Source organism: Neopsephotus bourkii, unplaced genomic scaffold (genome assembly GCF_033783945.1).
Source record: "Neopsephotus bourkii isolate Nb327-2 ecotype Australia unplaced genomic scaffold, CSIRO-AGI_Nbou_v1 NB_1027, whole genome shotgun sequence".
In the NCBI taxonomy this organism is placed as follows: Eukaryota; Metazoa; Chordata; class Aves; order Psittaciformes; family Psittacidae; genus Neopsephotus; species Neopsephotus bourkii.
This window is the reverse complement of record NW_026901516.1, coordinates 3,243,895-3,388,073: the sequence shown is the minus strand read 5'-3', so window position 1 is coordinate 3,388,073 and position 144,179 is coordinate 3,243,895. Positions and strand designations below refer to the sequence as shown.

At 39.2% G+C, this 144,179-nt stretch overlaps 1 protein-coding gene across 1 annotated transcript; it reads left to right on the top strand.

The window, feature by feature from the left end:
- Nucleotides 1-26,038: 26,038 nt before the first annotated feature.
- On the top strand, nt 26,039-143,240 carry CDH2 (cadherin 2). Its single transcript, XM_061360553.1, has 16 exons — nt 26,039-26,776; nt 37,733-37,844; nt 104,133-104,359; nt 106,171-106,317; nt 107,402-107,557; nt 109,091-109,235; nt 110,272-110,444; nt 114,839-114,976; nt 115,339-115,524; nt 117,367-117,623; nt 119,437-119,579; nt 120,719-120,952; nt 121,391-121,624; nt 123,307-123,446; nt 134,862-135,026; nt 142,614-143,240. Exons 1-16 carry the CDS (start codon nt 26,702-26,704, stop codon nt 142,818-142,820), a joined length of 2,739 nt encoding a protein of 912 aa, XP_061216537.1. The 5' UTR covers nt 26,039-26,701; the 3' UTR covers nt 142,821-143,240.
- Nucleotides 143,241-144,179: the final 939 nt, after the last annotated feature.

The window sequence follows — 144,179 nt, the reverse complement described above, 5'->3', positions numbered from 1 at the left end:
AATAGAATATACTTTGTGGAGTGTGCTTTGCCATGATTGAGTCCACTTTGGCTGAAGGTATGCGTTAGCAGTTGGTCAACCAGACTTGATTTTGGACCATTTGCTTCTACTAGGTTCCTTCAGAACTTTACTTGTAAAGTGCCTTTTCTATTAACACTGTTTGATAGTGTGAATCTGGTGGCAATTCCTCCCTCCATCACATCCCAGAAGAAAATTACATCATCCATCCTCTTGTCCAATCACAACTTTATTGCAGGAAGTTATCTGGACAGAAAATTATCAACCCTTAGGAAGGATGATAAAAAACAAAGAAACAAAAATCTAAAGCATGTGTCCTCACCTACCTGCCATGAGCACATTTAACTTATTTTCCACTCCTTATACTGGGCCACAATCTTTATTTTCCACACAACACTTGGGGTGGATCCAAGGTAACTAAAAATCTCCTAAAGTTCTCAAATGATGACTAATGTGTAGTGCTATTCTTCAGGCACTAAGGCAATTTTATGATAGAGATAAAGCCTCTCTATGCAAGAGACACAACATTTTAGGGGTGTCTATGAGACTATGAAGAAAACTACCACATTAAATAATGACCTCTACAAATCTTGCCACTTTCTGCTACAACTGCACATGATCACTGTTAACCATTTCATTTAATGAAGCACTGGAAGGTGAAGAGAAGAACAAGAGCAGAGATAGATAGAATTTAAGCCTCAATTTGTCTATATCAGTTGTTGGCTTACAATATGGTCCCCTTTTAAGCCTTAATGTATTTATGTCAGTTAATAAATTTGCTATAAAAAACGACAATAAACCTGAGCTAATGTTGACAGTGTGTATCTGAAATCTATACTAAAACATATTCATATACTGTTAGACATTAAAACCATATGGGAAAATGTTTAATCATGAAGAAAAGTCAAGATTTTGTAATGTCTTTCTACTCCAAATCATAAAAAAATGAGATCTCAAGAACATTCAGCATAGACCACCTCAAGTTAAACAATTCATTTGACAATGTAATCAATTTCAGACAATGAACTTATTTAAAACATTTGGTTAACTTAAACTTGCAACTGAAAAATTACTTTAACTCATAAAATTATTTATTCCTTTTTCTAGACAAAGAGCCTTGATTTGCAATTTCTGAAACTGTCATGTTCTTGTCAAAACAGTCTTCCACAAGAAGTGGTTCTGCCTGAAAATCCTGTTCAAAATATGTTTGACCAGCTCCATTGTATTTTTCTGCCCAAAATCCTCATGTACAACATAATCAAAACAGAGCTGAGAAGTATAAAATATATAAAATTTAAAAAATGTTAGAAGCTAATTCTAAAAATTAAGCACTGGCTATGGACAGTGGAGGAACACAATCAACCCCATCTCTCATCTCAGATGCCCAGTGAAATCACACAGTAACTCCACGTTACAACTCAGGCATTTGTCTGGATCCTCTCTTTAATGAATGTTTATTAAAAGGAATGACCTTCCAGGACACGTGAAAGTACCTTTTCTTTCTCTTTCTGTTAGTACAGGAGCCCATGTGGCTGAGATGTCCGTGCTGGGCTTCCTTACAACTCTCTGCCCTCCCCTTCTGGACCGTACTGCTGACACACAGCCTTTGCACTAATAAAGACACAGAGCCCAAACTTACTTTCATTAGAAGCCTGTGTACTTTTTCTTTTTTCCCAGTGAAACACAAAGAATTGTTCTCTTTCAAAATGGCTTCTATTCCCCACTGCCTTCGGCAACACTGATACTAAGCCACGTATAAAGACAGAGGCTTCCTAAGCCATCTATAAAGACAGAGACTTCCTATGCTGAAAGACGAAAGGGTTTTTAGAATTATGTTTGTAAAAAACAATTAAATGTTGAAGTATGTATGTGCTGGGATAAGTGTAGTCACAGATTTATGTTGGCTGAACTCCAATTTAGGAAGTTGTGAGTGTGTTTTGGCTCGGCAGCCAGAGAGGCAAATTAGCAGAGTGCTAACATACCCCTTTTCAGCCTACTGCTTCAGGTATGACTCTAGAATAGGCTGACTCATGTTTGGGAAGCTCAGAAAGAAAGATAGAGAACAGGGAACTCTGGCTACTGTTGACCCTTAGCTGTGAATAAAAAGAGATCAGGAAATTTGTTCCAGGATTAAAAAAAAAAAAAAAAAGGCACTGATCTTGTAACACATTTCCTGCAAATGTTACTGTAATGCAAATATTCAAAAGTGGCAGCATGTTAACATTCATAAGTAGTATCATGTTAGTATTCATAAATAGCAACATGCCAACTTACGGTAATTAAAGGAATCTATGTGGTGAAATTCAGAGATTTAACACATTAGGTGTTAGACAACTTAATAGATAGCAAGGATTGTGCCCCAGCTTTGATTGTCAAGTTGTGAGGTAGTGAAGACCTCAGTGCACCTGCAAGTGGGAAAACTGATAAGACACCAGTTCAAAGATGACAAACAGCAGCCTCACAGTGATCAGATCTCATACAACTCTGAGGTATTCCATACTGTCCCATACATTCAGTTTACCTAGGCAGCCCTTAACTTGTTCATCTTTCCCTCTCCCAGTCCTTGCTATAAGATATAGAGACCTGGGAAGCCTGCAAGCATTTCATTCCTCATCTACTCTTTGCACATTCTCTTTTCCTGTGCTACATTACTCTCCATGGACACAGAGAACAAGAAACAACTCTATACATATTTGAAATTCATAACTATGTCTTTCCCCTGTCTCTTTTCCTTATGGAAGGCATCTCATAATTTTGCATTCTTCCCTGGGAAGCTGGGCTTTCAAATTCTAGATTATTGTCATTCTTCTACTTTTAGTCCATACCATTTTTGAAATTTAACACCTAGAACTGCACTCAGTCCACCACGTAATACCCTACTTTCATTCAAAACACTGCCGTTTTCCTCTGCGCACCCAATACGTACAGGGAGATTTCAATCTTCTTTTTTTTTTTCCTTCTTTTTTCCCTTTGCATAATATAATTAGATTTCATGGTATTTAAATGTGAAAAAGGCTGTGCAGGACTGATTCTACACAGTGGAACTCCGATGACAATTCTCACTGATTTAAAACTCGGACTCAGGGGTCCTAGGAGTGGCTTCGATGTCCTCCTGTGTTGTTGCTAGCTGAGAAGCTTAACCTACTTCCTACTTTTTCTAAGATTTAGAGGCAGCCAAGTGCACATCCACTACCTGGATGAAACTGATGAACAGCTATAACTATTGCTCAGTTTAATCCTCTTGACCTAAGGCTAAAGCTGTACCACTGTAAGGCTGCCACGAGCTCAATAAAGCACATTGCAGAAGCTTAGTTTATTTTTCCCAGACCAGAACTGGGTGAAAGTTGACTTACCAAGTCTTGAAAGTAAAGATTGAGATGTAGTTAAGTGGAATTATGGCTATACACATAACTTTTTTTTCTGGCTTTTCTATGTTATTTGAGTGAATAAATAAATACCTTCATTTGAGCCATTTTTACCAAGTGTGCTGATCACAGACTCTTTGGCAGGAAAGATTGTGCTCTAGCCAGGTATAACTGGTTCCATAATGCTAACACAGCTGAGAATACAGAGCTACAGGACTGTAAGGCTTCATCTTTTGTGAGGTCTGAAGGAAAATAAGCCTGCCACTTACCAAATATCTTAGCAGAATCTAAAGCAAAGTTTGACATGCAACCATAACAATCAGCTTGGATTTCCTTTCTTAAGAGAAACCTGGGCTAGTTTGTACCCAGTCCAAAAAGTTCAAACCTATTCTTTTTATGCTTTGTGGGAATTGCATAAACATTTTTCTGAGAGCTGTTTACCACTGTGTTTTGAAATAATAAAAAAAAAACAGGTGAGCACATCAGAATGCAGATGCAAAGACCTTCATGGTGAAGAAATAATGGTGTGATATGATAGCAGCATCACTGATGATTTAGAGCTGTAGGCAGCATGCAGTATCACTGGGTAGTCCACAAAAGCACATTACCTGGTAGAAAGGCCACACTCCCCTCTTTGGTTAACACACACAACTGGGGCTGTTTAATGGAAGAAATAGAACTCTTTTACCCCTTCAGCAATCTTCCCTAGAAATTGTACATCTTATGCTTGCACTAAGAACAATTTACAGACCTCCTTCTTTCCTTTTTGTAATATTAGCACATTTCAGTGGATGCCATCATACAAATGCACCGTAAGAAATGATAGAAAATGTTATTACGCACACCTACCTGATCTCCAGACACTAACAGTTTTGGGTTATCTGGTTTTCATTTCTTAGACTAATACAAAATTCAGTTTTTACAGTTGCCTCTGTGGGTGGAAGGATGCAAAAGATGTGAATAAAGCAGGCTTCCTAACAAATGTTCTTGAGATTGTGTATGCTTTAATTTCTTTTAGGAGTTAGAAATTCTCCTTAATATTACTTTGTTGTTGAGCAATTTATGTTTTCTTCAGTACAAGATGAAGTGATGGCAAAGTGTGAGAGCAACAGCAATGAAAAGAAAACAATAGTCTTTAAAGCTGAGTTTCACAGCCTCAGCCGCCTTGAAGGCTGTTTTATTCACTCTTTCAGTATATTAGGTCTTAAGGAATTATTTTTTTCTAGTATCACTATAAATGTGACAATTTCTCTATACTGTGGTTTTATAAGTGGAAAATGTGAGGATAGTTTTGGAAATGGCTGAACAGCATGTGACTGGACAGACTGTACAGAGAAGTCTATGATCCACCTGCAGCAGCCAGAACAGCAAAAGAGCCATCAAAGCATTGATGATAAAAAACTCTGTAAGCAAATAAATAATCTAGGACTGAATTATTATTCAGTTGAAACATTAAAGAATCCACATGTCAAGAAAAATGCCTAGATTTAATATTTTTAAAGGAAATCTATTACTGCTGAGTTTAGAAAATAATTTCTGAATTGAAAAACATCAGAGTTATGAAACTTGGAGAGTTCCTCTGATCACACTACGGACATGCAAAAAAGTCCTGGAAGTAGAAAGGAGAATAATTTTGCTCTTCATCCTGCCTCAACCTTACAAGGAAAGAATGCCTATTTTTGAGCCAATGTTTGTTGTTTACTCCTAATTTATTTTTTTTTTTTTGGAAAGCCATACTGAATAAAAGAAAACTACATATCTGGAAGGGATTTGAGAATGTGCGCTTGTACAAAGGCACTTTGCTTTTTTAAGACCAATCCTGTGACTTACTTGCCTATATAGCTTTAAAAAGAAACACAAATTGACACAGATTTCTAGGTTCTACATCCATCTCCTTCAGACCATGCTTTCCACACCGTAGCTCCAGCTTAAACATTTCTTATATTTGCTGCGTACATGCCAACAAAAAATCCCTTACAAGTGAGGTGACAAAAGAGGAAGAATGATTCAAAGAAAGACTGTGGTGCTTGGAAGGTGCTAATATTTACTGTTGGCTTCTCAATTAGAAAAGGTAAATTTCAGTCAGATTGTGAGACTGAACTTAATTGTTTTGTCATTATAAAAGGTCTTTCTTCCCTATGATGCAAACCTGTCCTCTATTCCAGCCTTATAAACAGAGGGAGGTAGGAATTTAAAACTCTTTTATACCTGCAGTAAGTATCAGGTATGTGCAGTGAAGATGGAAGAGGAACTGAAGATCTAACTGGCTCATGTGCAACTTAAAGTCAAGATTAAAGTGGCTTATTTAACATAAACATTACAACAAAGTAATACAAAATTGTAGCAAAGGTTTTCAAGCTTCTTTAAATGTGTTCTAGTGCATTTATTGAGTTATCTGCTGAAAGCTTTTTATATGGATTTTTGTGTAAGTTATTTTTTAAATAAAACTTCCTTTGGCAGTTCCAAGTTGTCTGTTTTTATTTAAACCTCAGCAAAGACTTCCAAAAATAACTGCAATGTAAGTACTTACCAGAACTCTAACAGTGTAAGTCAATGTTTATTAAGTTTCAAATACTATGTAACAGTGGATTGCTGAAAAGCCCTGTCTTAAATCTTGTTTTTCTTCCAACTTTCCTGAATTTTTTGATTTTTTTTTTTTTTTTAATTTAAGAATACACAGGACCTCCACACCATCTCCTCAGTTTACAGAGCCTCCTTTCCGTGGTTGTTTTAACAAGTTCATTCAACTATAACATTTTCTGTAGCATTTGTCTCATAACTCAAATCTTACCATGCTAGAGATACTCTTAAGGACAGAGTGTACACAGTCTCTTTTCACCATCCTTCTTGAAGATGAAGAATAACTTCCTGCTTTCACTCCCTCTACCAAGTCTAAAACCAGACTCAGTAGCTCAGAAATTATTTTTCTTATGTGTTTACATAATGCTCAGAACAAAAAGGCCCTAAACTCAGCAGGAGCCTGGTACACAGTGTCAGTAATGCAGGCATATCAAAAGAGGTTTTACTAAGGAGCTCATTATTAAGTTGCACTTACGTTCCACCTTCTGTGGAAGTTTTGAAAAGCCTCTTATTATCATCATTAATATCTCTTGGATATAAAGAAGAGCAGGAGGGGAAAAAAAAAACAGCCCACAATTTTAGTACTTGATTTATCTATTACTGAGTTATTTTGGTTTAAATACATTGACATTTCACTGCATTATGAATACTGTGTAAGAAATAGAGGAAGGAGGAGAAAAAGCTATGCAGAGAAGAAAGCAAGTGATGAGAAGTAATAGCTTCCACTACTGAGACAAGGTAACTGCTTAAGCAGAGGAGCAACTTGAGAAAGGCATGAGAAGAATATGTGGGAGTAGGTCTCTATGGCTGTTTCATAGGTAAAGCACCTAGAACAAAAAGATACCATCTTTGTAAACAGAAAACAAAAGATCTTTTGCCCCCCTATTTATTTTTTTTAACCTGTTAATAGAAAGGATAATAGATTTTTCTTATTTTTCTTTATCAATAAGATCTTTGCTTCGTATGACTGAGAGTTATTACTTGAATGGGACAAAAAAACTCTTGGAAAAAGCATTTTAGCCAAGCAGGTTTTGCAGTTTTGGTCCACATTTTACTTATAATGCTACTTAACCTATGTTTTAACACAAAGCTGGAATATATAGCCCACTTCTATCAAAAGCCCAAAATAACACAGGGCTCAGTATTTTTCTGTGCAAATATTATTAAAGTTGGGGGAAGGAGGGAAATAAAACTGACCTGAGCAGAATGAAAAATTGTGCTGCAATTAAAGAGACTCAGCTGTGGCAGAGAGAGAAAATAAGAAAAGGAAAAATACAGCAGCATGTAGGAAATAAACAGCAATTAGTGAATGAGGCTATTGCTGCTTCAAATTGGTATTTAAAACTTGGAAGAAGATCAAGCAACTTTCCTGTAGCTTTCCTATATTAACATGTACAATAAAACTTCCTATCAGCAAACTGCAGCATAAAGGAGTTAATGTGTTATGCTACCACTAAAATAGCATGAAAAAGTCTTGGAGGGGAAAAGAAAGGAATCTGGGGGAGAAAGGTTTCTGCAGTTACACAAAATGATGAATTTTGTCTCATGTGTATTTGGCAATGAAGATTTAAAATTTAACAATGACAAAGACTGTTAGTACTGCAGCTGATGTTCTAAGTGGAGGTGCTTATATTACTTAGGTTTCATTTTATTAATGTTAGAACTCTGTTATTACATAGAGACAGACAAATTCTGTAGAGTAAGAATATATCTGCTTAAAACTGTATTTTTGGTATAACATGAATGCTTCTCAAAGCATACTTTATTCATTTTTAAAACGTTATAAATACCCTACGTTTCAGAGCTAGAAGTCATATTAATATTAATCTAAAATGTTCCTAACATTTCCTTTGCTTAAAACAACAAAAGTTGGAAGAGTTCAGTTGCCATAATACATAATAATACACCTGTCCCCAAAACGTCTTTCAAAAAGATTATTTTGGGGTATTTTTTGAGCTGGCAAAGCCCCCAACATCTCTGAAAATTGATTCAAAGCCCATCTTACGTGAAGGCCTGCTTTAGTTGACATTTATGTGATTCTCTTTACAGACATTGTAGGGAGGTCACAGTGCAAAATCCAAGTGTTTGTTTTTCATTCCTAATAGCAGAGAGGTTTTACACATGAAGCAATCGTTCACTCCTTCAAGAAACATAATTTATCTCTTCCCTTAGCACAGTCAGATCCTGGAGACTCGCCATTTCAATTCTCCGGTACTTTACAACCCACACTACAATATTCAAATAAAATCTAATTGTATTGTGAAAAGGGGAGGGAGGAAAGAGAAATGTTAGCACTGATTAAAGTTGAAACTTCAGTTCTATGAAGGTCAGGAAATTCAAAATAGCTCCTTATAATATCTCTACCCTGCTTCAGTGCGTGAACATGCAAATGCTTCTTTGCAGTGTGTTCATGTGACAAAATATTCTTTTACATTGTTTGAAAAGATCCTTTTTAGGCTCTCACTTTCAAAGAATATCCTTCAAAACATGAGTAACTTTTCCTTTTTAATCAGCATAGTAAAGCTGCCTGAGTGTTCCTTGCCCATATTGCTTGACAGGCAAAGTTGGTGGTACCCAAAACAATTGGCTCAAGAAAACTTAGGCTTGTTACCAAAGTTATTATCAGTGTGATTTCCAATAAAGTTTGTACCAGCTGCGATTGTGAAATCCAGACAACTAATTTAAAATGTACCCTTTGGCATGTCAGCCATCAATTTGAAAGGTAGCTGAATTGTCTATTAAGTCCTCAAAGCCAATCAAATGTGCATTGTCTTAGAATTTCCAGTGTTTTCTCTAAAATTATTCTTTTTTATTTCCTTTAAATGCAGTAGTAATCATGTCATTGCCTTTGGACACAATGTCCAAGGCTGAGCATGTTTTTAAAATTAATCCCATTACTCTGTCAGATCTCTCCCCTTTTAACAGTTGAAAAAATAGCCTCCTGTAGAGAGTCAAATCTTTTATTTATCATTTCAGTGCTAGCTACAATTAACTTTGTTATTTCAAAAAAGTTATCCTCTGACTGAAGAGATCTGAAGAAAAAAAGTCTTTATTTAAAAGGACACACACTGTCAGCATTGTTAGTCTTTGAAAATTGTCTCACATTGTGTTTTGTTTTTTTTTTTTATAGAATACAGGACACAATTCATACACATGTAAGGGGCTGGAGTGCTGAATAATAAATATTAGACTTTCTGTATCTTCCCCTGTAAACAAATTGATTGCCTATAGCAGTATGTCACTTTTACACTGATTTAAAAAAAAAATAATAACCACAGGAATCTTTAAAACAAGAACTTCAACACCAGCCAGCTGTCCAACCCTAATCACCTTGGTTCCATTTGCTTAAAAATATAATAACCAGATCTTCATGCAACATTTGCTCGGAATCTAAGAGAAAGCATCAACAAAGTTCAATGGAAATTAACCTGAAGCTGAATTTAAAGAATTAGGATACATCTTGGACAGAAAAGACCAAGGCAACTGAAGGAGCAGACTGGATAGGTAAAGTTCAGTACAGGAGGGGGCACACTGTTCATTCCCTGCAGTATGAGCCAGAGGAATGGCAGATTCTCAGATTGGGACAAAATTAAAGACAATTGAAGTCAACTGACTCACTCCTAGCCGCAAATATTGCTTGGGCTTCACCAAGGAGAAACAGGCTTCAAATGTGACCAGTTAGTATGTGCTCAAAACATTCACTGCTCCTTTTTTCCAGTGACTTGTGGATTTTATCAGCCAGTTCATCCTAACAGTAGCCTTCTTCAGCAAGTCAAAGTAAATTGTTACCCCATTAAGTAATTTTTAGGGGGTCTAAAATTTCTGTGGGTTTTTGTTTGTTAAAAAAAACCCCACAACCCAAAACCAGTCTATACTATGCTTCATTTAATACTTATGGAAAATCAAAGCTTTTATAATAGAAAATTACCAGTTGAAAAACCTTGGCTATAAGGGCAAAAATATAAAGCAGGTGCAGACTCCTTTATCCCAGCTTTAAGGTGATTAAAGGAGTAGATTTGACAGTTCTATGTTTGAACTGTTGGCAAGACATTTGAAAAGATACTGCCTAACACTAGAATATAGAAGGACACAAATAAAATGGTCTTGCTTGTTTGGGAAATCATTTTAAGATTTATTTGCTCTGTAAGAACTAAAGAGATATCTCCATGTTTTTTTCTGTACACTTCTCTGCAAATAAAGAATATCAGAACTGATTGTTAGATGGTTAGAGATCTAAAAAACTATGATGGTTGTGTAAACAGAAGAATATACTGGCTGGCCAGAATTATATTTCTGATTCATTCATCAAGTACCCTGTATAATACAGAGTAAATGGATCTGGTTTATTGTATTTCAAAAAGAGTTTTCTTTAATCTTTTGTTTTGTTTAGTCTAGTTTAATTTGGATGCAGGTGAATCATTACCTGGGTGGAGTGCCTCATGGTAACAGGATGATTATTATTTCATTTCCTTTTAAGCAAACAAAATCTTTCATTGAAATAATACTCAATATTTTGCATTAGGAGTTTTCTTCAGACCCAGCATGACAGGAACAAAATTAATGCTGTCCTTCAGTTGACACCAGCAATATTTAATTTTTTCCTAAGATTGTGCAGAGTTCTTAACATGTATTGGCACTGTACTCCATCATGACTTCATATTGCTAGGTTAATGTACATTATTTTGTACTTAACACTGACATAATTCTATTCAATGGGATTTTGCCTTGTAATAATGCCTTACTGGTGTAAAACCATGCTGACTCTGATTCCTTAAATGATCTCACTAAGTTGCATTGAGGTTAATTTTAATCTTGATTCTGTACTTCTAGTCTTTGACCAGGTTTTAGACAAGAATGGGCTAGGGGAGAGCCATGGCAGTCAATAAAACAGACTTCCTCTGTACCTTAAAAATACATTTTGGTACAGGTTTGAACAAAGAATAGTGAGTGAGATCAGCTGAAAAAATGCTTCACTAACACCTTCCTGAGGCTGCACCTGTAATTGATTGTGCACAAGATGAACCAGTTTAAGCATGGCACTTTAGGAATATCAAACTCAAGTACTTCTATCTTCCACGTCTGGGTTGTTGTGGGATTTTTTTCACAGTGCAGGAAAGTCCCTGAAGAGAGGAATTTCAGGCTGTGACTCAGACTAAAACTTCCTCATTGCTTTTTTGACATCCACTCCTGCCATTTCCATTTTTGAACTGCTATCAGGATGCTTGAAGGATCTTGATTAATGCTGTGAATGTAAATCAGATGAGTGCATATAGGCTGTGCCTATGCAACTGGAATTTTATACCACACGGATATTACTGTGCAGTATTGCGTACCTTCAGACGTCTATGGTCACCTGGCTCATGGAAGAGGAGTAACAGGTTGAGCAGATAATTCTACAGAACACAGTCCAGTTTTTCCAAGTTGGCTTCCACTACTGAGACAAGGCAGTTGTAGTGACAAAGACCAGAGCAGTGATGCCTCCAACAGCAGCAGCAGCATTTCAAGATGACAAAGGCTGCTTTCCTATGTATCTGCGTGGCTGTTTCCACATCTCACTGTCGTCAGAAAGTTCATTTACCTACTGCTTGCTTGTCCTAAGCTAACTATTTGAGCAGGTCACACAAAAGCAATCATAGGAAAGATCAGAAGTAGTGGAAGGAACAGTGCTGTTGTGTCATATCAGTAACTTTGGTTGTTCAGAGAGATCTATGAATTGCATTGCATGGTTGCATTCCTGATTCCACTAGGACTCAAAGAGGGATGTACATGACTAACCTTCAGCAAGGTTTCAAGCCAAAATCTTCATCTACATGACAAGATATTTTTTCACATTGCTTCAAGGCCTATCAATTATTAAGGAAGGTTCACTGATATTAATGTGGAAACATCAATGTTGCCAAGAACTGAGGCTCATTTCCAGCAGTGCCCAAAGGAAAATCTGCTCTCTGGATAATCTGGATATTAATGGTGTTAAGATTTCACACCTCAGTAGGGAATACCTGGTTTATTTTTGGTTCCCCAGCATATGGTGGTTTCTCTGGGTACCTTAGGTGGAAGAAAGAATAGTTTGGCTTCGTTTTGCTTAATCTGAAAACAAAAAATGCTTTTGGACCATTTATAGTTGAATGCTGAATTTCACCCAAGGATTTGTGGAAAGGACTGTTTTATTCCACCAGAAGTAAAGAACGAGTAAGTGATTCCTGTGGGAAGGTCCTATAGCCATTGCTCGAAAGGGACCTCTCTACAGTGATGGGGCAGCAGAGCTTGAGGACATGCTGCTCAGCCTTTTGTTGAAGATGTCCACTGTCACCACTTTTCCTTTCATTTTCTTCATTTTGACCCTTTCCAGAGCCTTTTGATCCAGTTTGGTCCTTTGGTCCTAGCATAAGAAACTATCTGCTTACAGCTCTCTTAGACCAAATACAATACCCCCCCAAATAAATCTTTTATTCTTTCTCTTCCTGTGGAGTTCTGTCTGCTGCTCAGTGGAGCAGAGCTACACTCCTTACACAAGCTGTAGCATGACACAACTATCCCAGGCACTTGGTGCACCCTCTTCATAATAACAGTGTCAGTAACATAAAATAATCTTTTTCCCCTATCTCACCTCCCCCACAGTTTTTGGGGAGCCATTTCCAGCTACAATTTTGCCTTGTGATTTTTTTTGGCTTCTCTTTACAGGCTGAAACAGATTTGAAATTATCTTCTCCTACTTAAAGCTTCTGTGACAGTAGGTGGATGTTTGACCAGCAATGTTAGACTTTGGTAGGTAAGTAGAAAAAAGAAAACCAATTAGATGAGTGCTAATAGCATTCTGCATTTATCAAACCTATTCTTTTGTGGATGCTACCCAGAGGCAAGACTTTCCTGAGTTACAGAAGGATTTTACTCAAAACATCCAATAGGCAAACTGAAAAGATGCACAAGGGTGCTATTTATCATGGCCTTTTCGTGGTAGAGGGAAATATGAGTTAACTGAGCAGGCATAAGAGAGTTTCTTGTTTGAAGTCTGTGCACCTTAGCTTTCAGGTTTTTATTACACCTACAAATATTTATAAAATACACTACAAAATTCTGCATTCTGCAGTAACTCTTTAAGTGCAAGCAGTTTGGAATGCCTTAAAAATCTCTACTGATGTTTGGATTGTTTCTGTAATGTGATTTTGGATGAGGCCTTGGGTGATATGGTTTAGAGCGAGGTGTCCCTGCCCATAGCAGGGGGGTTGGAACTTGATGATCTTAAGGTCCTTTCCAACCCTAACTATTCTATGATTCTATGATTTATGTTATAAAATCTCAGTAGCAGGGGAAAAAAAGAATTCACTACTGAAACCATGAGCCAACATTCTTTCACTATTTTTTGTGTTGGAGCTGCCACTACAGTAAGCATCCTTCCTTTGCAAAACATCATGTTTGGCTGGTTTTATTTTTTCCTCTAAAGTTCTGGTCTGTCCGCTTTTTAGAGGAAAAGTGGAGATCTCACACTTTAAATTCCCCAAGACTGAGTGTGAGCTGTAGCCACATCCCATCTTCATACTGAAGTGACACATGAGCACATATAAATCCCATTTGCTTGTTGTCCTCAGGAAAAATGATGACAAGGAGACTGGGTCTTAGAAGCATGCAACTTTTAAAAGGTTCTCACAGGAATTAATTGAAGGAAACAGCTATTCAATAATAAGCCTCATGTTAAGGAATACGTACCTATTAGGAAGGAGACATGTTCAAATTAGCTTATACAGGATTCTTTGGCTTTATTGGACATGTGATTCCTGGAAGAAAACAAATTTAGATACTATTTTTAGATGAGCACCTCCTAAATTATATGCCACTTGCTTCAGCAGGAATGTGAAGACATTTTGGGGGAAGATACTGCGAATGGATACTATGCCTTTTGCAGTCTTGTATTCATTCATACAAGACGGAGAGGCAGTGGGGTAGTCCTGTATGTTAGGGAGTGTTTTGGTTGTCTAGACCTTAATGATGGTAATAAAGGGTTGAGTGCTTATAGGTAAGAATCAGATGGAAAGCTGACAAGGCAGATATCATAGTGGGAGTCTGCCACAGATCACCCAACAGCATGAAGAGGCAGATGAAATATTCTATAAGCAATGGGAGAAGTCTCACAATTGTTAGACATTTTTGTCATGTGATACCTCAACTTACCAGACGTCTGTTGGAAATAAAATACAGCAGAGAAGGAAAAGTCTGGGAGGTTCCTAAAGTGCGTGGAAAATAACTTCCTGACACAGCTGGTGAGGGAGCCCACTGTGGAAATCACCCTGATGGACCTGTTGCTTGTGAACAGAGAAGGACTTGTGGGTGATGTGATGGTTGGAGGATGTCTTGAGCATAGCAACCACGAAATGATGGGAGTTTTCAATTTTTGGACACATGAGGAGGGGGGGTCAGAATTGCTACCTTGGACTTCCAGAGGGCAGACATAGATCTGTTTAGCAGCCTGGTTGGCAGAGTTCCCTGGGAGGCAGTCCCGAATGGCAAAGTAGTCCAGGAAGGCTGGACATTCTTCAAGAAGGAAATCTTAAATGTGCAGGAGTAGGTCATCCCTATGTGCTGAAAGACGAGTTGAAGACCAGCCTGGCTGAACAGAGAACTTTGGCTGGAATTTAGGAAAAAAAAGGTGATCTTATGACCTTCAGAAAAAGGGGAAGACAACTCAGAAAAGACTACAAGGATGTTGTGAGGTTATGCAGGGAGGAAATTAGAAGGGCCAAAGCCCAACTAGAACTTAATGTAGCAACCACTTTAAAAGACAATAAAAAAATGTTTCTATAAATACATTATCAGCAAAAGAAGGACTAAGGATAATTTCCATTCCTTATTGGATGCAGGGGAAACATAGTGACAAAGAAAAGGATGAGGTACTTAATGCCTAACTTGCCTCAGTGTTTAATGGTAAGATCAGTTCCACTCCAGGTACTAAGCCCCCTGAGCTGGAAGACACGGATGAGGATAAGAAGGAAGCTTCCATAAACCATGGGAAAATGGTCAGTGATCTGCTAGACCACTTGGACACACACAGTTCTATGGAACTGTGATTCATCCAAATGTACTGAGCCTGAAGTGCTCACTGAACGACTTTCCACCACTTATCAGCAGTCCCAGCTAAACAGGGAAGTCCCAAATGACTAAAGGTTAGCAAATGTGACACCCACCTACAAGAAGGGCAGGAAGGAGGATCCAGGGATCTCCAGGCCTGTCAGTCTGACCTCAGTACCAGGAAAGGGTATGGAGAAGATCATTTCGAGTGCCATCACCTGGCACATACAAGACAACCAGGTGATCAGACCCAGTCAGCATTTATGAAAGCAGATCCTGCTTGACTAACCTGATCTCCTTCTATTACACGGTGACCCACTTAGTGGATGAGGGAAAGGCTGTGGATACTGTCTGCCTAGACCTTTGTAAAACCTTTGACACCATTTCCCACAGCACCCACAGCACTCTCCTGGAGAAACTGGCTGCTCATGGCTTGGACAGGCATACTCTTCACTTGGTAAACACTGGCTAGATGGCCGAAACCAAAGAGTGGCGGTGAATGGAGTTCAACCCAGATGGCAACCAGCCACAAGTAGTGCTGCCCAGGGGTCAGGATTGGGGCCAGTTCTGTTTAATATCTTTATCAATGATCTGGATGACAGGATCAAGTACACCCTCAGGAATTTTGCAGACAAAACCACGTTGGGCAGAAGTGTTGATCTGCTTGAGGGTAGGAAGGCTCAACAGAAGGATCTGGACAGAGTGGATAGATGGGCTGAAGCCAACTGTATGAGGTTCAACAAGCCTCAGCGCTGGGTCCTGCACTTGGGTCACAGCAACCCCATGAAACACTACAGGCTTGGGGAAGAGTAGCTGGAAGGATGCCTGGCAAAGAAGAACCTGGGGTGTTGATCATTAGCCAGCTGAATAAGAATCAGCAGTGTGCCCAAGTGGGCAAGAAGGCCAACAGCATCCTGGCCTATATAATAACTAGTGTGGCCAGCAGGACCGGGGAAGTGATTGTCCCATTGAACTTGGCACTGCTGAGGCCACACAGGCAATATTGTGTTTAGCTTTGGGCCCCTTACTACAAGTAAGACACTGAGGTGCTACAGCGGGTCCAGAGAAGGGCAACAAAACTGGTGAAGGGTCTAGAGCACAAGTGTGATAAGGATTGACTGAGGAAACTGGGGTTGTTTTAACCTGGAGAAAAGGAGGCTCAGGGGAGACCTTATCACTCCCTGCAACTACCTGAAAGGAGATTGTAGAGAGGTGGGCATTGGTCTCTTCTGCCAGGGAACAAGGAACAGGACAAGAGGAAATGGTCTCCTGTATTGCCAGCTGAGGTTTAGACTGGATATTAGAAAAAAGTTCTTCACTGAGAAGGTTGTCAAGCATTGCAACAGGCTGCAGAGGAAGTGGTTGAGTCACTACTCCTGGAGGTATTTAAAAGACTTGCAGATACTTAGGGACATGGTTTAGTGGTAGACTTGGCAGTGTTAGGTTTACAGTTGGACTCATTGATCTTTAAGTCCTTTTTGCAACCTAAATGATTCTATAATTCCATGCAAATACTGTTTTCAGCACCAATAACGGCCAGATTTTCATTTCACTCCACTCCTCAAAAAGAGCCATACTGTGATTTGAGAGGGCTTAGTCATGATATGTATGCATATGCAAAATGTGCAGAAGACACTGAAAAAAATGAACCCTTTCCAAAACTTAAATGTTGTTCACCAGAGTCATCCAGTTAAGGCTGAAGTTAATGGAGTTTATATAGCACCCTGACTCCAGGGAGGTAACAGCACCAGGAAGGAATAGTAAGGCAGAGTAATATGCATGGACAAAACTCCAAGCCAACCCAAGGCCTGGCATTTAGGCAGACAATGTTAAATTACAGCTATTGATCATATCGTTTGTGTTTTTTTATGGACAACTAAACACTACATAATTCTTTGGCATGATGCAACCATGATCCAACTCTTCACAACTGTGGCATGTCCAATACCCTCAGTCCTCTTTTGGTCCTCAGGTACTCCTTCAGGTACTCTGTTGTCACTTATTAGCCATTGACATGAGACTCAGATTCGAAAGGAATTCTTATTAGCTCTGAGAATCTCATATGTGTTTACAATTTACTGACTCATCTCCAGGTGGGATTACACATGCTTCTCTTCAGAAGCTTGGGACACGTTCAGGCAGAATCAAAGGGGACATGGCTGCTTTAATGGACACAGAAACTCACTATTACTTAGCAGTGAGTGGGGCACTCCTGGCTTCCCAAGGGCATTTATTTGTAGAGGCAGTCTGGTCATGATGACTCCAAATCTGTGTGAGCAAAGAATACAGAGATGTAAAGTGATGAGCGTGGGATGGAAGTGGAAGACTGCCAGAAGTGGAGCTGCAAAGAATGTATTTACAAAAGCTTCAGCACAAAGGAAAATGAGGGTTCTTCCTGGAAAAGCCAAATGCCTGGGAACAGATACTGATGGGTGTGTTTCAGAGTGAGGAATACTATTTTGGAAACCATGGTTCTGACTGGGGAGTTGTCTGGTAACCAACAGTGTGAGGAAGGGGTTTATGTGATCACCAGAACATTGAGTAGGAAGCTGGTACATGTATTCTGTTTTTCAAATGACTACAGCTGCTGGTGAAATACAGTGTGTGGTTCTAATACCAATATTTCAAGCATCATGTTAAAAATTAGAGGGTCAGTGAAGAATTGGAACATTTATTAAATGATTGGGAACTGTGTGTTTTAATGAAATACTCAAGGACTTTGATTTAGTTAGCTTAATGAGGAAAAGCTTTGATTTATCAAAGGTATCTGGTTTGTAGTTCCAATACAAGGAACAGACATACGAAAAAGCAACTGTTCAGCTTATTGCTGAAAGAAGTAACAAGAGTGAATGCTTGGAAATTAGACAAGTTAGATAAATGCCTACTTATTACACAGACATTTTTAAGAAGGGTAACCATCCACTGGAACAACTTACTTCAAGTGACATTACACTCTCCATCACCAGTCATTTTTAAATAAAAATTGGATTATTTAGAAAAACAGAAAAAAGTCTAGTTCAAGCAGCAACTGCTTTGGCAGTGTTTTATAAGCAACAGTACATCAAAGGTCATCCTACATACTTTTGTTCATTTAATCTAGGCTATTTAACACTTCCAATCTAACATCTTTAAGGTAAATCACAAGCATGCACAAAGAAAGCTTGACTGCAAATCCTGTAGCATTTTCAGTATTTATTTGTTTTTCTCCAAAACCTATTCCTGCTGTGCAATAACTGCGGTGCAGTGTAGATACCGCAGCACCCTCAGACCAAAAGGTACCAACAGCACAAAGCTCAGAGCTGGATGCAAAACCCTTCTGCAAATCAAAGTGAATACTTGGGTGTTTAGCCCATGCTGTGCTCCCTGCTGCTGCCTCCAGCTCAGAACTGTGAACAGACGAGGTTATAGAAGCAGCTGATACTGCATCCTTTCCAAAGTGGTTCAGAGAAAGGCCTAGGTGGAAAAAGTGCCTGTCCCTGACTTGTGAAGTAAGACTTTCCATAGAAGAACCTTATTCATTGGGAAAATGTGACTGTAACAAGACTGTCACTCTAAATCAAGCTTCCATGCCTGCCTCAAAAACATCCCCTTGCTCCAGACAAGTTCTTGGCCTTGTTAGGAAAATTACTAGGTAATATTCTTAAGCCTGTGTTTTGATGAGGTCAAAATAAATGATTAAAATGGTCCCTTCTGACTTTGCAAAATATAAAAACCAGTGGATGTGATCCACTCGCAGTGGAGAAAAAGCGAGAGATTTTATTTTAAAGCCAAAGAACTAAAGTCCTAGATTTTTTCAGTTAGTTATTTTCAGAATCTGCACATGTACTGAATTGTGCCCTTTAACACAGAAACAAATCTGGGTCTGTGATTTGGGAAAAAAAAAAAAAAAAAAAAATAAAATCCTTAATTTCAACTCCAAAATATTTCTGTTAAGATTCTGGGGGGGAAGTGGGGGGGGAAGAATGGACAAGCTTTCAAATGTGACAAGCACTCAGCAACTCACGTAGACTCTAAGGTCAAAAATAGCAGAGTGGGGTTTATAAGGAGGAATGACGTAGACTTAGGGCTTTGACAAAGGAGCTCTTGCTCATTTTGCCATGACAGTTGTTAACACCTTAATCCAAAGAACTGTCCTGCTCCTTGGCCTCAGCTACCATGATTTTTTAATCCACAGCCTGGTAGCTAGCTGGGGGCACTGCTTAGCTGTTTCGCTCACACTGGTGATGAGCTTGAATTAACACTGTGGACTGCAAACTGGTGAAGGGGGATACAATTATGTGCTCCCCTCAGATCTGGGGATGGAGACCTCTTCAGAAGAGACAAGGTGGGCAGCTTTTAACAGTAGCAGATCACAGTGCCGCAGGGAAAAAAAAGCCATTTTGTTTGTTTATTTGAAGACCTTAGGTTTGAACACAGATCTGCTCAGAGACCAGACCTTCTGCAGGATGTACCTAGGCACTGCGAGGATAAAACCCCAAGTCTCCAAGCTGCCAGGGCCTAACATAACCAATACTCTTCCTTTACAAATACATGTTTAGATTCCTAAAGTTCAGGTTAATGATCCAGTTCTGCAAATTCAGATAGCATTCAGAGAGATATTTTGGGCTTGCATTACTGCAAAAAAGAAAGACCTTCAAAATGTCACTTTGGAGAAGAATGCCATTTTGAAGTCTTACTAACATAAAAATGAATCAAAAACAGGGAAGAGATTTTTAATTATTTTTCTGAAAGTACGTAAAATATTTCTGCATGGCTACATTCTGTGCCAAATTTTCACGTGGAATGACTTTCTGCAGACATTGTAAACGCTTTTAATAAGAACACTGCTATTATTAATCTGTCAATAAAAACAATTTTTCAGATGTTTGAATACAATTTCCTAACTTTTTAAAAGCTCTAAACTTCTTGAATCCTTGGAAATAACCATGTAATATGTTTATTTTAATCTGCAATTTTGGGGAAAATTGATCTAAAACTCAGTTTTTGTAATTGAGTTTTCTCTCCTTGAAGCAGAAAAGGGTATCAACAGCATATCAATTATGTTGTCATACTGGGCCATATTACATTCTGCCTTCATGTTTCCTATGCAAAACATAATCATCAGTATTATAATCCATAACAAAAGAGGGTATCTCTGAAGTATAACTACATTTTATACTGACAACAGTTTCTTCATTGGAGGAAGCCGTATATTTCTGTTGTTTTGTGAGGAAATCTTACAGCACTACTATTTTTTTCCCCCAGTATTGCACCCAAGACAGGCAGGTGTTGCCTCAACCCTTTCCTTCAGCTTACCCTTTGATACATCAGTCAGACTCAGCTCCTCCTCCATGTTGCTGGGGCCTTTTGAGGGAAGCAATGAACTCATGAAAGCAGACATTCTCTACTACCTCTCTGGTGCTTAATACAACAGAAAGTATTGGAAAATCCAGGGCAGCTCCTCCAGTCTCCAAATAGGGACATGGGCTTGTTCTATGAAGATGGCTTGTTTGCAGAATTGCTGCAACACAGCAGTTGTTGGGGGAATAAGAAGTATATTAGATGTAGACAGATCTGTCAGGGGATATAGCTGTGAAACTCTTCTGAACTATAACATCATAATTTTCAGATTTGTAATAATGCCAGGTTTTGGGCAACTTTAACAGCTATTGGAAAAGGCAAAACCTCAACATAAGAATCATGCCCCTCCCACAGTTAAAGTCTGTGCTCAAGAGCCTGGAGTAAAATCCCTCAGTGAGATGGCAGTAAGAATTTTTTAACAAAAATAAAATGACGTATTTTCCTTGATCTCCTTCTTCAAAATGGACAAAGGATTTTTCTAAAGTTTTCAAAAAGCACTTGTCTTGAAACAGCCAACCAGCCCAGAGAATTCAATCTTGTTCACTAAAAAAAAAAGAAAATATTACAATAAATGAAAACAAGATTTGGAGATAGAAAATATTAGGCAAATCTAACTATAGGTGTTAAAAACTGTTTAATAATGAAAGTGGCAATCCACCTGACAGCTGTATGCTGGTTTACTATTTATAGTTATTATTCTATTTATGTATAGTTATTTTACTATTTTTATTTTTTAATAAAAAATTAGAGTTCTGGCTTCTGAATTTTTGCTACCTAGAAGTCAAGAGTAGTAAGGCTGATCTGAAATTTACAGTGTTTCTTTATTGGTGTTACATACATATATTTTCAGAGAAGCCAAAAGGTTTACTCCTTCCAGTGAATTCTGGCTATGGATAAAGACGGAGTAAGGGACTCTGCTGACTGCATGAGTCAGAAAAACTGAGACTTTGATCCCAAAACAATAAAATGATTACTTGATTTTGCTGGAAAGCCAGTCAAGTAAAATTACTCTTTATAATATAAATATATAAAAATGCTATAAAAAGATCTCTCCAAATAAGAGCATTATCAGCAAATTTAATATAATAGTTAAAATTTACTAAAGCTAGATTTTTAAGAGGCAAATCTCTTGCTAATGGCCTATTCAATAGGAAGCAGTCCTATGAAACTGTAAAACTTTCTTCTGTGGTGATTAGAAATCATCATAGCCCCTTGTTACAAGTTGTCGTCCTTTCAACCCTTTATCACATCCTATGATTAATGCCTTGGGTTTTTTTTGTTTGTTGTTTGAAGATATCTGGCTGAATAGAAGTGCTAAGATGATCAGAAGGTCATCTTCTCTATCTTGATTTTCAATAGGAACTCTACAGGCCAAACAGCTTGCTGGCACTGGGCAATGATGCTGAATGAGATCCCTGGGAGAATGAATTACAAGCACTAAGCTTGCTTATGTTGATGCCCAAATCATCACACCAAGGGTATAGATGTAAAGCAAATTATACAATATACAAATATATTGTATCACACCTGGATTACATATGCTCAGCTTCATCTCCATAGAGAAATCCTTCACAAAAGTTGCTAGCAATTAACAGAAATATAACTGTGGTGACAGACAGGATTTAGCTCTCAGGAAAAGGAAAAAAGCCTTTTCCAGCAAATCATATATATGTATATACACATACACAGCAACAGAGAAAGACTGATGTTGCAGTGGGACTGTTAAAACCAGAACTGCTCTGTACAACATTCTTCCATCCTAACCCATATGATTTTCAAAGTTGAGCAGAACAGCCCACTAACTGCTGCAAATGTAGTTACCTTTCCATGCCTTGCATTTTTTTGATGTGAGAAACAGGCTGAAGAAATATGCAGAGCTATGCACATTAGGTAACAATAGTGCCAAAAAAGCCCATGAGGATAACTTGGCTAAGTTCTGTAACAAAATACAAGATATAGTCAAGTAAGTATTACTTACTGCTAAGACTGCCCTTCACCACCCTCCCCCCCCCCCGAGATAATTTCCCCAAATAAAAGGACAATTAGAACTTACAGGGTTTTGAGTTCACATAGGGGACCAATATGAAAAACTGTATTTTAGAAAAAATGCTTAGACCAGATGGTTCAAAGGGTTACACTCATTTTACTGAATTAGACAGCAGCACTTAACAAAGTTTTAATTATCTCAATTCTTAAAATATTTAAGCTGGTTTGCTACCTGTGCCACTCAGTTTTTCCTTCCCAGTTACATAAAACTGCATTCTTCCTGGCCATCGTATCTGTTTCCTAAAACAATCATTTTCATGTGTTGTCAGTGACTAAAAAACTTACAATTCAGAGAAATTTCCCTTACCCCAGGAATTCTACATATGTGAAATTGCCATATAGAATACACAAATTTGCTTTTTCCCTATTGCCTATCACAAACTACACAAAGTAAGTCTGGAGTCTCAGTGGGTCCTCAGAGCCCAAGTTAAAACCCACTGGGTTAAAAAGTTGGATTTTTACTTTTGTTAGTGCTAATTCCTCTTCTATATGTTAAAGGAATATCCCAAGGCATCTGGGTTAGTAGGCAGGGTGTGCAGCCTTCATGTCATAGTAAGAAACAACCACTGCTTTTTCCACTATTGTGATAAAACCCAATAATAAGCATTGAATGCCCTCAGACCCTTTAATTAGGTGTTTCTTGGTTGGTTTTGTTGTGTTAGCAGATAAATATATTTCTTCATAGGTCATGAAGAATACAAGGAAACAGGGTAAACTAGTATGCCTTTAGTACTATTGCTTGGTACATTTATTCTTCTATATTGTAAATATACAGATATACCAACAATGGTATGCCTGCGTGCAGTGTGACTCCATTTGCTGAGATCATGTGTATAAATGTTTGTCAGATCAAGGTCTAAACTGTCAATAAGGTGCTTAATTTACATAATTTGAATTGAGGAGAGTACTTATAGCAGTACCAAGCAAATTAAATATAAGGATAGATCCACATGGGAAAAGGTCTTTTTTTTTTTTCCTCCAAAATATTTGAAGCCATGAGCAATCTAGTATGTTCCAAATTGAAAATATTGATTTTTTTACAGAATTTTCATGAACCTGAGAAACAAAAATTAATTTGGGCAAGTTGAAAGGGAGGTTCAACTCCATGACTAACATGGGAATTACCCTAATCCTCTCCTCAACTTAATCATGAAATTTTAACAAGGTTTTTCTGGAAGCCCTTGAGATCTCCTAGGTTGAGCAAGAACTTATGTCCATTATTTTTATTTTACTTAAAACACACTCATAAATGAAATCTGTAGCCGAGTTATGAGATAAACCCTTTGACTTCTAAATCACTTGTTCGAATCTTGGCCGGGAATTGACATTGTTCTCTGTGTTTTGCATGATACACACAAAAAGGGTTGGCAATCTCAATCTAGTAGCAGTTCTGCCACTGAACCTCCACCTATATCTACTTAATGCTAGAATATTTCTGGGGGGAAATAAAAGAAAAAAATAAAAAATGCATGCTGTTTTCTTGGGCTTAAGCTACAGATGAATAGCATAAGCCCTGAGGAATCATCCATGTCTGAAAGCAACGTACAAGTTTCTCCTCTGCTCTCCCACACGTACGCCTCTTACCCACAAGAAGATGCAGTGCAAATTATAGCTCAAAAGGTATAACCCATCCCTGCTCTCTTACCTCTTTATCACAGGACCTAGAACTAGGAAACTCTGTAAGCTGGAGGAAACTTTAAGTTACAACCATGTAAACAAGGGAAGCCAACTGCTTGACAGAACCTTGTTCAAAGCTAAAAGACTCAGTAAAATCATGTTGGCAAGAGCAATTTTTCTGCCAGTGTTACTATTTCTGCTAAGTAAATTTAAAGGCAGCAGCAGAACTGTAAGAAGCATCAGCCAGAGCTCAGATCTGGTAACTTTCCAGATACACTGCAGAGCCTTTTATTTTTTTTCAGGCCTTTAGGGATAGATGAGTTGAGGGATATGAGGAGCCAGGCCCATTTAGACGATAGGTAATTACTCTCATTGGACAGTTGGCTTATGGAGTTGTTTATATTGTGTGCTTCCCATTTTGCAGAACACTTGTAAGAGTGGATAAATGCTGCAGTATAATCATTAGTAATTTTTAATATTATGTCTGCCTACCTGAAAATGCAAACAGGAATCTTTTACTCAGGGAAAGTCACCATTTCATAAGCAAATCCCCACAACGGCATTAGAATTGCTAAAGAGACTGAACACATGCTCTGTCAGGTGCAAACTCTTCCTTGTAACAGGATATAAACATCAGCTGTGCCCTTCTTACTTTCCCTCAGTCGTTTTTCCTCCTAGGCTAAATTTTAATCCAGAAACTCATTAGCACACCTTGTTTCCCTCATTTATTGTTCTTCACAACTGACTTCAGTAGTTTCATAGGCTTCAACTTTAAAGCGGGCGGGGGAGGGGAGGGGGCTGTTTTTCTAGCTGGGGCTGCCTGTCCTCTGCTGGGTCTCATCTGGCTGTTAAGGCTTGCAGGAGGTGCCCACCCTGCTGGCGGCCTGTTCTGTTGTGTTCTGTCCTGTTCAGCTCCCCGGAGGCGGCGGGATGCGGGATCCTGGTCCTGGTCGTCGCGCATCTCCGCCGCCGCTATTTGCTCTCCCCCGACTTGAACAAACAGCTGCATCGCAGCTCTCAAGCGACCAGTATTTTTGATTTCGAAGCTAATGAAATCAGCATCGTGCGAACATGTACTTACCCCGCCTTTCCCCGATAAAGTATAAAAGCAAATCCGCTGTTTCCTTTCAAAACACGAGCATGGCGTTTTGCATTATTTTCTTAAGCAGGAAAAAAAAAAGAAGGTATTTTTCTTGCACGTTCAAACGTAAAATAAGATGCTTTAAAATAATAATGCACCGTTTTGCATCAACATTTCATGAGACTGTCTAGGGGCCAATGTCTACACATTTTTGCTTTCCTATGTCCCAGGATGGGAGCTCTGAGGCGTGGACACAAAAACAACTTCACCGAATGACTTGTGGGCGAGAGAAAATATTTGCCAGCTCTGCAAATGACCCAGCACTGATACTTGCTTCTGTAACTGTTCTGCTCAGCAACACTCCCCAGTTCCGTTAGGCGCGCTGAGATTTTTTTGGACCCACGGACCGCAGCCCCAGCCAAGCTGCTGAAAACATCTGCGGATAAAATTCAGCAGGTAGCTTGGAAAAAAACGGAGGGGGGAATAAAAACTGAAGGGCTGTGGGAGTTAACCCACTAAGCAGTAACAGCTGAGCGAAACTTTGCCGAGCCGCCAGCACCGGTGTGCCGTGCGGGTCTGGGCACCGCCGCACCTTCCCCTCCCGCAGCTTCTTGTTGCACCGGCCGGCCCCTACCGAGCGCGGTGGGGAAGGCGCAATCTCTCTGTCCCTGATTGCTTCCCTCCCCAGCAAGTTCTCTCTTTGCCCCCCAAACAATTGCTTCACACCAAGTTGGTAGGCTGGAATTTGGAATTTATTCCCCAGAGCCGGATCTCAGGGAAGCCAGCAGGGACACTACTATTCGCGGGCAGCACCGATCCCCAGCGCTCACTATGCCGTTCCCTTCCCATTGGCCGTGCGGCCGGCAGGGAGCGACGGGAGGCGGAGGGGGAGCTGCCAGCAGCGGGCAGGCACCGTGCAAGCGCGTACGCTAGGCGCACGGCAGGCAGAGGCTGCCGGGGTATTGTTATCATTGTGCTTCAGCGGAGGGTTTTGCCTGCAGGGGGAGGGGTGGAGGGAGGAGAAGAAAGAGGGAGAGAGAAAGTGCGAGGCGAGCATGCAGCAGGGCTGGGGCCGGCGCAGCGGCGGTGCTGGCGTGCCCGGACTGAGGCGCTGAGAAGAGCCGCCTGCCCGAGCTCGCTGGGGGGCACCGGCGGGAGGAGCGAGGCGGGCACTGATTCACGCGTGGGGAAGGCAGACAGCTGAGGGGAGCCGCCGCACCGGCCTCGCAGCAGAAGCAGCGACTACTTCTTTCTTATCTCCCAGCCTTTTGTTCACCCATCCTCCCCCTCCTTCTCTTCCCTGCCCACTCTCTGCACCGCGGAGGGGGCTCGGCAGAGAGAAAAGCAGCCTGACCCAGGGCCGACTTTCACCCATCCTCCGCCCCTCTCTCTCCGTCTCTCTTTTCCCCCGCTGCATCGCTGCCCATGAGCTAGAGCGGCAGCCGGCTCCGGCAGGCGGGGCACACGCCGTCCGCAGCTCCCGGCAGCTGCCGCTGCCCGACCCTCCCTGCTGCTCCCCTCGCCCCGCTCCGCGGGCTCTAGCCGCGCTCCGGAACTGCTGGGGGCCGCCCTGCTGCCGCCCCTCCTCGTCTCAATGTGCCGGGTAGCGGGAACGCCGCCGCGGATCCTGCCGCCGCTGGCGCTGATGCTGCTGGCGGCCCTACAGCAGGTAAGCAATCGCCGGCGGGGAGCGGGGCCGGGCTGCGTCTCTTTGTTCCCCTGCGGGCACTGATGCCCGGGGAAGGCGGGAGAGCCGGGGGCAGAGGGGAATGTAGAAGGGGGCTCCGCCGCTGAGGTGGAGATCTCGGGGAGGGAGTCCGGGAAGACGGCAGCCTTCCCGACCCCTGCAGCCGGGGTGACTTGTGACCGATCGCTCGGAGCCACCTGCTCGGGGGCAGCCCCGGCGCAGGAGCCGCGCTCGTGGCCGGCTGAGGGAGACAGGGGGTCCCCGGGGCGGGAGGGGTGGTGGCGGCGTTGCCGCTGCTGAGGAAACGCGGGTTTCCCCCTAGCTCCTGGGAGAGCAGGTGCCGGAGGACGAGAGGAGATGTCCGGTAACCGCTCGGCCGGCAGGAGGATGAGATCTCGGCCCTGCAGTGAGCGCGGGGGACAAAGTAACGGAGTAGGGGAACGGGGTGGACATCCCTCCTCCCGGCGTGGAGAGGGGTCCCAGAGCTGCCGGCAGGAGCAGCAGCCGCCGCCCCCCTCCTGAGGCGGCTGGGGCCCAGCGTACCGCGCCGCGCCTGCTCCCGTGCCCGCTAATCCTTTCCCAGGAAGAATTTAATCAACCTCCGCTTGGGCGCCGGGCTTCCCCACCCCCTCTCGTTAACGGGAATTTCCACTGGGACGGGCTCGGGCTCCTAAGTGTTTAATTTATTATTATCAAAGTCCTGCTGCTGCCTCCCCCCGGCGGGCTCCCCGCCTGCTCCGAGCGGAGGGTGTCCCGGGGGCGCAGTCTCGGGAAGCGGGGCACCAGTGGGTACCGGCTTCCGAGGTGCCCCGGTCTGGCGGGGAAAAAGGGGGGTGATTCTTTCCGTGCAGAAAGTAGGGGTCTGCCGGCCAGCGCCGCTGCGAGGGGCCGCTGGGGAGAGATGGGACTGACGGGACCCTGCGGGGGGAGGACGGGGACACGACAAAATGGATCCCGGTTGGGGCAGCGAGGGCAGTGCCTGCCGGGCGGTGGTTGGGCTGGGCTCCTCTCGAGCGGCGCGGGGTGTCCGGAGCGAGCTCGGAGCCTAGGGAACCCCAGCGGAGGCCGGGGATAGGTGGGCAAGGTGGTGGTGGGTTCCCCTCCCGCTTTGTGCTCGCTGAGCTCGTATCCGGCGCGGCGCCGGGGGTGGAAAGGCGGTAAGTCTGAGGGACAGATGGCGCAGATCATCGCCTCTTAATGGTATTTACGGTTGGGGCATTTCTGGCGGGCCGGGGGAGCGGGTTGAGGCGAGGCCGGCGGTGGGGACGGGGCGCTAGGGAGGCCCCGGCGCCCTCCCGCAGGAGCGGCTGGCGCAGGGCAGGGGGAGGTGGCGGGACGCAGCCACTGTCCATGGTGCAGCCATCCGCTCCGCCGCGGCTGGTCAGGAGTGCCCTCATCTTTCCGTCGCTTCTTCCGCTGCTTCTGGCATCCCCCGTCCGCTCACGGGGTCCCCGGTCGATCGAGTCCTCCTTCCCCGCAGTGTCTGAACCACACTCAGGGCATGATGACTTGCTGAAGCGAGCGAGGTGCTGAAGCACTGCTCCACGGCAGCCGCGGATTTTTCCTTGAGTCTTAGGAGGACACGGGGCTGGCTGGCGTGACACGGAGTGTCCTGTTGGGCATGAGCGAATTCATGTGAAAGTGGCCACCCTCCTGCTCAGAAACTTGCGGTGTGCCACTTACAGGCTGCAGTTGTCTTGGGGATGCATTTGGTGTGGGTTTGTTTTGTTTTATCCCCCCCCCCCCCCCCCCCTTGTTTTCTGTACTGGTTGATTTTCACTTGGGTTTATTTCCTTTCCCCCTTTCCCCCTCTTTTCTAAATACTAGTGTATCAGCAGATCTATACGTGAAGCTTTTCTCTCTCTCCCCCCCCCCCCCCCAAGTCCTTATGTTGTTTATTGTACATCCTTCCAGTTCTGTTTAGTCTTCTGATCTCAATAAATCTTTAAAGCACAAATTCTTCAGTAACCTTTTTTCTCCAACTCCCCCTTCCCCCCCCCGCCCCCCCTTCCCTACCCAGGGCAGGTTTAAAATTGAAGTACAAGCTATGAATTAAGGACAGGAACTAGCCATATTGGTTTTATGTATCACTCTGTGTCACTGGCACGTTACGGTTGGGGAATCCAATTTCCCCCTTGTTTGGGTATCCATTAAATCAGGTTAGGGTTGATTTTTAATAGTGTGTAACAAAATTGGAACTTGGGTATGAAATCAGATTTATGGACCTGCATCTGTACAACACTTTCATTTTAAAAGCTTCCCCCCCTCCCTTCCCCTTCTTCTTTCATGCATACTGCGAGGAACCTTCACAAGCTTGGTGCAGTGCTAACTTTTCTTTTTCTCTGTCATCATATCTACTGCTTTTGTTTTGTAGGAGGTTTTCTGTATCGGGTTCTTTTGAAATGTTGAACCTTCCTACTTAATTTTCCTTCTCTGCAACATCATAAAGGAGCTATCTACCTTTGTTTTCTGGAGTTGCTGATCACTTTGTTATTCACCAGTGATGTAGGAAAGCTGTCATGGAATTATTTGGAAGATCGTAACTGGAAGCAGGTTTTAAGGCGGATCTGTAGGGGCTGTTTAGGTACAGGAAATAGGGCGTTAGGTTTTTGCCAATATGTTAACCTGCATGAGACATAAGCGAATGAAAACTGCACTTTATTTTGCTGGTTAAGAAATCGGTGTGAGTCTAGAAGTATGTGAAAAAACCTGACAGAAGAGAGAGTGAAAGGAGCCAGGCTTGCTTCTCTGGCCAAAACAACAGTTACAGTTTTTGGAACTGGGATGACAACAGGGATAAAGAAGGAATGGCAAAGCTACAGGAATGAAACTGCTGTTAGTTAGAAACGAACTGAAAAGAGGAATAGAAATGAAGTGCTCAAAAAGGGAGTAAATATATTTATTTTTTTTTTAATGTGTAAGGTGATGGGAACACTCTGTGGATGTTGTCCATTTTTAAATCAGAAACAAGTAAACAGTAAAACAGTTTTGGAGCCTTTTTTGTCTAGGTGACTGGTTTGAATTTGAATTATGATGACAGAGGATGTAAGTTATTACCCTCTCCAGGCAGTTTTGGTCTTATTCCAGCTCTTAGCAAATCTGTCCAGGTGATAAAGCTACTACCCTAAATGACACTCCTGTTAAGCTGCCTCTGCTCAGAATCCAGCAGTGGCATTTCCTGCCAGCTGCCCCCTCTAGTAATCACCCTCAGAGGCAGTCGCTGGCGGAATTGGGGTGAAGCATATAAAAGTGGTTTGTGCAGAAGTGGCAGCGAGATCTCCTGTTGTGGGTGCGACTTCTCTCTCATACACCTGTGTCTTAGACTATTACTAAAAAAAAAATAATTTAGTCTCTTTTAAGTAATACAGTAAATACGTGATTGTGTAGGCACAAAAAATGAAATTCAGAGTGTCTTTTTTAACAAATTGGACTCCAGCCTCAACTTCTTTCAGTGAATTTAATGCATTTTATAACACGTTGTATAAGCCCCAGAGCAGGACAGTTATGTGAGTGCCTCAGCCTTCTTCGATGTAGATCTTTGTATTCTGGTTTTGCTTGGTCTTCAAAGAATGTATCTGAAAAGTTAAATGTGGTGGGATATTGCAGCAGAGATCTCTCTAATCCTTGTCTGGCTGGTCTAGGTGATACTGATACCACTGATGCATCCTCAAGATTCAGATAATTGCAGAACTAAAGAAAAAAAACCTCGAAGTATCTCTTTAGTTATTAAAGTGGGTATTTTATTTAATGAAAATATTTTTAACTGCTTTTTACACCTGTTTTAGGACAGATAAGCTCAAAAATGAATTTTCGAAAATTGAGTCATTGGTTGACAAAACAGGAGATAATTTTGTGTATTAAACAAGTTCTGCTTATCTGAGCAGATACTGTAACAAGCCCAGAAATGTATATACTGCTTATATAACGAGGTATATGTTCTTATGTATTGCCAATTTACATATTTTTAATAAACACTGTGTTTTCTAGAAAACCTTCTGCTGTGCTCTCTCTTTGTGCATAGTACTGCTTCCTAGGTATGCAGCTTAATGTTCTAGAAAGATTAATGTATAGTTTTTATGCCAGTTTTTAAAATATTGCCCCAGATGATCGTATTTTTTTACTACATCTAGTCAAGAGTGCACAATTCAAAAACCTCCCATCTATTAGTTTTTTTTCTGCTCCCAAAAATTGGAGGAACTCCCAGAAACATCACTGTCCTGTCATGTTCCGTCTCGATTTAGTTTCAGTGACACTTGTATGTCAATAATTTTTATTTGTTTTTTTAAAATAACTGAACACTGTAATGCATAAGATAATTGTGATGGAAGTGCGTGTATATATTTAAAAATAGCTTGAGGAAGCTGTGAGTAAAGTTGTTTTACTCAACACAGACAGTCTTGTGTAAGGGACTTTTTGTCATGTGGGAAGGAACAGCAATTGTTGAATAGCTTTTCTTGCCGGAGTAAGAGGATCATTTACCAGTTAAACTCTCTGTCTCTTGCTGTTTTTGAAAATGCTTTTTAGGTTAACCAAAAAAGAAAAAAAAAAGTTTAGAAAACTTGCAGTAGTTTCAGTAGTTCACCAGCGCTCCCATTAGGATGAGAATTTAATTTATTTCAAACAATGTACACGTACAAAACATGAGTCTGTTCCCCAAAGGCTATGCAACCTGTAATGTTCCATGGCATTTTTAGTTTAAATTGCTTTCTGTTATAAAGCACAGCAGGAGCCTGTAGTGTCCTTACTGAATAGATTGTGTGCTTCCACTAACCCAGTGGCACTAGTTGTGCATAAGATGCAATGAGACATATCAGGAGTGGAGAGTAATGAAAGCAGAAGGAATATGTAACGTCTTTTGCAGTAGCAGTAGTAATTAGAACAGCTCTTCTCCTCACCTGTCATCAAACTGAGACTCGCTGGTTGGCCAAGCATATGTAGGTGTGAGTCTTGATAGGAGAGAAGATGTTGTATTTTACTGCAGGATGAGTTTAGGGAGGATTTGAGTTTTGCTAAAGCATGTTTGTTGTTTGTAAATGATCCAAGGTGGACCTTTTTCACCTGGGTGTTGGACTGTGCTGCCATTTACCTTGAGAGGTATATCTCTCTGCGTGATTCATCATTTGATACTGCGGTTCTCACTGAAAGACCATGGGAGCGTTGTCTGAATAAAGAGGGAAAAATAGGGTATCTATTTTTAAATGGCTTACGAAGACAGATGTGAAATCAGCAGCTTCCAAGATGGAAGGTATATCACTGCTAAATCTTTCCAACATGTCACTTAAACTATTTGGCTTTAGTCAGTATTTGTGTATTTAATTAAATACAGTGTTTCCAAAAGGCGCATTTATCCTCTCGGCACTCCTTGACATATTTAAAATACGTATTTTTACCAACAGAGTCCGCTAGGGACTCCTCCATTTCTTATAATTAGCATATAATTATTACCCAGCAGCTGAAGACATAGTTAAAATTTTGTGATCCCCCAAGAGTTCTTCCAAATAGGCCTTGTGAGGCTTTGGAAAATGCAGCATCCTCCTGTACACAACAGTTTGTCCGGGCAGAGATGTTCAATGTGTGGGTGAAGTTGAAGGCTGTAGGTGTGGGTGCCCCATCCCTGGAAGTGTGCAAGGCCAGGTTGGATGGGGCTTGAAGCAGCCAGGTCTAGTGGAAGGTGTCCCTGCCCATGGCACAGGGTTTCAAAGTGGATGATCTTCAAGGTCCCTTCCAACCTAAACCACTCTATGATTCTGTTATAAAATCAGAGAGGTCATTTCCTTTCTTAAAGAAATGAGAATGTATCATCAAACATAAGGATGATTTGCTTGGGTTGTTTTTTTTGTTGTGTGTTTTTTTTTTTTTTTTAGTTTTTTTTTTTGTTGTTGTTGTTTTTGAATATTAAAAAATGCGACTTGCAGAAATTCAATTTGATTTTTTTACTGCAGTTGAAATCTTAAGATGTCCTTCTCTGATGAGAGCTGTGGCTTGTCTGGAGATCCATGTGTCTTGGGAGATGCAGCAAACCCTGTTCCTCTGATTGGAGGAAGAGAATAGTCCAACCTGGGCTATGGCTTTGTGCTACATGGAACATGCCAAATAAGTGTCAACGTGTTTGATAAGGCAAACAAATGTTGTCTCCCAGTTAGGGTTAAGAGAAAAGGGTACAAATATGATTTGTGAAACTCATCTAAAAAGCTGTGGTGGTGAACCAGTAGTGGGTTCAAGGCAACTCATTTTAAACTGGGTGGTACCATGAAAATGGCAGATCCTTTATTTGGGGAGAGTGAGAGCTTTAAGTGTTGGCTTAAGAAACTGGATTTTCTGATCTAAAATTATCCTGGTTCGTGAAGCAGAGCACTAATTAGAAGTGAAGATGGCACAGCGAAAGCCCTTTCTAGTGTACCTGAATGATCTCTGGGAGGATGTAGTCTCGTACCCAGTTTGAAAGCTTTTGACTTCCATAATTATTTGAATGAAAGGCATTTTTCTTTTTCTCCAGTTGCAACCTATGGTTGAAAACAAATTGTACTTGACTGCATTTGCTGGAGTACTGAGTACCATGAGAGTATAAACTGTTGCAGCTCTTTGCTGCAGCAAGTCAGATTAAGAAAGAATTGCGGAATGTTTTCAAGTTTAGCAGCTAAAGCATTTTGGAGTTGTCTGTTGTCGTGCAGACTATTTTTTTTGTAAGCCTTATGATAGTAAGTAGATACCGATGATAAAAGAAGGCCCACCTTATACAGCATATCCCACTATGTTGGATGACGTACGTGTACAAAACTAAAAATAGGATGTTCCCTGGGATACCCAAGTTGTAAATGAGTATTGGATAACATCTTGGCCCTTAAATTAATGAAGAAACACCCAGTCTTTAAACACAGTCATTAATGTTTTTATGATCTGTTCTTAAGTTGAATATTACTGTCAAAGTTGTGAATTAATGGTGGTTATTAAGGAGGGAGATCTCAAATACCATGTCCTGCTCTGTCATACATATAATTATGTCAGATGTTGTTTTGAGCTTCGCACAATAATGCCCTGTGAATTGGTTGGACTGGGCAACCAGCAGCCTGTACTATGTCCAATTATAACTGTATGGTATGACATTTTCTCTCATGCATACCCCTCTATTTCTCATTTTACTACCTGGGTTTATTTTCCTATAGGAATAAGCTACAATGAGTGTAAAAGGAAGCAGTCTTTCAGAAGCAACTTTCCTTGCATTTTATACAATCAGTGTTAACAAATCTAATGTTGAAGTACCTGCAGACACAGTGGAAGAGCAGAGACTTTGATATTTCAGATTAATAGCTGCTAGTGAGCTCCAGTGGTGTAGAGTATATGCAGAGAGAAAAACATCAGCCCTATTTGAAAGCTGTCTTCAGGAGCCCAATTCTGCAAATTCAGAATGCGTGTTGTGATAAAAAATTGCGTTCTACAGTTGTGTGGTGAGCTTGCATTTTTAAACAGATGTTTCTTTACAGACCCACATTCTAAATATGGCTACTTTTTAGAGAGTATGGGAATTGGGAAGAGATATTAGTCTAGAACTGTCAACACTAGTAAAGCAATCCTGTCTGCTTTTATTCTTGTTTTAATTTATGATCTTTTCACATGAGTGAGGCCCATGTTGTTGGAAGATGCTTACTAGTGGTGTTTAGAACAAGATGTAACCATGAATCCTTTAGAATTGTGGAGTTGAGACTTTCAACAGGTCATTGCTTGTTTTTTTCAAGTTAAACTGGAATACAACCTTGAAATTAAACCACAGGTTTCTAGGTAGGTATCTAGAAAGTAACTGAGGAGCAGGGTATGAAAACTGCAGGCTTAACTGCCGTAAGTGTATCAAAATGGGCAATTCTTCTAATTGATTGAATAATAACTTTGACAGGGGACCTGTAATTTACATTGTGTTGCTTCTTAATTGCAGTTTGCCTATTGCATTTAAGCTGAAGTCTACAGTACTGAGTTTATATGCATGGTCTGACACCACGTTTGACTTGGTGTTAGCTCTTTAGCTCTGGAGATAGTAATGCTGGTAACTCATTCAGTCAGTTAAAAATGACTGAATAAGCCATCCATAAGGATGAGGAAAGCAGAACAGTTTTTTGGTATTAACCCTATTTTGCTTTAGTGAAATTGGTTAGTACTTGAGAGGAGAATGTTCCAAGTGCTGAGCTTGTTCAACACTTTGCAACTCCATTAAGTATGTTTTATATGGGTATAAGATGAAGTAATTGCTTTCCACCTTAAAAGATAAGGTATTTTTAAGTACTGGCCTTGTGTAGATGAATGTACGACTAATATTATCTTAGGTTTGAAATAGTCTTGTACCAATCACACAAAATCCTGTAAATTACAGTAATGTTTCCCATAATCTTCTCTGGCTTTCCTATTTTTCCCCAGTTAAGGGGATAAAAATGTTTCAGCATCCTCTTCTGCTTTTAGTTATAATGGTTTAAGTCTTGCGGTACTCCTAGGCTGAACTTCATATGACCCAGTGTGTCTGAAGCTACAGCTTCTACTTAATTCAAAATGCTTAACATAGGGCGATTAAGAATTGCTGAAAATTTGAATTCTTCTTTTCCTTGTGTTTTTATTCTCAAACAATCTTTACAAAGGGCTGTTTTTGGAGAGCAGAGTACAGTCTTTTGTTTCTGGATAAAATTGATGGCTGCAAGTGAAAGAATAAAGAAGGCTCTCTATTCATGTCCCCCAGCCTTTGTTTCAGTGAGCATTGTTTCAGTTTATAAGAGCTGTTTAGTACATATAGATTGCTAGAAAGGCTGAAAGATTCCCAGGCGCATCAGTGCAGACTTGTTAAAAATCCAGCTATCTGCTCAGCTGCCCACCCAGGACCTTTTTGTTTCAAGGATACCATGAAAAGCTTTTTTTTTTTTTCTTTTTTCTCCATCACGTTTGTTTTGAGGTTACCTTTTGCACAGTAGTTTAAATGAGCCTTACTGTTTTTCTTTCTAATTATGGAAACCTTACCAAACCTGTGATTTGAGTTCTGAAGCTGAGGAAACTGGCAGTTGGAATCGTAGTTAGTTTTGATTTGCCATCTTTTTATCTTAAAAACTTAACAAGTGGACTGTTTGGGCTTAGCTATGGATCCAAGTTCCAAGTAGCATAGTCCCATTGTAGCTTAAACTGTTACTTTGTTTGCTTTCTCTTTAGGGTCGCCATATAAATATTTTAAAGTACATAAGTAATTGCACAAAGTGAGATACTGGTGTAGTATTTAAGTCACAGTTAAGTCCATACCACAGTTTAAGTTCACCTAACATTTGATAGTTACAAGTTCTCTTGCCTGCTGCTTACCTGAATAGTGAATTAACTTGAGAGTTAGGTCGTAAATATTTTTCTTTTTTGGTAGTGTCCCTGTTGAGCTGCTTAGTTAGGACCATGTTGGTGCAATACAGTGCGCTATAAATGCCTCCTTGTTTTAGTGATAAAGTTATTCTAATAGGGGTTGGCATGCTGAGTTTGGCCATGTGTGTCAGTGGAGAGATTACACCGCTGCTGCCTGATCCCTCTTCCCTGAGGGAGCCCTTCTGGTTTGATATGCTTCTGTCCCACCTCTGTTCTAATGCTCTCTTTCCCTGAGGTTACTATGATGAGCGTGCACCATAATCTCCTCCTTCTCTATCCCTTTTTTCTTTTTCCTGTAGTGTTTCTTTGCCAAATGTATGCAGACATGCTTACGTGGCCTTGAGTGGGTCTACTTGATGGAAGCCCATCTGGGAAAGTAAAAAGGAAAATCTAATTTAAGTCTTGATCAAATTTAGGTATGACATAGCAGCATAGTTGCTCGTGCTGTCAAAGACCATATACTACATCTGGGTATGCACATGGATAGGCCTTTACTTGTCATGTAGGCGTGTTTGTGATGCTGTGAGGGCTCTCACAATTTCTCAGAAATATCTCAGCCCAGGCTGGCGTGGGAGCTGGCCTCTCCGCCTTGTGCAGCATGAAAGGGGTTTTGCCAAGTATGGTCAGTTAGCCACATGTAAGGTGGGCTGTTGTCTTGTGTGGCGCTAAAATGAGGCAAAAGCAACTCACTCCAAAGAAATCTAAGCCCTTTGCCACAGAAAATTGCATGATTTTTTTTAATACTCTTTTTCCAACTAGGTGACAAACTGTGCTGGAAAAGAGCTTCTGTATCAGAATTATCTTCTGAACATGGAACATTACAGAACAAACAAGTTTCCAAATGCTGTATTGCCTTTCTTAATAGAAAGGCATTTATGAAACTCTTTGAAAAAGTGATTTGAGGGGAAACTTTCTTAACAAGTGAGAGAACAAAGTTTCAGTGGCTCTGTTCTCCCCTTGTTGTGCAAATTTAATAATGAGCTGGTCTCCTTTTAACTTAATGTCCCTTTGAAATAGAAGGAGATTGCATTGGAAACATTTGGCTTTATATGGTATCTGTTTGAATGCTAGTGCAAATACAAGTTCTGTTAAGTTAGTGCAAGTGTAGCATTTTATCTTAGTTTACTTGTGCTGGTGAAGCCTCACATAGAAAAACTCTAAATAAAGTGTTTTAAATCAGTGGTTGAAGTTGTTCCTCTCAAGTAATCTGACTATGAAAAAGTTGGCAGTGTTTTTTTGTGCAACATTTATTTCCAGAGAAAAGAATGTTTTTGTTCCCCCTATGATTCCCCTTCAGCCTCGATGGCTGGTTTTGTGGAAATGTTCAGTTGTCAGAAGAATCAAGGTTGTGTATTATTTAGGTCTTACCAGACAAGTGGGATTTGTTCCTTCCATTCCAGTTATCAGAAAGATTAACCCTTTGCCCCCGCGGTCCTAATTGCAGTCATTCAGAAACAAAGATGCTGCCTGTACAAAGCAGCAGCAAAATGGAGTATGTGCCAACTGGAATGTTTCTCTGGTGAAAGAAGGTTGTGAGCATTACATAAATTTCATCTTGCATTTCAGGCACCGATAAAAGCAAGCTGTGAAGATATGTCATGCAAGACTGGATTTCCTGAAGATGTTCACAGTGCAGTGGTGTCAAGAAGTGTACATGGAGGACAGCCTCTTCTGAATGGTATGATTAGAAAAACATGCTTTGATACTGTTTTTGTTTTATTTTTCTTTAGTTTTCTCTAGTTGTAACCCTAAATTGCTCTGGAGCACATTTTCAACTTTAAATAGGGCACAAACTCTTGCAGGAAAGGACATCAGCTGCTCTGTGATTATGTTTTGATTGCTGTCATAGGACTTGGAAAATCCGTTGGCATTAGTGGTAGCACATGCACCTCTGTTGACTGTAATCTGAAAATACTGAGTGTTACGAACCTTCCCATGATTGTCCACTAACTCTCAGCCCAGCATTCACACTGCTGTTTCTTCTTCCCACTGACAATACATATGTCATCAGTCTAAACTTAGAGCCCATGTAGGAATGATGAGGATGTAAAGAAGATCTCTATTCTGCTTTACATCTCCCACAGAAGTACTGCATTTACACCTAGTACTAGCGCTCATATTAATGCAGAGATAGCTCCCTTACTGCTTTTTCCTGGCAACCTGAAGAGAAACACCTGTGGAAAGTAAGACACAGGACAGGCAGCCTGTGAGCCCTCGGTTGGTGACCTCAGTGCTGGCCTCTGCAAGGAACCATGCCAGGAGAGGCAGGGCAGCGCACTGCTCTCTCACCCTGGCATCTACCTGCATCAGAATGGCACGGTGCCCAGGATGAGAATGAGCCGCTCCCAAGCTCATGGTGTGCTTGGCAAGTGCGAACCCTTGCCGTCATCAGGGATGCACTGCAGTCAGATCATTTGCCTTCAGGTTGTCCAGGCTGGGAATTCAGTCTGTTGCTTTTTTGTGTCTCTATTTGTTTTTCACAGCACATGCTCTGGATCTTTCCTGGGTTTCCCAACCAGTTAAGTTTCAGTGTACAAGTTTGGAGAAGTAGAACATTTAAAAAAATTTGCATTAATTTGCCCGTTTTGTGAGCTGCTGCCATAGTATTTTTTTTAATCTAATTTGGAAATTGTGGAACTAAGAACATTAGTTTTAGATGGTTTCAAATACATCTTAAATAAGTACTAATTTAATTTAATTTGTTGTTTCTTTCACATATAAATATGGTTACACAGATCAAGACATTTAAATGAAAAAAAATCTAATGAGTCTGCAAAACAAATGAAGTAAAAGCTGTAGTCTTGATTTTACATGCTGCATGTAGCAGTTTCTCCTTAATTATATTTTGCAGACCTATTTTGTGCTTTTTTAGAATTATAATGGAAATGTGAATACAGGATGAATTGATTAGCCTTAGTGTATTTAAACTTGAGTTATTAAAGCTTTTTCTGTTCTTCTTCAAGGAAGTATATTCTGCCACCACAGACTTCCCTTTTATTAAAGTACAGCTTAGAAATTCATGTATTAAAGTAAATGTTCTGCCAACTGAGAAAATAATAAAAAGGAAAGAGAATTTTCTTGCTTTTTCACCAGATGGGAGTTAATAGATGACTCTCCTACAGACTCCTGCAGTAGCCGTCAGCACTGAGAACTTCTGGGGTAGGTGATGTGCAAACCTAGAGAAAGTGGTGGAAATGGGGATGTAGAGCACAGACGGCAAGAGCTTTCCAAAGGTGTTGTCTTGAAACCACCAACTATTTGTTACTGGTTAATTATCATACCATCAGTTTATCTTACAGTGGAGATCACATAAGTTTTGAGATCTACTCTGTCATGTGAAAGTTCTGCTCACTCTTCATGGAATCAAGACCCTTTCTGCAATTTCTCCCCTTTTTTTGTCCACCACCTGGGGACCATAGTGGACTGCCCACTAATTCTTTGTTGGCATCGTTCATGCAAATCTGATGATAATGACTGACCAGCCTTATCTAAGTCTGAACTAGGAATGTAGGATGGGAGACTAACTTCCTTTCTCATTAGTCATTGCATTCACACAGTCTCTTCTCTTGCTTCTCAGAAGTGAGTGAAGCATGACTGTTGTTTTGTCCTTGAATGGTATTAAAGCGCATAGCATTTTAGGGAAGTAGGAACTGGAAAAACTGTATGAGGCATACACATCGTATCAGCTGGTTGAAAAATGACCTGGGGGAGATTTTTCCTACCACTGTTTTCCCAGCTGAATTACTGCAGTGGTTAATTCTTTTGAAAATTTTGACATGCTTAAAAGCATATAATTTGCTGGTTACACATAAACATACAGTCCATCATTGCATAGCTTTGACTTAAATTTAATTACACTGCTGTTTTGAAATACTGTTGTTGTCAAAAGCCTGTTTTCTGGTTATTTAACTGGATTCAGATGACTCTGCAAGTCAAGTGTAGTTGTGTGATACTTGTTTCTTAAGAGTAACCATAGGCTTGATTCTGATCTTAGTTGTCTTGCCTCTTTTACTGTGTAGAATCATAGAATCATTGAGGTTGGAAAAGGACTTTAATAACATCAAGTCCAACCTAGCACTGTCAAGTCTACCACTAAACCATGTCCGTAGGTGCCACATCTACACATCTTTTAAATACTTAACCACTGCACTGGCCAGCCTGTTCAAGAGCTTGCTTGACAAGCCTTTTGGTGAAGAAATTTTTCATAATATCCAGTCTAAACCTTCCCTGGTGCAACTTGGGGCTGTTCCTTCTGTCACTTGTTCCTTAGCAATAAGAGAATGACACTACCTTGCTACAACCTCCTTTCAGATAGTTGCAGAGAGCAATAAGGTCTCCCCTGAGAGACCCCTCTTTTCTCCAGGCTAAGCAATCCCAGTTCCCTCAGCTGCTCCTCATCAGACTTATGCTCTAGACCCTTGACCATCTTTGTTGCCCTTCTCTGGACCTGCTCCAGCACCTCAGTGTCTTTGTCGTGAGGGGCCCCAAACAGAACATAGTGCAGAACAGGGGGGCTATAACTGCCCTGGCCCTGCTGACCACACTAGTTCTGATGTTGTTGGCATACTTCGATCTAATCTTCTGCCAGCTGTTGACCAACACCCCCAAGTCCTTTTCCAAGTCCATCTTTTCCAGCCACTCTTCCTCAAGCCTGTAGTGTTTCATGGGATTGCTGTGACACAAGTGCAGGACCCGGGTCTGAGCCTTGTTGAACCTCATATAGTTGGCTTCAGCTGATCTATCCACCCTGTCCAGATCATTTTGTAGAGCCTTCCTAGCCTCAAGCAGATCAACACTCCAGCACAACTTGGTGTTGACTACAACCTTCTCAAGGATGTTTTTGATCCCCTCATCCAGATCATTGATAAAAAAACTAAACAGGACTGACCCCAATCCTGACAAGTAGTGTGCAATGCTACTTCTGGCTGGTTGCCAGTGGGATTGAATTCTGTTCACCGCCACTCTTTGTCCTTGGCCATCTAGCCAGTTTTTTACCAAATGAAGAGTATGCCTGTTCAAGCCATGAGCAGCCAGTTTCTCCAGGAGAATGCTGTGGGAAGTGGTGTCAAAGGCTTCACAAAAGTCTAGGCAGAAAACATCCACAGCCTTTCCCTCATTCACTAAGCAGGTCACTTTGTTGTAGAAGGAGATCAGGTTATTTTTGAAGGAGGGTTAGACTTCTTCCTATTGTATAAAAAAAAAAAAGAAAGTTTTTAACTGATAATGGCTTTGTTCATTTATATGTCTAGAATAGTATGTCAGCATTTATTAGTTTCTCATTCTGTACATGAGGGCATGAGAGGCCCCATCTTCAGTTGTTATCTGTGTGTTCAGATGTCGGAATATATGAAAAATCAGTGGAACAATGTATTCAGAATAAATTGGAAAAGTGAACACCCCCCCCCCCACCCCCCCCAATTTATTAATGTAGTACTCAAGAGAAGAAGAGGTTAAGTTAAAGAAGGACTTCTGTCCAGTATGTTAAATGCCTTTACTTGTGCAGGTTTTATTGCAGTTCTGTAGTTTATCCAAGAAAAAGTACTTGTGGCAGTTTGATACGCCTGCTTATCTAATCTTTGTTCTACATCCTACAAATTTTAAGATACAAATAATGCATTTCTGCTAAAATCATTCACCTAGGAAAATTACTTGAATGGTTATTTGCAGTATCATATCTCTGGTAATTTATTTTAGTAGTTTCATATCTTTCAAAGACTATTTTAACAATGTCTGGCCTGTTGCAAAATGCATTATTTTAGTTTTCCTCTAAGCAAATTCATTGTCTAGACATGATTCAGATGTATCCTTTGAGCGTTGTGTAGCCGTAAAATATTTCTTAGCACTTTGACTTGCACAGTGATAGAGAAAAAATAGTTTTGGTGTTGATTACTAAGATAAGTGGTGATTATGGATGAGTAACAGCACAGTTCCATGAGCCATTTAAGCCGGGTCAAGCTCATGCTGTTGCCAAAAGAGGCACGCTTATACCTTCCCTCCTCTTTGAGCCTGGTACCAAGTGCTCATGAAACCATAAAATGAACGTGGTTAGCTAATTTATCTGGTGTAAACTCTCACTCCTACTCCTTTAGATTTTGCTAAAAGATCTTGTATACTTAAACAGAGCCGAGGTGTCCCTGCTGCCTTCTCTCTTCTAGCAGTGAAATGCTTAGAAAATATTTGTTTTGATGCTTTCAGACTGAGTGACAAAACTTGATTTTTGCATTCCCACTGACTTATTCTGTAGCTTACTATTGAAAATACCAGTTGGTCGGACACAACACAGAAATGCATTGCTGTAAATGCGGTGCTCAGGCATTGCCTGGTATTTAAGAGTGACTAATATTTCTTTGTGATGTGGTGGAGGTTACATGGGCACTGACTGTCCCAGGTGAAGCCACTTCTCTTCTTTGTGAAGTGCTAGTGGTGTTTTATCATCCTACATAGAAAAGCCCATCATCAGCTAAGGATAAAATTCCTTTTAAAAATACCACCATGCTTAAAACTGAAGACAGCAGCATATCTTTTAAGGCTTAGGTCTTGTTCCTTTCTATAAGCAACTGTTACACAACTGTATTCTTACTATAGTAGCTTTGATATTCTGGTGCGTGTTAAGAGTAAAGACAGATAAAGTATTTTTAGCAGAATCATATTTTCGCAGAGGAAAATTAGTCTTCCCCCTCCCTAAACGCCCCCTCAAAAAAAAAAAGGACTCTCCCCATGAAAAAAAATAAATAAAAAAATTGGTAACCACTTTGTTTGAAGTCTCCTTGCCTTAAGCAAAAAGGCAAGTTGACAAGTTCCTTCTAGGAAGACAGCCAAAGAATCTCAGATGGATTGGGTCTCTCTATGAGCTGCTGGCAAGCTGGGGAAAAAATGTTTTAGTTCTTCCCAAATATATTGTTTGCTGAAATTCTCTTCCTGTACCCTTACCCCTCCTCCCTCCCAAAAAAACCCAAACCACAACCATTCTGGTTATTCTTTTAAGCCTTAGTGGGAGTGAGAATTACTATTACTTTTTTTTTCTGCAGAAGCTTATGTTGGGGAAAAATATATTCTCAGTTCTGCTTAACATTTAGTAGGTTTAGCTTTCCCCTCTACCATGTAAAGCAGAGTAAATTTTAATGCTCTTACTTGGTGATGTGTCTTGTTTTATTTTGTTACATTTGCATTCCAGTTCTCAGTCTCTTGCCTTTCTAGTCCTTTTCCTCTTCTTTTCAGCTTTACTTTTGTCCTCTTCCCGTACCCCACAGCATCCTAAATTCTCCTGTGTCAGTACTGAGCTTACTCTCCTGGATTGGAGGAGCTGCTTCTGTTTGCTTTAACTACACTAGCACAGTGCCTGTTTTATGATGCCTGTGGTCTATTCACATACTAAGCTCTTAATGTATTCTCGGATATTTGTCCCCTGAAAATCAGAGCTTTCTTTTGCGGAAGCAAGTGATTGCTTTTGTTAACATGTGGTTTCCTTTTCCCCACTCCTTAGTTAAACATAGAATATATCTTAGAGTATACATAACATGTTCACGTTGCTGAACAGTGGTGAAATATCTGCTTGAAGGGTGACTTTACAGAACTTAAAAGTTCTACATTTAATTCATATGATACCTGCTTTTACTCTTTAGTATTAAGCTGCTGATTAATGTTCGTATTTTCTCATTGCAAAGTTGTATGCCAAATGTTACATATAGATAAACATATGTATGTATTATAAAAGAATAGAATAAATATAAGTAGTGAAATTCAGTGATGTTCTGGATGTGTGCATAGGACAGACATTTCAGAAACGTTAACTCCATTGTCCCTCGGTGGACCCTTAAGCTGTTACGGAATAACTGTGTTTGGATCAATTTGTATATATGGTATCAAAGAATTTCTCTTGAGTTCCAGATAAGAAGACATTCTAAAGGAAACCTAAACAAAATGTTTTCCTTTTATGGAATATTTGCATAGAGGTGGAAATAAATTTTGTAGTAAAACCAAAATAATTCCTAAATGCACTATTCTGTCCACTTTTTCCTGAGAAGAAGCCTGACTCGCCCCTATTCCCTGCAGAAGGAACATTGCCTGTGTTCCCAGTGTAGACTCTTATACCTACATCTTTATAAAGAAAAAAATAAGCTTGCAGAGCAATTATAGAAATCCTGAACGGTTGCAGTGTTCTGGGATGTGCAAATTACTATCTTAGTTAATTAGTCCAGTTCTGGTAGTAATTTCTGTTTATGGTGCATTTACTTGGAATGCACTGAATTAATTAGTACTTATTACATTTTCCTATATTCAGCTGGTTTCTTATGAGGATTTCAAATGTAGTGTCCTTTCTGCGTGCAGAAGTATGAATTATGAGAACTGAGTTGTCAGCCACCCCTATAAGCTGTGGGCATGGCTCAGCAGGGGATGGCAAAGATGTTTGTTTCCACCTCTGAAGCGGGGTCTAGCTTTATACTGTTAGTAACACCATCTAGTGTAGCCTCAGCTCAGTTTTAAACTCTGCCATCTGGCCCTGATTCCCAAGGGGCCATTATTTCTCCTGGAATCGCTAATATTTGTAGCCTTCTCCAAGGCTGACGTGTGCTGTAGGGGAGGCTGGGAGGAATGGTGATTGCAAAGCTGCTGCAGAAAGCCTACCCAGCAGACAAAGGTGCCCTTAGGTAGGAGAGGCTTATCTAGTGATAGAAGAAAAGTTGCTGTTGCTTGCAGCAGCTGCATTAAAAATAAAACAAAATACCTTTATGTGGGTGGATTAGTGTATGAAATCCGTGGATCTCAGGTGAGGCCGTCTGGGTTAGCCTAGCATGAGACACATGGTATGTATAATTATGCATTCAAGTTCTCATTTAAGACTACTGTACATCTTTTGTTGACTTGTTAGAAAAATGACAATCTGAAAGACAAGTTCACTAGAGCATCCTATTGACCTGATATAGGAAATGCCCTTTATTACAAAACACTGCAGTACTACATAGGGATAAATTCCAGTGGTAGTTAAACACTTAATGACTACATTAAATCAGATACTGCTGTGTTGAAAACTTTGATGTCAATCAACAAATTCAAGTGCGTTTTGAACTGCTCTGATTTTGGTTGAATGCAGTGAGGCAGATTCATTGCATTGGGTTGAACTTGTGACACTCAACATGGGGGCATTTTTTAATTAGGAAATTATAACTCTTGGAAGCATTCACTTCCAGATTTTTAGGGCATGTCTTAGGCATCAGAGTCAGCCCTGCTGAACTGAGAAGATAGGAGGGGCAGAAGGAAGGTACAAGGGAGCAGTTCTGAATGGAAGGGAAATTACTAGAGCTGCTATTCTCTTCTAGGCTGCAGAAGGAATAACTGGCCTTTGGTACCCTTTAAATCTTTCCAGTTTAACACAACACATAGTTTTCTACTCTTCTTCATATACCCCAGCTGAATGATTTGTCCTCCAGAGGGTAAGGAGTAATGTTAGGGGATGAGTGGGGTGAAACTCTGTAGTAGGGAATGGGACTGAGGCAGGGGAAAGGGGACAATCAGAAGAATCCAGGTTATGAAGGATGCTGGAATAGGTGGAAGAGTGGAAGAATTAGTAGAGACTCTGCCTGGTGTAGTTCAAGGAAGAAAAGGAAAGCACAGGTTTTCAATAACTCTGGAAAGAATGGAGGAACTTGGCATTGTTTGAGGGCTTAAGGGCAGAAGCAACTTAAGGTAGGAAGGAAGATTTCTTGGAGTACTTCCAGATTTCCTCATGACATCCAGTTTGAGCTAGTCACGGGCATCTGATATCCATCCTAAAGGAAATGCCAAGGACTCAGTGGAGCTCACCAAAGTGAATTGAGTGAGCAGATAGTGCTGAGAAGCTTTTCTAGGAGAAACTGCAAGGCCTTTTTGGCATCAGAATGACAACATGATGCCCGCATCTCCCATTTTTTTTTTTTTTCAGTTTACACTAATGCCAAGAAACTTAATTATTTGAGTATTTAGCCAAGATCAGAACATGCATAAGAGCCTTTTGAAGATAAATGGATCTTACAGCAGGAAAATCAAGTTCACTGGAGTGAGTATTTAGAGCTGCACATTGTGGCTTGTCCACTCTTCTGGAGGCAGCACTCAGCCTATCAGTGTCTGTAGAGTGGTCTCAAAACTCGCTGCTGTTTCTTTCTACAAGTGAATTGGTACCAGTAATGTTGTTTTCATTGTTTCTCACCTTCATTATAGATGTGCAGTTTAAGTGCATGTGAAAGCTGGGGGAGAATATACCAAAAAATGCAGCTTTCTTGCCTGGAATTATAATTACATCACAGTGATGCGGCTGCCAGATGAGTGAGTTAGATCAGCAAGTTGATATGTCTGAAAACTATTTGGTAGGGTAGTCCTCCCCTGGGTCAGCTTGCTTTGGTGATTTATTGGGATCTGCTATGGAAAAGGAGATTAATTAATGAGAAAAAGGGATCTGTTGGGGGTGATAAGAGAAAAGGAGGTCATAGCTGGATGAGACTCCACTGTGTTGGATTCCCTGTTAGTCTTCCGGTTTTGTTTTGGGTTGTGGTTTTGTGTTGTGTGTGTTTGGCCTTTTTTCTTCCCTTTTCTCCCTGCAATGCAACTGGGAGCTTTTTTTCCTTCTGTTTTAATTTATTCCAGCTGAGGATCAGCTCCCTGCTCATCCCTTGCTGCTTGCTGCATCCCAGCCCCATACAAGCTTACCAGTGGACGGTGCTGGTGATTCCTGCCGGGTTGCAGATGACAGTGAGCAATCCCATTAACCTGCCAGCCCAGCTGCAGATAATCCTGGAGAACCAGGGCACTCAGCACTGGCTGTGACTGCCATCCCTATCCCCACTGCATCCCCAGCCTGCCAGCGGGCACTGATACTGCAGGTAGAGGAGTAGCACAGCACGGCTCAGGTGCATCTTAGTCATATGTGAGCTTCCTGTAGAGCTTCAAAAAGTGGCCCATTTTGAAGTTTTCCTGTTCCCTTTTACTGTCTGCTGTGTTCGGCACATACTGTGTTCTTGTGTGCTCACCTGCAGAAACAAGCTTGTTCTTATGCGCCGTGCTGTCTTTTAAGAAGTAGGTTTTGGCTAGTTTTGAAAGTTCATGGCACATGCCTCTCAGGTTGCGGAGAAGAGGAATTATTTAAGACCCTCTGTGAGTTCCAGTTTAACATTCTTTTAAATAGGAAGGTTATGAATCCCTAAAAGCATAATTTGTAACATAAAAGCTATCAAAAAGCAGTGCAAGCTGTTAAAGTGTTTAAAAATTTGATTCTCTGCAGTTTAAAATGTGAAATAAATGTACACTAATTGTTTTGAATGGTGATGAAGATGGTTTTTGAAGCCAGTCTTTAAAGGAATTAGTGAGATGGCACAGCAGTTAATGGTGGAGCACTATTTTTCTGTAATGGGCTCAGCAATGTTCTCTAATTAGCTTGCAAATTGATATTCAAATACAAGTAAACTGGCAATCAAATACAAGCAAAACATCTATGTAAATAGAATATGGTTTCTGCAGTTAGCATACCTGTATCGAAATTATGTGTGGGTGGAGGGTAAGGTCTTAGTTGTTTTTCAGCATGGAGCTTTTATTAATGGTGGCTCACTGGTTACATTAGGTCAGGGTTTTAGTTCAAGCACATGAAAAGAGGGAAAGAAAAAATTCCCCTTCCACAAGCAAGTGGCTTCTACACATTAATAACATAATAGTGTGTACAAGTTGTTTCCTGTATTCCTTTCAGATTTTGTCAACTAGTTGTACATACAGGATTTGATGGGTAGCTGAGTTAGTGGAAATTTTTCTGTTGATTGTCCTGGATTTGGATCATGTTTATGTTCATTATTAGAATTGTTGCTGTATGGTATAGCCATTTAACTTTCCAGCCTTTTGCCAGAACCTGGATGCATAAAATGTTATTGATGTTTGTGTTGTAGAGTTTTCTGCTACATAGAGTGCAAGGTTCATAAAGTTGAATTCAACTCAGTAGCTGGCTTAAGTAGTTTGTAAATTTTTCTACAAAGGAGAACCATACAACAAAGCTTGTGCATAAGAACTGTTGTGGGGAAAGATAAATAAAGATCATGCATTTGAAATTTGGTTTTCAGGGTCTTACAGATTCTGTAATCTATGAAACTTCTCTCAGTCATTGACACACTGATAACTTACTAGCTACCCTCTAAGTGTAGTGTTTGTTGATAGGTGGAACTGTGACTATATCAGTGTGTCAACTATGTGGTTTTATCATATCCCCATACTTCTTCCATCAGTTGCCTGTGGTGTGTGGTGTTCATCAGTCATCTTTTATACCTTTTTTATCTTTTATATACTCCATATATATTCCATATATATATTACATATTCCATCTTTGGAATGCACTTGCCTAAATCAAAACATTATCCCTGTGCGTTCATTAAATCCATTATTGTTTGCATAGATTTAGGTTTCAGTGCTGGCTATGGTCTGAGTTCTTCAAGGGGAAAAAACCCAAACAAACCCAAAAGCTAAAAAACCTTTTTTTAAAGTGTGTTTTGTAAAGCAGCTAGTATGCTTTTTACACCACAGAAATAATACGACAGTGAAAGCCTCTGGCTTTCCAGTTCAGCATGTGCTTTTCTGTTCAGATAACAGCAGTTTTCCCTTTACAGTGCTGTAGTGCATGTTTGTGCTTTTATAAAAAATTGATTAATTTGGTTCTCAGGGGATGGCTAATGGGGGAGTGCAGGTCCCTTGGAGGTCACAGGTTCTGATCCAGATCCTGTCATCTGCATCCAGTAACCACTAACGGATAGCCACTCAATATGTTATGCACGAAGAGCCGTGGTTGGATTGTTTTCTTCTGAAGGAGTTTATGTTGAAAAGGTACTTGTTATGTAAGAGCAAGAATACTGCTGAAATTAGTGGAAACTGGGGCAGGACATACAGATAAGGAGCATTTGTATGAAGGTAGCTGGAGAAGGTCAATATCATAGTGCTTCAAACAGTCTAGAAGAGAGGAGCAATGAAGTGGAGAGTTTAACCTCTTGCAGTGCTTTTATGCAAAGCTGAGATGCATTAGGACAGGAGTTTTAGCAGCTTGGAAGAAAAAGGATGTCTAGTGTTCCAGGCATCTGAGGTGGTTTTTGCCTACCTGGAATTGATTCAGTTTGCATCCCAGAACCAGAATGAAGTCTGTATTGCATTTGAACTCAAAAAACCCCAAATAAACAATAAAGAAAACCCCTTTTGATTCTTACACTGCATGTCACTGTCTGCACTTGTGAATGTCTCAAGACTCATTTAATTAAAATTCTATCATACATGTGTGCAAATTAAATATTTAAGAATGATATGTGTCAGTATTATAAAAATACATCATTTTCCCCTTAGAGAAGGTGATCTTACCAGTTGTTATAACTGCAAATGATTGGTTAAGTAATTTCCTCCTCCTGATTTTTGAAACAAAGACACTGCAATGTACAAATGCTGAAAAAAAAATAATTCCAAAAAGCCAGAGTAGTCACTAAAATGAAAGATTTTTTTAGCCTTCAGTGGGTTTGTGGTTTAAAGGAAGCAATGCTTGCAAAACCCACAGGTGCACCTGGCTTTAGGACAGAGTTTTGCAAGAGAGAAATCTGTTTTGTGATCCCAGCAAAGCTTCATGTGGCTCCAGTTTGATGGGCAGAACATGATGCAGGTATATGAAGCATGGCTTCATTTGGCCACCATCTCCAAGTCTGTAGGTTTTGTATTCCAGCTGTTTTCAAATGAAAAGTAGCTGGGTCATACTAGTATTGAGTTGTGTGTTCCTCTTAAAAAAAGAAGTACACAAAGATTCTTATTTTTCAAATGCTTTTTTCATGCAGGACATCAATAATAGACTGAAGAAGTATGCTCTGAATGTTTGTTCATGTAAGCAACTTATCAACCTTCACGTGGTACTTAAACTTTTTGTAAGGTATAAGAATAAGATCTTGGGAAAAACAGGTTTTGAAGACTACTGGAAATTGGTTGTGTGATCTCTGTTGTCATATCATAGAACTCTGCCTGTGTCCTCTTGGGGAGGAAAATGTGTTGTGTTGACTCATTGAGTGATGTGCAGCTGTGCGGTGAGCAGGGCTGGGCTGGGGCCAGTCGATGGATGCGGGTCCCTTTGTTTGATAGATCAATACGCTGTAATGAACTCGGTGCTTCACTTCTCTGGTAAGGATCACTGCAGGGGATAGGAAGGTTCCTGTTTTTCTGGAATAAATCAAACTAAAAATTATGTTTGAAGATTTTTTTTCTGATTATGCAGGGATTGAATAATCTTTCTTAATTTCCTCCACAAACTGAAGACCCTGTAACACAACACTTCAGTTATCTGTGAACTGGATGCAAAGTGTTTTTCATGATGACTTCTTTTTGAAAATACCACAAAATAAATCAATAACTGCTTTAGTTAGAAATCTAAAAGGGTTTTGGGATACTTGATTGTCGATTTGTTTCCTGGTTGTTGTTGTTGGAGATGGTCTGTGTTTACTCCTCTGGCACTTAAACAATTAAAATACTGTGAAGGTGAGCCTAGCAGATGAGCAGAGTCTCGTAAGGGTTTATGTAGTTTCCTAGACGTGTTTTTTTTTTTTTTGTTTTTTAATTGCAGTATTTCTTGTAAAGCATAGCTTTATAGAAGGTGTAGAGATAGATAAATGGTTTGATAAGCTGTTACCCAACTGTTTTAATAATGCTGTCAGCCACATGTATTTATGATGCAGGGAATTTTCCAGGCTGTACATAGTGTCAGAATGTCACTGAAGGTCAAAACACACTTTGTTTGCTTAGAGGTCTCTGTTTTTATTTGGTGCTAGACTTCTCCAGTCTCTGTTTGTATTACTGTTTTAGTAAGAATTGTGCTGTCTTTGATTTAAAATTTTTGCTAGCAGAGCACTGATCTGCCACAGGATAAATTGAATTGAGTGTGCTGTGCCACAGAGTGAGACGGGGGAAAAGGTCACCTTTGTGTGATAAATGCAAACTGTATTGATACCGTTACTCATTTTGTATCAAATACTTTAACTTTGTTGATTTTATCAGCAACAACAGGGAAAATGTTTTATTAACAAAAAGGTAATATTAGACAAGTCTTCAAAAGGAGCTAGTGATGCCAAGAGTATGGTTGGGTCTCTGACTCTATAAGGGACAGGCAAGTGGGTTTGGGTTGTTTCAGAATGTACCTGCTTAATTATGATAAAACAATTAGGAGGTTAATATTTATACATAGTGTCTTTACTGCCTTTCTGAGCTCATGCACATGCAGATGAATGTGGTATTTCTCATCTTTTGAATTGATGCACCTACGAAACATTCTAAAATATTTATTCTTCAATATAGTGAATATGAAAATTAAAATTTAGCTGGTAAAATGTTTTTGCTGCAGGCTGCAGAATTTTTAGCAGTTCCATGACTTGAATCATCCAGTGTCCAAAGCCATCTGAGATGGATGTTGCAAGTTCCAGACAATATCATGGCTTAAAAAAAACACAACCAAACAAAAAAAAGAGAGAGTTCATAGAATCATAGAATAGTTAGGGTTGGAAAGGACCTTAAGATTATCTAGTTCCAACCCCCCTGACATGGGCAGGGACACCTCCCACTAAACCATCTCACCCAGGGCTCTGTCCAACCTGGCCCTGAACACCAGCAGGGATGAAGCATTCACAACTTCCATGGGCAACCCATTCCAGTGCCTCACCAGCCTCACTGTAAAGAACTTCTTCCTTACGTCCAATCTAAACTTCCCCTGTTTAAGTTTTAACCCATTACCCCTTGTCCTATCACTACAATCTGTAGTGAAGAGTCCCTCTCCAGCATCCAGCATAGTTAACTTGTCAGTGATTGAAAGACTTAAAAGATGCTGTCATGTGGGGTTATTGACAACAGCCAGAAAAATTAGGAAGCCAATTCAGGAGACTGATTGCCCCAAGCTCCCTAGTAGTAACAGTATAGTTCCACCAATTTAAGAGCATATAAGAGTTGCAGAGCAGCAGCTCCCAAAGAGAGAAGCGTATCTAGTTAGTAAGAGGCCAACATTAAAAAGATGAGACCATATAATAATATTTACTGATACTTATCCTACCTGTGCCTCACTCTCCCAGACCAAAATGTATAGGGAGGTTTAGTGCAAAGGCACTTGCATTGCTGTAGATAAGTGGCAACGTTAAATCTTGGTCTATGGTTTTGTTACTGTAAAAGGTAGCAGGATCAAAGGGTGGTGAAAGGAGGGCAGGGGGTAAAAAGCTGTTTTGATGCAGGACTGTTGGCACTACTTCTGTAAGTCACACGTCAGAGGAGGAGACAACCCAGTGCTTCTTCACTGATGATGGAGGAGCTTGGGCAGATTTGCGTTTTTATGTCTAAGGCTGAAGTTCTGTATTACAGTTAAAGAGATCTAAGGGTAAATTACTGTTGGAGAGGGAAGTCCCACAGCTCTTCTTAGCTGTACTCAGAGGTCCAAATGCTTCTTTTGCACTGGTTATAGTGATTGTGCAACCTCAGTATAAATCAATGAGGAGGGCTGATCAAATGGCAGGCTTACCCTAGAGCAAGAGGAGTGATATTCCCTCGGATCAGCTGGGTGAATTGAATTGTCCTGCAGCTCTGCTGCAGTGGCTACTGGGAGAAGAGAGAGATGGGAGGATGCAAGTCTACCTCCTTTAGCAGCATTTTCTGCCTAAAAGCGTTTAATTGTTATACGAAAAGTTCATCTTAGCTGTGTCCGTACATATTGGTCGTCCTCTCCGGAGGTCTTCATCCTTCATCTTTCATTGGCCAACATATTGCTTTGCTGTTGTTTCTTCATAGCTGCAGAGCCAGTGGTTGATTTGAGCATCTAGTATGCAAATGAGATGACCTTTTTGCTGTGATTACTTTTTTTTTTAATGAATATATAAATCATGGATATTTCAACATTAACTCAAGCCCTTCTGTGAAATATGAGGACATCGTGCAGCATTTTAATTTTTTCTCCAGTGCGTCCAGTCCTTTTCTTTCTGCTGTGATCATCCAGCAGTAAGCCTCTCAACAAGCAACAGTCTCTTCAGACAAGAAGTGGCACATGTCTTACTGCAAATCTGCAAGGCAAAATGAGGCAAGTAAAGCTACTATAGTTGTAAGCCACTTCTGCATGCACCCCTTCTTGAACTCTTTCTTTAGTCACCCTCAGTCACGTAAAGTATGACAGCCCACACATGCTGCTCCAGAGGCTTCAGTGGCATGCTTGCTCCTGAAGATGTTCTGTGTGAAGGAAGAGCTTTGAGGGACAGCTCTGCTGGAGCCTCCTGCCATAACTGAGGATGCTGCTGCCTCCATGTATCCATGCTGGCTCTCTGCTGGAGGCTGCCATCCTGCAGCGAGGCTGCCATCCTGCAGCGAGGCTGCCATCCTGCAGCGAGGCTGCCATCCTGCAGCAAGACTGATGACGCAGGCTGCCTTCTTGGGCTTTGCCTCTGAGGGTTAAAGCCTCCTGTGATTTATCAGTAAAGATGTGCTGACGCCAAGGCAGCAGCAGAACTAGACCAGCAAGACAAGGATGAGCATGCCCTTCTGTTGCGTCTCACTAGGCATTGTCTTCAGCAGAGAGACAAGATAGGCTGGGAGTGGTAGCATTTCATAGGGGGAAGTTGGAAGAACCCCAGGGCTCACCGTTTGGTCACAGGGCTCACCATTTGGTCACAGAGACTTGTGAATCAGACTTCAGAGAGTGCTCTGCAGCTGTATCCTGTACTAAGTTCCTGTGGTGGTAGGCTTGATGCTCTTCATCTAATGCTGAAGTCTCATTCCAGGTGTTCATACTGTGGCTATGGAGGTTTAAAAAATTAAACATTTCCTGTGCTATGTAATAATTAGCTTGATTAAGTTTGGGTTGAAAACAATAGAATGTTTCTTTTTATAGCTGAAGACTCTGATTTCTTTTTAACAGCTTTTTTAAAGCTTTGCATTAAGGAAAAAAAAAAGCCTTTTAAACTTTAAAACTATCTACTCCAGAGATCTTTATATAGCACAGTCTACTCTTAAATTAGTGGTCAGCATAAAAGTAATTCATCAAAACTGATGGATTTACGCGAGTATAAATGTGGTATAAGAAAGAGGAAAATTAGTTCCAGAGTTTCTGAGAATACTTGAAATTTGAGGCAACACTGGCTAGTCTAAGATCAACCACAAACCTAGTAAATTCCTAGTATTTAGGGTTTCTGCTTTTTTGTAATATCTATCTCAAATGGAAAAGGGAGATACTATAGAATCTTCTCCAGAACTTACGTTCTGGAGAATATTTGCAAGTTATTTTTATGTATGCTATGTGAACATTACAGGGAATGACAGACACTGGTTTCCTGTTCAGGGACGAATGGGTATCAGGATGCCTCTGGAGACTAATAATTAGTGTGGTTTTGTGTATGATGAAGAACAGAATATATCTGATGGTACAGGTGTATTTGTTCAAAGATTTTTTGATACCTGATTTTATTTTAATCTGAGCCAGTGGTCAGGAGTTCTGTTGCTTGCTTTTTCTTATGATTTAAAAATATTTTCCTAATACCAGCTTTCACTTGTTAGATGCTTGGCAGTACATTTTAATTAGAATACTGATGTGCAAATTCACAGTCTAAACATCCAAAGTTACATTACTGTTTCATACTGGTTTACATGGACTATTTTTTTTTTTATTTGCCCTTGACTTGTAATGAGCTTATTAGCTACAAGCTATCTCCATGCCCATGGGCAGATCCTGATTCTAAAAGTAAAAGCTGACAGCTGCTGCCAAAGGGAGCTTTTCAGTGCAATACAGTGTGGCTTTGCCAATAATTTTAATTTCCTAAGCAGACTTTAAAGCGGGGGTGGGGTGGAGGCAAAAGGGCTTTCATTGTTGAGTCAAAAATTAATGTCATTTCTTTTTCATTAATTTTCCTTTACATTTGATATACTTTGTTCTTTTATGAGAACATTGTGAAAATAAATCTGCAGTATTTAGACAGATGTAGTACAGAATTACTTCCTCATCTGAATTCAGTGACTGCCTGTCTTGCATGGGTGAATACTTGTCATGGTCCAGAACTTCAGAAGCAGACTGGAAAACAGAGCAATTTCAAGTATTATTAGAAATTTTATAGTGTTTAGGTTTCCTAGAATGCTCTACAAGGCACTGAGTGTGAATATTATGTTTTAAAATAAATGGTTTTTATGTACTTGCATCTGTCCACCTGTTAAGTGGAGATCAATAAATAGCTCATGATAGATAATGTGCATCACAGTCTTACTTCAAGTATTCTGGGGGAGGAAGGAAGAAAGTCTGATTTTTCCTTATGCTTGAGAATCAAGCCTCGATGATTTGATCGACTTCACCATAGGTTTTTCTTGTATTCGAAGTCTCAAGTTGCAAAATTCATGTTGAGATGAAATATGGTAATGTGTACTTTCCTTCATACTTACCATTACAAGTTAAGACTGGTAGTTAGAGATTAGTTTTGTAATTTTTCCATACTTCTGTCAAATGGCGATAGAGATGAAAATAAAGTGCATCTGTTTTTTCTCAAACTATAACTGCAGTGCCTCAATGGCAGTTAAGTTATATAGGCTCAGCTCTTGTTAGAAGCTTTGTTTTTTGGGTGTTTTTTCCTCATTTACATTCTTGAAGCAGCAGAAATTAGTAACATTTCCTCATTTCCAGAGCACTGGAAGGCCAGACCTGGATTATTTTTGCATCTCACCGAGTCTGTAAATGATCCAAGGGCTTTGCACAGCACGTATGCAATGCTGGCACTACCACTTACCTTTTCTTCTCAGATTTATTTGCCCATCAGGATGCATGTCGCTCATAACTGTAAAACAACAAAAGATAAACAAGTGCAAATACTCGTTCTCTTCCCCTGTCGGACAAATCCAGAACAAGCATTAGTGTTGTCTGTCTTTATATTTAAATTCCTCACAAGCTAAATTTCAAAAGCAATGGTGTCTGGTCTTTGGGAACACTTTTAAAGGTGTCTGCCATTGATTTAGGTGTTAAGTACAACTTTTGAGAGCTCAGAGGAACGGGATTTCTAGCGTGGGATGCAAATCGTGATTTAAAAAATGCAGAGCAGTGCTCACTGTTCAGAGCAGTTAAGCCTGAAAACTTCCTATTAAAAATGTTAAATGGACTTTTCAATAATGCAGTAAATGTGCTGTATACTAAAGGCTTTGATTTTTAAAAATGAAAACCAACAAACCTTGGTTTTATGTAAGCTGCTGTAGAGGCTTTGTCCTTTGTTTCATGCTGTTCAACAGCTTAGTATGGAATACCAATTTCTGATGCCTAGTCCAGTTGTCATCTCCCATGGCGCAGCCTTTGGATATTGTGCATACAGGAGACTACCATGTTGATAAGAATTATGTAGCTCAAACGAAGTGTGAAGCTAGTTAGAAGTTATTTGGTTGCCTTGACAGAAATAAAATACCATCTCTTTAAATGCTGCACTTTGTCACAGTCTGTTTATCAGACTTCTTGGCTTTTTGTATATTATCGATCAAGGTATCTTGCGTCCTGTCTTTGCTACTGTACTATATTGGTTTTCTATCTTACCAGCACTGTGGTACCGCAGGTCATAGCAAGATTCATTTCAGCAGTGATCCATCTGAGTTTAGTATGAATTTGGGCTGATGTAGATAACCTTTGTATTGTACACCTGGGAAGGAAAGCTCTGGGATAAAATAGCTCTGAATAGAGCCACACACGTACTGGTGAGATCTGGCTGCCCACTAACACACTTGATGCTAGGGGCAGAGGCATGGGCAGCCCCCAGGCATGGTGATGCTTGTGTGCTGTGGGAAAGAGGGAAGTGGGCAGCTGCATTTACTGAGGCACAGCATGGCACCAGTTTTACCAAGCAATACTAATCTCTAAGGGGATTAGACCTGTGCTTCACTCATGCACTGGAAGTAAAAACTCAATAGCAGTCTTCAAAGTCCTGGGTGGCTTGAGATGCATTTCTTAAAAGTACATTTAAAAAAAGGAATAAAAAGCAAGTCTTGAAGGCAATTCTATTGAGTAAGGGTCTGGCTATAGAATGAGCTTCCAATGGCCCTTGCAAGTAGAATAGTCTTTTTACAGAAAAATAAGAGAAAAATAAATCTTCCGAAAGACCAACTCTCACCCACTTCAGCATAAGAGACAATGTAAGAAACCCTAACATAAAGTCCTTTTAAATGTTTGGCTGAAGTAGTCCTGTGTAAAGAAAAAGAAGTAAGAAGAATGGAGGAATTCCCCTCACTTCAGTTGAGGTCCAGAGTCGAACTTCTCAAAGAGATTTCAGTAACCACTGACTTTTTGCTCTCAGTTTTTAGCATGGAGAAAATTAAGGATGTTAGTTTAACTCCCCCCACACCCCCTGTTCATTTTTTTCTTCCCCTCTTGCTTTTCAGTCTCTTAATCCAGTGTTACACTTTGGAGAAGGAAGTTTCTTATTGCTGCCAGTTAGTGTCTGTTCTTTAAGACAGTTATAACTTTTTTTTTTTTTTAAGTCACAGAAAATAAAGTGTTGAGTGAGTGACTTCAGAGTGAGACCGGAAAGTGCACATGCATCAAAATTCTCTTTGAATGCTATAGGTACCAAGGCTATTTAAAGCTATTTAAATGACTGTGAGTGGTGGGTGGCCCTTATCTCTAGCTGTCACCTTGGTGTCAGATCTGATGGGATTTGGGTATGCAGGCACGTGTGCCATATGCCAAGCCACTGTTCTGATGTAGCTGCGCAGAGCTTAGATGCCGAAGGCAGCTCTGGTCATCGCCAGGCAGCTCCCAGGATAGTCCCAGTAGAAAGCTGCTGTGGTTTATTTTGGTCCAGTGACTTTGTCTCTGGCCACAGAACAAGAGATTTAAAATAAAAAGGACTGTATGCCTCCAGAAGCCTGTCGTGGGTGTGTTTTAAGAAGTTACCTGCACATGACAAGGTTTTCCATAAGTTTCAGCTTATGGATGTTAGCTGTCCTTTCTGCTAGATCTACTATTAGTTGGTAGTCAGTGTTGTTTTCTACATTAAGTAAAGTTGAAATGTAAAAGTGAAATTTTCAGTCGAAAGTGAAGCAAAAAAACTGTTCCTCTCAGGGGAAACAATCAGTGCGTATTTAAAAGCTGAATACACTTAATAGAACAGTGAATAGCAGAGCATGTTTCTGTGGGCATCCTTTACAGCTAAAAGAGGAAGAACTGGGGTCATACCCTCTCATGCTAGGTGGAGAAGTCATTGTCTGCCCACTGGCATAGTCTGTAAGATATGACAATCAAGCACACAGAGATGACATAAAAAATGATGTTTAAAAAATAACATAACCTTAACGTGGAAGAAAAAAAGAAAAATCGTAACAATGTGAGCAAAAGTCTTGTGCTTCCCATTTGTTTGTCTGATTGGTCATATAAAATCATGTAGCTTTAGTAATTTTAAGTTACCAGTCAGTAATACAAAGAACCTGCAGGTGGTTCAACCTGACATAGAATCCAGCCACTTTGCCTACTAAATTAACCCAGCTTTTAAAATGTCCAAAGAAAATATCTCAGAGGAGGAGAGTGATGCACTAAGGTGCAGCACCGTGGAAGTTATTTTTGGTGTTGGAAGAACAGAAAATAGAAATTGTGACAGTTCTGTTAGCGGATTGAGGTTTTTAGCAGTTTTTGGCAACTGAAGTTCTTTTCAGGTTTTTGTTTGCTTGTTTTTATTGTTTTTTACAAATCCAGGTTACTGGTGAAACACATTGACTTGGAGGAGATGGGCTTTGTCAAGTTGCATTTTATTCTAACTGTACACTGCTAATTCTGTAGAGCCTGTCTTGATGCTCCCTGTCCTAAAAGGCGGCTTAATACCCTCCATTTCCCTGTGTTAGACCTGTGAATCAATGAGAAATGTGCTTTGGAGGTGTGATAATTGAATTAATGTATGAGAGAATTAATGCGCCATTGCATTAAATGAAGATGGTCTTCTCTCATTTTTTCGATTCCCTGGGAGCAAAAGACCCAAGTTGGCATACTTACTTGCCAACTGAAGTCTGAAGAGGGGTGTGGTCAAGAAGGAAAGTTGGGAGGAAGATGTCAGGCGCTTAAAGCTCTTTCATATTTTTCCAGGAAAAATTGTGCTAGGAAGGACCTTTGTAATGATGTTTTTTTTTTTTGTTTGCAAAGCCCACTGACAATGAAAAGCCCTGTGTAGCACAGTCTATCATTATCGCTATCTGTGGTCTAACCATTGCTCAGTACGCATATTTTGTGATGTCTGTAATCTTCTGACAGGACAGGGCTGTTGAAATGCCACGTAAAGTTCATTCCATCCTTTTCACTAGTTAGCTAAATTATCTTCAAAAAGCTGGTTTTGCTTTGTGGCAAACCTTGGAAGACATTCTCTAGGGTTTTCTGTATGTAAAAATTAAAATACAGTGTTACACAAATAGCCCCAGACTTCTTTGATTGAGTAGTCTTTCTCCACTCTTCGTTTGTTTTCAAGAGTAGTTGCACGTAGGCTAAATTGATCTTTTTGGCTTAAGTCTATGCCATGTGACAAAAGGCTCTGGAGTTACTTGAAGAACTCCCAAATCTGTCTTTTCTATGCTAATACTGTATCCTTCCTTCCCTGAAAGCTGGACTCAGCCCTGCCCCATGGCACATTTTCATCCTGCTTTCCTAAATGCAGACCCCAGCACTGCTTTTCCAGCATTCCTGCTGTTGTCCTCCTCCATATCCCCAACCTGTCAAACCAGAAAGGCCTCATCTTTTTCAGTGCGTACCTAGAAACAAATGTGCCTTTGCTCAGCATTCTAGGAATTGTGCTCTCCTAGGGGAACAGGTCACTGTTGTCATTTAGCAGCTGACAATCTCCTTGTGCACATATTCAAGTTTTGACACATCCAGAAGGTAGGAAACTGAAAACTATCATCCATTGCTAGTGTGTGTCAGAAACATTAGTAGATGTAAGGTATGTAGTGCTATTGGTTCTAAGTAGATCATGCTGCAGATATACCTTTACTTTCCTGTACAGCCTTCTCATCTCTTGTAGACAGCCCTGTGAAGTGTGTGATGTCGAGAGCTGGGACGTCAGGCCACGTGAGATTTGTGTACTAAAAACTGATAGTCTTGTAAGGTTCACAGTGGAGTAGGGTTTAGTTTTGTTATTTCTCAAGAGTTGTATGTAAATTATATGTTGACTGTTGGAATTATTCTTAATAAGAGATGGCGTGCATTCTTGAGAGTAATGAAAGACCAGAAGTGCAGGGGTTACACAGCAAGGAGGCATAAATGGTTCTGCTGGAGTAATGAAAAGTTGAGCTGCAGTTGTCTCCTGCTCTCTTGGGATGTGGTGCAAGACCAAAGTTAACTTAGTTTCTCAAAATCCCCATAATCTCTCAAGTCACTTAAATGTTTGTGGTTTTGTTTTGTAGGAAGCCATTCCACAAGATACAGTACTTAAAGCTCTCTGCTCATTCTCCAAGTGAGATTACAGGGTGGAAAGAAGTGCTGTCAGCTTAAAAATAGGAAGGGAAATTCACTCTCCCTTTTTAACTTTCTTTGTAACAATAAGTCTAACTAGACTTTGAAGTCAGCTTACATTTAAGGTTAGGGAGGGAGGAAAGTGCGACTGTTTGACTTTACTACAGAGATCTGATGTGTCCAGGATACTACAAGTTTTGAAAAGATTTTAGATAGATGCCGTAGTTTACTCTAGTACAAAGGAAGTGCAGAAGTCCGACCACCTTCCTACTCAGGGAAAACCTGAATTTTCAGTAAATCTGAGTTTAGCTTTGTTGATGAGGCCTCTCCCTGCTGGAAAGAGTCAGGCAGCAGCCACATGTGAAGCCCTGAGCACCAGCCTGCCAGGGTGCACTGGCAGAGCCCTAGGCCCAGGCAATCAGATTTTGGCTTTTCTCTATTGCAGCAGCAGCTGGCGGCCCCATTTAGCTGGGTACTTCTTCCCTGTCCTTGAGCACTGGCCAAATAAATAAGAAATTCCATTTACTTGGATTGCAACTACAACAAAAAGTTAATGAGGGCACATGTTAAAAATGAATAAATGTCCAGAAGAAGTTGATACTTACAGATGTTTTGGCCGGTCTGTAGCTTGCAGGCCTTTATTTCTTTGCTGGAAAGGGACCTCTTGGTCAAAAGCCAAGACTAAAGTGCTAGAAAATTAGTCTGTTTATCTCTTCACCATTTGTCATGCTTACCGAACATCTAGGTTTATTTATTTATTATTGCTTTAATTAAACAGCTTGCAAACCCCCTATATTTCTAATTTCCCAGCCCCCTTGGCCCTTCGCCGCCAGTTGTAGGTTATTGATTTGTTTGCCAACCTAAGTGGCACCAGTGGATTTTTAAATACTTTCAGTTGAAAAAAAAATTAAAATATCTGAATAATCTGGTTCAATTCATGGAAGAATAATACCTATATTGTAAACAAGGAGTTCTTTCAAGATGAGTCTTGTCAGTAGCTACGAGAAGGATACTAAAGAAAAACTATTGTTGTAAGACCCACTATGGGAGGATTTTCCATATTGGCTACAGAAGATGTTAACCGCTTGTCTTCAACTCCTTTCTGGTTTGCAGAGTGGCTAACCCAAATGCATGAAGCAAGTTTTTGCTTATCCTTTTCGAGAAAGTGTTGCTTCAGAATGAGTAATTTGCAAATATTAATTCTTTGTGCAGGTGGGCTAAAGAAACAAATCATAAGTTGCGTGCAATTTAGGGAACATAAATTAATCTGCATACACAATTGTGGCACATTTTTATATGCACTGAAGAACTAGATATTTACAAAGAAATGTGACTTGTAATACAGTAACAGATCATTTTCTTAAAACTGATTTCTTTATACTCGTAAAATGAAAAATAGTCAAAGATAAGCATTCAGATACATTATTTTTTTTGCAGGTATATTAACTTGAGAAAAGATAGAAGGTTGTAGTTTCTTTAATGGCTCGTGTTTACAAAACTGTTCAAGAGACTTTTTAAATTGAAGTTTATTTGGATTCTGTGATGGTCATTTTGACACCAAATCATGCTTTGCCCAACATCCATGTCAGCATTTGGCATAGGATAAAGCTTCTTGCTTACCATGAAGTTTTGAGAATGTCATCATTTTAAGGCAACAGTTTATCTAGAAAGGAAGTGGCCAAAATGCTGTGCTATGTGGTATTACAATTACTATTTTTTTTTTCTTTTTTTAAAGAGCAGACTTCAAATACATAATGTTAGCTCAGGAAAGTGAGGGTCTATTTGACCAAAGGTCTCTATGCTTTCTTCTCTTTTCTGTGGAGAATCGGGTAATCTCATTTCTGATGCTGCTCAGGGTTCCATAACATAATTCTGAGTAGACTAAATGTTCAGCTTCATCTAATGACTTCAGTGTACTTTTGAACTGACTGCATAAATTATGTAGTAGAAGATTCATGCACAAAATATACAAATACTGAGTTAGCAGTACACAGGGTTTGTGGATGAAGTTTACTGCATGCAGATGGCCCACTTAAGATGCTTCTACTTGACAGCCTCTGCCAAAGGTATCTTTGTGGGAGGAGGAAGGGTGCTAAAAGGATGAAATGTAATCCTGGCACTCTCTAAAAGGACAAGGTGTAAGTAAGCATCTTCTTGAAAGCCTATCCAGGATTTGGGGATCAGGAAACTTGGGGTGCTTTTCCTTCTGTTAGTTTTGTATTTGTTTTGGAGACTGCAAACAAACATCACTTGAGTAATAGAAAGAAAAGTAAAATACTGTGGGTTTTGCTTAACAATGTAGTTATTAAAGGGGGCAGCAGTTGAATTAAGTAGTCTGAGTGCCATCCCTGAAACAAGGTAAAATCTAATTGCTCTCTGGTGTGCAAAGCCCAGGGACACTATATTGAATAAAGATTTTAAATTAGACTCCAAGAAAAGAAATGTAAATGCTGTGAACTACTGTGCGTAAGTTACGGGGAAAAATTAGAGGGAGCAAAGAGTCTAGGCAGGCTGATGGCAGGGCTGTGGGACAGAGATTTAGGGCAGCACCATATCATAAAAGCGGTAGGCAAAAATGATTGCATTATGTTGTTTGAATAAAATCGACCTTAGAAATGCTTCTTTTTTTTTTTTTTTTTTAATCTTTCTTTTAGGAAAAAGAATCATATAAATCTGACATTATTTGGGTCCCCTCTTTATATTTACGACTATTAGAAGAGAGCTGTCTCATTTAGAGGAAAGTAATTATGCTTTCTTCATTCTGAAAAAGAATTAACTGTAAGCAAACAAAATTCTTTAGAACATTCAAATAGAATAAGCTGTTGCCAATTAGGAGGCTATACGCCATACCTTATGGGTGGAGTGCTTTTAAATACAACCACTCAAAGGTGGAGGGAAACCTTATAAAAGGTATTGCAGTGGCCTTTTAACTAAAAATGGAGGCTCTCACAAGCATAATAACATTTCATGGAATGGGGCTCATTCTAGAAGTTGAACTGAAAGCCCTGGTATGTACAGGATTCAGAAAAGAAATTAACAGCCAACAGACGATGCTGTATTCTGTTCTCACGTTAAAATGTGTGTGCTCTGGAAAGTGTGCCTGTAAAAATGGCTTTGTACTTCCCAGTGTATTGTTTGTCAGTGCACTACATCAAATTTGCTTAGTGTAGAAGTTTAATTATGTTCCCTCTAATTGCTAGCTTTGCATTTTCAGTCTGGAACTTAAGTTTAAAGTGCATTTTTCTTTATCATCTTCAATATTAAAAATTATGTGGATTCAGCTAAGTCTATTTTTGCAGCTCTGGTTCTTGCCAGAACCAGAGCTGCTGCAGGAACCAGGGCACCAAGAACTGGTGCAGCCATTCTTGTTAAGAAGTAGGCTGTATACTTACAAATAAAAGAAACTGCTTTGTCCTTGTACTAATCCACCACCCCCTGGAAATAATTTTAGTTAACACTTTCATAGGTGTATCAGCATTTTGCATTTGGCTCACAGTTTATAAGCAAATGCGTTACTTTGTTCAGGAAAGCGTATTTTTAGAAAGGATGCTAAAATGCCATTATCTGTCTTTCTTTTTGTGTATAAATAAGCATGTCCTTAATCTGTATGAAGTGTGTGTCCAGTGATGCATTTGTTTGTTTTTTAAGGTTGGGTTGTTTCTTTTCCTGGACAGGTAGCTTTTCTTTTTGCCAGATATTTCTGATAGCTTTATTTTTGCATCTCCCTCTCTATTTTAGTAAATCTTGAGAACAGCAGAGCCTTTCAAAGAGTAGATGTAAACTTGCTGTCCTGGACTGCAGGTGTTGCTAACCTTGAACTTTAGCAGGTATCTTACCCTTGATCTTGTGGAGTCATACAGGCATTGGTGAGTGAGATAAGGCCAATATCATTGTCTTTTTCTTTTCCCATGATAGATTTTTCCGTGGGTTTTTTTTTTTTTTAAGCTGATGCCAGCTAGAAAGCCTATTTGAGGAAATTCCCAAGTACATGAAATTCTGGGATTTGGAACTCTGTCATCTGCTCTATTTTACATTGTTTTGACACGTGCATGAATATGCAGGTTCAGCAGCCTTACTGTTTTGTCTCTGACCTGTTCAGTGCTGTCTCTAGAAAGTGGTTCATAAAATGGCTTTATGGATGCTTTTCAGACGTTGATGTAACTGAAAAAGAAGATGGGATAAGGTTTAGTAAATCTTAGTCGACACATGAGAAAGGAAAAAGAGGGATGTGCTTTTTATTTCTCTCACCCCTTTGTCTGTGTTAAGGTATTCATCCGTGGGTATGTCAGTGTATTACCTGCAGATTCTTCTGGGTAAGTAGGTGAGGGTTTTGTTGTTTCGTGGGTTTGGTGGATTTTTTTATTCAAAATTTTGGGGTTTTCTTTATATTTGAGAGGGTTTCTCTAAGGGCTTTCTTATTTTGCTATTCTTGTTTGTGATTTTTATTAAAAACTAAAAATAACAAAAAATCTCTTATTCTTTTGGCCAGCGGTAGTGCTTTCCAAATGCATATTTTTCAATTTCTGCTGTACCAGCAAAGCTCATGTGGGAAAACACCAAAATTGCAGTGAAGAAAATAAATTCTGCAGGTGAATGACACAGACTGCCCACTGTCACATAGCTTGCAAAGCACTAAGAGCTGTTCCCATGTGCAAGGCTGTTTTTCTCCAGAGGTGATGCAGTGTTTTGGAAGTTAAGAGAGCCAGGGGAAGTGGTACATTTTTAGACATAACTGTGTGGTGACTGTTTCAAGACTTTTCCTGATAATCTGCCTCCATTATCCTTATTTATGCAGACTGGTGCTCTCATGGTACACTTACAGAATTCCTCCTCCTCCCTGTACTGTCCTTCAAGTGCTTTGCAGATAACTCCTTATTTGTTGCTTCCAATATTAATTTCTCATGGCAGGCTCCTTCTTGGGTTTGTTGCTTAACTTTCTTCGGTATGTCTTTATTCTTTATCTTAGACTTGACAAGCAAAGTATTTGGAGGACTAGTTAGAGAAGCTGACAGAGTAGATTGAACTTTATCACTAATTATCCTGCTTCCTGGACTTGGAGAGGCAGTGTATACTATGTTTTTTTCTCCTAGGTCATTAGGAGAGGAAAGTAGTCTCTGGTATTGTTGTGTTGACTTAAAAGGGAACATCAGCATCAACTAGATGCACTGAATGTAAGGGGGTTTTAGTGGAGGGGAAAATGGTTTAAAGAACATAGCAACTTAGCCATACTCTGGTTATGAGAGAGGCCGTAGGCTTGTCCTTTTGTAGCTGTATTTTCTTGACCTGGTAACCCTTAATCACTTTATATGTGTGAATGGTGTTTTTAACTCAAGGAGCAGTTGACAGAAAGGAGAGGGTTCTTACAAATGTGTAAATGATGACAACTCTTATCCTAGTGAGAGCTAGTAGGATTTTTATGGCAACTTACAGAAGAAATATGTATGACTTACTGCCAGACATTTTATGTCAGGCAATTAAAATTATTTAGGAAAGCTGGATATCTGAAGCAGAATCAGAAAGCAGATCAGTCTGGGGAATTGTCCCATCTGGCAGCTGTCTGCAAGAGATCACTGCAAGCAAGAACGATCTTTTTCACAAATAATATATGCTTTTCCAAATTTAACAGCAGCCTTTTGAGAAATACGTGTTTTTAAGTTTCATTGCCCTCACTGGGTGCAAGTAAGCACAAATGAGGGAAAACTGATCTCCAAACTGAAGCAAGTAAAAGGATCATTGCCCTCCAGAATTGGTTATCTAATAGGTAAAATCTCTCAATCTCAGATATTTTATTTTTTTTTTTCTCCCTGGCATAGCAGATTATATTTTTTATACATTTTATGGCAGATTAAAGCAAGTAGTATAATAGGATTTGAAATGTATTGAGAAGCCGTGACTTCCTGGTTTCTACAGCCAGCTGCCTCGTGTCAGTTCTAGATCTCACTTGCTATGAAGATAGATATTTAATTACTATGTTTTCTGTCTGTGTTTGCATGTCTTAGAAGGTCTGCTAGAGATGCATTAAGAAAAGAAGCTCCGCTATCAGGAGGCATAAGTTTGTTAGACAGAGAGGTACATGTCCGGTTTAAAACAGTTTAGACCTTCACCTAAGGAAAAAAAAACAATAATCCAACAACTGTTTTCTTCCATGGGTTCCTGGGTCTTTTTGGATGTCCTGAGGAAAGAGATGGCAACTCTTCCCATTTCCTCTTTCCCCCTCACCACCTCCCATGTCTTGCCTTTTGGATTAGGAAGGGTAAAAAAAAAAAAAAAAGGAAAAAAATTGTCATTCTGGGTGTTCTTTATGAATTTTTAACTTCCTTCCTGAAATTAATTCCTGTTTCCAGTTCCTGTGTTCCCTTAATTCTGCCTTGAAAAGAGGTATATGACAACATATAATCACTGACAGGTAGTCTTTCCTCTAACAAGCTTCGGTATATTACTGTATAACCCTTTTGACAGTACAGTGTTAAATGTTGTGCTCATCATGAAAGAATTGTTGGTGGTTTTTTAGTGTAAATTGACAGGTAACCACAGTTCTATCTGAAGGCTATTTCCCTGTGCTTGGAACAAACTTGCCTGGGTGTTAGATGCTGGATATTGATTCATTAATTACTGAAATTATCCTTACAAATAATATTTAACTGAGTATTCAGGATAGCAAAAACTTGTTTTTAAGCACACCTGTTTTCTTTACATGGGAATTTTTTTTTATATGCAACTCTTTTGCCATGTTTTGGCTTTCTTCAGCTTGATTTTGGAAGTCATTAACGTTTTATTGACTACCACATGTAGATCAAAATGATCCCTTATAGTAAGGTGATGACTGCTTAGATTTAAATTGTTTCATGCATACACTTTAGCTTCTGTGTAAGTGTTCATACTTAAAAGACTTAATACTTAGGAAATTTATGTAATAGGAAAAGAACTGTGGGGAAAAATACCTGGGAAGTGTCAGACCACATAGCTCAGTACAGTTTCTGTGAAAGTTTGTAGTTTAAATTTGATACTTTCAAGATGACAGTTTTTCTTTTTTATTTTATAACAACCATGAGAACATCACTTTCACTCTGCTCCAACGCCACTGGAACTAGGAACTGAGAAACTACAAAGATGGAAACCCTCACCAGAAGTTTAGGCTGTTCTCTTGGTTGCAAAGACCAAATTCTAATATATGTACCTGGTCCATCTAACAGCAAGACAAACTCACCTAATGACATCAGCACTCTGAGATGCTTTAAAAAAACCCCAAACAAATAACAATGCAAGCTGAAGAAGGACCCTCCTGGAATCCTAGTTCTTTTCCTATAAAATAGCAGTGCAATTTTAGGGATAGTTTATTGTGTTCTGTCCTTGTTCTCATGCTGGTGGAAGTTATGCATAATCCTGGCTAACATGAAATAGTACTTTTTTTCTTTTTTTTTTGTCTGTGCGTTTTTGCTTCTGAAATGAGCACCAGAGAGAACCATGTGTTGGGCAGTATATTTCTCTGTTTTAGTCACAAACACAAGTGTTTCAGCCGTAGGTGTCTCTTCATCATGTAGCAATGCTGTACTTTGCTATGTCACATAAGGAATTTTAGCTGTTGTGGCGGACCTATGGGACTCTTTAATTGTGACCCAGGATTTATACTGTGGCCTGCAGTACTGTGAAAACGTTATTCAGTGGAGTCCTATGCTCATAAAGGAATTTGTACTGGAATGTGAATTCTACTCTGAAGGGAACAATATGTTGCCTTTCTGAAAAGAGGTTTTGCTTCTCTCTGTTCATATAATTATTCAGAAATGAAAAAAGAACAAAAAGGCAGCCCTTCCATTCACCAGGTCCCAAGGTACTGAAGTAATGTATTTTTTTAAATGCCTTTAGTATTGTATTTCAGACTTTTTCCAATTTTAAGTTGGAGCCCCTTCCAAAGTAGAGAAGATTGGATGTCTCAGTAGTCATCATTATGTCCTTAATAAAAACCTGAGATGAGCACCTTTAAATCAATATTTGGGGTTGATATTGGCAAAAAAGTCCATATTTATTTAGGGTTTTTTTTAAGGCAGCCATGATGGTGAACTTCTTTTGATAAAAATTTATTACTGTTTAACAATCCTTGAAGCAAAAAGGTAATGTTCTAAAGTTGGATCTGGTATCCAGCTCTTGGATATTGGCTCTTTATTTATGATGACTGTGTAAACAGCTGCAAGGTATCTTGCTGTATATATGAAAAGTGCATATTTCCTTGTTCCCAGAAATGGAAAAATGTATTCAGCCACAGTTTTGCTTTTCAGAGCATTTGCACATATTCTGCTGAACCCGTATTATGCAAAGATAAACGCCTAATATCACATACACACCCCTCACCATCCCTCCCAAACAAAGGATAGCCTTTGTCAAATACTTAATTTAATTCACTCTAAATGATTTGTGTTTCCTAAACAGAAGCCTTATAAAAGCAAAAACTTAAGGGGGTGGGAAACAACACTGATGTTTCATTGCAAATCCTATCCTCCTGTAATGTTGCAGTAATAGTGATGCACATGTTTTGCACTGCTGTAAAAATACTGTATCCATTACTTTGTGTGAGCTTGGAATTGGTGTAGCTGCCTTGGTGCATGAACACAAAGGAAGAACCTGATCAAACAATTAAAACCCCTCCAAACACATAAGGGTTATAAGTAGTTCTCTCCAGCCTGAATTTTTGTCACTGTTATTGTTCTGTTGGTTATTCTCTAAGAATAGGAACAAAAAGGCTTTTATATCCCAGTAAAGAATGAAGTTTCTAACAAGGTGGAACCAATAACTGAGAATTAAGAGCCTTGTATTTGGAAGAGCCAGAAGAAGGAAGGGGGTGGGGGTGAGGGGCTTCCTATTGGAAAACTTACATTAACAAAACAAAATGTAGCCACAGACACATGAGTTTATTAGCAATGTTCCAGCCATCTTTATATCTTCATCTCAAAATGAAGTTTCCCATAGATTTGCAAGTTTTGCTTTGGCAGGCTGTTAAATGGATGACTGCATTGCCACATAAATTACATAGATTTGAGACTTAAATTGCAGGAATTAATCCTATCTGGCGTCTTTGTCTAGCATTAAAATTTCATTGACCACCACTTCTAAATTTTAGGAGTAAATTCTAATTATACACATTTAACTTTTATCTACATGAGGAAGCAGAATTTCATGTTCAGTTTTCATAGTAGGGGAGAAGGTAAGATGCTTTCAGGTCTAGAACAGCACATGTTGAAACAATAGTGCTATGTCATCCATTGATATATTGACAGTCAGCCAAGGTTTTCTTCATAATTCAGCCTACTTGCATAAACCCTGTTTAAAAATTGTTAAAATGGAAAAGAAACATAGCATAGATAAAATTAATGGTAAATATACCAGATTTGAAATTGATTTGAATTAATTTGAAATTAATAAAATCCTTTGCCAGTACATAAGTAGAAAATTATGCATAGCTTTTGTCAGGCTTTTTACTTCTTTCAGAGAAAGATTTATGTGATTCGTGATGCACCTTGTGTTGTGCTTCGTGGGTTGGAACACTGTATTTACTGTTTCAAAAATACCTCTTATGGGCAACTGTTCTGTGGGAACTTGCGAGACAAGGTGGTACACATCAGCGGGAACCTTATACTCTTAGCAGACAAAGTGGTCTCACCAGCAGATTGCCATTTCTGTGCTTCTAGTTCTGTGCTCTTCTGGATTAGCTGGGGAGAAACTACTCCAGAAATAGTTATTCATGTTTGATGTTTGTTTCGATTAGCAGTTGTCCTCCCGATTGTTTGCTTATCTGCCCAGGTATTCCTCCAGTAAAAGTGCATTTTACATGGCAATGATGATAATCAACCTTTGCAAATCCCTTTGTCTTGGTTTTAAAGGAACAGAACTGGATTGATTGAAGAAGGAGAAATGGGAACCTTGCCAAAACTCAGGATACAAGGTTCTTGATATGCTGTTGGTTTTTTTTTCTACATTTTCATGTAAAAGAAAGATAATATGGAAAGCCATATGTCTTGTTTTCTTTGCTTGGGTTTAAGAAGCTGAAGTAATTTTACTAAGTATATTCTTGTTTGACTATCCAGTTCTTTAATTGAATGAGACCTTGTGTTGCTTCTGAAAGCAATTCCACTTATGGACTTAACTTCATTGCCAATATTTCTTCAAATGAGGTTTAGTTTTAATATAGTGTGATGTGCCTAAATTGTTTTCTTTATATGGTAGATTTCTTTGAAAACTACATTTAATAAGCCATTGACATGGAAGACTAGAATGGTACATTAATAAAATGAATGTTTGACAGGCATGATTTTTTAAATGTACATTGTTTTCCTTTTCAAGTGACTGTAAAATTAAAAGTGCTCATAGTAATTTAGTTTCAACAAATGGTGCTTTTAACCAATTTAAAGATAACTTTTTCTTTCTATTAAGCAGTTTGAATATTTATACCAACTAGGTTATTAGCTTAATGTTCATCAGTTATTTTAACCAACATAGGGGGAAAAATGTGCTATGTAGTTCTTACTATAGCTAATTAGTTGTAAAAAAAAAAAAAAAGAAACAAAACAACTTCACAAAAACTAAAAAATCCAAACCAGTAAAAGTTTATTCAGTAAATCATATTACATTAATTTTGTAGAATAAAAACTATAATTTTGTCTTACTAGCATTAAAAAATGATGTAGATGGAGAGAGGATGTAACTCAGAACAGCTGAAAAATAAATGCTATGCCAGTTTAAGCTGCCATCACTCTGTGACATTTTTGAAAAGGGTGTGTACAAAGCGGCAGCAACAAGTACAGAAATGCAGGTTGCTGCAGGTAAGGTGGCCATGCTGATGCAGTCTGAACTCTGAATGTTTCCATACTAACTTGATTTCATAGAACCATAGAATGATTTGGCTTGGAAGGGATCTTAAAGATCATCCAGTTGCAGCATCCCTGCCATTGGCAGGGACACCTTCCACTAGACCAGGTTGCTCAAAGCCTCATCCAACCTGGCCTTGACCAATTCTAGGGATGGGGCAGCCACAACTTCCTTGGGAAACCTTTTCCAGTGTCTTACCACCTTCACAGTAAAGAATGTCTTCTTAATGTATAATCTAAATCTCCTCTGAGGAACAACAATTTCAATATTAGTTACTTTAGTCTGAGGTTTTATTTTGCTGTCATAACTGCATTTCAGGTGAACTACAGATGAGTAGGTGGATGTGTAACTATGTACATGTCACTTGACATGAGGCGTGATAGTTTAAAGAATGTTCTGCTCTTAAAAATAGTTTGGGAAGAATATTTTTTTGCTATTATAAGTGTCACATAGAATTACATTAAATTATTACAAAGATAATTCTCACTCTTTATTGCATTTTGTAACCCACAAAAGAGTCTGTATTTGTAATTGTCTTGAAAATCAGGCAGGGAGGCCTAAGCCTACAAAGCGTAGGGATCTCTTTCACGCATCTATTCATAATTGAGTGGATGTATGGGAACTGTGCAAGTAGAAAGGCCCATTTGACTTCAAAGTTTTGGTACTTCCTGTGTACCACGAAGAAGAAAGTTGTCCCAAGGTTGGGGGTTGATGGTCTGCCGGGTGCCTGCTTACACTGTTTTTTGTGCTCCTGTTTATAGTAACATATTATTATTTGTGTAATATATGCATTATCATTGTTGTTTATATAACTTAAAGTGCAGTGATGAAAATAGGATTGTTCAAGAGATGGACTTGCTGTCTTTTGGAATGATTGGTCAGTATCTTCAAGCATTTGTGTTTGTTTTGTATTATTGTGGATTGATTCATCAAATCAGCAGTTTACTCTTTCATAGAGTGAACGTCTGAGTTTCTTTTCTTGTTATGATTTTGTGCATGCTTTTGTCCCACTTTAGCTGCTTTCTTTGATAGCCTTGATTTACCTTGTGACATCACAGTTGTTCATCTTTGACCAGCAGCAGAACTGCTTTATCGTGTTTTTCTTAGGGCAGATGCACAGCTCTTTGTGTGCCTGCCTCCCAGCTTTCATCCCACCTTTTGTCTCTCTGGCGTGGAAATTAATCCCCTCGAGAGAGAGCTGTCGAATTCAGCCAGTGGTAAAAGGATGCCATCTCAAAGCTGGAGGAGAAAGTCGACAGGTCCCGAAGGATGAGCCTCTTTCAGCATGCCTGCTTAGCTAAAGTATTAAAACTGGAGGCTCTGTGCGTGCCATCTTAAGAATGTGTCAGTGTGAATAACCTCCGACCCTTGACTGTATATCATCTGAATAACAGCTTTGTGCTGCAGAAACTTAACACACAGAGCAGGACTAAAAGCCGGGTTTCATTGGTTATTTTGGACATTTAACATTCAAGTCGTGTAAAAGAAAGAAGCTCGTTATGACTCAGTTCCGTTAATTAGACGTAAATTACTGTCTTCAGGGCCTTGACACAAAGGAAGGTAAGGGTTGTTCTGCAGGACCAGAGGATGCAGAAATTGTATTTCGATGAGGGCATGGGCTGGGAAAGGGTGGCTGAGCACAAGACCCCATTGAACCCAGGAGCTCACACTGGAGTGTGCCTGTGCAAGGACTGTAGTCAGGAAAAAATCACTTTTTAACCTGCACACAGATTTGTTGTGATTTATTCCAAGATGACCGGTGTGGCTGACACTAAAATGATGCAATGAACAGAGGTAGTTTATCTAGTAAAGATTTTAATCTACTGCAGAAAGCTTTAAGCAGTTCCCCTTTTAAAATGGAGATTACCCTATAATTCCTACAAATTCAAAGGGAGATCCAAAATTTTTCCTGATGTCTCATGGTCCTGAGAGAAGCCTGGTTTTCTTGTAGTATTTATCATCTCTTTATCATATATAGGCTAAAAATATTAGGGCTATTACATGTTGTCTAGCATACCTTGTCCTGAAAATTTTATTTTAGAAGAAGAAATCTAAAAGCGTTAAGGAAATAAACATGCCTGTATCTCCATTGCAGAAGAGGCAATAATTTGAATTGAAACTAAATTGTTATATAAAATGGTGGTGGTTTTTTTCCCCATTGCTTGCAAAATTAACCGTATATAAAGTGTATGATTTAGAAGATGCTTTAACCCATTAAAAGGGATTTCTAAGGGGAAAAAAAACCAAACCCAACCAAAACTAAAGGAATCCCAAACAAACAAACAAACAAACAAAAAAAAAAAAAAAAACGAACAAAACCAGCCCAACCAAAGAACATTTTGTAGTTTTGCTTGTTGCTTGCTTCAAATCCAGAGCTGAAAGGATTGTTTGCCATAGTGTGAACATAGGAATGTTTCTTGTCCACCTTAGTAATGAATAACAATAGCCACAGTCTTACCTCTTTGATAGGATTGTGACCAGTGGTAGCTTGTGCACTTAACAGTCGTTGAAGTTTTTTGTGTCTGTGTCACTTGAGTTGATTTCAGAAGTAACATATTAGCCTAACCTCTAAATGATCAGAGTCAAGACAATGGCGGAGTCCTTTCTGAGAGATTAGAAGAAATAGGAGTACTTAAAGTAGCATCTGATTTGTTTCTGAATGTTGGTATTTACTGCAGAAAAGCTAGTTGTAGAGAAATACCACAAGATAATGGGGCAGGCTTATTGCTAGAAAATGGATGTAGTTGTTTCTGTATTGTTATCTGTCTGGCTGTTCAGGGAATACTTTTTAGGGCTAAACAGTAAATCTTTCTTCAACTTCTATGCGTTTCTCTCAGAACAGTGTTCTGTTCTTGGGATAATAATGTTGATAAGTAACTAGGCTGAATATACCCAGAGAAACAGATTTGTGGCCTTCCTTCCTGATTTTTCAGCTTTCTCTGTTCAGCAAAAAGCCACTGAAGTATTAATAAACAAAACAGCAGGTTGTTTAGCACCACAGAAGCCAGTATAGTTGGGGAAAGGCAAGGGGAGGACGTAGACACACTTGTAAGTAAAAGTCAATGAAATGTAAAGTTTCAGGTTTTTGGAAAGAAAATGGGACAGAGTTTAAAATCTAAAATGGTCAGTCTGGGTACCTGACACCTAATGTATTATAGAATGCATGAAAAGGGTTTAGCAGTTGGAATATCGCTTTTTCAAATGCAGGAAGCCTGTGAAGGCTGTTGTGAAAGCAAAAGTATGGTCTGCTCTGCTCCTCAGAATTACTTTTGGGTTTATTTTTAATTGATACTCATTTTCTAACCCTTTAAACTACCTTAGAAATAACAACCTACAAAGGGTAAGAAACAGGTTCACAAACTTTCAAGAGGCAAATCAAACCTTCAAGTACGTACTTATCTACAGCCGTATTTGCTACTGGAAGTGCTAAGGGTGACTCTGAAAGCATCTTGCGTCTGTGCTGTTGCAGAATTTATAAAGCCTTAACTTGTTCTGAGATGTCTTAGAAAAGCAAAGTGATTTCTTTGAACCAAATGAATTCTTTTGTTCTTATCTCAAACTGTTTGTCTTGTAAATCCCATTCTAGCCTCATCAGTTACTTCGGCAAGTTCATAGGGAAGCAGTGCATTCTTCACTATGCAGTCTTATTAAGTTTGGTCACTATAAATCATCATCATCACAGTGTTCATCTATCTGTCAGTGACAGGATGGAACATACCATGTTTGCACGTGCAGCTGTAGCAGCATAACTGTTACCACTAAAGGTAGTTGCTGAATGCAGAAGGAATAGTGGATGTTTATTTTAATAGCAATTTTTGCATGACTGGTGTTAAGTGGTTTATACGGCCAGACTGAGAATTTTTCTACAGCTAGCAAGCACTTTTGCAATGCTGCCAGCTGAGAATAGCCTTATAGATGTTATTGATGTGATTGATGCAGGACAGAATTCTGCACTGATTTTTTTCTGGTCAGTCAATTTACCATGTACGCTATTCAGTGAAATGCTTATTAAATGATAACTCTTAGAACGATATAAATAATTTGTGAAGCAGAGCAGACCTAGGAGCCTTGCTGTAACAGCACATGTCCCTCCTGTCCCACCTTCTGCATCATCTGAGGCTGATCTCTAATCTACCGAAGTACATAAAACATGAGCTTAAATTTAAGTCTGTAGTTATCTGTTTATGTCTGTGAAAGGACTCACTGATACTTACTCCTTTGTCCTGGCATGTGTTTCTCTTGCTTCTGTTAATAGAAGAACAACTTTTGAAGAAGCTGAGTCAAATTTGTTAAATATATCAGTAGAATAAATGAGGAAGTACTAAAACATAAATGATTTATTTCCGAAGCTCAAAGGACAAATAGCAGGGGCACCTCTCATGCATAACTTGGACAGACATCCTTCAATGCATTTTTTGCAGTTAAATATATTTTTAAGAATAAGTAAGTGATCTCTTCTGCCAGCTTGTGTGAAGGGCTCAGCTTCCAGATAATCTCAGAAATTTTCAAAAATAATAAAACCCACCTTCTCTATAGAGTCTTTCCCTAAGACTGGCTTTTCGAAGGGTAGGAGTGTCAGATACTTAGCAAGTATTCAGCAGCTGATATTCTTTTAAACCTGATTGGGAAGTGCCTTGTCATAGTTGTCCAAATTCATATTTTGGTTGGCTGCTTGGGCATTTTGAATAAATGGTGTGGTTTTGGTTGCTTCAGTGGTTATGGGAGATTTTATCAACACAAAGGGAAGGAAATATATCCAGAAGTTCAGAATATTGGAATAAAGATCATGGCATCTCTTCCATTTCATCCTTGATTTCCCTCTCTAATCATTAGTCAGTGATTTTTTTTTTCCAAAAAATGGTCAGTGTATGAACTTGAAACTTTGCGCTGTGTTCTAACTGATCTTTGTTCAGTGCCCTTTAGCCTTAATAGCTTCCTCTGTAACCCTGTGAGATTGTACCAGGAGTAGAACAGAGCTTCTACAAAGTGCTCTTGGAGAAGGTGTTGCTTCCCAGCCTGTCCACAGTGCTTAGTGGCATGATGCCCAGTTTGTAAATTTCAGACTTCTGTTTTAGAGGCATATCTTGCAGGTTATGGAAAGAAAAAGGTAAAGGAATCAGCAGTCTGTTTCCATCTGAGCCTGTGTGAGTTTGAGTGTAGATTTGTGAGCCCCCTTCATTGAGAGGGGGACTTCAGCTCGTGGCGTAGCATGCTTCTGTCTGCTGAGATGAAGGTAAGGAGCACAGTGAATGGTGGGGCATCATCCCTAGATAAGCAATGAAACTAAATGCAGCCTAGAGACAAAGGGAGCCTGATGCATTTATCTGATTCATGCTCTAAGAACTGTGTTGTGATTTCTTCTTTCTAGTGTTAGCTCCTTCCTGCTTCCAACTGGCACATCTTCTCGTATTAGGCCTTATGCCCTTGTTTTGCAATCTTCCACTATTTCTGTTGTTGTTTCATACGTAGCTCATCACAGTTTTCTTGAGTGGCCTATTAAAGCTTCCCTCCAGATTGTTCCTGCTACTTTGGGTACTGCTCAACAGTTTGTGGGAAGCTTTTTGTTTGCGCCTGTCATCTGCAGTGCAAACTAGAGAAGACATTACTCCTTGTCAAGTGGCACCGCTAATTGCAACCCACACTGGGTATATCGTCAAGGCTATTTCAGATCCCATGGCAGGAGCCTTTGCCAGGCCAGCTGGTAACCATTCAAGGTCAGGACTTGTGTAGGAGTCCCTGAGGGATGAGTACACAGATATCTAGCTATAGCTTACTGGAAGGATTATATTGGGGACTTCCAAAAGACCGATCACCCTTATACACTACTTTTCATCTAGACTATTTTGCCTGTAGGCAGTCTCAACCTCCAAAATGTAAACAATTTTTTTTTCAGTAATTTTTTTCCTCTGGATATCTGTATGTATAAACCATTTCTGATCTGTACTGACTCACTCCTTTTCAGAAACACTAAAAAGCAGGTGCTTGTTTCAGTCTAGTTAATCTTACTAAGGACAAATCTGTTTCAGTGTGAGGTTAAAATTTTCATTAAAAAAATCCACAAACAAAAAAAAAACAAGGAAAAAAACACTTGTTCCTCCTTTCAGGTGGTTGTGCTTTAGTTTGTCAAAACACGTAGATGGATTAGACCATTTTAAAACTATACACATGGTATTGGTGGGACAAGGAGTTTTATTGTGACTTGAACCAGTTTCATTTATTATCAGCAGCCAATGAGAGTGTTTGGTGGGTGACAGCAGAGTACCTTCATCTTTGAAATTGTGCCTTGCAAAAACTCACTTAAAGCATTTTCAGAAGTGTCTCTTTGTTCAGTGCAAGCATTTCAGAAGTAGCGGAGAAGCAGTGTTAGCTAAGGAAAGAGCACCCCAAATGTACATCCAGAACCACGTGATCTTTAATCTGAGTTTGCTGGTGGTTTGCACAGTAACCCTGTAGAAAAATCTCTTGATTTTGTATGTTCATCATTCCTTAGCTCCAAAATAAGAATACTTGCCCAGCTGAGAATAACGTTGTGGGATTCTAAAACAAAAAAGGGTTTGTGTGCCCTAAATCCCGTGTCTTTTTTTTTTTTTTTTTTAAACCATGCGGGTTGGCCTAATGAAAGATACTTCTTCGTATAAAACTTACCCTTCATTGTTAAGCATCTAGTGTATGTTGTCTGGGCTTCTGGCCTCTCCAGTGGAGAGGGAGTTATTTTTAGATGGCAGTTTGCCCAGCCTGTCTTAACCCTTTAGGAAAGCAATTTGTCTTTCAGTTGAGTACTTGAAAGTGTTCAGATGATGAGAGGTTTGGACTCACTACAGTTGGTTGAAGTTAATTCCACCTTCAGCCATTCATTGCCATTTTTAAAATGTTTATATTTATTTGATAAATTGGGTAGAAAATGGTGTAGAAGATACACCAGGTACTTTCTGTAAGTCTGTTGAAGACATAAGTCTTTACATGAAATACATCAACAGCATCCCTATATAAAGGATTTAAATAGTTCACTTAGGTCTGAGGTAAATAGCACTCAGTGTTCTAAGGCATTGGTACGCATCCATATATATTTATTAGTATATGTGTGTAGAGCATGAGTGTGTATACAGATGATGCAAATGTCCTAAGATACAGGTAAACCTGTTGTTTTACATTCTGTATTTTTCTGTATTCCCAGCTACTAACATTATCAGTCTTGTTGGGGCAAACTGGAATTCTGAAAACATACTTGTTGCTGGTCCTTTTGAATGTATGCATGTGTGTACTTACCTTTGGATAAAGGCCAAAGAAAAGGGTTTTCAATGGAAAAAACTAATATAAAAAGTTGCAATTTACTGTTTGTCTTGCTCTCAAAATGAACTTATGGTATAAGTGAATGTCAGTTGAAGTAACTTCCAATATCAGTTACAGATACAGTCTTTGAAAAAAAAAGTGGTTTTCAGCAGCTTTTAGCAAACTTTGACTCTACCAGAGAATTTGTAATGCAGTTATTTGACCACTTTAGAATAAGTATAGCAATAACGTATATATTTTGAACTCTTAAATGTTGAAATTATTTTGAAAACAAGATTCTTGTCTATCAGAATCTTGAATGACTCTCTTGTGAGAACTGAAGTGGTTCTCAGTCTTTTTAGCAACTTCATAGGCAACCAGATTTCTTCTGTGAAGTGTACTTAGCTGTGTCTTTGTCTGAATAGGAACTTGTCAGGCTCTATGTTATGAATATTGCATTAGAGGGGAGAAACATTTAATTGTGAATGTATAGTTTATTTGACATTCCTGAGTTCAAGCAATGATTTACCCCCAACTCCGAGAGTTACACACACCTACAATTTAGAAGCAAATTGGAAGATGTTGATTATAGGAACCAGCATTCGTGTTGCTTGTGCTTAGCAAGCTGTTATGCACACAGTCAGCATCCTTAATATTTATTATACACTAGGATTCCCATTTTGCTTTTCTCCTCCTCCTCCCTCCCATACAGACTTGCTGTATTACCAGAGCTTTGCATCTGGGTTCCCTCCTGTACAGTAAGACTCTCTGGGAGCATCAGTGGGAGTAGAGCAGAGCTGACAGTATGTAATTCTAGCGAACTTCCCTCTGCTTCTGTGACACAATCCCACAGCAGGCATATAGGCTTGTTTTATGTTTGTTTTGTTTTTTTTTTTTTATTTTTTGTGTCTGCACAATAGAAAAGGGATTTAGCTGGAGAAAATGGGAAAGGGATATAATACACAGATTTAAAAAAGGGGCGAAATGAGCTAGAGAAAATAATGTTAAAAGACAGTGTTAAGAGCCTGTTCTGATGGGTTTGAAGTGATTTTTTTACTACATTGGAAGCAGATAACTAAACAAAGCAATCAGTCATACGTACCTTTTTGCTAGCATCTTCTACCAAATTTTTTATCCCACCAGTTTTCACAGGAACAGCATGAATGTAAATATCAGCTCCAGCTGTAAAAGTGATCTTAGCAGCAGGAGTATAAAACTTCGGTATTTCAGCTGCTGTATGAATACAGAGATGTGTTAACAGTCCAGGACTGCATCTCCACCAGGATTTATACATATATCCAGTTCGAACCATGTAAATAGTCCAGTTGACTGAGAGTATTTGTATTAATGCAAAAATGATTCTACGGGTTCAGGCCTTGTTTTCCAGTCAGTCGGGCAAATCCTACAAATGACCTCTTGGGGCTCCGAAATCTGCTTTTTGATTGTGTGGTATTATACTGTGTATTTTTACATCACAAACATCATTCCTCCATGATCATAGAATCATACAATAGTTAGGGTTGGAAAGGACCTTAAGGTCATCTAGTTCCAACTCCCCTGGCTTTGTTTCTGTAATTCTGACTTTATCTGTTAAGATGAAAATTTGGCTTTGGAAAATTGGAAACAGACGTGCGTTTGGAATTGTATTCATAAATCATTCAGACCTTAGTGCTGAAGTCTAAATAAGGAGCAGAATTCCCATAAAACAGAGTAAATGAAGTAAGTGTTTTCTGCTGCAAAGAATGAGAAGACTTCTTCTACTTAGTAATAAAAGTTATGTGTTAGTTTGCAAATACATATTTTGGGCAGCAATCTTGTAAAATCATTGGCTGATTGCTGCTGATACAAAAACCATACAGATGTTAACAGATGACCAGAGTTTCATTCTTTCATATGAGAAAACGAAGGAAGAGAATATTTCAGGTTTGTTTTTTACTGTTATGCCCCTTTTTGCTGATTTTAGGTTTTGTTGTACCAGGATGTAGTAGATGGGTCAGGGGTAACTTCAAAATTTGTCTATCTGTGCACATCAGATACATGGAGCACAGACCTTTACAAAAGGTCTGGTAAACTGAGCTGCAGAGATACTACAGGTTTTGAGCTGGGGTAGAGGGGAACACTCTCAAAGGAACTAACCTCTAATTTGCTGTTTCCCAGCATTGCTAAGGTGGAATAGTTTTAATAGACTTATAGCAATGGCACAATGGAACAGTTCATCTATCAGTGAAAGTTTGTTATCTTTTCAACTGCACCTAGCTATAAATAGATGTGGTAGAAGATCTTAATTATAGTGTCCCTTAAAAGCAGCATTAGATTTTATTTATGTATTTTTTTTCCCTGGGAGTCAGGAGGAGACTTTTGTGTGTGGATTTGAGGTTTTTGAATTGGATCTAGGGAAAGATTAAAGGGCTGACAAAGTTTCCTTAGCATGAGTGTACGTTATGGTGATTGTGTAATCGTTTTACCAAATGTCCGTGTCTTTGGTATGTGAAAACATCTTGAGTCTGAGCAGAATTTGGGAACATCCTCTCAAATAAGGAGGTAGGCTGCAGCAGGGCATCAAACCTGAAAAGGGATTTTGGTGCAAAAATACATGCAAGTGCCTATCATCCGTCCTTGCTCTGCCTGCCTGCTAGAATGTGTCTCTAGTGCAACATCACAAAATAGATGCTGTTGTTTACTATATGAATGTTCTGTAACATTTCTTTTTTTTTATTTAAAAATGGAAATGGATGGAGAAAGGATGTTGTACAGTGTGTTCTGCCTCATGTGTCATCATGAACATTCTTGCATGTTTCTAAACCTGGTCTTTACTGTTGTCGTCAACTTCCAAAATGGTGATAGCGCTACTTGACTGTTTAACTCCTATAAACTTCACAGCAGGAATCGGGATACCATTGAGTTCAAGATTCACCTGCATCTGTAAAAGAGATTCTTCCAAGAGAGGCAGGATCTTGTACTGTACCACTGGTGTTTCTTGCTGGATAGTTGGGGATTTAATGTTACTGGGAGTAGAATATTTTTCCTCATAAATCCTGCTGAACTGTACTGTCACAGATGCTTCAAGTGCACAAGGCTGCTACAGTAAGGAATAGGTCATCTGTACACAGAGTCTATTGATTTACTCGTCATCAAAGAAACTCTAAATGATGCATCAAAGAAACTTTTTTTTTTTTTTCCTGCCAGATTGGCTACTCTGGGAAACTAACACAGTTTTCAGATTTATTCTTGCACTACTGATAGATTTTTAAGTCATTAGTGGCAGATTTGCATTAAACAGGTGATTGACAAGTGAAAGACTATACTTCAGAAAGAATGTCTAAGCACTGGTCATTAGGATGCTGCAACCATAAGTGGTCAGTCCAAATTCTTTAGATTCTTGGCTTGTGCCCAAGGAAAAGCTGGGATGCTGGGTAGTTCTTGTTTGTTTCAAGTACAGACCCATGACATTAGACATAAAAAATAACTAATTGATGCTGACAAGCCCCTAAGTAAGCTTCATGTCGTGAGTGTAAAGGGGTATAGGCAAGACGGATGGCAGTGTCTCCTGTTTGTGACATGCCATTGCAAGAAGATACTGCCGGAGGATGCTTGAAGCCTTAGCAGAAAGGCAATTACAGACCGAGCCCTTGAAAGGGTACAGTCAGCCAGTGTTCTGGATGGCATTTGAGGTACACTTTACACAGGTGAGGTGACAGGATTTCTGGATTATTATTATTTTCTTTATTTAACCTTGCTGAAACCATAGGCTGTCCAGCTGAGAGGTATTCTGTCTTCACAGTATCACAGTATCACAGTATGTTAGAGATTGGAAGGGACCTCAAAAGATCATCTAGTCCAATCCCCCTGCTGGAGCAGGAACACCTAGATAAGGCTGTTTGGCCAGGTATGGGTATATCTAAGCTATGTGATGCCTGAAATGAGATTTCAAAATCCATATAGTGGTATATATATATAGTTTGATTTTTAATGGTCCCAAAAAACACAGCTGCTGTCAGCAATTCAGTTAATACAGCATACTGTTTTGCATTTAATGGCAAGACATATGGGCTAAAATTAAGAGAGATGGTGATGTTAATGCTGCGATAATGTGTTGGCAGCTCTGATTTGGACATAGACCAGCAGCAGCTGATCCCATCAGGTTGAGTGTCTCTTGCATCATTTGACCCAGGTTTTCAACTATTGCCAGTCATACTTCTGAGCGGGTAGCATTCATCTACTACAGATATGTAGTTTTGTGTAAAGATGTTGAGAGGTCTTCTAGGGTGTGATGGTGGTGGAGATGATCATTCCAGTATCTCTTTGTCAGGTAGCTGTTACCTGTCCATTTGATAACCCGTCAGAATAGACTGGGAAGGCAAGGAGTTAACATCTATCCTAGTATAGCCTCAGTCCTTTCCTCCTTTTCAATCCACTGTACTGACAAAAGAGAGGAGCAGCATGAAAGAAGAGGTTACGATGTGGAAAATTACCAATTTCCCTGTTCATCTCCTCTTTCCCCATCCTACTGTCAGTCAGAACTAAATGTTGATACATCATGCACAGGTTTTGGTGTACTCACAGAATTTGAAAGTGGGCATATAAAAGTCAGCAGCCCATGAAATCAAGAAATTTATAAACATTCATGCAAGCAGGCAACCTGTGGCAGAGTGAGACCTTCCATCTTTTCTTTCCTGTGAGAAATAGCTACAAACCTTGCGCTCTTTGCAAGTAACCTGTCCTGCAAGAGGTTTAGATGTGGAGACAGGGAGCCAGAACCCTTGTTGTGTATGTATTCAGGCTTGCATTGTCACACTATCCATCAAGTCCTTAGCACTTAATTCAAGGACTGATAGGTGCATGTGGCAGTGTGTCTCTAAAGCCAGCAGCTTTTGTTGTCATGGCATCCTCTGATGTAGGTCTGAATTACATTATCAATGAAAAGTACTGCAAATTGAACAGGTCCTTGTACACGATGTACATATTACAGTGTAGCATACAAGAGGTCCGTTCAGACTGAGTGCTGCTTCATGGTGATAGCCTTCCGCTCCAAACGGGTTAAAGGGGGACAAAAATGATATGCTTGGCCTATCTCCTTGTAAAGCTAGGATCTGACAGAATTTGGTATGGAAGTTGCACATTACTCAGTTACAAGAGTTACTTGGTAATTGGAATAGGAAGGATTTGCTGGTCTGGGCCTCTTTAAAAAATAAATTTCCATTTAAATTCTTTGCTGTATCTGAATTACACTGAGATAGAATTATTTGTTTTCATAGTTGCAGCCTAAATGCCACTAGCTGTTCCTCTTCTAGTCACTGGAAAGGCTGTGGCTCTGTTCCTCACAGTGTGTTGCCAGATTTGTAACTATAGTTTGAAATGAGTCTAGCAGAACACTGTGATAAATGTACAGTGTGCATAGAGCAGCTCCTTGCACAAACTGCTCTCTTTATTTCTCTTTAGGATCCTCAGGAGAAAGGGTTTAACACTTGTGCAGAGTTAAACCTTCAGAGTGAGTAAACATGGGTCTCGTTTTGCAGGAGGTGCTATGTCACGCGTTCCTAGGGATAAAGGGTGCTCTGGGGCTTTATGAAATGCTGTGCAAAGCAAGTGCGGCTTTCTACCTCAATGTGCTGGTCCTGCTGCCAGCATTCTCTGCATACCCAACCCAGGGAGGCCCTGCTCTGTAAACTCCACATGAAAGAGAGCAGACTAAAAGCCTTAGAAAGTGCATCCAGCTTTTTGTTTCCTTTGTCATCAATACAGTGTGTTCTGGTGTCTCCAAGACAACCATGTCTAAAAGGCTGACTGCATCTTTCACTGCTTCTCTATAGTGAGTTTGCCGAGATGGGCTGTGAAGGCCAGCATCTAGCTGTTTGTTTCTTTTTTATCCGAGAGTTTTCTGGGTAGTGCCTTATGTACTTTATGTGCTTGCTTTGGTTTCAGTTTTATTACAAGAATTAAGCTTTGGTTTATCGGTTTTAAAGATACTGTTTTGGGGTTGTCCCAGCTCAGATATCTTTGAATACTTGTAACAAGCAGTTAGGATGTTCCTAGTAACACATGCAACAATGATGGCTTTCTTTGCATTTCAGGCCCATTCTGCATCTGATAATAGATGCCTTCCTGCCACTGAATAGAGATGTACTGAATTTTGTGTTCTGCGTGCTCTTTGTTGCCTTATGTGTGCTGCCTTTTGAATGATTGCTAGTTTCCAATTTAGGTTCAGATAGTCAGAATACTTCCTGTTTTAGGATTTCTGTCTAGCTGTCAGTTTATAGATTTGCAAATCTGCAGAATCTGGGGGGAGTATAAGGGAAGGTGAGGGGAATTATTCATGGTACGTGTTCTCTGAGCAGCAGCATCGCAATCTTTTTCCACTGTTTATTTGCCCCAGAACTGTGGCCTCTATGTCCCCGTCTGTGTAGCAAACTTCTCTGCCACTTGCCCAGAAGAAAACTGATGATGAAATATGGTTTCAAGGGCAGCATATGTTGTCTCCCATGAGGTCAGGGGCTTTGGGAATTACAGTTGTTCTGTTTCCTCGGGGTTGTCTAGGGGAAGCTGGATCAAAGAGAAAGTACAGAGTAGTCAATGTAATTATTTGTGTTTTGTACCTGTGACAGTCAAGAACACCACTCCGTCTCTGCAGTGTGTCTTGTCAAAGTAGTTAGTTTAGGCATCTGTTAAGAGTAAGAAAATGGTTTTCCTACTGTCGCTTTCAGAAGTGGCTGAGACCCATATGCTAACACAAAGGAGATAAATTCCTCTCATGGCAAATTCATCTATTCTGCTAGCAACTTTGATGTACTGTAAAAATATATAGATAAATATCTAGATAACACATAAATGTTGGGAAATCTTTATTAAGGATCTTTTGTCAATTCTGCCTGTGTTATATATGCCTGCAAATCCATCTCAGATCCTGCAGATGCTGCATGAGTTTAGTGTTTGTTGTCATCTGTTAATACATTTGTATTTCAGAATTCAGTATCTGAAAGATAAAATTGATTTGTGCAAGCATTGTGTTGGTATAGTTGAAAGAATAAGTAAGGACTTGCCTGTAGAAAATAGAAAGGGCTGGGAATAAGGCATTGTTAGTGGAGCTGTAGCCTGCAGTAGAATGAATGAGAGTGACCCATGATGTGTATTGACCAGGGCCATAACTAACATGGTAGAAGCATTTCCCCCTTGCCTATGTGCAGTTGTTTAGACCAGTTCTGTATTCCCTTAGCACTGTCTATTCAGAAACATTTCCTTTGGTTTTCTACCAGAGTCTCTGCAGAGCACTATAATTGAAGGGCAAGGGGAGACACTGCCAAGGAGGGGGGAAACTGGGACATGCTTCATTCTCTGTCAGCCTTGATCCCCCCTCCTTTTCTGTTAACTATTAGAAATTTTAGGAAAAGCCACAGGAGCAAATCCTCTGTTCATTGTAAAGATTCCAGGTATCAGAATGCGTCATTGCTTCCTTTTATTTCCCTAGGACCCAGTCTTGCAGTTCTCCTGCATACCAAACTCTCCCAAATCAATACCAGTGTGTAGTATAGAGAGGTTTAGGTATCTACTTGTTTCCCTTTAGCACTTTCTTTGCAACCACAGTGACTTGACTTCGGAAAAGCTGGTGTTTGGTTGTTGATGTTTTATTTATTTAAGTATCAATTTGAGTTGCCTTTCCAGGAAGGATTTTTGTTTAACGTTCAAATGAAATCACAAGCAAAAGGTCATGCATATCTTTTTTCTGTAGCAGTCTCTTCATTTTTTCTTCTCTTCCTTCATTTAAAGCATGTCTAAACAATCCCAAGATAACTTCAATATTTGTATTTTTTTTTCTTTTTTAAAAACCACATGGCTTCAAATTTCCAGTAGACACCATCCAACAATTTCAAGAGAGCAGTGCAGTAAATAAGGCAGTAATGTCTAGAAGTGGTGGCGGTGATTCTTATTTAATTTTTCTTTGTAAGTTTCCTATAGACTTGTAAGAACTTAAGGTTGATCTGATTTGACAGTTTAACTTACAACATTAACAGGCTGTGGCTGGTTGATTCAGGCTTTTCGGTTCTTGCTTAAATTCGCCCTAATATTGTGGAAGCCCTCCTTTAGTTGTTCAGTTGCACCATGAGTCATTTGTTCCATGTGTATGCAGTGGTTTTAGCAAATTGACTGATGTGGGCATTGAGTTACATAATGATTAAGAACTTGAAAGTATAAGTTTTAATCTACTGTGCGCTAACAAAATAATGTAAAAGAGCACTCTGAGTTGTTGTTCACAGTTGTATTTAATAATCACAATCTATAGTTTGTTAAATTTTTAATAATTTCAGTGTTTCATGTTAAATGAAAATTTTCATTTAGAAAGGTGGATTGTTCCTTTCTGTAAATGGATCAGTATTAGCCAAAGTCACCTTCTTGTTCTTCAAAGAATGTAATATTTTACAGTTGACTTCAGTTTTAGGACTTTTGCACTTTCTCCTCGATCAGAGCTGGGGGAAAGATAAAAAGATTGTTCAGGGTTATTACTGAAATTCCCTGTTGTCACTAGCTGTGTTGTAATTTCTCATTCAATGTGTGACAGTGGTGGAGCATAAACTACATAATGGCCTATAAATAAGCTTTAAAAATCCATATTTCTGTTTTTATCATTGGTATGGCTGCTAGTGGGCACTGTCACTTAGCTTCTGGCAAGCTGTAAATAAAACTGTTTTGCAGCCATTTATTGCTTCCTTCAATAGCCTCCTTGTTGGAGGCACTTGTTTGCCTTCTTTTTATTTACTTTTGGACTGGCATGTCTGATACTCTTTCTGGACATGTGATGTGAAATAATCAGGGAGGGGGGAGAGAGAAAAAAAGAAATATAAAAGCATGCCACATGTAGCATACTACTTGGCAAACGTGATAAAGGAACAGACCTAGGACTCAGCCTGATTTCCCTAGACACCAGTCAAGTACAAATGCTTTTATAGCTTTCACTGCCCAAGGCAAGCCGGAAAGAATTACCACCCCTCCTAGTCAAAAGCCACTCGCACAGTAAACAAAATAGTCACTAAACAATTTGCTGCCCTTGATACTTTGCTGACCTGTGTGACCCCTTGTCCTGCCTGTATGGCAGAGCTGCCCCTGCAGCAGTATCACTGTAAAACTCAGTGCTACAGCAGTTCTCTGTCGTTTGATGTTGTGTTCTCGAGCCATCTGTGTGTGTGCCTGAGCATAAATTTCTTGTCTGAGGAGAGGCTGAGGTGGCATCTCTTGTCTGGAAAGGCAGAGGTCTGGAGCAATTAAGAGGAAGAGTAGAAGCTTGCTTGTAGTGAGGTGCTTGCCCTGTGCTGTGTGGCGCTGCCCAGCTCAGCCCTGGCAGCGGTAGCAGTGGATCCTCCTCACCTGTCATCTTTCAACCTCAGTTCTGCTTCTGCAGGAAAGCAGTTTGATGAAGGAGGGGCTTTCCTCAGGGTGATCCAGTAAAGTGGTATTAATACAGGCAGGGATAGGCATTATGCCTCATTCCTGGCCTCCTTTGCTGGACATCTTTTATTTACCTTGGATCTTGGTTTAGTGGAAGGTGTCACTGCCCATGTCAGAAGGGTTGGAACTAAATGATCTTCAAGGTCCCTTCCAGCCCAGACTATTCTGTGATCCTGTGTTCTATGGCAGATGCATTTGAAAGCCCCGAGAAGGCTGGGTTTTGTTTTTCTTTGAATTTATCATCCATAGTAAGGGGAGGAAATAGTCAGGTTGTTACTATGTGTGCACAGTGTTTATAAGCAGATGAGAAATGTAGACTTGTGTATTGGTCCAGTAAATATAGTATTAAGTCAGGAAACATACCTTTTATAAACTCAATAAACTTCATTTTGGAAAGCAACAGTATTTTACAGCACAGCATTAAATAGTATCAAAAGCGTGTTTAGTTTGAAGAGCCAGTCTAATTCAAAGTGTTGACTAGGTCTTGTAAATGTATTTCAGGCTTGGATGAAAAAAGTAAAGAGCAATGCCTTCTTTATTACATTAATTAAAACACGCCATGTCTCACTCTCCTGCAGCTGATGACCACAACCAAGAAAAGTATGAAATATTAGTAATAGTTTAAAAATAAAACCTGTTACCTGACTGAAAAGACATTTAGGGAAAGATGGATCCTTTCAATTTTCGTCTAGAGAAATCGTATAGCTTTTTTGTTCTGATGCATTCGGTTTTCCCTTCAGGTCAATGAGCACCACACTGGCTCAGGTATGCTTTTGACCTGATGAGGATACAAAAAGGGAATGGTCCAGCATGGCAAGAGAAGAAACATTTGCATGAATCATACTCATTTTTTTTAAATACGAAGGCAAGTATTTCTGTACAAAGTTTAAGTGGTGACATGTTTTCAGGGCAGTGCTTTGAGAGTCTTGCCTCTTTGTTAGAGTGGCTTTAAGAATGGTTTCTGAATCTCCTGTAAAGATAGCATGAGTTATGGCCATTCTTCATTCATTACTGAATTAATGTATCTTGGGTTGTGATGGGGAGAATACATTTGACAGAATAGCAGAAAGAAGTGATGTGTCCCATGTTGTTAGATCCTGAAATGCACTGTGAGGTAAGCTGTCCCAAGAGAAGGAGATCTGTTTCCTAAGGCATTGCTGTTTGTCTTGGCTCTGCCACCCTTCATTAGGCTTTTGGGAAGACAATTTTGTTTACAGCCTTTGGAGCTAAGACTGTTTCATTCTCTCTGTATCTTTCCCGTTTGGGAGAATGATAGAAGAGATCTCACTGGCACCTAAGACACAAGGAAATATGTATTAGTAGTATTGCTGCAAGCATGGACACACTTTATGGCAGAAGCCTCTTGGAGACACCTAGTTCAAAAATGTGAAGGCAGAGAATTCATTGTGTTATATATAGAAAGCAAGTTTAAGAAAAGACATGATGGAGACAGGTGTGTTAAGGAACGGGAAATTAATTAATACCAAACCAAGTTAACGCTGAAATACATAGCAAAAGAAATGTATCTGGTCTGAAAGTAAGTTAAAATAAAAACAAAGCTATGCAGCTAAACCTGAGCAGTTGAATGTGATTTGTAAATAGATTGAATGCAATTACTGATTTTTATCCTGAGGGCTTTTTGAGTACTATAGATAAATCACCATTGCATGACTAAAAATATCAGATGTCTCAAGTTATTCTGTTTCCATGGTCTTCAAAAAAAAGAAGTTGAATTGTGGAGATGGAGACATCCAGCAACAAAGGAGTTAAGGAAAACCATGTGGGTTGGTGATACCAGTTTTCTAAAAATCTGTGCTATAATGGGCAAAATGCCAACAGTTGCACATTAAAAGTGACATCTGCATTTGTACAGAAAAAAGGCACTGTAGTGAACTTTATCAAAATGTTAACTTCTAATGAAGAACAGCAGCTATGTTACGTGCTTCTGAACCAAAATTCATGTTAATTTTACCCTGATGCCTTTCTTCATACCCAAGTTATTGTATGTAATTCATTTGTGGCATCAGTTAATGTAATTTTTCTGATTTACGACGCTACTAAGCATTGAATCTGTTAAGACCTTCACATGAATATTATTATTGTATGACATCATAGTGTGTTGTCTTTTATAACATCCTCAAGTTATGTACACAGTATTGCAAGGATTATTGAGAAATGGACGTGACTTCTAAATGGAGTTCAATTTTCAGTGGCTCTTTGCTTTGCCTTGGCAGCATATCAAAGCAAAGTAATAATGCCTTGGTGCCAGTATTTTAAAATGTAGCTCAGATGTTTAGTTTAAGGTCAGATCTGTTCCATTTCACTTGCTGCTTCCTCCTGCTGCTGGGAGAGGCTGCATTTAGTTTGCAGAAAACCCTTTCTCATGGGAAGGTGAGCTTTAGATACCTGGATCTGAGCCCTGAGAGGCAGATCAAAATAATGGATCACTCATTTACGGCAAGCATTGCCCAACTTATTAACAGTTGTTCTGTACTCGAGCTCGGCTGAGAAGGTTGATCAGATTGATCGTATTGCTTGATAACCTGTCTGATTACATCATGAAAATGTTACACACCAACCATGTGGACTCTCTCCACTGGGCAGGAAGGTCTGCAGTACTGTCTCTGTGAGCAGCCTGTCCAAACAAAGCTTGAAAGACACGTGATGTGCTGGATAGTGCCTTTTGGACAACTCCCCAGCCTGTGTTTGCAGGCTGTCAGGCTGTATTCATTGGGAGCGTTGTCCTGAAGGCAAATAAACTCTCCTCACCTTTAATATGAAGTGAGGTAGGGTGATGTGGATAGGGGTCCATTCTTCAACTGCAGTGTGCACATTTTAATAGAAAATAGATTGTACTGAAGAATGCCTGCAGACACCCTTGAGCCTTGGTTTTATTTTGGTTTGATTTTCAGAGTATGCATGTGTGAAGGGGGCATTTTGTGTTGAAGGATTTTTTTTGTGTTGGGGTGGTTTGGCTTGGTTGTTTTTATGCTTGTGATTTTTGGGGGTGTGTTTTTTTTTCTTTGGGTTTCTTCTTCCTGGAACAGAGCCGTAAACCCTAATGAAATAGATCCTAAAGAGCTTTGCAGAGTTTGTAATGCAGGATGTAGGCTGGGCAAACGTGCATGCAGATGGCTGTCAATTTCCTCAGACATAGGTGGGAGGAAAGAGTGGTTTTAGCTGCTGCTGCTGAACATCAGACTCCCAACATCTGATGACAGGTTGCTATTTCACGCTCTACAGTTTTGTTTCAACAGAAATTCAGTATGTTGTCTCGCTGAATGACTTCGTCTTCTCTCAATAGGTGAAACTATTACATTTATGGACCAAAAGCATTTCCAATATGTGTACGAAAACATGTCTTGGTTATAGTAAGTGTTTGAGATTTATTGGAGAGGAACCACACATCATGCACCAGGAAAGGAAAGAATTTTGCCATGAGTAACTTTCATAATAATTTAAATAGATCATGAGTCTCCCTTTATTAGCTATCACAAGACAGCATTTCTATGATCTTTGTACAGTATGTTCATGATAATGCTTATCCTACGGAAATAAATCTCTGCATCAGCAGTCACTACTGTAGGACACACTAGGTGGTATTTTCTGAAGTATATAGCAAGTGTAGTATGGCTTTATTTATTCCCTTTGCAAACTGGCATTGTTTTGGGGGAGAGGAAGTGAAAAGAGGTGTTTGTTCTCATGAGTGAATGCCACAAGTGACTTTTTAAGGAATTCAAACATCTGAGGAAAATTGAGAGGAATACAGATGACAGCTGAAATAGCCATTGAAATGTTGCAATGTTTATTACAATGGGGCTTTTCCGCTCAAATTCCTTGTGGAAACAAGTATTTAGTATTCTGGTAAGCAAAGGAGGAATGCCTTCCTATTGGAGTAAGAGTCTGCTTAGGTTTCTAAAGACAAATTTAGTTTCATTTTTGTGATGCATTGATTCTGCAAGTTATCACTGAATGTTTCTGTTATCTGTGGTGGCTGGACCATATTTGATTCATGAAAATGTTAGAAGTTATTACTATTTTCATGTGGTACCTAGGACTCTCACTCAGGGATCAGTCCCATTATACTGATTGCTGTAGGGATAATTCCCAGACAGTTTGCAATCTGGACCTTTGGAGGGTGATGCTGTGTAATCTTTACTAAGAAACTTAGAGTGTCTTGGCTAATAATAGAGAAATCAAGACTGCATAGAGTACAATACCTCACTGCTTCTCACCAAAATAGGTTTGACTCAGACAGTAATAGGTTAATTGCCACATCCAGAAATGAATCCTAATGATTCCCTTTAGGTGCCATTATCACATATGGGTTTTTCATTGTGATATTTATAACTGTAATCTTTTGTCTCAAAGCTCATGTAACTGTTCAACCCAACAAAAGGGTTCAGAAAGGTAATATCCTGCTCCCATCCTTAGGCTTTGCTAAAAGTAGAATCTTCAGTTCTAGTTCAATCAGTCAAACCCCTGCCATTTTCAGGCATTATTCCAATCTAACACAATTTGAATGTCAAGTGCCTTATGTTTTGCACTCCCAAGGCCCACAGGAAAGTCTAGACACCAAAAAAAAAAAAAAAAGAAGAAAAGTGCTGCATTTATCATAGGAAGTGTATCTTGAAATACATCAGAAGACCTTTTCTTCTCTTCTGTGGCTGGACTGAGTTGTAGTTGCAGTCAGGTCTGTGTCTGTCTATTCCCACCTGGAATAAATGCATAAATTTGCACAACATTGTCTTGGCATAGGATCCTAAAGTATGTCTTAATTCTGCAGTGGCTATACTGAAAGTTGGCTCCTGAATGAAGTCTGTCTGTATCCCTCTCATTTGTCTGCATATTGTATCAAAGGGTTGTGGTGTTTTTTTTTCTTTGCTGTATAAACCCAGGTACCATGTTGTGCTGCTGTCACGCTTCTCTGTGTTTTGTAAAGAAAACAGTTTCTATCAGTGTTTTTTCCTAACATAACACCTTTTTTTTATTCCTGTCAATTTTGTTACTGTCAATTTAAGTGGATTATTTGAGCCTCTTAATTTTGTAATCTCTAGACAAGATATGGTAAAAGTTCTTGCAGGAAAGCAGTGTTGCTTGAATTTTGATTTAAGCTGTGTCAGCTGTACACAAGTGACCTCATGTTGGTCATTTTAAAGAGTTTGCAGCATGCAGTGCTGTCAGACATGAAACAAGGATACTGTTTCTGCTTGCAGCTGGTCTTTCTCTAGCTTACCAGGTAGACCTTACACAAAATAAAGTAGCAATTTGACAAGACGCAAGCCTGGAGTCCTGACTCAGTAGGTCAGACCTTTCCTCTTTTGATACCTTTTGTGCTGTTGAGATTTGGTAATATTGCAACAATGGATGGTTTTCATCTCATCGGGAATATGGTTTAGATAAGCAACCAAGAAGATAAAAGTAATTAAATATCGTAATCTGTTAGTATTTACTAAGTGTCAGTCACTAAAAAGCACTGGATTTGTTTTTTTTCTGATCACTGTACTTATGTAGCTCAAGAGGAAAAGCATGTAAAATACATACTAATCATTCTTTGCTATATGTAGGACTGAATACAGCTTCAAGGTTTCACTATGATGAACTTTTGTGGTCAACAGTATCAAATGATTCCCTACATGTTTCTAATACATTTAAACAGGATGGCTTATATTAATAGCCCTTTGTTTTTAAGGTATCTACACACAGTTATTGCATCTAGGGCCAGTGTGAGGTGTGTTTGAAGAGATGCTATAACAAGCTACTGAATGAACAACCCAGGTGATAGAGGTACCTTCAGACATGTGAAATTAGGCATTTTCCTGCCACTTCTCTTGGTACTTCCCTGTTGTAGTTTAAGCCCAGGCCATAAATCAGAACCACGCAGTCTACTCCCCCCTGGCCCCCTTTCTTACCCCAGCTCTTGGAGAGATGGGGAGGAGAATTGAAAGAATGTAACTCCCACTGTGTGAGTACGAACAGTTCAGTAACTAAGGTATAACACAAACCACTGCTGCTACCATCAGTAATAATGATAAAGGAAATAACAAGGGAAGAGAATACAATACCACACGCCGACCGATACCTAGCCCGACCCAGCAGTGAACTAGCCCTTCCGGGTAACTCTCCCTTACATCCTGGGCATGACGTGCTGTGGTATGGAATACCTCTTTGGCTAGTTTGGGTCAGGTGTCCTGCCTCTGTTTCCTCCCGGCTTCCCCTCCTCCCTGGCAGAGCATGAGGCTCAGAAAGTCCTTGGTCAGAGTAAACATTTGAGCAGTAACTAAAAACATCGGTGTTACCAGCGCTGTTTCCAGGCTGAAAGTCAAAAACACAGCGCTGCACCAGCTACTAAGAAGGAGAAAAAATGACTGCTACTGCTGAACCCAGGACATTTCCCCTCTTAAATAATTAATTAATGATTAGTTAGCACATCAACTTTTCCATTTTAAATTATGAAAGTGGTATATAGAGGTAGAAAATACCCATTTAGAAGTTACTTTTTCACACACATGTGTACTCCCTTATAATGAGGTGGACATACTGCTCTAACTAATTGAGACCTCTGCTTTGTAAGTCTACTGTGATCTGGCTGTGAAATACACTGTACTAGCCTGTGCCACTCACCAAGTGCTGTTTTGATTTTTATGGTAAGATATTTGTGTTTAATAATATTAACCTAAGGTCTGACGAAACATTAAGCTGCCATGCCAGCTATTTTTCTGCCTGAGGCCTACTGACAGTTCATGTTCCAGTGATAGCAACAAAAGTCATAAATCCCAGGGATTATACTATCTAACACATCAGTGTAAAATGCTGCCAGGCTGTCTCTGCTGTTCTTCCACCCTGTTCGTCAACTGGTAGGTTTCTTGCCCTTTTTTTGATAAAAAAGCACAGCATTCAAGCAAATAGGGTATTTTTCCACCATTATCCATGTGCTAAGGTGATGAACAGCCTTGTATTGTAGGGTGGTTCTGCTTTGAGATGGGCTGTGCCTGCCTTTTGCTGTGGGAATGCTGGTGCAGCTGTGTCCATGTCCAGCTCTGCTGCCTGGAAGGTTCTTCAGGTTCTCCCTGGAGATAACAGAATTTATCTTCTGGGAAAGAAGTGTCATGAAGATCTGCCACAGTTCCTTGAGGGAGACTAATAACTTCAAAAGTCATTAAAAGTAATTGCAGCCTTGGAAAACTAGTCCATAGTGTGCCCAAAATGGCTGGTAGGGGAGTGGCAAAAGCTGCCTTTGTTGGACAGACCAAACTGAGGAAGGAAGGAGAGAGAAAAAGCAACGCCTGGTAATCATAGAAGGTCATCACACTCAAATGTGCACTGGTTTGTGAAGCTGAAGGTCAACTTCAAGGAAAACTCTTTCCTGTCCCCTTGTTGCATCTGTAGCCACATTGGAGGGACTGCAGAATGTATTCCCAAGAGATGGGTACTGTCCTGGTTTACGCAGCAGAACACAGAACATTAAATGGTCCTGCTTCAAGACCCTTTTTTGAAATGGGAAACGAGTCTTGGCAGGATCGCTGCCGTATTGTCGGAGCTGGGAATTTTTCTTTGTTGCAATGCAATACAAATAAAACATTTTCTTCTGCCTGAGCAATCCTATAATTTAGTAAGAAAAATATCTAATATAATTTTATTGTATTTATTTTCATTATAAGAAATGGCATACAGCATGCATGCGATACATGCATGCTTCTCCCTGTGTTCTGTCGTTGTTCCTAAACCCCTCTTAGTGTGGGGGCTTAAGCTGCTGTGGAAAACTGCTGACCAGTTGTATTGGTGAAACAGATCATCAGCTCATTTGAAAGTATGCAGTGGTTTGATATTCAGTAAGTCCTGGCTCTTTACAGAAACTCCAGAAGCTTGCATTTTTATTTAGTTAATTAGTTTATTTTTTAATTAAGACAGTCCTCCAGTGACAGGCTTTTTCTGCCTCGATGTACTCGAAGCCTGAGCTGCAAACGGGCTTGTCAGCCTGAAATTAGTAAGGCTTTTGCACTTTTGCATTTCTGTCAGGAGCACAGTTGAAAGAGAATGTAGGAAAAAATGGGTAATATAGTAATTTGTTTTAAAAATCACGAAAACAGAACACCTGGATAGAAAGGGAGGAGGAGGTATATAGAAGAAAGAAACAAGAGCTAGAAAAAAATGTGAAACCTGAAGCCTAGAAGGACTTTAAGCCAGGAATAGTTAGCAAGGAGACAATATAAAAGCGTCTATTCTCAGTCTCCTATTGCTAACAAGGGAGAACAAAAAAATAGAAAAAGCTAACTTTTTGTTTTCTAAAGATAGACTAAAAGGAAAAACTACTTACCCAGTTTTTACTAGGTATTTAAGTCATTACTGTAGCAATAAAACTGCCCTTTAATTGCTGCACTATAATTGTAGGTATTTGTTTCTTACACTGCTTAAGGTCACATAAAAATGAATAGAGGTAAAAATAGGTTTGTGTAAAGTGCCTGAATTTTGAAACTGTGTTTTCTGCTACCCATCTGCAGAAAAAGTACTTTCCCTTTAGTCTCCGGGTTTGACTGTTCAGTAGATATATTTTTTAATTACCAAATTGGATTTTAGCAGGTGTAGACAGTTGATGCATTATGGGTATAAGAGATTAGTGTTTAATCCTTCTTTTTATTACTGTGTAGAATGGTATACTTGGGAAAGTATTAAAGGCACATTGCATACTCCAGAGTACAGAAATGACATTTATTACCAAGTTCTCTTTCAGCTAGCATCATTTAGAAAAAAAGCTGGTGCAGAACTCTGCAGGGGCCTATAGACTCATCCATAGTGAAACAGCCTTAAACAATACAGAGTGGAGGAATCCGGAAAGAAACCTTTTATATTTTAAAACAAAAGCAGTTGTCGAAATAGAAGTACTTCCCCTGCTTGAAGATGCTTATTCTCTTTTTCTGCATTTTATTTTTTCTAAAATAAAGACAAAAGGGGTGTCAAAGCGCAGAAGATCTTTGTGTCAGTGAGTGGTAGAGGCAAGGACTGAAAAGGGTCAGTGAATCAGATATAATTTGGACTCTATTTGAGATACCAGTCCTGTGTTTTGCTGATGGCTGGTATTCCCCTTCTGAAAAGCTGCAGAGGCATTTCTGTCAAATAGAAAGAACATTATCCCCATTTTCATTCTGACATGCCTGTTACGACTTTGTTCTGTAAACAAAGAGGATTATGGGAACTGGGAACTAGATTGGCATTTTATTAAAGAACTGTGTGAGTCTTTCACTGTGAATGCGGGAATCGGACAGTCTGGTGATAGTTACCTGTGAAAGAAAATACTTTAGAAATACATTTTGGTGTCTGAGTTAGTAGGGTTTATGAGGCGGCGGTCTTCTGATGTAGGACAGAGTATGCGCTGGGTGTTAATGTTTCCCATTACACCCTGCAACAAAATACTTGGGAAAAAAAATCAAAATGCAGTTGTACAAATTAAGAATAAAAATATATGCTGCAAAAGTAAGGAGAAGGAGGCGTATGTCCACTGTTCTTCTGTTGTGTAGGCTGCCAGATTGCCTTAAAAGCATGTTATTTTAGGAAACATACATATTTGTCTATCTAGAACTAGCAGGCTGGGGAGTGGGGCAGGAAGCACTGCAGTTAATGAGCATTAGTTGCAGTAACTAGCACAAATTATTTCTACTAGTGTGTCATATAACTTTTCATACAACTTTATAGCTTTTCTGCAGGAGACTATTGGCTTAGCAGCATCATAATTCCACACAGAGTAAAGACTTATATTAGTACAAGGTTTTACCTAATGCATGCTACAGATCACTCTGGCACTGCTTTCAGTTAATGAAATAACTGTGCAGGATGAATTAAACTGTAAGTCTTGGAGATCACTTTTCCTTGTAATGATTGTTCTCCTAACTGAATAGACAAATGATTAAACAATACGTAATAATTTCCATGAAGTATAGAAATAGGGAAAGTTAAGCTGTTAGGAGTCGGATCATGAAACACCTAAAGTTGGTAAATAGCTTGAATGTATCTCCAGTTTTATCTGAGTTGAAATGTTTTGGTGTGATACTTTTTTTCCCCCCATCTGGTGGGCTTCATAGCCTGGCTTTCTCTTGGCACCAGGCTGTAAAGCTTGCAAAGTCAAGTGAAAATGGCATGATATTTGGCCCTTAGTACGTGGCAAAACTCCAGGTGGTTTTGTGTGACCTGCTGAAGTAGCCTTCTACTGTGCGTGGGCTGTGGTGGCAGAATGCAGAGCTCAGCACAAAGGCAGAGTTTTTCAAAAGCAATTACTGAATTAGCAGGCTTGCCTTTCGGAAAGTGGTAAGCAGCTGCCTTTTGACAGCCAGGCTTTCTTTTGAAGTGTTGCAGGTTGGTTGCTCCAAAATGGCTCAAAATTAGGAGTGCTTTGAGATTTTTCTGGGTGATTTGGAGTACAGGATAAACTACAGTGCGTAGATAGAAAAGGAGGAAAGGGGATTAGAAAAAAAAGACTAAAACCTATTAGAAACAACACTATGTATTAAAGTCTCTCTAAAGGATACTATGACAAATTGAATTATAATACAGACAGGAGAATGATAGTCTCTAAAATAACCTGATTATATTGCATATTTATTTTGCATTGGCAAATTTCTATAGCTAATATTCTCAGCTTGCAGGTGACAACAGGACATTTTCCTGGCTGTAGACCACCCAGGTATCAAAAAATCAAAAATTAAATAATGTTTTAAGCAGGTCTCAGGAAGTTCTAAAATCAGACCCATTTTAGAAGGGCTGGTGGTTGTGAAAGAGGCAAGTTAGAACATAGTTTAGTTTTGTTATTGATACGGTCTACCATGATGTCAAAACCCCACTTCTCTTGAAGGTTATCTATAACTGTAGTAAGGGATGTTTCATGGGCATTTCACAACCCACTCCAGCAAACCATGAACTGAAATATGAGCATGTGTACTCTGTTAGTAGGCTTGAGAGATCACCTTACAGATAGAGAAGTATCCATTCTGAATAACTAACTAATTTATAAAGTAGTTATTTTTTAAAGTGTGTTTTAGTGTGGTTTTTCTCCAATTTCTCTCTCTGAAAAGTAGGGAGACTTGTTAAATACAGAGTGTTCTTGGATAAGGTAGTGTTGAGATATTAAGTATGCAGATAGCTAGGCAGTTCAAGCAGAATGTTTCCATATAATTTCTCATTCTGTCAAAGGTAAAAGTGGTACCTGGTGAGTAGCTGCGTGTAAGCTACTTTCTTATTCTATTTATTTTATCTGCTGCAGAGTGATCCTGAGTGGATTAAATATACCTGGGTTTTCCATTTTATGATACATACTCTTAACTGTATTGCTGAAGTGCATATGTTGTTGGAATTTGCTGCAATTTCCATAATGTACTCTAAGTGAGTCTTCATCTTGAGGTTGATGCTTAGGCATTGAGAATAACATTCAAGAGGTGTAATACCATTCCAGCAAATACACAGAAGGAAATACTTTTCTCTTTGTATGCATGTAGATGTTATGTAGAAATAAATTGAATATTTTCAAAATGCAGATATCCAGATGGCAAACTCAATGCAACTATCTCAGGATCAAAGCAAATATTGAAAATCCTGTATTAATATTCTATATTGTTCATTAATATGTTTATGAAAAAGTGATATTAATATATCATTATATCATTCTGGAGGCCACATCCTTGGAAGAGTTCAAGGCCGGGTTGGATGGGGCTTTGAGCAACATGGTCTAATGGAAGGTGTCCCTGCCCATGGCAGGGATGTTGGAACTAGATAATGATTTAAGGTCCCTTCCAACCCAAACCATTCCATAACTGTATGATTCTGTGCTCAGTCCTCGGGTCAAGTAATTCCGGTGTTATTTGCCTAAGACTAAAAGAGTAGAAGCAGGTTGTCAAAGGGTGCAAACCAACATGAGTAGCTGAAAAAGAGTCTTTACTGTCTCAGAAATGGATTACTAGGAAGGTACATGGTTAGACCTGTATTTTATAGATACCATGAATCATTCATCTTGTTGAACCTGAGCATGAGTGGTGTAGCCCTCCAGTGCACTTCAAATGAATTTGCATGTTTAGTTCTTAATGTTTTGTACACTACACACGTATGCATACGCTGTAATTACTTCCATGCAAGAGTGTGAGCTTGAAAGCTTGCTTTAATACCAGAGAGCTGTAAATTTTCATTTTAGAATGTTGTAGTCACAGAGGTCCTATTTTATTCTTTTTTTTTTTAGTAGATTATACTTGTCTTGTTTTTAGGACAAGAAAAGACTTACAAATTGGGATATTAATGGTCCTCTGTCTTAGTGCCTAATGTTTAATAATAATCTTATACTAATACTAAGTATGATTTTTCTTTGGTTTAAAGACCCTGTTTTTGTAAATCCTTGTGCACGGCCTTGTTTTGAGCAAGAGAACTAATTGCATTTACTCCCATGCTGCATATTACTGCTTTGATATGCCTACAGATTCTCTTTAAAACCAAACTAGTTATATTTCAGATTATGATTAAATACTTCCTAGTGGTTTCAAATAATATACTTTTAAAAATCAGATACTATTCAGATGCTCAAAAGACAAATATTTAAAAATCCATGAGTTGTTTTTACAGATTGAGATACACTGGTCATTTATGCAGAGTGTTCTTAAAAAGCAGTAAAATCAGATATTTGATGACTCTTTCTACCCTGTAAAGTGACTAAGATGCTGCATAGTGTATCTAGTTAACCTTTTTTTTAGATGAAAAGAATCAATATGATTGATCTGTCAACATGAAGCGACTTTGGAAAGCAGGACTCCCTTTCCTGTTGTTGTTAGAAAGAGCATGGCTGGCATCAACAGTCATTATTCTCAGGGAGGGGAAGTCCTGTAACATTTCTGCAAAAATCTTTACCTAAAACCTTACAGTCAGAAAACACTCTTTGTTCATACCAGTTGAACACTGAAAAATGAAGCGAAGTGATCTAAATCCAATTTAGAAGACTGATAACTATGCAGTTGGTGGGGGGGGAGAGTATCTACTGCACAACCTGTTCTCTGTCAAGGGAATTTAATTATAGATGGTTATACTTGAGTATAATTTGTTAATGTGCGCCCCTTGCAAAGGGAGAATAATTCTCCCAAAGTATTGACAATTTTCTACATTTTTACCAGGATACTGTCAAAGGAAAGGGATTTTCATTGAATTTCATAATATACAGTTGCCTGGAGGAAGAATATCAATGAAGTGGCTAGCAGGGTGTTTTTTCTTGTTATTGAGGTGTTTGGGTTTTTTTTTACTACTGGGTTTTATATGTAAGATGGAGAAGGAAATCATCTTCTTTATGAATTTTGAATATACCAAAAATGAATATATTATGTACTGTGCAATAGCTCAAAAATACTTTTTTATAAAATACTGTTGTGATATCTTAGTCTTTTGGACCATAATGACTGTAATATTAATTCTAAATTTCATCTTTTTTAAAAAACAGTAATGATCAAAGTTTAGATTAATATTCATCCTCTTTCCCACTCCCTACTTTTCAGAAGTAAGTCTGAGAAGAGCCAGAGGTGAATCTGGCTTGTTCTTCAGCCTTTTGGTCAAGGCACCCTTTGAAGAAGAACTTTTGAGAGCAGCCGTAGCTGAGATGAAAGGTCAGCAGAGGCACAGAGCTATGGGTTATTATTGCTGGCTGTTTTTTTTCCTTAGTCTCTTAATGGGAACTGTTTCTGAGAGTTTTGTTTGTGAACAGAGATGACGCTTGGATTAGGCTCAGCTTTCTCCATGCCTGGGGTATGCATGGTCTGTGCCTCTGAACCTGAGTACAAGCAGTGCTGTTTGGTAGTCCAGTTGTTCTTAGTAGTGACTTTTGAATAAACTCTTCTTGACACCTCTTTGTTTTTGTGCAAAATGATACAGAATATCCTGCTTGGAATTTTGGCTAATGAGAGAATTAGGACTGTGGTAATGATTGTGGTTACTGGTAGCAGTTTTATACCCCTGGCTTAGAATCATGCGTTTTCTCAGCTGGACGCTGTGTTTCAGCGTACGGTCATGGTAATCTGACTCACTCTGCAGGGTTTAAGTGTTGAAAAGTGGGACAGCCAACATCTGGGAGCTTGACCTTCTGCCTCTCTATTTTCTTCTCCCACACCAACAGCAAGCCAGAGGTTCTGTTCACCTTCCTCCAGTCTTGCAAACTGGTAGTCTGTAGATCCATAGGAAAGGAAGTGAATTGTGCTTTATGGAGAGGTAAGATGAACTTGAGGAGCAGTAGGGATTGCCTAGAGAGTAATATGTATGAAAACTTGCGCAGAGGGTTGGGTATTCATTAGCATTTCAGTGAAGCACTCACTGCTAATGAGGAAGACCTGAGGCAACATAGGTCCTTCCTACAAGGAGGACCACAGGAAGGGCCCTGGTGGTGGTGTTTGAGCCTTTTACCCAGGCAGATTTATTCTCCTGGGTTCAGTGCTTTGTTGGCATGGGTTGCTCTTCTCCCCAGTGTGGGGATAGCATTTTATGGAGGCAGACCTTTAAACTCCGCAAGCCATCTGGAAAAAGCGGTATCCCTGCCCAGCCCCCAAGATCTGTACGAAGAAGGTTGATGTTCTATTGTTTATTTGGAGAAAGCTCTACTTGTCTCATTTTTGCACATGATGGATGCTTTTAAAGTACAGTCATTTCTGTCAGGAGAGGGAAAATAGGGGATTCTGGATAAATGAAAGGGTGCAGTAAGGAAACAAATTTTATGTGTCACCCAAACACCAGTTCAGTCCTTGGAGTTCAAATAAAAAAAGGTACGATTCTTCTATTCAGTGCCTTCCTGGAAACAGTGCAGTACAGAAGAAAGCATATGATTCATGACATTTAATCATGATTTTTCTAGAGAGGACCTTTAGGTTTTGAAGCTAAATAGTTTGTGCGTGTTTTAGCACAATATAAAAAGTCCAATAACTGATATGAAGCACAAAGCCTCATTTAATTTTCATCTTCACTATGTGAATTTCAGCACAACTTTCATAATGATATTTTGCACTTCTGTTGCACATACAGTCAAAATACTTAATAATGCTTTAGAAACACTAAAGAATGATCATTGGTTATAAAAGCACACTTTCATTTTTTACCTATTATTATTTGTAGTAACCCAGAAGGTAAGTAGTAGTGAAAGCAGTTGGGTGAAGAGAGCTGCAACCTGTTGTCAGTTCTGTTTTGTTAACTTCACATCATGATCTGTACAATCAGTTTTACTGACTTCTTGTTCTGGTGTACATCTTTCAGGCAGGACAAAAGGAAGGAGTGGAGGAATTAAACAGGGGGTAGCTCATAGGTAGATGAAAGGACATGTGTGGTACATGAAATAGCTTTATTTAAAAGAAAAAGATAATAAAATGAAGTTTTTAACTTAGATTTTCTCTGTGAGGTAATTACTGCTGTCTCCATCTTGTAGATGAGGGATGAGGAAACTCTGGCCCTGAGCTTGTAAGTGACATACCTGAGATGATACAGCTGGCTGAGCTGGGCATAGAAGTTAAATCTCTTAACAGACTTTTGGGTTTCTGCCTTACCTGGGTTGGCAGGGAATCTGCTGGAAGCACAGTTGTGTTTATGGTTAATGGTTACACTGTAATTAAATTTGTTTGTTTTTAATAAATTGACTTGACTGGATCTTCGTGAGGCTTAAGGTGCAAATCCCTGAAGCCATTCCACTGGAAAGCGACTGAAATCTAGCGTAGGATATTGAGGGAAGTGGTCTCTGTGTGTGTGTCTTTGGAAAGGAGGCAGGCTAACTAGGGCTAAAATCTCTGCCTAGCACTCCATAGATGTCACTGTTATGTGAACTGACCTCTAAAGTATACGTCTTAACTCATCATTGCATGTGATTATAGTAGCAACAAGTTAAACCTCTCTGCTTTTGAATCTTTGTTCTTAATGCATTTTATGTCACACTGAGTTCAAGGGGGCTGCTTTTTCATTTTTTTGCCTCTTTGTTTTATGTCTGGCTTACAGTGAGGTTTCGAAGCTGTGATGGAAACAAAAAAATACACTTTGGAAGCAGTGAGCCAGAAGATTTCAGAGTAGGTGAAGATGGTGTGGTCTACGCAGAGCGAAGCTTTCAGCTTTCAGCAGAGCCCACAGAGTTCGTCGTGTCTGCTCAAGACAAGGAAACCCAGGAAGAATGGCAAATGAGAGTGAAGCTAACCCCTGAACCGACCTTCACAGGAGCTTCTGAAAAGGTAAAACAACTAAATGCAGCTTCTATAAATGTAGTTCCACAAACAGGCCTGAAAATAGAGATTTGATTCTTTCTGTCATGCGCCTCTCCGTGAGGCGTTTTATGAAGGGACACCTAAAGCTGGAGCTTTAGTAATAACTCTTTTATAGTTGTTATTTTGTAGCTTTACTAAGGTATGCAAAGACATGCCTGTTTAACTATACTGAATTATGTTTGAGCTTTTATATTTGTGTCCCTTCCTTTTTGTTGTTTTTATTTGTATTTCATTTTAGATATATACCTAAATTTAAGTCGTACACAGTCATTTCTTCTAATTTGCTTGGAAGTAGTAGAGTATTTATTCAAGTGGTTAAATATAATCACAAAATAAATAAATCTGTGTTGAGAATCAGTCACGCTTATTAGATGGGAGCTGTAGATTCACAGCAATGGTAGGAAAGCATTTCAGGCAGGGAATATTTGCTTTGTCTTGTCCCTTCATAATCAAGTTAGAGATTGTAAATTATTCATTATTCCAGCACTACTTGGTAAGGAAGATAGTCTCCCTCTGCTGGAAGCCGTTACAGGATAACCTGTGTACTGTAACAAAAATCAGACCTAGCCATATACAGATAACAGTGCATTTACTTTAGGAAGACAGTATTAGTTCTACTGCCTTTTGGTGTTATATTACTTGCTACCTGCTGTTTCTTACCTTCTCTTATGAAGTTCTTGGTTTACAAATAAAGAATAAAATTTCTCCATAGATTAACATACCTGTAATAGGTGCACATTACAGATTTAAGCATAATGTGTGGTTACGCAAGACATTTTTCCTGGTAACACAATGGAGACCAAATCTGTGTAATCCTCAAGATTTTTATTTGCTCACTTGTTGATTATTTTAAATCAGCTAAAGCACATTTTTAACACAGGAAATACTGTTATTTTGTCTGAAAGTCTATTAAAAGAACAGATGTTTAGTTACGCCAGGGCATGCCCTGTTCTCTCCAAAGATACAGTTCAGACATCCTTACCATCAGCAGAATGTAGAGTAGCGGAAACTGGACTTCGAATGAGCATCTGTTTTTATTCTGTTGCATAGTTGATTAGATTTAAAAAAGAAAAAAGTTCTACCTTTGAAAGACTGGAAAACGTTTTTGTCACCCTGTCTTCACCCTTAAGGGCTTGTATGTATGCTGGCATCCAAAGGATGCAATGACTGCAGATACAGGAGGGAATAGGAAAGGAATGTTGACACCCAGCAGAGATTAATGTCCAATGCATAAAGTGGGTCATCTACTGCATCCATCATGGCTGACATAGGTTTAAAATAATTACAGCATTAATTCTAAGGGTTTTAATAGGGTCATAAATATTTGAGACATTCCTTACCAGTATGTATTAAACTCCTCTTGGAACTCCAAATTATATTTTAGCACACCCAGATCTAAATTTAATGTACAGTAGCACATTACCTGAACTGAAGTTCTACGTAATGAGAAATACATAAAGGCATACTATTAAATTCTGCAAAATATTAACTACTTTTCAGAAAATGCAGAATAGTTTGCACAGTAAAGCCATTCTACAAATGGCTTTTAATTCCATTTCTCCTCAAACTTGCATAAGGAAAAAAGTAGTTCTTAACATTTTGCAGTGCAGCTGTAAATAATACTGGTTATTTTCATACTGTGCTGTGACTGCAGATAAAACCATTCTAGGAACACAGAGGAAAGACAGCCTTTCGGTCAATTATATAATTGTATCTGAGCTATTTTATGATACCTACTGGTAATTCTCCTTCTTAATTTCATTTTGTACCTGGGAAAGGACAAAAAGAAAATTGAAGACATCATATTTCCATGGCAACAATACAAGCACAGCAGCCCTCTGAAGAGGCAGAAGAGAGACTGGGTTATTCCTCCAATCAACCTACCAGAAAATTCCAGAGGACCTTTTCCTCAGGAATTAGTTAGGGTAAGGAAGTTAATAGAAATGTGGTTTCAGTGTCCCTCAAAGAACTCTTGAGGAGATTTTGCGTAAATGATGTCTTGTTCATTGCACAAACATTTATCAGTCTTTTGTGTTGGTTTCTGTTGGTACCTCCACATAGCAGGCTGGGCTGCCTTTGCTGTTTTTTTTAAGTTGTCCCTATGCTTCTGTACTGGTGGAAGGTGACCTTGGTTTGGGTGGTTATTGCTGTGATGACTTACTTAAGGAGGATCTGTGCTGGTTGAGGAGTTCTCCAGTCTCCTTGCACTCAAGTTTTCCACCTGGGGAAGGATGTGGGGTGAGCAGGAGGAGGGGTGCACAAGGAGGCAGAAGGAAATGGGATCTGATGGGGTGAGGACACCAGCTGTTCCACAGGGCCCTGCAGCAGAGGTGTGGCTGTTGCCCAAAGTCCAGCACAGGAGGCAACTTCCAGCCGTAGTACTGGCTGGTCAGTCAAATTGTTGGAACTTCGTAGAGCATTAGCTCAAGTAGACAGGATGTGGTTTTGCTCTGTTCTGTTGATGTGCATGCTTGTGATTCACCTGCTCCTCACAGATGCACTGTCCTTTAATATTTCCTTGGAAGATGGGGCCGAAGTTCAGTCTTTAAGCAAAACCAGTGAGTTTCTGAAGGGCTATTGCCAGCAGCAGAAGAGAGTCTGTAGCTTTGGTCTGGGAAAACATGGGAGAAAGGGAAAAACCAAACCAGTCTTTTTCTTTCTTACAGTTTTATGTAGTTCTCTTGTAGTTTTATGATAGCATATGTTTTCTCTAGGATCTAAACAAACCTGTTTAAGGTAAGTATACTGAATTGTTTTGGTTTGATACAACTCATGCTCCTATGAGAAATAAGCAGGGATATTTTCATGTTCCCAAAAATACATTGACTATGTTTCTGACAAAGTGTGTAATTGAAAATTTCAAACCTCATACTAATTTTGTGCAATTCACAGAATAATTCTTTTTAGATGTTTAGCTTAAAGATAGAAAAAAAAGCTGCTGGTCTCAGCAGCAGTCCCATCCATTGCTTGTTTTTAGCTAATGTAAATGTTATCCTTTTTGACACATAGATTAGGTCTGATCGTGATAAAAGCCTCTCGCTACGGTACAGTGTGACTGGCCCAGGAGCTGACCAACCTCCAACAGGCATCTTCATCATCAACCCCATCTCAGGACAGCTGTCTGTGACAAAGCCTTTAGACCGGGAGCAGATTGCTTCTTTTCATGTAAGAGTTTAATTTGCCATAAATCAGATTATCAAATTGAAGATTAACATCTGCTTCAAACATTACTTGAGCAGCCAGCATTTTGTTTTCTGCGAGATGTGATTTGAAGAGTTTGTAGCAGATTTGTATTTGTTGTACTTACTAAAGCTAGCTCTTACTGTGTTTAAGCAGCTTAAATACATTAACATACATAAACAGTGATTACATGTGTTTAGATAAAGTAATTTTAAAAGATTGAAATACGGATACTGTAGCTTATGTTTCAAATCCAGGCCATTGATCACAGTCTCCACTGTATTGTGTATTTTTCAAAAGTTTACTTTTAATTCAGCAACTTAAATTAGGGCGTGACTGCTATTAGAATTGCAGCAGCTGCGATTGGAGAAATGGGTGGGGAAGAATAACCTACCAGTTTACATTTTCAGTTGCAAATATAAGCATTTTAATGGAATTCTAAAATATGTCTGTCAGCTTATGAGAATGATGTTCTTTACTCTCAAGAAACTGACAAAGTAGACAACAGATTCCAGTATAAGTGGAAAAGGAAGTTTGAAGGAAGGGGGAGACCTAAAGTTGTCTTGGCTTTTGAGAGACCACACTGAAATCGTTACAGGAGTTGTTCAGCTCTTAGAGAGCGTTCCCAGCATGTTGTGCATTAAAACATGCCTTGCGCTGCGGGAAGCCCTTGGAGTGCTACTCCCAAATGGAGGATGCAGCAGGAGTCATCTGTGGGGTAGGCAGAGTAAATGATTCTTGCAAGAGAACAGCAGCTCTGGCATTCCACAGGACCTTTACTGAGAATTTGGCATTGGCAATTCAAGATTTACTGACTTAGGAATTTACATTTATATGAGTAATTTCCAGAGTGGTGAGTTAATAATGTCTTCTTGCTTCTTTCTACTAGGTTTGAGTGTGTATATATATATATACACACACAGCCCTTTTTGACAATTGGGGCATTAAATTTAAGTGTCTCAGTATCTTTGAAACTCGGTCTGTAAACTTTAGCTTAATTTTAGCCTGGATTTCCATGTGTTTATTTGGCAGTGATTTATCAGAAACCCAACCTTGGTGCTCAAGGTAACACAAACATATTCTGTATGCAGTTTCTATGCATTCATAGATGTGCAGTATACATAGTATCTGTAACAAAGTTTTGAAGGTGATGCCAGTGTTCATTCCCTATGTATTGTTAATAAGTTGCTAGCTACTTAATATAAATCTGTGCATTTTTAGAGTCTGTTTTCTAACAGTCATTATTAAAAATTATATACACTAGGCATTGGTATTAATCAAAATTGCAGGATTCAGAATAATTTTCAGCAAATCAAAGAAGTCAGTCTGCAACTTAGAAGTCTGGACAGCAGTTCCATTAGCAACCTGAAAACTTACAAGGTCAATATGAGGGGGGCAATGACAGAAAGCAAAATACTTGGAGGTAAAAATGTCTGGCCTGAAACTTCCTGTCACCAGTATTTTGTCTCTTTGTGCCTGTATGTTATGCAAATTCTAATACTTTAATTATTTTTGCAGCTGAGAGCACATGCAGTGGATGTAAATGGAAACCAGGTGGAAAATCCTATTGACATTGTTATTAATGTCATTGATATGAATGACAATAGACCTGAATTCTTACACCAGGTTTGGAACGGGACAGTCCCTGAAGGCTCAAAGCCAGGTAATACATGGGCTTTCAAGGCAGGGGGAGGTGTATGCAGTATCATGTTGAAGGTGATGAAGGGGCTGCCTTCAGATGTTGTGATACTTTGAAAGATGTCTTTAATGTGATGAACAAAACCTTGGATACGATCTTATTATTTCACCTTATTTTTAATTCACTTTTTAGCATGCTGGGATTAATTTCCAAAAGAAGAAAGCATTACATGCATAAACGGAAGTAATATGACTTTTAAGTTCCTGTTTTTGAAAGGCCTGTTTATAATGCCACAGTTCTTATGTTCATGATAGCCTTTGACATTAAGTTAGTTGACAGGTCAGGGTATAGGAGACTGCTGAAATATCAGCAGAGCCAATTCTAGTTTTGAATCTCAGAGGCTTTGGAAGCACTGGGATTTGAAATCAAACAGTTCCATCTGAATTCTTGAGAAAACCCTAAATGTTGTTTACATCTCATTAAAATCCTAATCACCTCAGACTAAGGTTTGCACTGTGGCTGAAACCGCTTTCTTGATTTGTCAGTAGTGCAAAATGAAACTTTTAGAAAGGTTAGCACAAGATGTATTTTCTCAGTTTGCAGTGTTGACTTGGCATTTGAGATGTGTCTCAAAGACCTTTGAAAGAGTATTATTTACATTGATTTTCAGTCACTATCAGTATGTGCACCAATTCTAAACATAAAGGATATTTCCTTTGGCCCAATTAATAATGTTTTCATCTAAACATGAGAAGCTCTGTTGTTACAGAAATGTTATTTGTGGCAGAATTGTAGGATTTCATTGTTTATGGAGCTTCTTCAGTCATAAGCAAATCTGATATTACTATAAACACAAAGTATTTTTATCTGTTCTTATGTATTTTAATTACTCTGTTGGTGAGTCTTGGGTTTAATCGGATTGTTTTAAGTAAGAGAAAGAATGTGCAGAGTTTACCAAAAAGAAATACGTGCTTTGACCATTGCTTGTAAGTGATCTTGTGTAATCTGAGTAAGCTGTTTATGTTATATATATAACGTCAATTATTTATCCTGCTGCTAGGAACCTACGTGATGACTGTTACTGCCATTGATGCTGATGATCCCAATGCACAGAATGGGATGCTGAGGTACAGAATCTTGTCACAGGCCCCAAGCAGCCCCTCTCCAAACATGTTTACAATCAACAATGAGACTGGTGACATTATCACTGTAGCAGCTGGGCTTGACAGAGAGGTAGGTCTTAATGCCATAGGCTGGTTTATACTTATTTTTGATAGTAATTTACAAATATTTCTCCCCCTTCCCAGTCTGAATTTTCTCCCTTTCTTTCCTCTGTTGTCACTGGTCATTGTCCTAGGCCAAGAGCATAAAATCCAAGAGAAGAGGAAATTAGGACAGGGATAAAAATTGGACCCACATGTTCTGTATGCGTAGTCACCCTTGGTTCTATGGGGTTGTGGACAGGATTTTGTCTCATAAGCCTGTTTGGTTTTAAGGAGCAGGTAAACACTAAAGCAGAGCAATGTAAATAAGAGCATTGGATGCTTGGCCTGGGTGCTGAGACGGGAGGTGTTCCTCAGCACCAGCCCTTTCCTCTTGCTAAGCTCTGTGGAAAAGAGTAGGTGGAAAATGGAGTTGGCTATATGTTTTATGTATTTTGGAAGCTCCAGGAGAGTTTGTCCTCCCATTGTGTTTTTCCTTGTTCTTCACAGAGGGGTGGTAAATGTTGAAATCTTCTGCATGCTGTGTTGCTAAATTTGCAGTAATTCTCTGATCTGAATTCTGGTTATTAAAATCAATTAGGAAAAATATTGCTGATCTTAAAATCTGAAACGCATCTAAAGTTCTAAGAAATGAACCAGTCAGTACTGGGAACTGCATAGATGGAGATCTGTCTCAAAGCCTGGACACATTCAAAAACTTCAAAAAGAAAAAATAAATTAAAAAAATCTGACTGTCAGTAATTCCTTGGTACATGCTGGGCAAGTCCTGTTCTGTCTAGACAGTTCTTCACTATGCCCAACATCAGAGAAGGAGGGTGCCAGATCCTCTGTTCACGCATTTGTGAGGTGGGAATAAATATATTTCCCTCACAACTCCAGATCGTCATGGACTAACTGTGCTTTTGAACCACTTGAAAACTTCACAAGAGATAAGCGTTGTTTTATAAACAAGCTATAAAATCCAAACAAATCTTTTTCAGTACATCTTTTTTCAACTTCTGTTTTACTAACCTCATTTTAGCTCATTAAATCTGAAGGTTTCTTTAAACTTGATTTGGTGTTCAGCTTTTAGCTGTTTGCTTATACTTGTTTAAAATAGAACACAGAAATACTGTGTGATGTTCTGGGTTGACTATTAATATTCTGATGAATATCAGTTTGAAAGGGGCAATCAGAAGATTTGAAAAGCTAAGCAGACAGATTTTGCAATTAATTTTTAAAGTTTTATTGACATTCATTCTGTTGAAGCAGTTTTTGAAGAGGATGAATTTGAGGAAAGGAAAACCCTGAACTTTACAGTATTGTGCCCTATTAAATTAAAAGAATAATGGGCAGCATTGCCCTGGTTTTTAAAATCCCTTGGTCATCTTTGACAGGTGAACTTTCAGAAGGACATAGCGATAACTCTTGAGTTTTATTGCTTGGTGACTAGCTGTACTAAAGTGATTAAGCCTGGAAGAAACTGCCTGTGTAGCTTAGGCCCTCGCACTAGCAGCTGGAGAAGCATTGTCGTTTACTATCGGTTTTCCTGATAGATTGTTCTACTGATATCCAAATGAGTATTTATAAACATTTCTTGCACATGTTGAATATTAATGATTAATGTCAAATCATTCAAATATTACATTATACTAATATGAAATAAAATTGTTTCCTTCCCAAGCCATTGCTTTGCTTCCTTCATTTCCTGAGTCATTTAGTGTAAGTCAATTAAATTAAAACGACCAGGATTCGAGGAAGCCAGATCTGAATTAAACCCACGTCTTACAGTAGGCTGGGGAGTGCCTTGTTGCCCTAGGTTCATAAAATACTAGACACAATTTAAAATTCTTAAATAATGTGACACATTATTTAGGGTAGCATTAGTTTTGTAGGCATTCAAAAAGAGTGGTTCTTCTGATGCATTCCTCATCTGCTAGTATTTTAGATTATCATGCGCAATGCATTATCTGTGCTAACATGGCACAGGAGAGTTTCTTAGGTAAGGGGACTCAGCTTAAAAGCAGAAGAAATCTTTCACTTGCTATTCCAAAAGATCCTGTTTTATGAGATCCAGCTGTTGTTATTGCTTTTGCTATTGCTGTGGAATTCACTTCAGCATTAAAACATCTGCTTTACTGCTGGAGGTGCCAAAGAAGTCAGGCAGGGTACTTAAATTTACACACTGACATTCTTGCCTCACGTGAGGTTAATTCAGTGAAGTGCTCTTTTATTTGGCCTGTGTTGAAGTCGAAAGATGTGACCTGATGAGGTCTGCGTTCTTTCTTGAAGCTGCCAGTTCATTTTCGGATGTGTTGCTATATCTGTGCAGGCTGCTGACACGTGCTCCACAGCTTATTCCTGGCTGCTTCTCACAGTAAAAAGCAGAGAGCCACCTCCCCCCAGTTTCCCCATGCTTGCAAAGTTTTGTGCTTGTTGATGTCTGGTATTTCATTCCCAGCAGTTGATTTTCTGTATGAGAGTGCTGGGACAGGGGAAGAACAAACAAAACCACATATAAGCTGTCTTTTGGGGCACTTTTTAGGGGTAGATTTCTCGTGCACTTTTCTGTTGGAATTAAATAAGAAGACTGTATGAAAGTTGACTCTCCCAGTAATAATAATGGGACTTCCCTTAATGAAATTTGCTTCTTGGGATCAGTGTGTTAAGACCCAGATGAATCAGAAGCACCTGCTGTTTCAATAACATAGAATGATCTGGCTGCAAGATTTGCTTCAGTACTGCTCTAGAGTTTATTGCTTCACAATAAGTAAAGTATATTTTTTTCCTGGATGAAAGTGGTAAAAGTATTTCCTTGATTCCCTTGTGACTGCTTCTGTTAGTGTCATGAAGGAAACCTTTAGGATGTTTACTGAAGCACTTTGAAGGTCACTTTGCAAGTGTATTTTCCAAACCAGAATTCGTATACATATTTCTGCATTATTGAACCATATATTGCATTTCTGTGTAAATAATATAAGTCTTGCTTTTTTTGAAGAACTGTGGGACGTATATATAGTAATACACATTTGGTGTGTGTTGTAAGGGTTCCTTTGTGAAAGATGACATGAACATAATAAGAGACTGAGGTAACACCTTCAGTGCCAGACAAAAGATTCATCTGGTTTATTTTAAAAACGTTTTTGAATTCAGTGACTCATATTTGCTGCTTGGAAGTGTGCATAAGCATTACATTTCTAATGTCTGTTGTAGTGTCTGGCCAAAATGTGTAAGAAGGTTAGATACAATCAGTGGAATCATCCTTGGGGTTTTTTGTATTGCTATCCATAGTCCCTTTTTGTAAACTGTTTCCATGAGAAGCAATCTGTCATATACCGCAGTCTTCAAGTAGTGGGAGAAAATAAGGTGCCAAGCGGGAAAAAAAAAAATCTTTAAGTATTTTTATTTTGCCAGCAGGCTTTTGCCAGTGTTAGTAAACCATTCATGAAAGTGATATTTCAAAGTAATAGCAGCTCCTTATGTTTGTGTGTTTTCTTTTGGAAAGAACTAAAGGATAGCACCTAGCTCTCTGAGCTAGGAGGCTGAACTGGTAAATGGAAGAGCACGGATGATATTTGCATTTCATCATCAAGGAGTTAAAATCAACTTCTCAGCAACTCTGTGCAACAACTCTCTTTCTAGTGTTCTTTTTTTTTTTTTTTCACTAGAACCTGGTCGACTTTGTTTTAAACAGTCTGTGTTGGGCATTTCTTGTGCTTGAGGAAACCCTGGCCCTGCTCCAGCTGTGACAGGATAACGGTATATGCAGCCGTTGGAGGGGGGAGGAGGCTGAGGCTGCAGTGGTGGCCATCTTCAGCCGGAGTGCTTAACTTTTATGGAAATAGCCTGTGCACTTGCTCCTTCCTCCCCTTTCTCCCAGTGTCCTTACTTGTCTCTGTTAGCCTTGACATCTTCAGTTTCCATAGCGATCACAAGATGTTGCAAACGGCGGGTTTGTTCTTGGGCTTGGCTGAAACAAAACCTTGGCAGTTGTGGCCGTTTGGCCAACTAAACCTACCTTGGCTCAGTTTGCTTAAATGCTTTTGAGGACTTACCCTGTTTTAGTATAAACTGCACTCTGTGTTGGGGGAGTTTTTTTTCCCATTTGAAAAGTGATGTAAAATCTGTGATAACAGCATTAACTGTATAACATGGTTTTGGTTTTTGAGCGCAGGAAGCAAGCAGTCTGTCCTTGTCTCAGTGACATTTGAAGAAAATCAAGCAGTAGTTCCATATAGCCAGATGCAACCTGGTGCTGTATTCCTGTGGCACAAACTTTACTCCTGTCATTTTGGCTGATGCTAACTGGAATAAACAGTGTGATAGGCTCCATTGCTTAGCACAGTGCAGTTTTGGGAACACCTGCTGTCCTATGGTAATGTTAGTTTTGTCTAAATCTTATGTTGATGTCATTTTGTGTTTTAGAAAGTGCAACAATATACATTAATAATTCAAGCTACGGACATGGAAGGAAACCCAACATATGGTCTTTCAAACACAGCAACTGCTGTCATCACTGTGACAGATGTCAATGACAATCCTCCAGAGTTCACCGCCATGACTGTAAGTAGAGGGTAGGAGAAACTGAAGGATGTGCATATTTATAACCATTCCCCACTTTTCTCATTATATTCGCAGACGGTAAATATTTATTACTTATTAAATATGCACTGGCAGGCAGAACTGAAATACATGCAGAATATTATATCCCTTAGATATAGTATTCTGCTTAGGCCAAAAGGCAAAAGCTGACAAGGGAATCAAACCATCCGTTTTCTGGGTGGCCTCAGGTAAACTTCATTAGATAAATTGTCAGACCTCCAGTGAAGAGAGATGTGCTTCCTAATGTTGATGAATATTCAGTATGGCGTGGCTCTTGCCTGCTTCTGCAGCCAAGGTAAAATGTTTTCTTGTGTTTTTTGCAGTTCTATGGGGAAGTACCAGAAAACAGGGTGGATGTGATCGTGGCAAACCTGACGGTAACAGATAAAGATCAGCCTCACACGCCTGCGTGGAATGCGATGTACCGGATGACCGGAGGAGACCCAACAGGTCGCTTTACCATCCTGACTGATCCCAATAGCAACGATGGGCTGGTGACTGTTGTGAAGGTGAGAGATGCTTGTGCTGCAGGGAATTAGGCAGAGATGGAATAAGTGGGAGAACACTGGGGAGTGGGGGAAAATGTGGCCTCCTGAGGCCACCATGAATCTGGAAAGTAGAATGGATGGGCAATTTCTGCCTTGTGGAAGTTGGCTGTCTCTTGCAGCACTTTTTCTTTGCTTACGCTATTAGTAGTACTCCAACTGATCAATTTTAAAAATCAGGCTAGATTGTTGAAACTGACAGATTTTGAAGCTGTATTTGCTAAAAGATAGGAATTAGTCTGTGAAAAGGCATTTGCTTAGTGCTGTTGCTAGAGTAAAAGAACAGGTTCCTACCTTCTGGCCCCCACTAGTAATCATGCTTGTTGTATGTGGGTTTTATGTCAACACGTTCCCATTAAGGAACAGATACAGGCAGTCAAGGCACAATCAGAGAGGAAGAAGTGATAGGTGGGAGGCTACTTCTACAAGAGACTTTTAAGACTGGCTATTTTTAAAGCCTCATTTAAATACCTTTTATGGAATAACTTGTCTATCTTCATTCTCTAGCCAGCACAGCTCTGTGTTGAGGAGTGACTTATTTCAAGTGATAATAACAATGTGGTTCTATAATTAAACTTGCCAGGCATTAGGCATCTTTCCTCATGGCCCTCTGATAAGTGTCTCATCTCTGAGTTGTCCTGTTCTGGTTTTCCTGATCCACTTCAAGTCAACTGTAAGATGCCAGCATTTCCATTTGGAAATTAAAACATGAACTTTTTTTTTCCCCTTAATTCTTTTTCTGACCTTCTTTTTTCTTTTTTTAATTTTGTCAGTATTTGGTGACAAAAGGATACAAGTTTTTTAACAGCTGTAGTGGCAATTTATAATAGGTTTGTTTGTTTGTTTTGGGTTTTTTTGTTGTTGTTTTGTTTGTTTCTTTTTTTTTTTAAAGAGCTCTCTTGTTTTATAACTGCACTTCCCCAGATATGCCAATTGTTCTATTACAGCCTTCCAGCAAGAGTTACATGAATATTTGTGCTCTGTAGCACTCTTTTAGGCACCTAACATGGGAAGAGTTGGAAGCCTGCCTGCAGTTTTTATTAGCAGTGCAATGAGTTGATCTGTCAACCTGAAGATTGGATTGTCTGCTGTCACTGAATTTATACTGTCATGTGCTAACTGCCCCTGTAAACGTACAGGGTTCCTTCAACTCTACAGTTAGTGCAAGTAGTACAGTGCATAGTACTAAGGCAAATCAGGTCTTGAGGAATGCCTCACCCCTATGCAGTACAACAGCGGAAATCTAGCATCAACCTGATTCACTCTTCCTCTTAAATTTGACTTCTGGCTTGGTGAGAAAGCCCCCAGACTGAAAGTAGTCTAGACAGTGAAGATGCGAGCTGTAGGCATGCCAGAAGTAGAATTAGCTGGGATTACTAAGAGTCTTTCTAGTGAAACATTAAGGGCATGGGAATCCCTGATCTGTGGGGCTAGGTATGATCATGATCTTGTTTGAAGGTTGTTCATCTTCATAACCGACAGAGGCAGATTTCTTTCCCCAGGAGAGCTGCTCATGAGGCACATCTGCTTACATGAGTGCCTGGCACAAAGCTGGAAGTTTTTAAATCAATTTCTGATGAAACTACTTGTTTCCTCAGTTACCTGTAATGGCAGTACCATAGTAAATTACGTTCAAGAATGAGAAGGTTTCTAGCTGTTCTAACTTCAAAACTGCTGCTCTGTGCTCATTTTTGACAAAAGCAGTACAAGTAAGGCTTAAAAGTGTGCTTTAAAGTAGAAAATATTATCACGTGTCCATTGCTAGTGTTAGTGATGTTAACGCTTTCTGCTCTTTGCTTTTTGCAGCCTATTGACTTCGAGACCAACAGGATGTTTGTACTTACTGTAGCTGCGGAAAATCAAGTGCCTTTGGCTAAGGGGATTCAACATCCTCCTCAGTCAACAGCAACTGTGTCCATTACGGTCATTGATGTGAATGAGAGCCCGTATTTTGTTCCAAACCCTAAGCTTGTACGTCAAGAAGAAGGACTACTTGCTGGTAGCATGTTGACAACTTTCACTGCTCAGGACCCAGATCGTTACATGCAGCAAACCTCTCTAAGGTCTATACGAACACTTTGCAGTTATTTAACAATGGAAATGTAGTATCTGTGTTACAGAATGGATGGGGAGCAAAGAGACTTCATATGAAATGACTGCATTTACCACAGCACATAGCTATACAAATCATAGAATCATAGAATAGTTAGGGTTGGAAAGGACCTTAAGATCATCAAGTTCCAACCCCCCTGCCATGGGCAGGGACACCTCGCACTAAACCATATCACCCAAGGCCTCGTCCAGCCTGGCCTTGAAAAATACTTCCTGTAGGTTTTGTGCAGCTTTCTCTTAAAGGATTTGTAGCTGTAGAGAAGATGACCCAACCCATATTCACGGAACTGCAAACTGTGTGATATCCTAATGCAAAGTCCGACTTCATCAAGGTAGAATAAAGTTATGCATCTGTGTTAATGCGGTATCCCAAAAAAATAAGTCAGAGCAGACACGTACTTATCTGAACTAAGATCATTTGCAGTTTAAATTAACCAATAATTTTGACACAGCTGCAAAACCACATCATATTGCTGACCAAATCTACAGGGTTTTCTCATTCTCAGGAATGCCAAGTGCTGCTGTTGTCTATCTGTGTACTCTTGAACTGATAGCTGTGATCATAATTTAATCATAATTTGCCCAGTGACTAAACATATGCAAAATGAGAAAAGAGACTAAACCACAGAAATTTTAAAGCATGCATTCTCATACCTTGTCTAAAACATGGTCATTGACTGCAAAGCTAAGGCACAGTGACTAGCCTTGTGCCAGAACTCGGGTTCTGAGCTTATCCAGTAGCTTTTTTAGCTCATGCAGAAGAAACTCCAGAATGTCCTTTCTGTCTTTCCTTCCAAAATTGAGATGGTTACAATTTTTTTTTCATTTAATTTTGGTTAGCTGATACTTTACTCGTTTCTGGATGTAACCTTCATAGACATGACTGTACAAGGACTTAGGTATATGCATTTTTAATGACCTAAGGTAGCTTGCACTTGATTAATGTCAAAGAACATTTCTCAGATGGAAGGATGGTTTTGTAAAACACTCCTATTTCAGATTCATTCGTTAGGGATTCAGTTCATTAGGGACTGTAGTGGTAGGACAAGGGGTAACAGGTTAAAACTTAAACAGGGGAAGTTTACATTGGATATAAGGAAGAAATTCTTTCCTGTTAGGGTGGTGAGGCACTGGAATGGGTTGCCCAAGGAGGTTGTGAATGCTCCATCCCTGGCAGTGTTCAAGGCCAGGTTGGACGAGGCCTTGGGTGATACGGTTTAGAGCGAGGTGTCCCTGCCCATGGCAGGGGGGTTGGAACTTGATGATCTTAAGGTCCTTTCCAACCCTAACTATTCTATGATTCTATGATTAAGATGAGAAGTATGCAGTAAAACAGGGCCTGTAAAAATTAACATTGGAAGCACTAGAATAATGCAAGTTAGTGCTACCTCAACACTCTTATCCGTTACCTCTCTCCTGCTCTCAGCACTCTTAAGATAAAAGTTAGTATGAACAGTTCTATCAGTATAGAACAAGCAAGTTTATGTAGTAAATTAGTTAGTTTGAATAAACTAAAATATGTTAGTTTATGGTAATCGTGTAATTTACATGGCAGGGCACTTCAAGAATCCAAATGTAGGACTGTTTCTAATACTTATTTTCAAGAATTTTAGTGGTAAGGCTTAATAAATGGAAATAGTGAAATACTGTCTTCAAATAAAAAAAAAACCCAAACTCTTCAGAATACAAATCAAAATACTACTGTTGTCTTTGCCAGTATTTATTTTGACAGAAAAATAACACAACTTGTGGTCAAATACACAGGTATTCGAAACTTTCAGATCCTGCAAACTGGCTGAAAATTGACCCTATTAATGGACAAATAACTACTACAGCTGTTCTGGACAGAGAGTCAATATATGTGCAAAATAATATGTATAATGCAACATTCCTTGCTTCTGATAATGGTATGTATCAACATGGTATTTTTTTAAAAAAGCTTTCTTCTGCATGGTTGAATTGCATTCAGTTTCACCAGGGCAGAAAGTAAGATAACTTTGAACACATCCGGTTGGAAGTCTGTATGAGTATCAGACTTTGTGTAATTCCCAGCTGCTTGGGAAGTGGGCTGACAAGTAATTCTGTGAGCTTGGAGAAGTGCACTGGCTTAATTATGGTAGTATTTTTCCACATTCAGGCTACAGCAGTGCAGAGGGAAAAGTGGCTTGTCATTGTCAGTTCATTAAGGACAATTAACAATCTCTGCTCAAAAATGAGTCCTGTGATTTCAGCTGGAGTGCTGTACTGTTCATAGTCGATACCAGAAAGATGGACAGGTGCACTTAGGCATTCTGGCATTAGGGAGGAATACTGAAACACTGGGGCTGTTTATCTATGGGAGAAGACAAATGGTAGAATTTCACAAACTGGTTCTGTATAACAAAGCTAGATTAACTGTTTCTATCTTTTTGGTTCTGTTCTGGAGAAAATAAAAGAAATTGAACTGAATATTATGGTAGCTGTGGGAAGTGGAATAAGAACCATTGCTAATTATACTAAGAAATTCAGTGCCACATGTTTCACATAAATGTGCGACTTCAGCAAGGATTACGGAAGCATCACATATTCAGTGTGGATAGCAAGAATGTCTAGAAGTCGCATGCTGCAAGTCAGTATTAGAAAGAATTTAAATAGCACATTTGTGGTAAAGGGTGGTCATAAGTCCTTGAAGTTACAAAATAAATTCTCCAGAGGATAAATTATCCCAGGTTTTATCCCACCTTTTTCTTTGAAGCATTTGATATGGACCATCTCTGGAGATGAACTGGCTGCCTGGTCAGTAAAAGGTTTGAGGGCCTGATCTGTGGATCTACAGTTATTTGCTGAATTTTGCTGAGTAGGGCATTTTTATTTTTTTTCTGAGAACAGGCTACGTAAGAACTGTGTGTTGGGAGGAGCAGTGACAGTATTAGATTGGCTTGGTAAAGCCAGAATCCCAAAACTGAGGTGAACCAATTGTGCGTGGCAGTTGGAAGCTGTTGGTATAGCTTTGCTTAAGTAACTTTGCAATTAGAAACAGGCTTGATATCATTTTCTTTTCTTTAAGGAATTCCGCCAATGAGTGGAACTGGAACACTTCAGATATACCTGCTGGACATCAATGATAATGCCCCCCAAGTGAATCCAAAAGAAGCCACAACTTGTGAAACTGTACAGCCTAACGCTATTAACATCACTGCTGTAGACCCTGACATAGATCCAAATGCAGGCCCATTTGCCTTTGAGCTGCCTGACACACCTGCTAGCATTAAGAGGAATTGGACCATTGTTCGAATTAGTGGTAATTAACATTACTGAAGTCTTAATGATTTTAACGAAATCACTGAATATCGTAGAATGGTTTGGGTTGGAAGGGACACCTTCCACCAGACCGGGTTGCTCAAAGCCTCATTCAGCCTGGCCTTGAACAGGTTGGATATACTTGAAAGATTATATATCCTTGAATATGCTTTTCTGTATTTTACTTAGGTATCATTTTGCAATGTATATGAATTCAGTTAATACAAATAGGAAAGCACCTTTGTGTAAGTACCCCAAATAATAGGAAACTTTATGAAAAATGTTCACAGTAATAAAGAAGTCTGTTATACTGGGTGTCATGTAGTGGGTTGAACAGTAAGTTAATTCAGAGCTCAAGATGAGCCATTTTTGCCAGTACTGCTTTAAACCTACATGAGTAGTACATTACTTTTAACAAGTCCTTCATTTTCACACACAGGTGATCACGCCCAGCTCTCTTTAAGGATCAGGTTCCTGGAGGCTGGTATATATGATGTGCCCATAGTAATTACAGATTCTGGGAATCCACATGCTTCTAGCACTTCTGTGCTGAAAGTGAAAGTTTGCCAATGTGACATAAATGGAGACTGCACTGATGTTGACCGAATTGTTGGTGCAGGGCTTGGCACTGGTGCCATAATTGCAATTCTGCTTTGTATCATCATCTTGCTCAGTGAGTATATAGATTTCTTAATTCTAACTCTTTTAATCTTGCTTTGCAAGTATTATATTATGTTGTAGTCCCATATGCCTTGATAAAACCAGGCGAGTGATTAAAGACTCAAGTCCAAAGATTGTTGCTGCTTCGTTCAGTATCTTCGACAAGTGTGAAAACTCTCCTGATCATAAAGCATGAGGAGTCTATGAGATCATAATTAGCACTTGCCTGGCAGTCAGGCCCCACAGTGGGTTTGTGAAAGAGATTTTTCTGTGTGCCCATGAGTGCTTTTTCCTGTTACGTCAGTGAGTGACCAAGTTGAAGGTGTGATTAATCTTGAGACATCTAGCCTCTTTTATGCTGTTGATACTGTGTGATTTGATGCCACCACGGTGGGATGCCTTTAAGGAGTGCTCTGATGTCACTACTGTTGTGCCTTAGATTAATGTAAGTAGGCTGTTTGATTTTTGGAAAGTAATAAATCAGAGCCCTTCATATAAGGCCCGACAAGCAGGCAGCCATGCAGGAAGACTGAAGTGTATGTTTAAGTACTACATAAAGTTGTGCTAATATTTTATTTTTGTGTCAAGTCCATTCAATAAGGGAAATGACTAAACATCATGACTAAGTGTCTGTCCAGTGTAGTAAATTAGATGCTAGCCCTCCTACACGTTGTGGTTAACTGATTTCCAATTGTGGTGACACAAAAGGAAAGGATTAATCTGTTCAAAGTGTATTGTGCACCAGTCCAGAACATACAAAACCATGGAAAGGAGTAATTTGAAAACATAAAATAAAAAAGTATTTGAGCCTGGCTAAGCCCATGGCTGTACACAGGCACAATGCAATTATTTTCTTGCATTCTATAAGCATTTTCTTGCTTCTATAAGATACTCTTAAAATGTTAGGTATTGAATTAACAAAGCTTTATTGAAACTATCAAATCCTTCAAGACATTCTTCATATATTGACATTGCAGATGCATTGTATTTTCTTTCCATTAAGATGTTTGTAACTGGAAACATGCTTACTGTATTAGGAATTACTTTAAATTTATTCTGTTTTGTTTCTCCTACAGTTTTCTTTAACAGCTTCCGTTTGTAAGCAAACGGTATAACTTGAAATTCTTGAGGTTAAAGATTAAAAATATATACCTCTAAATGCCACTGCGTTTTCCTCAACCTTAATTCCTCTTGCTTCTAAACATAAATCTAAACTTAGGCAACAGTACAGTCTGTTCTCTGCTGAGCTTTATGCCAAAATAGCCTAACCTTGGTGATGTTCAAACATCAGAATTACTTAAAACTATATAATTGCTATATATTCTTGGGACGTAGCAGAAATAAATACAAATAATATAATCTGCTAGCATTCTTGCCACTACTGGTGAGATTCCCTTCTTAATTCAGTGTTTTATGAAGCTTGGTTTTTCTTATTTCTTTTCATGACAAGTTTATTCTGCAGATGTGGAATGGATATGTGATTTACGATCTTGAATATGTGTTTGATTTCCAAATCCAATTGCCTATAGTAGCCTTGATTTAAATATTTCTTGCTTAAGATGCCTTCTGTGAAACTGTTTATTAAAAAAAAACAAACCAACCATACAAAAAGCCAAATGCCAAATTTGTACCATTTTCTGTGGCTGTACTTCAGAAGGAAAATGTGGGGTTTATGTCTTTTTTTTTGCAATGTAGTTTTAGTTTTAATGTTCGTGGTATGGATGAAGCGCCGGGATAAAGAGCGTCAGGCAAAGCAGCTCTTGATTGATCCAGAAGATGATGTGAGGGACAACATTCTGAAATACGATGAAGAAGGTGGTGGTGAAGAAGATCAGGTGAGGAATGATCAGTGGTTTTTATGCATAGATTTGCATTTCACTCTCCACTTTATTTTGGGTTTGGGTTTTGGTTTGGTTTTTTTTCAGCTACAGAAATACTGATTTCTTGCCTTTTGGAATAGATGCAAAATCAGTAACTTGTCTACTTAAAGTCACAACATTCTGACCATGCTTCACCTAAGGCTGTTGCATTTAAATGAAAATTAACATCCGCTCTTGTCGCAGTCTGTACATCTTCTTCGCTCCTTGTGTGGGATTCTATTTTACAGAATCACCAGTGCAGAGTGCCTAATACAGTCTATTCTGAATATCACCCTTTTTTGGTGAGGGGTGAAAGCCTTTCTTGATATACAGTAATGTTGGCTATTGACAGATTGCCACTACTGGGACTTCAGCTTGGAAAGTATTTATGTTTCAAGTAGCTGTCAGGGCACATCTGTGTTTAGTCAAATACCTTTCCAGTCAGGTGCCATATGCATTTACTCTCATGTCACCTCTGATAGAACCACTGCTGATATGTCACAGGACGCAGAGTGATGTGTATATGCTAAGAATAGCTTCTTTTTCCATATATTTCTCCAAGTTAGTGAATTTCCAAGAAGTGCGATTTCATTGCTTCAGAGGAGGTTTTTTAAAGTGCTTTATGAACATGACAAACAGTAGATTTATGCACATTATTAGTGATAGAAGTAAGTATAATAATTGCAAAGGGGACAGTGCATATAACACAGGCTCAGAAATGTTCCAGTAAAAAGCCTTGCAAAACTAAGCGTAATTCTTCCATACATCCCCAGTCACAGTCATCTGGCACTTATCTAAAAAGTGGCTCCCTTCAGTGGTACAGGCATTTATAGCTTCCTTCTGCTCATTTGTTTGTTTGTCTGAAATTTGTGTTCCCCTTAGTAATTTCCATGCTTCCTGCATTTCCCCAAGTACTGTTCCTACTTCCTGGCTTTTCTTTTTAAGCATTTTGCAAAGGAAACTTCAGTTGATGCAGTTTTGGAAAATTGCTTATGTTATTAAATAAATTGAAGACAACCCTTTGAGTCTCTCTGTATATTCCAGTTGTTTATACACAGACAGTTTGAGTACAAGAATTACATCCTGTCTGGGCATCTGTTACTACTGCACAGAAGTTACAAGCTTTAAGAACATGAAGAAATTTTAGTCTTGTGAGACCAAATTTCCATTTCACATCTCATAGACTGGTTTGGCTTGGAAGGAATTTTAAAGCTCATCCAGTTCAGCCCTCCTGACACGTACAAGAACACCTTCCACCAGACCAGGTTGCTCAAAGCCCTGTCCAGCCTCACCTTGAACACTAACAGGGATGTGACATCCACAATTCGCCTTGTCCTATCACTACCTGTCGTCATAAAAAGTCCCTCTCCAGAGGTCTTGTAGGTCCCCTTTAGGTTTTGGAAGATTGCCCCCAGCTTTTGTTCATTCGCAGTTCTCTGGGGGATCTGTTTAGCAATTTTCATGTGGCTTTGATTTTCAGTTGCTGTCCATGCAACCTCAGAACTGTCAGTAAGGTTCTCAGAGTATATACTGTTCATTGGGAAGTCACAGGAAATGCTAGAGTAGTTTTGGGACAGGTTGTGCTGCAGATTGAAAACTTTCAGCATGGGTGTAACAGTGTACAGGGAGAGTAAAATACTGAGTAGTTTAGAAATGGTACTGAAGTCTCTCTTGTCTATCTTGTACTGTGCTCCTCCTCTTATACTGAGGTATAGACAGAGGCTGTCTTTGTGAGAGGTATAGTCAGGGTAGTGTGGTAGGAGGCAACATGTTGTGAATGCTGTAGATTAGCAGGATGTAAACCATCTGCAAATGCAGCCTTTCACTGCAGTGAATGAGCATAGTACATTCAATGAAAGGAAAAACTGACAGTGGTGGGTGGAGTAGCAGTAAAGTGAAGTGGTAAGAAATGTGAAATTAGGATCATTTCCTCTCAGTGTGAGTAAAGGAAGCACCTAGACACAGAGGTATCTAGGTGAATGAAAGCGGAATGATTTTTAACCACAAAACCCCTGCTTGCTTTATTAAGACAAATTTTAAAGCCACAGTTAAAAATTGATTTTCTTAGTTGCCAGCCGTGTAGTTTGGGTACACTGGTCCCTTTCCTCATCCACCAGTAGACCATCGTGAGAGTCTAAAAGGGCTTTACGTACTTCAAACATAACGAGCAATACAGGAAAAGAAAATGAAAGCTGATATGAAGCATATAGCAAGCTTTTATATGTATATTTCTATTGCAAGACTTTTAGAATACTATGTAGACCAAAAGGGAAGAGGCCCTCCCACAGCTCTGGAGTTAGGATTTTATTCCTGTACAGAATGGCCAGATAGAGAACATAAACTTGTCACGTAGGCACTTAATTTTTCTATCTACAATGGATGATGGAAATAAGTTCTGTCTTGCTTTTCAGGGGGAGTATTATAGTTAATTGTAGTTTGATGTTTAGTATAATCTATTTTCTGTTTGTGCTTGACTAGATGATAGTAGTTCCACGTTCATTTGTTCTCCGTTTCCTCCTTGCCCAGTTCACCTCATGTGCCCAGAGGAAAGACGGAGGATTATATTTGCTTGAGTTTTATTTAGTTTTGCACGCATTTTATATGAGATTTAAGAACTTGGAATGCTAAGCTTCTGAAATGTCCCAGCAAGTTCCCTACCAAGTAGTAATCTCATTTTTGCAAACCATGGCTTAGCAAAATACTATACAAGCAAAGCTATGTGCAAAACATTGTGGGCAAAAGGCACTGGCCATAAGGATCTTTGCATTTTTGTCAAAGTTAAAGTAAGCATTACTTTTTTTTTTTTGTCAAAGTTACTGTCCTAAAAATGCATGAGACTGCCAGCAAAAATCCATTTTCAGAATGGGGCCTCATGGTAAAACTGCCACTGTTCTATTAAAATCGAGAAAAAATATTTCATATCAACCTTGCATCCACAAGTCATCAACAGATAACAGAGGAGAATGTACTACACAAGTATTAACTTTTTATGGTACATTCTTTCCAAAAGCATCAGGATTGATTGAACTAGCAGCTTCAGTAGAAGGCAGGGCACAAGGTGACTCAGAAACACAGGACCATCCAACCCAGGGTACATCTCATGCAGCAAAATAGAAAGGAATGCTCAAAGCTCCATGTGGATCTCAGTGAAAACAGTATTACAAAATCCTCAGATATTTTTAGTATCTGTACCTTTTTAAAATACTTCTATTTATAGCAAGCAAATTACTTATTTTTTTTTTTTTTAAATCACCTGCTTTTCTGGATGAATACTTGAAAATTTGCCCTCTGTTGCCTCATTTTTCTTGTTTATCCAAGTTGTTTAGGTGACCTGAAGATAGGGCTGGTAAGGCTTGAAGATAAGTGAAGTTGGGACTCTGCATCCTGAACCAAACTACTTTTAGATTAGTGGGTTTGCTGTTGAGGTAATTTGTTTAAGAGGGTTCATTTGAAAGTGATGCAGTTTTGTTTCTTAGCTGTCTTTGCAGACCCAGAAACTCCTAAAGTACTCTTGGTGCATTCCTTTCAAACTCTGTATGTGCTATCAGGGTAATGTCTCCCGCAGCACATTTTACGAATTCCACGTTCCAGCTAGTTCTCCTAGTCATCGCAACCGTCAACAAAAAGGTGGAATTCCTGGTTGATTTTGTTTGTTGGTTTGTTGTTTGGTTGGGGTTTTTTCTCTCCTGTGCTAACATTTTGAAGGAATTATGCTCTAAAATCTGTCATAAAAGAGCAATTTTTTCCATTGTGAAGGTCTTCTATTAATCCCAGTTGAGGCCATCTTGGCCTGCTTTGTTCACTCTGACAGACTGAATGCTTCTAAAGAAAATTGAGGTTCTTGAATGATTCATAGTCTTCCTCTAGCCTGGCATGATGTACACGGGGTTGTGTGATCTCCACAGCAGTTGAGAAAAACCCTTTTTAATTCCCTAAACCAGAAAAGCTCTTGAGCCATAGGTCATAACTGAAGTCAGCCTGCTCCCCACTGAACAGCGTTGTCAATACTGAGAATGTTCTGGTCTTTTATCACCTCGATTCTTGTGGGCTGAAAAACTGTACAGCTCTCCTGTTGTTCCAGGCACAAACATTTTTTCCTGATAATTGGGAAATATCAGTGTAGTCTCAGAAGTTGGGGACAACAGGGTAAGGAGAGGAAGCAGAGGTATACCAGATATTGTTGGGACATGAGAGGCTTTGAGTCAGCATTGTTCCACTGAAGTCAGTGGTGGACCAGTTTGGTTGCTGGTTTGAGGAGGGAGGGGAAGTGTTGTGAGGTTTTTTGGTTTACTTTGGGGGTTGGTTATTCAGTTTGTTGGTTGGGTTTTCTGTTTGTTTCAGTTTTCTATTTGTTTTTCAATTTGGCATCTGAATCTTTTAACTCAGCAATTGGGGTGGGGGACACTACAGTTTGCTATATCCTGAAATAGAAGTGCCCAGTTTAGGTTCAAATTGTGAAGCTGGTAGTGACCCTCCTGATAATTACTTGACCATGATCTAGAGCTTGTAGTTTTTTCACAAATGCAAGGTGTGAGGTACAAATGATGAATATTCTCTCCCAACACGATGTGCTCTCAACTTGTAATACTGTTGTCAGTTCTAAATTCCGAAACCTCATGTCAGCTGAGTGTTAAAGCAATTAGCACTTGTCTGCAGCATAGTTAACTAACGCACATAGCAGATCGCAACCCATAAGCATCAGTAATTCATTTTCAGTGTATGTCTCAGGCCGTTTGTGTGATTTACATCGAAGCAGTGGGTGCTTGACTGGGATACGTGCAGCATATGTCAGCCTGGTAGCTGTGATATATCTTTTTCTATGTTACTGCCTCTGTATACATCTCATTGCACAAGATGATCCTCTCATCTCCTTTGAGCCCGTTCCTATAGTGTTTTCTGAATTCTGGTAGTACTTGTTCACGCAGGTGGTCCTGTTGAAGCAAGTTCTCTGAGCAAGTGGGTGGTATGCTTTGAAAGTATTGCAGATTAGCTGTTTTGAACCTGTATTTTAATCTAGCCCTCAGATCTCTTCAGCACAAGGGTTTCCAACACAATGATTTTGCTATCGTTCACAGTAATTTTCATCCATAAAGATTCTGCGTGTTCCTTTCTATGCCACCTTTTCTTATGAGTCTTTTCAGACATTAGTCAATAGCTTGTTTTTTTTAATGTTTTATTATATGTTTATATAGAAAAATAGTAGCATTTATTTAAAAGGTGATAATAGCATTAAGAACATAGTATGTTATTTTTATGTGTGCAGGATCTAAATTCCTACTTTATAGAAAGGGTAGCATTTGTGTGTCATTGACAAAAATGAACTCAGCATTTTAGGGTTTTGTTTGGGGTTTTTTGTGTGCGTGTTTTGGTTTGGTTTTGTGGGGGGCAGTGGGGAGGCAAGGCAGGTTCCTTATAGTCATAACTTCCTGTATGCCTGCATCTTAAGATAACAGTGGTCATCTGTGTTGGATCTTATTGTAACCTCTGTTGTAAATACGACAATGGTTGTAATCAAATACATTTGATGATATTTTATTTTTACCACCCTGTTGTTATTCAGATCACATTCTAACCTTTATTTTGCATTGCATTAAGATTGGAATATGTTTATGTTTAGAAATTTTAATGATAATGAATGAAATAACTGTTGCTAAGATATCCCTAGAAATATACGATATTATAATTAGAATGTAGTTATTTTGCGGGTTGTGTTTGCTTACTAAGATGTTAACTTTGAATGAGCAACTCATGCAGTGCTCCCGTGGAGGAATTATCGTCATTCCTTAGCGAATCTTTATCTCATCATACGAAAAGTAATGTTTCTGTAATTCCATTAAAAAATTCTTTTGTCTTTTATCCTATCTAGAATCTGTGACTGTTATGGTGTTTTATCTGCAGCTAGAGTTTAACTTTCACCTTTTTTATTATTAGAAAAAGCTAAATTAGCTTCTTGGTTACCTTAAAAATGAATACCCCAGATGGATCTATAATAAAAACAAATGGGAAAAGCAATATGGCAGAAAGTAATCAGAATGTGAGAGGCAAATAAAGAACAAGTGTTAGCACAGTCATTCTAACTAGCTTCCCACCTGTAGCCTATGTCTAGTCAGTCCTCTCTGCTTTGTTTCCGGTTTTGGGGTGGGTTTTTGGGGGTTTGTTTTTTTGGGGGGTGGGGGAGGTGTCTATTATTTCAGCAGATGTAAGTTTTAGGGCAAATTGTAGTGCTTTGCAGAACTTGGGCAATATTTTGTGTGCAAATTTCTCATAGTTTTTCAGGGTGATGTTTGGTGGGTTTGGGGGTAGAATGGTAAGATATAGCAAGATTGGGTTTCGTTTCCTTTTTCTTGGTTTTTAAAAGATCTTGGCAGGTGGGAACATTCAACTGTGTAAAAATATTTCTTCCCTTGCTTGCCCATCCCATTCCTCTATCAGAATAGACAGTGATTCTCTTTGGAACAGAAAGGCAAAGCAGAAAATGTGTTTTATCCATAGGTACTTCAAGTCATAGTTTGCATTATTCTCTTAAGCCAAATAAAAAATAGGGTTTACACTAAGGCACCATACTATAAATGGGGTGACTGAAATGCACACTTCTGCCAATGTTGCTTTTCATGCGCTTACACCACTGCAGCTGATTTTATTCAGTGAATTATGCATACAGCTCTCGCCATTAAATTAAGTGATCTGGTGACAATTGAATTGATTATTTCTTGCATGGAATAGATGTGAGCTTTCATATTTCTTTGCAAAGGCTGCATCCTTTGAAAATGAGAAACAGGTGTAGTGTTTTTGTTATATTAGTCATATCTTCAGGCCTGTATTCATGCATAGCTGAAGATTTAGCTCAGTACAAGGTAAATAAACAAGTCATCCCTGAAAGTGTGTAACAGTCTTGTGAATGGCCAGGAAATAAACTGAGAGCTCTGAGATAACTGAAAATCCAGATACACAAATTGCTAATAAATGTGTCAGGCTGCACGTGCTAGGATTTATCAATGTTAATGTTAGAGAAAACTTCTTAGTAGTGAGTGGAAAGCTCAATTTAGATGTAAAATATTCCAGTATTTTCAGAGTTTTCTGCTCTGGAAAGCAGCCCTGTTTGTGCGCAGCAGTTCATAGTTTTAGTAAGGTGTGGTTTCATTCTGTTGTTTGCAGTTCTGCTTTATAATGCTTCAGTGTGCATTCATATAAAGCAGGTCCAGACACTAAAAATTCTTACTTTAAGTTTTAGCAAAGTACTTGAGTAGATCTTCTAAAATACAAACACAAACAGAACAGCTGGTTCAGGAAAAAAAAAAAAAAAACAACAGCTTACTTCATGAAACTAGAAGCTTTGGAGAAACTATGTTTTCTGGCCTATTCCCTCATTTTTATTTTGCTTTATTCAGAAATGATAGAATTTGGTAACTGTCAGAAAGAAGTGTACTTTCTAAAAAAATCTTGACAACTGCCGTACCTGATGACTGCTGTATGAGGGACTGTCACTCAGATACTGTTAAATTAATAGCTTCGTTGCACAAGAGGAAGTTGTTTAAGGGAAGAGATTTTGAAGGCTGCATTATCTTGAATCTCTGTAAATCAGTGATTACTCTTGAATATGAAATGGCCTTTCCTTCTGTTTTCTGCATTTCTTCTATTCAAGTTGAGACGTTTAGACTGTGCTTCAAACTGCTGTGTAGATGTTCTTAAGGAGTTGTTTCTTGGGGTTTTGGACTCTTCTGGCTACATATCTTGTAAGGTGGTTAATTTGTTTTGGCTTGGATAGCTTGTTTTGACATTTAGCACTTTCTCACTGGGATCTCGCATTTCAGGAATGTGAGATGGGAGCTAATAATCATATAAGTCTGTTTAAAGCTGTCTAGAACTAGGTGAATAGCTAATAAGGTCAGTATTTGTAATCAGCTTGGTGGGGAGGCAGTTGGTGCGGTTTTGTGGGTTTTTGGAGATTGTTGAATTTTGTAAGATGCAACTTCTGATAAAATGTCCTTTTAGTACATCATGATTTTATTTTCTTTCTTAAAACAAAAACAAATCAAACCCAGAGTTTTTTCTGCTACAATATACATCATGAGATTTTTTTCAGCAAGAGCAAATAGTGGTGCCAGAGGTGCTAACCAAGGAGACAAAAGTGCTGGTGGTTAGATCCAGAGTAGTATTGATAAAGCATTAAGATTGCCATGTCTTGAACCACCAGTTATCTAAAAGGTAGCTTTATTTGTTCATTGTGACATCAGATCACTTTATAAACAAGGAGAAGGACCAAGGGATTGTTCAGTTTGCTTTGCTTAGATCCCTGTCATAGAATGGCAGGTGTTTGCTTCTCTGTTGACTGTAGATTTGGAAAATGAGACTAGTGAAATTTTTTGGTTTCTAAAGGCCTCAGTTTTGCTAGATGCAAAATGGGAAAAAAACAGTATGTTTTAGTGACCTTCCAATACAGAAAAACTGGTAATAGGGTTTCCCTTCCATAAACAATCTAAGCTTGTCCAGAAATTTGAGGAGAAAAACTCCAAATGCTCTATTTGGATTTGCTTAAATCCAGACTGAACTTAAGGGAAAGAGGTATTTGTTCTAAAATTGCCAAGGTTAGGGCTGAACATCAGAAACAAGTAATTAAATGCCTCCAACAAAAATTGGCAGCCACATGAACTAGACGCTCACAACCTAGTTTACGACCTAGCACATTTCCAATGGAGGGCCTAGTCTTGCTCCTGATTAGTCCTTCAGCAGATTGTAATTACAAACAGGTTATCTGGAAAAAGACTGGAGCAAAGGCAAATGTTGTTGACTTGTCCTGAAATAATGACCCAGAACGTTGCTCAAAGTTGGTTCTTCCAACTTACCCAGCGTGTTTTGTTCTCTCTCTGATGTGCCACAGTCTTCCATTTAGCTGTCACTTCTGCCTTTAGCTATCCTAAACTCTGCTTGAGACTAACTTTGAAGTCTGTTCAGGAGCTACATGAAAAGTTCTTACATTTTTCTAGCTGTGAATGCTGCACTGAGTGAAGAGATGAAATTTTAGCAGCCCTAAACAGCTTATGCCCTGTCTCTTTAAAACATTTTTCCTTCTTTTGCTTTGCAATAATTGAGTAGAGTTGACTTTAGACAGAATGTTGAAACAGCTGGAGTCATTGCATGATGTTGTGTTTGTATAACACTAAGCCAGTTTGGGGACATGGTGGATAACTTGCCGTACCTGACTGATGTACAGTTAGTATTGATTTTAATGATACGAGAGATTTGAGAGTCTGTGGTAATAAGCACAATGGATCGATCTTCTCTTCCTGCCCAGACACTAATAGACCTGCAGAATAAATTTCCTCTGATTGAAGAGTAGTGTCATAAATTACCCTAGAAAAGAAAACCAAAGTGGGATTCCACATAAAAACACATTCTGCACTGCTGTTGCCTTGCAGATGGCAATCTTTGCTTTCTTTTTAGCTATAGAGCCTGGAAATGTCTCTTAACTGTAGATACACTCGAGAGAATGGCCTTAGATGTGAAGATAATAGCCTGACTGACTTGTCATATAGAAATGCAGTATGAATCCACTAATCAGGAAAAGAACTGAATGCATGAGTGGATAGAAAAAATATTTTATCTTTATAAAACTGAAATGACCAGAGACACTCTCCAGATCTTCATATACTGTTATTTAACCATACCTGTTTGAACTCCTCCATAATAAAAGTTTAGTATTAAAAAAAAATAGTATTTTTCATTTCTCCCTCTTGGCGTTTTACATGTTTCATCTTTTGGTTGGGTATGAAAAGCACTTTTGGATTACATATTTATAAATTCTAGAAAGTACATTCTTCTCTGATAGGATTTTCTGATAGCATGTCTCTAAATTACTTTGATTTATTTTACGTAACAAAAAAGGAAAGGATAAAAAGTTCTCTTCTGTTTACTTTTCTCCAATTCATCCTGCTTCATGGAGATCACTTACTCTGTTTGGTACACGAAAAACCAAAGGGTAGGAGTTATAGCTCTACCACAGAGAACTTGTAATCTAATTAAAGCATATGAAGCTGCATTCTCAGATCTCAGTGGAGCTGTTCCACCCTTTTTGATTATGTATTTGTGTGCAGTCAGCTGAGGACCCAAGTAACAAATTAGGAGGTGTATTGGATTTGATAGTCAGTTACAGTTCTTCCAACAAACTATCTTCACGGCTGTCAACAAGCCTTTCCTCCTGTTGAAAAGTCTGGGTTTGAGAGTGTGACCCCAAAAAGGACCTACATCCCATGAGGTGACAGCAGAAGTAAATGCTTGCATTCCTTCTTTTAGGAGCCAGTAAAAAAAAAAAATGAAAACCTTATTGTCTGTCCAGACAACTTCCAGCAAGTTGTGATTATAAATAAGATTTTTACCAGAAGAATACTGTTGTAGAATAAAGACTGTTGACAAAGGAGCTTATTTAAGATGCTGCTCAACTGCTTGGATTATTTGTGGGGCAGCCTATCTGGCATATAGTAGAGTTGGCATGAACTCCAGTCTACTGGTACTCTGTGAATGGATTTAGTTTTAAGCCTTTAAGCCCAGTTCTTTGTTCTGCATTTTTACCAGTGCCTTGTGCAAAGGCGTCCTAGAATATGACTACCTTCTAGGCATGACAACAGTGAGGTGAATGACAATGCTGAAATGTATCAGACTGTGCAAATAGTACGCAGGAATATCTGTCTCAAATGCATAAGCATCCATCTAATTAAAATTTTTATATACATACATTCTGCTTATTGGAATTCATAGTGCTATGCTAGCTTCATCAGTCTGCCAGAATTTGAAACTGTGGCATCAAGTACTTAATGCACAGATCCACAAGTAATCTCTAGAAAAGTGCTTAGAATTAAGGCCATATCTGAGGAGCTTTGTACTTCTTACGACATTTTCCCACTTTGGCTTTCATATTATGGAAGCCACATGAAATCAGTAAGGAGTCTTAAATTCATTCTTTGAAGGTATTATAGAAAGCTGGAGAGCAGTACACTTGCCTCTTTCTCGGGATGTGAAAATGTCTGGCATTTGCTTGCTTAGAAAAATAAGAGTTGGATTTGGCATCTTTGCTCTATGCAGTAAATCATCATTACTAGGTAAAGCGTTTAGTCGCTTAATAGTACTACTCAAATCCTTGCTGCTCAATGGAAAACTTATGAGTTTCCATCTACAAGTCTGATGGGATAGAATAAGAACGGTAGATTCCAGTAGTATAAATCAAATCACATCCTGTTGGTATGCAAATAGCGTTACTGACTTAGTAAGCATTACAATCCTGAAAACAGGACTTCTGGTGAAATGATACTTTGCGTTTTCCCTTTTTTCCACCTCATGTTTCACCCTGACAGATTTTGTTTGAAATTCTGCTAACATACTTTGTTTCATGTTTTGCAGGACTATGACTTGAGCCAGCTCCAGCAGCCTGACACTGTGGAACCAGATGCCATCAAACCTGTTGGAATCAGGCGTCTTGATGAAAGGCCAATCCATGCAGAACCTCAGTATCCAGTCAGATCAGCTGCTCCGCATCCTGGGGACATTGGGGACTTCATTAATGAGGTAAAGGAGAGGAAGAGAGTTTCCTCCTAAGATATGATAACCTTTCATATTTTGTATATTGTACTCTGCATGAGCAGCATTTTATGTTTGAACAGTCACTTTTTAAAACTTACTTATACAATTAAAGTTGTCTACCTAGATAGAAGTAAATTTGTTCTTGTGCAGACAAGTGTAATTAACTCATTCAAACAGAAAGGGAAGATACATCAATTAACTTTTATACATGTGTATTACTTGCATTCATAATATGTTATCAGCTGCAACCACAGTATCTCCAAGCAGAATTATTCTATGGGTTCCAAGTAATAAGTAGACTAGCAAATTCTAGTTTAGCCTAAATTCATTTATTAATTCACAGTAATCTAGTAATGAAAAAAAGCTAATTTTCATTTTCCTTATACATTACCCTTTGTATCTAGATAATAGTGGAAATTCAGTACCTTCACTAAGACCAAAAGAATTCCATCAAATATGATTAGTGAGCAGGGCAGCTAAATTAAATGTTATGCAAGTGCTTTTGAAACTTGTCATAGAGCTTTAGAAGTCTTTGCATTATCTTCAATTCTTCAGTCTAATAAAGGTAAATGTAAGTAAGAGACTATACCAAATTACAGTTTTGAAAGAAATGTTCCTACAAATACTGGCTTTGTTATTTCTATCGCTGGTCAACTGTAACTCGATGGTTTTGTGGTACTTATAATGGAACGTGGGTTGTTTTTTTTTTTCTGATGATGATAGGAAAACAAATACTAACTCAAAATTTATCACTTAAAATAAGCTGTATTCTGTAGGTGAATTCTCTTAATTTCTCATATCTTCCTTGGCAACTAAAACTGGATAGGTATTTCAGAGCTGGTTTTGAAAATGTGTCTTGTTTTTTTTTGTCTGCTTCAAAGAAAAGTCAGGCTAATATACCAAAGTCTTTTGTGTTAGCCAGCTGCAGGAAAGTGAATTTGTTCTTCTTAAGGTATACGCTGATACAATTCTAAAAAAAAACCCAAGACTACAGGTTGATGACTAGCAAGAAACATACAAACATTCTCACAGGACATGTATTTAAGAGACTTCAGTTTTGGGGAAGAGCTATTTTAGAAGGAGATGTTTCAGTAAAGAGGATTTTTGCATGCCATGCACTTTTAAATATTGCAGTTATAATTGACTTGTGGAGACGTGGGACAGTAAAAGGGCCCATGTCATTGGTCAAGGCAGTGTGCACACAAAAACTTCTTGTGCTTCCTCATCTTTCTCCAAATGATTTCCCACCCTGTTTTCACACAGCTGTGACCAGATACTACCCACCTGTCAGGTGGTCAGGAAGAATCCATAATCTTTGATACCCTTTTTTTTTCTTGTCCTCAAAGCAGCTATCAAGGTTTCTTACAGAGCCAAGACAAGGAATGAGTGTGATTTGGCTGGAAAGCCACAAAGGGGCCAGAGTTTGTCTAGCCTTCTGCAATTTTTAAGTTACTTAGAGCTGTTGCTGCAATACTGGTTTTCAGTACATTATCCCTCTTGAAGATTATAGCATCAGTGTGTACACATGGACCTATAGAAACAGTACATGCTGTCTTGATTTAACCCAATATGTTTATATTGCAGTACAGACAAGAATGGAGTCGTTCTCTCACTGTTGCCTATTTTATTAGATCAATATTTCCCTTTATCCTTCCCCTTGCCAAGAAAAGAGAAAGCTTCTACCAGCTATTTTTAGACAGCAAAATAATGTCGATAATGTCCCTGCTCTAAAATAAACCTTGGAAATATATATGACATTAAAGAAAACATGGCAATTTTCTTGTCTGCAACTTAGCTCAGGATTAATTATATACTTTGATTTAAGAGAACTATATGAGCTAGTTTCTGTGTTTCAAGCATTATGTATTTAGCTTCTTTTTCATAAGGTATTTCTTTCGTAGGATTTCATAGCAATGTGTCATTTTACTATGGGGCATTCAACCTAACCCTCTCTCTAGCAGACAGTAGCAGCCCACAAGTTGTCCATACTGTGTTTTGGCAGAAGTCTGAGCAAAACGGAGATTTTATTTCCCCAGAACTGTATCATCTTAATCTGGATTTTATTTAAAAACTTCCTGTGGCAAATGTGATTCTAAAAAGTCTAGGGGGGGAGGGGGGTAGGGTTAAAAATAAAAATCACTCTTTCACAGTAGTACTCATTTACAGTTAAATTTCCTAATTATCAGCACCTAGCTCCTAAACATTCAGGCTGCACAGGTTTTCAGACTTTCTCCAGAGAATTCCACTTGCAGTCCTGGCAAGATTATACCCAAACAAATTGGTAAGTTTCAGTTTTACTTGGAGTAAATGGAACAAGTATCTTGGTTAAAACCCATACCAGACATTTCTTAGGGCAGGTCATAGAAAAGATACACTGAGCTGTGAAAACAACATAGCAAGATAAGAAAGGTCAAAGTTCTTATCACTCTGCATCCAGCTTCAACATTATTAGGCATAACTTTTCCCTTGGGCAGCCCTAACTCAAACCACCTGCAGAACTAGCCTGGTTGCTGTCTGAACATGGAGAGGCTGCCTTTGAGTTGTCAGTACATTGGTAGCAAATTCTGCATTACCTCATTCATTTGAAAATATGTAAAAGATAGGTCTGGTCTTTCGGAGGACTTGGCTGTATTCCCAGAGATGCTGATCAGCATGATCCTTTCAGATGCTGACCCATTTGCAGGAACTGACACAGTCTGTTGAATACTCACCAGCACCTCAGACACACAGCCAGCATTGTTCGAATTAGCCTCTGAAATGCTCCAACTTTTGACAAAAAAGAGCTGTAGGTCACTGATTTCAGATATTGGAGTCTTAACTACCATTGCCAAACAAGCATGTGGTGGTTTTTAATTCTTTTATTGCAGAGCTTTAGAAACAAAAAGTGAAGAAAGCCTAGTGGTTCATTTTGTTTCTTTTCTTTTGGCAGTACTCTGTTTCTTCTTGTATATTGTTTTCTAGCTGTCATCCATTGTATTAAATCTGCTTAACTCAATGAGACATACATAAGTATGAGTATTTTGTAGTAGTGTTCTAATGACTTCTCAGTTGAAAAACAAGTTCCGAGTAGGGTAAAAACTTGAAGTATTTTTTATAATACTTGTACAGTTAAGATAACATATACAGAGCTATGAACTTCCTGATACAAGAAAGTTCCAGAAGTACCTTATCATCAAAATATGTTTTGCAGGCATAAGCTAAATGACCTCGGGGACTTTCTTGTTTTCTCTGTTTCAATGAGTAGGTGAATCTCTAATTTAAGAAGGGAAAGGAAAAACCTCCTTTTCTTCCATCCGAGTGTACAAACAAGGCAGTGAAATAAGTCATGTGTTATTAAGAATCCTCTGTAGACCTTGTTTTCTGTTTTGAGCCTTTTAAAACATAACCTGCAGAGTGTGGAGCATAATTAACACTTAGAACAGTCAGAATTTGTAGGGCAGTTTAAATTAGGCCGGTTTGAAGTAGCTTTGTTAATCCTGTTTCCAAGAACCACCTAGAAATACATTTGCTGTCCCTAGAAATATTAAATCAATTATGTTGTGGTGGAGAGTGTGTGGCTAAGAATATATTTCTAATCAATAGAGCACATAGCCTGAGGTAAACTGAATTTGAATTGCAAACTAAAGATCTCATCCCATGAGGACATGGAGGACCCTCAATTCATTCTTAGTAAATGGCTATTCATACAGTGCACCTTCAAGCAGAATAGACTCCCTCGATGTTTTCTGTTTTCGCCTGTCAAGTGAAAAAATGGTTCTAGACGTAAACAATTTTTTTTTGTATTTCCCTGTAGGGCTCTGTTCTTCCTTTCCTTCTCATCAAAAGTCTGCTGAATCTGGTTGAGTACAAGGATTAATGAAAATAAAAGCATTAGATTTTGTACCGTTTTATGTTAAAGATGTTGAGGGTTTATGCTTTCCCTTGATTTGAGGTAAATTGATCATGCCACACATGCTAAGGAAAGTATTACTTAGGTTACCATTGTTCCTCAGTCAAGGCACTGTAGTTTCTCATTTTCTACCCCTGTCTCCTCTTTAGTGAAAATTCCATGACATATATAGAAAGGAAGATGGTGAAATTGCTACTCACTCTGTGCTAGGTCTCAAGTGGACCTTTGTATTGCCACGGCTCTTCTATGACTGATTCTTGTGCATTATAGGGGTACAGCAAATGCAAGGAAATGTGACTTGGTTTGCTCTCTCTCAGCAGGACCACCTGGTCCCCAGTATGTGCCCTAGGAATTCTGTTGTTAAATAAGCTTCTGTATCTAAAAATGTTGGGTTTTCAGATCAAGAAACTGTAACCAAGTAACTCTAACAGCTCTGCTGCCCTGAGATTCTTGAGCACATCTGGCAAAGACTTCTCTTCAGAAGCAGTTGACAACACCATGGAAATCAGTAGAAGCAGTTCTTGGGCAGCCATTTGTTGCCTTTTCAGTCATGCCAGTAAGGCAGGCTGTGATACTACGCACTGAAAGGGAGGGACAGTGTCATAAACGAAAAGGTGGCAATACTGAAACCAGAGGAAGCTTCATAAGCTGATTTCTCTTCCATAGCTGACATCCAGTAACTCCAGGTTCAGACTTGCTATGGAATACAGCAGTAAAGCACAGCAGTGCACTGGGTAGGTTCACAGAGTATGCTTAGCAGAGGGAAAGTGAAAAAATGGTGGTATTTCTTTGTCATTTTAGTATGCAGCGTGCCACACAAATACAGGAGATAGCTTGGTTGTCATTTGAAGAGCTAGAGACTAAGTTCAATCATTATAATATGAATCTAAGGAATTTTTAACCAGAAGGCAGGTGAAAATGTCAGTGTAACTTGGGCCGTGTAGTTGAATCAATACCACCATAACATGGCCTGTAGCCATGGAACAAAATGGATTGCACAGTAAGTACAACCTTTGAAATAGTGAATTTGTTAGTGAGATGTTATCTTGTAAGTCAGTAGCACAAAACCAGTTTTCCTTTTAAATGCTATCATGATACCAGCAGCAAAATGAAAAAGAAAATAGAAGTACATCTTCCCCTTTGGAAAAAAAGTTGGAAGAGAGACTGCCTTGCCACCTTGCCATGGATGGCTGACAGTTACCAGAATTTTTGCAGTGATGTAGGAAAATGTTTTATTCACTGATTTTGAATAAATTAGTATCCTGTGGTTGGCTGGCTGTTAATAGGCAGAACTGGGAAGTAGCATTTTGTCTCCAAGCTGCCTTTCTGAATGACTTTTACACATTGATACCTGGATACATACCTCAGCACTCCTTAAGCTCAAGTGGTATTTATTCTCCTTCCCTGTCACCTGTGTTTGAAAAGCATGGGTGTCTGTCACCCCAAGCAGGCTTAAGGGAAGATGTAAATACCATAAGGCCAGTAACTGCCTAAGAAGTAAAGTTGCATTTCTGCTTCAGCAGCAGAAATTGAGAAAGCTTTAGAACTATTTCCAGCTTTGAAGCTGGATAAGGGAATTCTTCCAAGCTTGCTATTGCTGTTTCAGAATTTTAAATATTTTGTGCTTATTATGGCCATCAGGATGGAAAGTGCCAAAGATAACAAGTATCGCCAATTATTCTTATCAGATAATTCAAAACTGTGCTCCTAATGCAGGCTATTAATAACCTGCTTGATGTTGTTGTACTACATAAAATGATCATTTAAAGTCCAAAATGTGTTCTTGATTTAGGGGTCATTAGTTTGATAAATATGCTGGGCCTTTCCACACTGATTTGCAAAATTACTTTTGGTATATTTTGCACACTTTTGAATGACTTTAGATAGGCAATAAAGAAATAGAATTCTCTTCTACCTTATTGATGCCATATGCTTTAATTAATGGGTTTAGCTATGTATGTATTTCTAGAAGAAAAACCAACATCCATTTCCATTATGTCACATTCAGACTAAATACAAAAACCCCTGTACTTTTCTAAAACCAGAATATATTGAATAATTTCAAGGAGGCACACTCAGTCCTTCAAATAATAAGCATAATTAAGCCATTCTTTACATAAATAATTTAAAATTAAAAATAACACCAGCACAAATAGGTTTGGTTCAGATTAGCAGTGAGAAATTTAAGGTCTTAGCTCAACCTTACAGAATTCTGGAAGATACATTATCCCTTGTCAGTGGCTGCGAAAGTAGATCCTATTTGAAGTGGAAGATCTTGAAAATGCATTGCTAATCTTGTGGAAAGAGCAAGGTTGAAAAACCCAAAACACAAGAGGGCTTTTTAACTTCAGGCTTCAGCCTTTTATGTTCAGCTGGTAAATCTTCCCCGGATAAGCACAGCATAATAGTCTCATATTCCAAAATTAATTACTTACATTACTGTTTAGGTTTGGACATGTGTAAGAAAAAACAGGGAGAGAAGAGGCTTTCCTCTGAAAGAAGTGTGATTCTTTCCCTGCCTTCCTCTTACCCAGTTTGTCTTGGTTTTAGTTTGGGTTATTCAGCTCTAGAGCAGAAATTTAAAATTACTGAAGACCTAATATTCGTGTGTTAATAACTTGAACACTTTGAAATGGGGAAACAAAAATAGTTACAATCTTGTTTTTAGCTTTGATGTCATTGTGCATATGTGTGTTTCCCGAAGAGCAGGAGGAATCTTATGGGTAGTTATGGCAAAACACATAAGGCTTAAGCCAACGTATCAAATCTTTTTCTCAACAGCAGCCTACAGAGGTACATGGATTTTACAGGACTAACTAAATACGGTATTTGTCACACACAGGTGGACTGCAGGCCAGCGGTGTCAGTAGATATGTTACTGGCCATGTGAGATGGCTGTTAAAGGGAATCATAGAATCATAGAACAGTTAGGGTTGGAAAGGACCTTAAGATCATCAAGTTCCAACCCCCCTGCCATGGGCAGGGACACCTCGCTCTAAACCATATCACCCAAGGCCTCGTCCAACCTGGCCTTGAACACTGCCAGGGATGGAGCATTCACAGCCTCCTTGAGCAACCCATTCCAGTGCCTCACCACCCTAACAGGAAAGAATTTCCTCCTTATATCCAATCTAAACTTCCCCTGTTTAACCCATTACCCCTTGTCCTATCACTACAGTCCCTAATGAAGAGTCCCTCCCCAGCATCCCTATAGGCCCCCTTCAGATACTGGAAGGCTGCTATGAGGTCTCCACGCAGCCTTCTCTTCTCCAGGCTGAACAGCCCCAACTTTCTCGGCCCATCTGTCTGTTTAACCAGTCCCATATTTTTCATGCTGTAGATTGTGAGCTGTGTAGTTCTGAAACTGTGCCTCTATTAGTATCAGTCCTAGCACTGTGATGTTCTCCTAATGTTTTTTTAGAGCTGTATTTGCAGCTACATTCAAAACATCTAGTGCTGTAATGTTGGAAACCTGGCCATTATAAAAGGAATTCACGTAAGTTCTTGCTGGAGTTATAAAAACAGGAACACTGTTCTGAGTTGGATTATAGAAGGGTAAGAACTTGGTTTACTTAAATGGCAATTAATAGAGAACCACCGTGGGATATTCCAGTTATGTTTTGTCTTTCTCAGATACGTAATTCATTTTTTGTGTGTGTGTGTTCTCCCTCTCCTTCTTGCAGGGACTTAAAGCAGCCGACAATGACCCTACAGCCCCACCATATGACTCCCTCTTAGTGTTTGACTATGAAGGAAGTGGCTCCACCGCTGGATCCTTGAGCTCTCTTAACTCCTCAAGTAGCGGTGGTGAGCAAGACTATGACTACCTAAATGACTGGGGCCCACGTTTCAAGAAACTTGCTGATATGTACGGTGGAGGTGATGACTGAACTTCAAAGTGAACTTTGGTTTTGGACAAGTACAAACATTTCAACTGATATTCCCCAAAAGCATACAGAAGCTAGGCTTTAACTTTGTAGTCTACTAGCACAAGTGCTTGCTGAAGGCTTTGGCTTAGGCTGCAAACCAATTTGGGCTCCGTGGAATATCAGTGATCCAATGCTGTTTGGAAAAAAAATGTTGAGCTCAGTTACACTTGAATTTTACAGTACAGAAGCACTGGGATTTTATGTGCCTTTTTGTACCTTTTTCAGATCGGAATTAGTTTTATGTTTAAGGCTTTAATGGTACTGATTTATGAAATGATGCATTAAAGAGAAAATATGTTGGGGTGGGGAGGAGTAACGTGAAACACAATATGCTTCAACATGCTTTTGTTACATCGCATTGCTTTTATTAAAATAAGAAGATGAAAAATGAAAAAAATCCTCATGGAACAATTTTATTATCTGGGAGAGAAGACCATGAGGTGGAACAATGTACATTACTTCTAGTTTTAGATGTTAGGGAATTATTTTTTTTTCACTAAAATTCTAAAACTTATGCAGCTGGTTGCAAATAAAGGGAGTTTTCATATCACCAGTTTGTAGCAGAATTGATTTTTTTTCTTATGCTAGAATGTTGGACACATTTTGGTCTTAATCCATGTACGCTTTTCTTTTTTTCTTTTTAATTTTAATTTCTAGTATTTTTTCCCACTTCACTGTAAAAAATGGTATGTGTACATAATGTTTTATTGGCATAGTCTGTGGAGAAGTGCAGAAACTTCAGAACACGTGTATGTATTATTTGGACTATGGATTCAGGTTTTTGCATGTTTATATCTTTCGTTATGGATAAAGTATTTACAAAACAGGTTGCAAACAAGTGACATTGATTCAATTGTTGAACTGTAGTTAGAGTACTCAATATTTTTTTTATTTTTATTTTTATTATTTTTTTTTTGTTGGGGGGAGGGGGGGAGAAAAGTTCTTAGCACAAAAGTTTTACATAATTTGTACCAAAAAAAGGGGGGGAGGGGAGTTGGCCCGATGCTGGTGGCACGAGTAAATATACAGTATGTTTTGGGGGGTGGGAATGGAAGGGGGAAGGAGCTTTCAAACTGGAGAGACTTCTGAGAACAGCTTTGCCTCTGTATTGTGTACCAGAATATGAATGATACACCTCTGACCCCAACGTTCTGAATAAAATGCTAATTTTGGATCTGGTGCTTGGTTTGGCATTTTGTTCTCCTACGTGGGCAGCCCTGACTATAGTCAATATAAAGTACACAAAAGTGCATTTGAGTTTCGTGAGAATTCACATGCCTTTCTTTAGTATCCGATACTGCTGGACTGAAAATAAGCTGC

Bases quoted from the DNA above. Each gene is read 5' to 3' on its own strand.
- CDH2 (XM_061360553.1), top strand. From the start codon at position 26,702: ATGTGCCGGGTAGCGGGAACGCCGCCGCGGATCCTGCCGCCGCTGGCG. The intron at 110,445-114,838 runs GTAGGTCTTAAT...TTTGTGTTTTAG, and splicing joins CAGCTGGGCTTGACAGAGAG to AAAGTGCAACAATATACATT. The intron at 119,580-120,718 runs GTATGTATCAAC...CTTTTCTTTAAG, and splicing joins ATTCCTTGCTTCTGATAATG to GAATTCCGCCAATGAGTGGA.